The 125,462-nt window shown below is 44.5% G+C and overlaps 2 protein-coding genes and 16 non-coding genes across 18 annotated transcripts; 8 read left to right on the plus strand and 10 right to left on the minus strand.

Moving 5' to 3' along the window:
* The first annotated feature begins 3,074 nt into the window (after positions 1–3,074).
* On the plus strand, positions 3,075–3,145 carry trnag-gcc (transfer RNA glycine (anticodon GCC)). Its single transcript has one exon. It is a non-coding gene; the product is annotated as a tRNA-Gly (tRNA).
* Positions 3,146–18,782: 15,637 nt separating this feature from the next.
* Positions 18,783–18,855, plus strand: trnav-cac (transfer RNA valine (anticodon CAC)). The gene has a single exon. It is a non-coding gene; the product is annotated as a tRNA-Val (tRNA).
* Positions 18,856–24,115: 5,260 nt separating this feature from the next.
* Positions 24,116–24,189, plus strand: trnat-ugu (transfer RNA threonine (anticodon UGU)). Its single transcript has one exon. It is a non-coding gene; the product is annotated as a tRNA-Thr (tRNA).
* A 3,346-nt stretch (positions 24,190–27,535) lies between these two features.
* trnas-gcu (transfer RNA serine (anticodon GCU)) lies at positions 27,536–27,617 on the plus strand. The gene has a single exon. It is a non-coding gene; the product is annotated as a tRNA-Ser (tRNA).
* Positions 27,618–36,943: 9,326 nt separating this feature from the next.
* On the plus strand, positions 36,944–37,017 carry trnaa-agc (transfer RNA alanine (anticodon AGC)). The gene has a single exon. It is a non-coding gene; the product is annotated as a tRNA-Ala (tRNA).
* A 5,517-nt stretch (positions 37,018–42,534) lies between these two features.
* trnas-uga (transfer RNA serine (anticodon UGA)) lies at positions 42,535–42,616 on the minus strand. The gene has a single exon. It is a non-coding gene; the product is annotated as a tRNA-Ser (tRNA).
* A 13,946-nt stretch (positions 42,617–56,562) lies between these two features.
* On the minus strand, positions 56,563–107,640 carry LOC137335563 (zona pellucida sperm-binding protein 4-like). Its single transcript, XM_068000879.1, has 15 exons — positions 107,468–107,640; positions 106,651–106,806; positions 100,653–100,768; positions 95,226–95,338; positions 64,105–64,233; positions 61,565–61,661; positions 59,731–59,817; positions 58,940–59,118; positions 58,773–58,870; positions 58,564–58,697; positions 58,292–58,481; positions 57,947–58,094; positions 57,730–57,802; positions 56,830–56,943; positions 56,563–56,755 (listed from the first exon to the last, which is right to left on the minus strand). The coding sequence occupies exons 1-15, from the start codon at positions 107,638–107,640 to the stop codon at positions 56,607–56,609; spliced, it is 1,956 nt and encodes a 651-aa protein (XP_067856980.1). The 3' UTR covers positions 56,563–56,606.
* trnaf-gaa (transfer RNA phenylalanine (anticodon GAA)) lies at positions 70,246–70,318 on the minus strand. Its single transcript has one exon. It is a non-coding gene; the product is annotated as a tRNA-Phe (tRNA).
* trnak-cuu (transfer RNA lysine (anticodon CUU)) lies at positions 71,337–71,409 on the minus strand. Its single transcript has one exon. It is a non-coding gene; the product is annotated as a tRNA-Lys (tRNA).
* Positions 74,242–74,314, minus strand: trnaf-gaa (transfer RNA phenylalanine (anticodon GAA)). Its single transcript has one exon. It is a non-coding gene; the product is annotated as a tRNA-Phe (tRNA).
* trnak-cuu (transfer RNA lysine (anticodon CUU)) lies at positions 75,333–75,405 on the minus strand. Its single transcript has one exon. It is a non-coding gene; the product is annotated as a tRNA-Lys (tRNA).
* On the minus strand, positions 82,282–82,354 carry trnaf-gaa (transfer RNA phenylalanine (anticodon GAA)). Its single transcript has one exon. It is a non-coding gene; the product is annotated as a tRNA-Phe (tRNA).
* trnak-cuu (transfer RNA lysine (anticodon CUU)) lies at positions 83,373–83,445 on the minus strand. Its single transcript has one exon. It is a non-coding gene; the product is annotated as a tRNA-Lys (tRNA).
* Positions 86,304–86,376, minus strand: trnaf-gaa (transfer RNA phenylalanine (anticodon GAA)). Its single transcript has one exon. It is a non-coding gene; the product is annotated as a tRNA-Phe (tRNA).
* On the plus strand, positions 98,772–98,863 carry trnar-ucu (transfer RNA arginine (anticodon UCU)). Its single transcript is given in 2 exon segments — positions 98,772–98,808; positions 98,828–98,863. It is a non-coding gene; the product is annotated as a tRNA-Arg (tRNA).
* trnag-ccc (transfer RNA glycine (anticodon CCC)) lies at positions 100,457–100,528 on the minus strand. Its single transcript has one exon. It is a non-coding gene; the product is annotated as a tRNA-Gly (tRNA).
* Positions 107,641–108,224: 584 nt separating the features above from the next.
* On the plus strand, positions 108,225–108,310 carry trnak-uuu (transfer RNA lysine (anticodon UUU)). Its single transcript is given in 2 exon segments — positions 108,225–108,261; positions 108,275–108,310. It is a non-coding gene; the product is annotated as a tRNA-Lys (tRNA).
* Positions 108,311–116,785: 8,475 nt separating this feature from the next.
* LOC137335564 (zinc finger protein 271-like) lies at positions 116,786–120,672 on the plus strand. Its single transcript, XM_068000880.1, has 4 exons — positions 116,786–116,829; positions 118,443–119,183; positions 119,941–120,021; positions 120,104–120,672. Exons 1-4 carry the CDS (start codon positions 116,786–116,788, stop codon positions 120,477–120,479), a joined length of 1,242 nt encoding a protein of 413 aa, XP_067856981.1. The 3' UTR covers positions 120,480–120,672.
* Positions 120,673–125,462: the final 4,790 nt, after the last annotated feature.

Consider the following 125,462-nt stretch of genomic DNA (forward strand, 5'->3'; position numbering starts at 1 on the left):
AAAGTTTGCAGCTGATACAAAGATGGGAGGGAAAGTGGAGAGTGAGGAGGACATAAAAAACCGACAGGGGGATATAGACAGGCTGGGTGAGCGGGCGGAGATTTGGCAGATGCAATACAATATTGGAAAATGTGAGGTTATGCACTTTGGCAGGAAAAATCAGAGAGCAAGTTATTATCTTAAAGGCGAGAAACTGGAAAGTACTGCAGTACAAAGGGATCTGGGGGTCCTCGTGCAAGAAAATCAAAAAGTTGGTATGCAGGTGCAGCAGGTGATCAAGAAGGCCAACGGAATGTTGGCTTTTATTGCTCTGGGGATAGAATATAAAAACAGGGAGGTATTGCTGCAGTTATATAAGGTATTGATGAGACCGCACCTGGAATACTGCATACCGTTTTGGTCTCCATACTTAAGAAAATACATACTTGCTCTCGAGGCGGTACAACGAAGGTTCACTCGGTTAATCCCGGGGATGAGGGGGTGGACATATGAGGAGAGGTTGAGTAGATTGGGACTCTACTCATTGGAGTTCAGAAGAATGAGAGGCGATCTTATTGAAACATATCAGATTGTGAAGGGGCTTGATCGGGTGGATGCGGTAAGGATGTTCCCAAGGATGGGTGAAACTAGAACTAGGGGGCATAATCTTTGAATAAGGGGCTGCTTTTTCAAAACTGATATGAGGAGAAACTTCTTCACTCAGAGGGTAGTAGGTCTGTGGAATTTGCTGCCCCAGGAAGCTGTGGAAGCTACATCATTAAATAAATTTAAAACGGAAATCGACAGTTTCCTAGAAGTAAAGGGAATTAGGGTTTACGGGGAGCGGGCAGGAAATTGGACATGAATTTAGATTTGAGGTTAGGATCAGATCAGCCATGATCTTATTGAATGGCGGAGCAGGCTCGAGGGGCCGATTGGCCGACTCCTGCTCCTATTTCTAATTGACCTTCTCTGCTGGTGTTGCAGATTCGATCAGGCATCGCCGTTTCAGGAAGCCTGAGAAGTCCATCAGGGGACAATACAAGAGACAGAGACAGGGAGAGATAAAGAAATGCATGCAATGAAAATAAAGAGAATACATAGAATCATACAGTCATAAAATGGTAACAACACAGAAGGAGGCGATTCGGTCCATTGAGCCCGTGCCGGCTCATTGTAAGAGCGATCCAGTTCGTCCCACTCACCCGCTCCTTCACGTGTGTTGCGCCTCGGAAACTTCCACACCCTGTCCTCTGGAGCTCAAATATTCTCTGGAAAAAAATCAATTCTCCCAACAGCAACACCGAAATGATGTCGGAAGCTAATTGCTGACTTTTCACGAAAAGCACTGAGATAGGAAAGATCGTGCGGAATTTGAAACTGAGATCTCACGTATACCATTTAACGCAAAAGCTCTAAGCGAGAATCATACCCCGAGACCCACGAACCGCTGACATTGAAATCGTACACCAGTTAAAATGTGCGCTGCCTCCCACTGCCGATCGGCCATCCTTTCAGACCTCTTCTGTCCATCCAATCTCGTTTTCTATTCTGGTGCACAGCAATATCAAGTTGTACATTAACGACTTCCAGTGACCAATATTAGTCTCCCTTTACCAAATTGGTTTCGACTGTACGATTAGAATTATGAAGTAAGACGTTTCAGAATTAGTTGCTCTGAAACTACATTGCTTGGGAGGGGACTGAGAGATCCAGATGAACGGCGGAACGTTGGAGTGCATGTCCACAGATCCCAGAAGGTAGTAGAACAGGTAGATAAGGTGGTTGTGAAGTCACAAAGGATACTCTCCTTTATTTGCGAGGCATAGAATAAAAGAGCAGGGAGGTTATGGAAGAAATGTATGAAACAATAGTTAGGCCACAGCCAGAATACTGCGTACAGTTGTGGTCACACATTACAGGATAGGTGTGATTGCACTAGAGAGGGGGCAGAGGACATTTACGACAACGTTGCCAGAACTGGAGAATTTTAACGATGAGGATAGATTGGATAGGCTGGGGTTGTTTGCTTTGGAACTGATGAGGCTTTTGGGAGATTTAATTAAGGTGTATAAAATTATGACGGGCCTAGATAGAGTGGATAGCAAGAACCTATTTCCCTTAGCAGGGAGGTCAATAATCAGGGTACATAGATCTAAGATAATTGGTCGAAGGATTAGACGGGAGCGGAAGATTTAATTCCCAGCCAGAGGGCGGTGGGTGTCGGGAATTCACTGCCTGAAAGGGTGGGAGAGGAGGAAACCCTCATCGCATTGAAAAATAAAAACTTCAACATGCACGTGAACATCCGTAATCTACAAGATTAGTGACCATACGCTGGAAAGTGAGATGAGGCTCGGTACCGATTTTTCGGTAAGCACAGGCAAGATGTGCAGAATGGCTTCCTTCAGTGGCCTAACTTTCTATGATTCGATGATATGATTGCCGTCTGTCTCGGCATCGCGATAATATACACTCTACCATAAGTATACTTTAATCAAATTGGTGCTTTGTTTCACTGTGAGAGCGAAGAGACATAAGTGTGTAGACATTGGCTGCTGCAACTCGGTTGCACCTTTACTTTTCCTACGGTCTCAGTCCTCTTCTCCAGCCTTCTCTGCTGGTGTTGCAGGTTAGATCAGCCTTCGCCGTTCAAGGAAGCCTGAGAAGTCCATCAAGGGACGCACAGAGAGACATGAGACAGAAACAGGGAAAGATAGAGATATGCATGCAAATCAAATGAAGAGTATAAATGTCAGGTTTTGCAAACCAGAAGAATTTAAGTTACAAATTGGGAGAGATTCCTTCTCGGGTCTTGAAATCTTAGAAGAGAAGATTGGACGCCCGATTCAAAGCACCGGCCACGTTGAAGCATCTGGGAGAGAGGTAAATGTGGTCAATTAATTCCATTTAATGTATTTGAGCATTGAAGAGATCTTTGAAGAGTAGCGCTTCGAGCAGAATTCAAACCTCGGCAGGAAAACCACATAGGAGTTTTGAGACCACCGCTTCAACCTCTCGGCCATCCCAGCTGGAAACGGCATGTTCGTTCAAACAGGATTCCATTCAGAAACATGCAATTTCTGCACAAGTTAGCATTGGTGGTTCAGCGGTAGAATTCTCGCCTGCCACGCGGGAGACCCGGGTTCGATTCCCGGCCAATGCACGATTGTTTTGCATTCTGCACCAAGGAGGAACTTCGGAACAGGATTGTGTTTTTTGGTCCTTCCAGCCTGTTCCGCAACTCAATGAGATCATGGCTGAGTTGTGACCAAAGTCACTGTACCCGCCTTCGTCCCATAGTTCTCAATACCTTTGGTTAACAAAAATCTATAAATCACGGTTTTGAAATTAACAATTGAGCTTACATCAACTGCCGTTTGTGGAAGAGACTTCCACACTTCTACCTCCCTTTGCTTGTGGAAATGTGTCCTAACTTCACTCCCGAAAGTCCTGACTCTAATGTTTAGGCTATGCCCCCAAGTCCAAGACACCTCAACGAGCGGAAATAGTTTCTTTGTAACTACCCCATCAGTTCCTCTTAATATCTTGATAATTTCGATCATATCAGCCTTTAATCTACTAAATTGCAAGGAATACAACCATAGTTTGTGTAATCTCTCCTCGTAACTTAACGCTTAGAGTCCAGGTATCATTCTAGTAAATCTACACTAAACTCCCTCCAAGGACGGTATATCCTTCCTAAGGTGCGGTGCCCAGAACTGAACACAGCACTCCAGGTGTGGTCCAACCAGAGCTTTGTGTCGATGTCGCATAATGTCTATTCCCTTGTATTCTCATCCTCTAAATATACATGCCACCATTCCATTCGCCTTTTTGATTATTTCCGGTACCTGCCCATGACATGTTATTGATCTATGTACACGGACACCTAAGTTCCTGTGGAACTTCACAGTTTCGAATTATTCACCTTTTGTAAAGTATTCTGATCTATCATTGTGAAGTCCAAAGTGGATGACCTCACACTTGCCAAAATTGAAATACATTTGCCACGGTTTTGGCCATTCATTTATTCTATTAATGTCTCTGTGGAATGTTGTGCTTTCATCTGCACTGCTCACAACGCTGCTCATTTTGGAGCCATCCACAAACTTCGATATGTCGTTCTCGAACCCGTCATCTAATATTAATGAGAACGCCTGAACTGGGGGAATTCACATTCAGCATCAATCTCTTCATCATCCAGAGACATTTTATTTACTTTACATGTGTTGCGCCTTGGGAAACTCAGCACTCTGTCTTCTGGAGCTCAAACATGCTCTGCATGTAATTCAATCCGACCAACAGCAATACTGAGAAGATGTCAGAAGCCAATTGGTGTCTTTTCACTCAAAGTTGTGGAATCGCAAGGCTCATCTGGGATTTGAACGCGGAACTTTTCGGACTTTAATTAACTAAAGCCCCAAAGCGAGAATCGTGCATTTGGATCAACCAGGCGCTGTTACTTGCTTTGTGCAGCCAGTGACAAGTTTCGTTGTCTTCCAAAGCCGATCGGCCATCCTTTCAGTCCTCTTCTGTGCATCCAATCTCGTTTTCCATTCCGGTGTGCACTAATATCAAGCTGTACACTAACTATTTCCTGTCGCCAATATTAGTTTCCCTTTACTAAATTGGTTTCGTCTGTGCGACTTTTATTATCAAGCAAGACGTTTCAGAATTAGTTGCTCTGAAACTACATTGCTTTGGACGACACTGAGAGGTATCGATGAAAAGAGGGATCTTGGAGTGCATGTCCACAGATTCCTGAAGGTAAGAGGACACGTAGTTAAAGTGGTTAAAAAGGCATACAGGATACTCTCCTTTATTAGCTGACGCATAGAATGTAAGAGCATGGAGGTTATGGTAGAAATTTATAAAACAATGGTTCAGCCTCAGCAAGAAAGCAACATATAGTTGTGGTCACCACATTACAGGAAAGATGTGATTGCACTAAAGATGGTACAGAGGAGATTTACGACACTGTTGCCAGAACATGATAATTTTAGCTATGAGATTAGATTGGATAGGATGAGGTTGTTTGCTTTGGAGATGAGGAGGCTGTTGGCAGATTTTATTGAGGTGTATAAAATTATGACGGGCCGAGATTGAGTGGATAGCAGGGAGGTCAATAATCAGGGTACATCGATCGAAGGTAATTGGTAGAAGGATTAGAGGGGAGTGAAAGATTTTTTTCCCACCCAGTGGACGGTGGGGGTAGGGAAATTGCTGCCCGAAAGGGTGGGAGATGCAGAAACCTTCATCGCATTGAAAAAATAAAAACTTCAATATGCATGTTAAGATCCGTTACTAAAAGTATTAGGTATCAAACGCTGGACAGTGAGATCAGGCTCGGTATCGATTTTTTCGGCCGGCACAAGCACGATGTGCAGAATGTTTTCCTTCTGTGGCCTAACTTTCTAGGATTCGATGATATGTTTGCCGTCTGTCTCGGCATCGTGATAACATACACTCTCCCATAAGTATACTTGAATCAAGTTGGTGCTTTGTTTCACTGTGAGAGCAGAGACATAAGTGTGTAATCATTTGCTACAGCAGCTGGGTTGCACCTTTATTTTCCTACCGTCTCAGTCCATTATTTTACCTTCCTCTGCTGGTGTTGCAGGTTCGGTCAGCCTTCGCCGTTCAAGGAAGCCTGAGAAGTCCATCAGGGGTCACACAGAGAGACAAGAGACAGAGACAGGGAAAGATAGAGAGATGCATGCAAAGAAAATAAAGAGTATAAATGTCAGGTTTTGAAAACTAGCGGAATTTAAGTTACAGATTGGGAAATATTGCTTCTCGGTCTTGAAATCTTGGAAGAGAAGATTGGACGCCCAATTAAAAGTACCGGCCACGTTGAAGTATCTCTCATGCTGGGACAGAGGTAAATGCGGTCAATTAATTCCAATTTATGTATTTGAGCATTGAAGAGATCTTTAAACCGGAGCACTGCGAGCCGAATTCAAACCAAGGCAGGAAAACTCCATTGGGGTTTTGAGACAACAGCTTGAACCACTCGTCCATCGCAGCTGGAAACGGCATGTTCGTTCAGACAGGATTCCATTTAGAAACATGCAAATTCTTCACAACTCAGCATTGGTGGTTCAGGGGTAGAATTCTCGCCTGCCACGCCGGAGACCCGGGTTCGATTCCCGGTAAATGCATGATCGTTTTGCATTCTGCACCAAGGAGGAACTTCGGAACAGGAGTTTGGTCTTTGATCCTTCCAGCCTGTTCCGTAACTCAATGAGTTGTGACCGAACTCCCTGCACCCGCTTTCCTCCCATATCTCTAAATACCTTTGGTTAACAAAAATCTATAAATCACGGGTTTGAAATTAACAATTGAGCTCGCATCAACTGCCGTTTGTGGAAGAGATTTCCACACTTCTACCTCCCTTTGCTTGTAGAAGTGTGTCCTAACTTCACTCCTGAAAGTCCTGACTCTAATGTTTAGGCGATGCCCCCAAGTCCTCGACACCCCAACGAGCGGAAATAGTTTCTTTGTAACTACCCCATCAGTTCCTAATAATATCTTGATAATTTCGATCACATCAGCCTTTAATCTACTAAATTGCAGTGAATACAACCATAGTTTGTGTAATCTCTCCTCGTAATTTAACGCTTCGGGCCCAGGCATCATTCTAGTAAATCTACACTGCACTCCCTCCAAGGACAGAATATCCTTCCTCAGGTGCGGTGCCCAGAACTGAACACAGTACTCCAGGTGTGGTCCAACCAGAGCTTTTTGTAGCTGTAGAATAATGTCTATTCCCTTGTATTCTCGTCCTCTAAATATATAGGCCACCATTCCATTATCCTTTTTGATTATTTCCTGTACCGGTCCATGACATGTTATTGATCTATGTACAGGCAAAACCTAAGTTCCTATGGAACGCCACAGTTTCCAATTTTTCACCTTTTGTAAAGTATTCTGATCAATCTTTGTGATGTCCAAAGTGGATGATCTCACACTTGCCAAAATTGAAATCCATTTGCCACGGTTTTGTCCATTCATTTATTATATTAATGTCTCTCTGGAATGTTATGCTTTCATCTACACTGCTTACATCGCTTCCCATTTTGTGTCCATCGGCAAACTTCGATATGTCGTTCTCTATCCCGTTATCCAATATCAATTAGACCGCCTGACCTTGGGGAAATTCACATTCAGCATCAATCTCTTCATCATCTTGAGACATTTTATTTACTTTACATGTGTTGTCCAGGCATAAAATGTAAGAGCAGTGAGGTTGTTCTTGAAATGAATATAACACTAGTTAGGCCACAGCTGGAGTATTGCCTACAGTTGTGGTCACCAAATTACAGGAAAGATGCGACTGCACGAGAAATGGTACAGATGTGATTTACGACGATGTTTAGAGGACTGGAGAATTTTAGCTATGAGAATAGATTGGATAGGCTGAGGGTGTTTTCTCTGGAACCGAGGAGGCTGAGGGGAGATTTAATTGAGGTGTACAAAATTATGACGGGCCTGGATAGAGTGGAAAGGAAGGACCTGTTTCACTTAGCAGGGAGGTCAATAAAAAGGGGGCAGAGATTTAAGGTAATTGGTCGAGGATTAGAGTGGAGCAGAGGGGATTTTTTTCCACCCAGCGGGTGGTGGGGGTCTGGAACTCACTGCCTGAGAGGTTGGGAGAAGCAGAAACCCTCATCGGATTTAAAAAGCACTTCAATATGCACTTGAAGAGCCATAACCGACAAGACTACGGACCAAACGCTGGTAAGTCGGGCGATGCTGGATACCTCTTTTCCGGCCGGTACAAACACGATCGGCGGAATGGCCTCCACTGGCGTAAATTTTTCAGATTGTCTGATTCTCTGATATGATTGCCGTCTGTCTCGGCATGGTGATAACATACACTCTACCATAAGAATACTTTAATCAAATTGGTGATTTGATTCACTGTGAGAGCGACGATACATAAATGTGTAGACATTGGCTGCAGCAGCTGGGTTGCACCTTTACTTTTCCTACCGTCTCAATCTTTCTTTAATCTTCTCTGCTGGTGTTGCAGGTTCGATCAGCCGTCGCCGTTCCATTTCACGCTCAGGCCTACCCGCACTCGGTACTGTCATGGCCTGAACACGTCTTTCGTGTTCTCACAGAAAATGCCACTTTTGCGAGCAGCTTGTCTGGACTGGACTGCACTGAGCTGGGACACTGGGAGTATTCAATTGATGAAATCAGTACTTCAAACAGAAAAAAATCTTCACTCACTCATCCTGATACATTAGGGTCTCATTAGAAGCCTAAAAAGCCCATCAGGCAACAACACAAGAGACAGAGATAGGGAGAGAAAGAGAAATGCATGCAAAGAAAATATAGGTTTTCAATAGAATCATACAATCATAAAATGGTTACAGAACAGAAGGAGTCTATTCGGCCCATCGAGCCCGTGCCGGGTCATTTCAAGAGCAATCCAGTTAGTCCCATTCCCCCGCTCCTTCCGGTCGCTCTATATTTTTATGCCTTCAAGTATTTATCGAATTCCTATTTAAAAGCCACGATTCAATCTGCTTACACCATCCTTTCAGGCAGCGCATTCCAGATTATAACTACTCGCTGGGTAAAAAAGTGTTTCCTCATGTCGCCTTTGGTTCTTTTGCCAATCACCGTAAATCTGTGTCCTCTGGTTCTCGATCCTTCCGCCAATGAGAACAGGTTCTCTTTATTTACTTTATCTAAACCCTTCATGACTTTGAACACTTCTATCAAATCTCCTCTTAACGTTCTCTGCTCAAAGGAGAACAACCCCAGCACGGGGTAAATGCGATCAATCAGCTTCAATTCATTAATTTGAGCATTAAACAGCTCTTTAAACATTACTGTGACATTATGGTAGCGTGGCCTCGCGGTCAAAAGTGTTTCATCAAATTTCTATGGAGGCGTGGGTTTGAATCCCACTGATGCTAGAATTTCTGGCAATGTTTATTTTGATCTGTTCACAGAAAACCCGATTGTCGTGCGATGGAGCAGAGGATGTGAAAGAAGCTAAAAGTGAAATGCAGATATTATTTGCATCAAGGGGACAGGACACGTTTCCACAGGTAAGCGTCTCTCACCTTAAGATTCTTTCCAGCAGAGTGGGACAGTTGATCAGAGTGACCGGGCTGTAGCGGCGCAGTCAGTGCGTCGTCCTAAAATGACTGTACAGGGTCGGGAAATGGCGAGGTTGTTAGTTGAGTCTCACCTAGATAAACGAATCTTTTTCCTTTTGAACATTTCGAACGGAGCAAAAGGAATAATTGAGGTGTTCCAAAATGCATCAATTATTTGTCTCGCCACGTGGTTCCTCTTGTTGCAATAGCAGATGTGATATTTGGTGTTATCAGTTTACAGGAGGTAGACTGCGGAATTGGAGCCACGCACTATGATTTTGATCCATCTGTAAATTGTGGGATTTAGCTTGAGCTTTAAACCAGCGCGTTCGACCGCTCAGCCACGATAATTTCCATCTTGCGATCTTCAGGAGCTACTTCTACAGCATAGAATTACTGCAAGCAAGAATTCTACCCCTGAAGCACCAATGCTTGCACGGCAGCCGGATGCATTTGTCCAGTTGGAAACCTGTCTGATGGAACATGCAGTCTGATAGAACCGGAAGTCCAGCAGATTGACTTTTGCGGTGAGCAGATGATGAGCCTCCTTCTTGAGAGTGTTTCGCCAATCCAACTCAGAGTGGATTAAGCATTATAAATTCGGGTGGGACTGGAGCCACTTGTATAAGAGGAAGTGTAGGGGGTTGTTTCCCTTCCTTGAAGGGCATTAATGATCCTGTTGAGGTTTTGATGCAAAATTTCACTTCCCAGCGCCGAAATCACCGAACCCTGAGCTAAAATTCAACGATGGTGAGATTTGGACACACAACTTTTGCAGTGATTAGAAGAAGTCCCACGTGCTAACCATGGCGCCACAAATCGGCTATCGATTAGGTTATTTCACGTTACCCATATGCTGCTTTGGAACTTTTGCTGCGGTGCAGTAAGTGGTTCAAAAGCTCAGTGGAGATTCAAAGCAGCTCCTGAGAAAGCGACACAGCGACGGTTTGTGCAATGCATAGTCCTCTCACTCTCTCCCATTTGCTCACTCTCGCTTTCCATCTTAAGCTCTCACTCTCCCCGTTTATCTCATGAGCGTTGGAATACCAAGGGGTGGAAGTTATGTTAAAGCTGCACAGAGCTCTGGCAAGACCCCATCTGGAGGACATCATTCAATTCTGGGCACCCCACCTCAGGAAGGATGTATGAACCTGGATATTCGAGGGGCTGAATGGCCTACTCATGTTCCTATGTTCCAATAAATAAAAGAATAATTCAAGTATGGAGACCCGAATGTATGAGGATGAGTGAGTGAAGAATGTTTTCTGTTTGAAGTGCTGATTTCATTCATTGAATGCTACCAGTGTCCCAGCTCAGTGCAGTCCAGTCCAGACAAGCTGCTCGCAAAAGTGGCATTTTCTGTGAGAACACGAAAGACGTGTTCAGGCCATGACAGTACCGAGTGCGGATAGGCCTGCGCGTGAAATGGAAAATTGAGGTGAAATACTCCCACAAGCAGCGGATGTCTCTGTTTCCATTTCCAAAATACACGCACGCACGGGCCGAATCGATGCAGCTCCTGGGAAATCTGCGAGGCGACGCAGGGCTGTCGTGGATCATTTGAAGCAACTGGAACACACAAGATTCGGCCCGTTTCACGTGGAATCTCCTGTTTCTGAATCTTCTTTCCTTCCTGCTTCCTCTGCACCTCCAGCTGCCAGTTGAATTAGATGCTTGATGCAAACACAGCGAATACATGAAACCCATCTTGACCTGGTCAGCAGGGAGAGGGAAAGGATGGTGCTGGCCATTGAGAAGGGATGGATTTTGCACATACCGGGAAAAATAGACGCAAAGGTCACATCTCCCTGCTTCTTTGCTTTGCGGAATATCTTAGCATTCAGAGATGATCTCACTGCCCCCCAGGCCCATGATCCCCACTCGCACTCTCCTTCCAATCTCAAACACTTTGCTTAGGTTTGAAATTGTATATGTTTTCACACTGGGACTTAATTTGCAGAAAGCGATGCTGTGATAACCCGGGGCTATTGAGGAGATGCAGTGCAAGAAGATACATAAAAGGCTAATGATAATAATGACTGTTCTCACACTGTGAGCTACAGTTAAAGGCTGACAACATTTAAAGTCTCATGCAGCAGGTCTGGGCCCAAATCTTTCACGTGGCATCTCCTTCTGCTTCTGTCACTCCGTTTCCTCCACGGAGAGTTCATTTGGAATTCCTGTGCGGCTGCATTGCGCATTTTCCAGAACTGCTTCGAGCGCAATTCGCTCCAGTCCATCAATTGCAGATATTAGTTTGATTAAGGGGAGAGGACACCTTTTCACAGGCAAAGGCTGTTCATCCTATTGTTTTTCTGCCAGATTAGGGCAGATGATCAAAGTACCCGGATTGGGTGAACTGTCCGTACAGGTGCCTGGTGGGCTCGTGGTTATGATTCGGCGCTTACACTGATATAATTAATTACATGAAACCAAATAAACTCTACGAACAGAGGAATATTTCTGTAAACACCATTAACCAACCTATAACATTTTGTTGCAGACTGAAAGAAACCCTAACATGGTTACCGAATGACACTCACTAGTTTAATAATGATTTGTTTTGTATTTGAAACGCTTTTCCGACTGCATTTTAGGAGACTGTTTGGAAATGTTCAGTGTGTATGAGACCAGGAGTTTGGTGCAGCCGTTGTTAAATTGAACAGGAACAGCCAATTGTCGACCTATCAACACAGGAGAAGAAACTCGCCCCTGGAGGTACATCTGGAGCAAGTTCCAATATAATGAAAAAATTCTGCCCGGGATCGAATCGGGGGCTTTTTGCGTGTGAGGCAAACGTGATAATCGCGATAATACAGACACGGCAACAAGGTAAGTATTTTTAAAAATGCTCAGTGTTTATCACACCAGTAACCTGGTGCAACCGCTGATCAATTTCACAGGACCGGTGCTTTGTATCAAACAGAAGTTAGCAGCAAAAAGTGTTATTAATGGTAATAGTGGGACTGAGAAATGCTTAAACAACCGGCACTCTGTAAAACAGAACTCCAATTATCGGTTTAAATAAAATCCTGAACTGACAGAGCGGAGGGCAATTAAAGATTGAATTATATCGCAATTCACTGAATCTCAACAACGTTTAAAGAAGTGAATCTCTCAGGAGTAGGATTCCTGCGCTTTTGGTGAGGAAGTGTGGTTGGCTGCTGCTTTCGTCCCCTGCACTCCCAGAAGCGCGGTGGTGGTCAGTACCGATCGCCATCCATATGGATTTCGGATCCACAAGTTTCCTGTGGAGCTGGTGGCAGAACTGCAGCATCTGACTTCAGATCCGAAGACTAAGTGTTTGAATTACGTTGGGTCGCAGCATTTTCACTGCGGCTCAGGGCTCTGCGACTGATTTTATGTCGGGACAGTGTTTGAGGGATTGGCTGTTCAGCATTTGCGCAGTAAAGCAAAATTACATTTCATACATCAATGTTTTTTTTCTGTTACTTTCTGTTTAGACCCTTTCCAGTTTTATATAGAAACAGATATCAGTATTTAAGGGATGTGCTGAGCAATGTTTGTGGAATCAGTGTAATTAAATTTGATACCTCAATGTTGTTTTTTCTGTAACTTTCTATTTAGACCCTCTCCAGTTTTATATAGAAACAGGTCTCAATTTTTAAGGGCTGTGGTGTGCAATGTTTATGGAATCAGCGTAATTAAATTTGCTTATTTAGTCTATTCCGTCTCCAGCCCAAACTCTTGTCGTTAGATTTGTAACTTCACCGAGCATAAATTTTCATTGAACTTTACTCTGGCCCAGAGTCACCTGCTGTAATCCAGTCTTTCTCGGGCACATTAACATCATAACCACTGGTTTAAAAGAGAAAACTGCCGTCCGTTTCACTGGAAGTGCAAGATACAACTTTGTAGACACCGGCTCGTTGGACCTTCTCATTTCAAGTCATCTCATTTTCAGCAAACCAGAACGTTACTGAAATAAAGGATGGTGAATAACAGCTCGAAAAATCAATGTTGTCTGTCATTGGGTGACTGAGTCTTCCAACATACAGACATACAGACATTTCGGGGCAAGGGGAGTTTGAAGTTCAGAAATAACACAGCACAGATTTTCACTCGTGCAAGCTGCACACCCTTTATTTTTGAAAAGTAAACTGATGGTAAGACCGCTGTTACATTGATCACTACAAGCTGAAGCTTTCGCTGGGTGAATTAATGGTTCGGTGCGCAAGACGTCGTGTTTCTGTAGCGCAATTGGTTCCTGTTAATTAATAATGGTTGGTGGTTCAATTCCACTCACAGAGGGTGACTGTTACCTTAACATTCATTGTCTCGCATTGCCGGGTTTCTAAAGTGCTGCTATCAGCTGAGCACGGCTGATATTCCAACATTTCGCCTGCGGTCGGAGAGCAGGCACACGAACAATAAATAAAAAACCGAGATTGGCTTCAAGGTAATCAGAATTCTTCGTGACAGACCAGATCCGAAGAGAATGCTCACGGTTTGCCGGAGAGCTGTCTCGCTGTGACGTGGATATTTCTGCAGTGAGCGAGAGGCAAACTGTTTCCCATTTTTCCGTGATGAATGTCACTCCCCTTACTGTGGAAAAGTAAAATGGTATTCACATTCCGACAGGTTTCAGTTGATTTGTGAGGGATCATTAAAGGATCCTGCAGCGCTGCCTCCGTTAACAACAGCAGTTCTGAGCCGCATCTCAGAAGCAGCAACAATCCCATCAGTTTTTTGCTGTTCCCCAGCTCCCGGAGTGAGCGAGACCGTGACAGAAGCACCATTCAGGCCGCCTGTCCGGCCCTGCCCTCTCCAATCACCGGCTGCCGATGGAAAGCAGCGAATGAAGTCTCAGACCGAGCATTATTGCCCTTCCCTGGGAAACTGGATACCACGGCCCGACCAAACGTCCCCATACACCGAGCACAGGCAGAGGAAACTCCGGGGAGTTTATATACTGATCACTCGGCCTTCCAGCAGGATTTAGCGAGAATCAGAGAGAGTGAAACTGCCATTGGGCCTCACTGAGAAAATCGGGGTCAGTAAATTAGAGATTCTGGAGTCAGGATGAGCCAGCGGTTGAGGTCGCTGCATTCAGATCGCAGTTTCCCTGCTGTTGTGGTTTTGAATCCTCAATCTTCACAATCAGTCCTTTGCTTGTACGAAATTCTTTCTTGTGCCTTAGGCTGGAGGTATTTTTTTTTCTGCACAGTTGATTTGCTACTTCCAGAAAACCAACCCGACATTCGTCCCCGGCAGGTTTATTTTTATTGGTTGTAAGAATGTGTAGTGTTTGGGGTCAGTAGAACACGGCCCGTGGAATCAATCCATTGTGGCATTGACCAGTTGTTCCAATTCCTTTGCCACGAGACTCATCTGGCGAAATGGAAATCCAGATGTGGCTCATTGCAATTGCGATTATTAAATAAAAATGAGTCATGGACACGGCCTTTAGGCCTATGGTCTCAATACTCATATTCGCATGTGGACTTTAAACTTTTTGTGTGTTGTTGATAAAATGGTGAAAAGCAGAGTGCGAATGTTTTTGATCGTTGTGAGTCCTTTACTTCCTCGGTTACTGAATGGTGGGAGATGTTTGTTATGAAACAGACACATATGAAGTACATCTCACTGTATATTGTGCGCGTGCAAGATGTTTTCTGCTAAAGTTCGTTCATGTGACTTAAATAATGCCACCATAGCCACACCTGCGGCTAGTCAGCAATTTCTCTTGGACAACACTGACATAGAGCATGGCCGAGTGCACTGAGTCCGGACATTGATGCTTCAGGACTGTCAGGGTGGGATTCGATTTTCGTCTCTAACAAAATTTCCATAGCAACGGAAAGAATGGCGGCTGCTGTTGCATAAAAATCACAGTCAAACAAACACACACTCTTTGTATCTACTCACTTGAGGTTGTACAAGAGTGGGGGGCACTAGTTAATGTACTTTAACTGAGGCGGCACTAGTTGGGGTTGTATGATAGAGTGGAGCAGCCGTTGCCATTCTGTATTACTAAGGTGGGAATCCAGACTATTTGTATCACAAGCACGGAACATTTTTAACCAAGTCCTAAAATACCGCCTGTAAGATGAGAACGGGTGACAATTCAACACAGGGAAAACACAGCAAACTCATTTAAGTTTAGACTGTCATTTGTTAACCAAGGTGGAAAGCCAACAAAGTGGAGCATTGTTCAGGGATGTCCTGTTCATAATAGGCTGGAAAAAGCCAATCCGGCAAATTATTACCCCATCAGTCTGCACTCAATCATCAGCAAAGTGATGGAAGGTGTCGTCGACAGTGCTATCAAGCGGCACTTAACCTGCTCACCGATGCTCAGTTTGGGTTTCGCCAGGACCACTCGGCGACAGACCTCATTGCAGCCTTGGTCCAAACCTGGACAAAAGAGCTAAATTCCGGAGGTGAGGTGAGAGCAACTGCCCTTGACATCAAGGCACCCTTTGACCGATGTGTCTTCAAGGAGCCCTAGGAAATTTGAAGTCAACGGGAATCAGGGGGAAAACTCTCCAGTGGCTGGAATCTTACCTGGCGCCAAGTAAGATGGTAGTGGTTGTTGGAGGCAAATCATCTCCGCCCCAGGACATCACTGCAGGAGTTCCTCAGGGCGGTGTCCGACGCCCAACCATCGTCAGCTGCTTTATCAATAGCCTTTCCTCCATCATAAGGTCAGAAATGGGGATGTTCGCTGATGATTGCACAGTGTTCAGTTCCATTCGCAATCCCTCTACTAATGAAGCAGTACGTGCCCGCGTGCAGCAAAACCTGGACAACATTCAGCCTTGGGCTGATGAGTGGCAAGTAACATTCAAGTGCCAGGCAATGACCAACTCTAACAAGAGAAAACCTAACCAACTCCCCTTGACATTCAACGGCATTACCATCGCAGAATTCCCCGCCATCAACAGCCTGGGGGTCACCATTGACCAGAAACTTAACTGGACCAGCTACATAAATACTGTGGCGACAAGAGCAGGTCAGAGGCCGGGTATTGTGCGGCGAGTGACTCATCTCCTGACTCCCCAAAGTCTTTCTACTATCTACAATGTACAAGTCAGGAGTGTGACGGAATACCCTTCACTTGCCTGGATGTGTGCAGCTCCAGCTTCAATCAAGAAGCTCGACATCATCCAGGACAAAGCAGCCCGCTTGATTGGCACCCCATCCACCACCCTAAACATTCACTCCCTTCACCACCAGCGCACCGTGGTTGCAGTGTGTACCATCTACAGGATGCACTGCAGCAATTCGCCAAGGCTTCATCGACAGCACCACCCAAATCCGCGAACTCTATCACCTAGAAAGTCAAGGGCATATGGCACATAGGAACAACACCACCTGCATGTTCCCCTCCAGGTCACACACCATCCTGCCTAGGAAATATATCGCCGTACCTTCATTGTCGCTGGGTCAAAATCCTGGAACTCCCTTCCTAACAGCACTGTGGGAGAACCTTCACCGCACGGACTTTAGCGGTTCAAGGAGCTGGATCACCACCACCTTCTCAAGCACAATTAGGGATGACGAATAAATGCTGGCCTTGCCAGCGACGCTCAAATCTCATAGAATCGTAGAATGTTTACAGCACGGAAGGAGGCCATTCGGCTCCACGCAATCGTAATCCAGCTAGTCTCACTCTCCCGCCCTTTCCCTGTAGCCCTGCATTTTTTTTCCTTTCAAGCACTTATCCAGTTGCCTTTGAATCTGCCTTCACCACCCCTCGGGCAGTGCATTCCAGATCCTAACCATTCGCTATTTAAAAACGTTTTTCCTCATGTCACCTTTGGCTCTTTTGCCAATCACCTGAAATCTATGTCCTCTGGTTCTCGACCCTTCTACCATTGGGAACAGTTTCTCTCTATCTATTCTGTCTAGACCCATCATGATTTTGAATTCCTCTATCAAATCTCCCCGCAACCTTCTCTGTTCCAACGAGAACAACCCCAGCTTCTCCAGTCTGTCCAAGTAACTAAATTCCCTCATCCCTGCAATCATTCTAGTAAATCTCTCCTGCACCCTCTGTAAGGCCTTCACATCTTTCCTGAACTGCGGTGCATAGAACCGGACACAATACCACAGTTGTGGCCGAAACAGTGTTTTATAAAGGTTCATCATGACATCCATACTTTTTTACTCGATGCCTCTATTTATGAAGTCCAGGATCCCGTATACCTTTTCAACCGCATTCTCAACCTGCTCTGAAGCCTTCAACGATTTGTGCACATAAACCACCTGATCTCTCTGGGCCTGTACCCATTTTGGAGTTGTGCCCTTTAGTTTATATTGCCTCTCCTGGTTCTTCCTACCGAAATGTATCATGTCGCATTTTTTGTGTTAAATTTCATCTGCCACTTGTCCGCCCATGACACAGGCCAATATATAACCTCTTGAAGTCTGTCACCATCCTTCACACTGTTCACTACCCTTCCAAGTTTTGTGTCATCTGCAAATTTTGAAATTGTGCCCTGTACAAGCAAGTCCAAGTCATTAATATAAATCAAGAAAAGCAGTGGTCCCAGCATTAACCCCTGGGGAACACCATTGTGCACCTCCCTCCAGTCCAAAAAACAACCAATCACCACTGCTCTCTGCTTCCTGTCCCTGAGCCAATTCTGCATCCATGTTTCTACTGCCCCCTTTAATCCATGGACCTCAATCGTACTGATAAGCCTACCGTGCGGCACTTTATCAAACACCTTTTGAAAGTCCATATGCACCACATCAACTGCGTTGCCTTCATCTACCCTCTCTGTTAACTCAACAAAAAACTCTATCATGTTAGTTAAACACGATTTGCCTTCAAAAAACCCATGCCGGCTTTCCCTAATCAATCCACAGTCGTCCAAGCGTCTGTTAATTCTGTCCCGGATTATCGTTTCTAAAAGTTCCCCCACCATTGAGGTTAAACTGACTGGCATATAGATGCTGGCTTTATCCTTACATCTTTTTTGAACAAGGATGTAACGTTTGCAATTCTCCAGTCCTCTGGCACCACCCCCGTATCTGTGGATGTTTGTAAGATTATGGTCAGTATCTCCTGCTATTTCCACCCTTCCTTCACTCAGCAGCCTACGATGCATCCCATCCGGACCGGGTGACTTAACTACTTTAAGTACAGCTAGCCTTCCGAGTACCTCTTCTTTATCAATGTTTAGCCCATTCAGGATCTCAACTGCATTTACCTTTACCGAGACTCTGGCAGCATCTTCTTCCTTGGTAAAGACGTATACAATGTATTCATATAATATCTCTGCCATCCTCTCTGCCTCCATGAATAGCTCTCCTTTATGGTCCCTTATCAGAGTACGGCTCCTACTGCCCGTTTAATGTTTACATGCCAGTTTATGTTGGCCGCCAGTTTATTCTCACACTCTCTCTTTGCCCGTCATTTCCTTTTTCACTTCCCCTCTGAACTTTCCATATTCAGCCTGGTGAATGAATGAATGAACAACATGTTGGATTTCCGTCAGTCTGAAACAGAAAGTTATTGGTTGATTAATGGCGATTTGAACAACTATTCGTCTTTTTACTGAGTTTAATGAGTTTTGCGAAATTAATACAACAAACTATTTTGTAAAACTTAATCCCCTGAATGGGACCCGGCCCCGTCTCCCAGCACTGAGAACATTTGAAGACGGCAACTATCTTCCGAGCATTTCGTATAACCGTTTGCACAGCAGAGTTTCCGTAGTGTAGTGGTTATCACGTTCGCCTCACACGCGAAAGGTCCCCGGTTCGAAACCGGGCGGAAACATTTTCAAAACGTCATCCACTCAAAATCAATAAATATGAAAACACGCAAGATTTCACTCTGCAGTGAAATATGAATAAAATACAGAACCGGTATATTTTCCTTTCTCTGTCCAGTTCTGCACACACTCAAACATTACACAGATACCGAAAATATATCTCCCTCACTTCAGTTTCCTGCCCTGCCTGTGCAGAAATCTCCTCTCAAAGCTACTCATTGCGACGGTTTTTTGTTGATTTGTGAGAGATTTTTAAAGGACCCTGAAGAGCTGCCTCGGTTAATAACTATCGTTCTAAACAGCATGGCAACCGCGGCAACAAACACATCCGTTTTTCGAAGTTCGATGTTCCCCAGCTCCCGGATTGAGTGAGGCCACGACAGCAACGACATTCAGGCCGCCTGTCCGGCCCCGCTCCCTCCAATCACAGGTTGCTGGCGGAAGGCCGCAAATACCGCCTCAGACAGCGCAATACTGCCGATCCCTGGGAAACAATATACCACCGAAGCTTTGACAACACATCGCAGGCGTCATTTGTCCCGCAAACATAGATACTTGCCAGTTGTTTCAAAGTTTATTGCCTGAACAAGGATTTGATTTCTGCACACTCAAATCACGAGCCGCTTATAGAAATCTCAGAGTCTACCGACTGAGCGACCCAGGCTCAAGATACGAAAAAGATCCATTGTACAAATTTATGGTAGGACTCTGAATTATCCTTCGTGAACGTCGAACTGAGTTGCAGATCCCTTTTATAAAATTCTCAGTAACGTGTTGAGGAGAATCCTTGTTCCTGTTGAACATGATGTAAGAAACATGGACAGTGAACTCGTGAGTTTACAATTCTTCTTGTTTGTGCCAAATGTCTTCGCATTCGTTAGCACCAATTAAAATAACCCTTTATCCAGTGGCTCAAAAGCTAAACTTGCCCCACACGGGAGTTGGAAAAGGCCTCTCGACCTTTCATGTATTAACATCTGGAAGCTGAATAATTTCATCCGTTACACAGTGACACCAGGCAGCCGATTTCCCTTCCAAATTTTCCCCACACGAAACTTCCAAACCGATGAATATCCGCTGAACGAAAAGAAGAATTGTGTGTTTGGTTCTTCAGATTTAAAGATTTCGTACCGGCGCCTTTGCCATATCAGCTGACGCTAATCGCCCCCTCTCCCCCTGTAAACAAGTAAACTCGCACCTACTGTTGTAAGACGGTAGACCAGAGGAACCCAAGTGCCCACATGGGAACACTAAGAAGCAGATGCGTGACGGAACAGACCAGTTGTACCTTGAACTCCGGTCAAAATGTTCGGAGTAAAATGCTCGACTGTTCTCGGTGAGGCTGAAACTCACAACCTGGGCATTTCTGAAGCTGATAAAAGTGCCGCACGCTGACCGCTTGCGCTACAAGAGCTTCGAGATCTTTCTCCGATTTCTCCAAGAAGCCTCCAATCAAGATGCACTTCGATAAATCTCCGCAGTGGCCTTTAAAAGCCGTGGAATCTGAAACAAAACCCCAGACGATAAGAACTTTTAATTATATTATTATTAACTTAGGGACAATTTTTGATGGTACTTTAAGGAGGATTTGGGGAAAGTGTGAGACGAAACTGGGAAACTCTCCCTGGGATGTCGTTGATTGAAGAGATGGGCGTTATTTCATTTGAAAACCGAGGCTCGGAACTTTCTGATGGAGAAGTGTGACAGAAGATTGTGGTTAGTGATAGTTGCCGGTGAGATCGAGAGGAGAGGGAGAAAAGTCAAAGTCACAGCTGTGACAGCTCAAGTGCTCCGCTTATCTGTAATATTTAAAAAGTAATGTACAGTACGGGGCAAGCCGATTTGGTATCGCTTATCAAAAATATTAAAAGACACGGGGTCAAACGCGGATTTGTGAAGAGGGAATGTTTTTAACCCCCAAAGCGAAATCATTCCACATGAATCTGAAGTGTCTTGGGGAAAACGGCAGTGCGAACCGTTACGTTCGTGTCATGACTTGAAAGACCCTCCAATTACCGACAGTATCTTTGAACGAGTTGTGTCAGCAAAACCGTGATTGAAGCCGCTTTGCGTTTGTCAAACGTGTAGGGGACGATATTGGGATTGATAAAGGTCGATTTCAATTATTTGAAATATCACTATACGTCATGACCCGAAAATCGACTGTAAAATCGAGTTTTTCCTGTCAGTCCTGAATTGAAGGGAAAGGCGCACCAATCAGATCAGGGAAACGAAGAGCAGAATAGGTGAATGAAACTTGCACGATTGAAAATCCCTGTTTGCCGGAAGATTCAGTCCCCAGTGGTGGAGAGGATTGGTATTTCGAGCAGTTATTCACCAGCCTCAATTTCAGTAATTTCCCGTTGCTGACAATGAGATGAGTCGAAATGAGCAGGTCCAACGAGCCGGTCTGTAACACAGGCTAATGACTCCGTGCAGCTCGTCACCCAGTCACTGGGCTCCATTATAGCCGCTCCTGTCAGCAACACTCAAAGAGAAATTGTAAATCTGAAACAGAAAGAGATAATGTATAAAACTTTATATCAACCACCAGGTTTTCCCTCTTTTCGGCTTTTAAAACAATCTGTTTCACAGTTTGTCAAACCCGAAACAGCCTCTGGGATTTGCTGATTGGAATTTCAATGGAAATTGCGAACGTCACTAATTATCGAAACAAATATACCCGCTGAGGTTTCGGGGTTGTTACTGGTTTATTTATATCAGTGAATAACCGATTTTAAACTAGGTGAGGGTCTAAACATAAGGTAAGAGCCTGGGATAGACAAGCGATTCTTCAATGTATCAAGTTAAATTACACTGATTCCACCAACACTGTACATCACATCCCTTAAACATTGTTACCTGTTACTATATAAAACTGGTGAGGCTGGAAATGGAAAATAACTGAAAAAACCTTCATTGTATCAAACTTATTATTATTATACAAACAATGTACAGCCTGTCCCATAAAAAAGACTCAATGTCAAACCAGTCGCCAGTTCCAAAGCTGCTGTGCCGGTTGTGTGATTTGCATCCGATTCTGACTGACTTATTATCAGACGCGCTCCCGTCCACAGTAAACGGATGGGGCCGGATCCATAAGAGAAAAATGAGGACCGAACTCCGCATAACCTGCCCTCATAATTTAACCATTTTAGCCCCGGTATCATTCTGGTCATTCTGCGCTGCACCCCCTCCAAGTCCAATATTTCCTTCCTGAGATTGGTGCCCAGAGCTGAATGCAATACTTTAAATGGGGTCTCAGCAGGGATTTCGATCTGTAACATTCTTCCCCCCTTTGAATACCAGCTTCCTTGAAATTAAGGCCAACATCCCATAAGACATTTAAATTAATTTTTCTTCCATTCCACTGGCTTTGAGCGATTTCTGTACTTGGACCCCTAAATCTCTCTGCTCCTCCACAGTTCCTAGCTTCTCACCATTTAGAAAATACTCTGATCTATCTTGCTTCAGTCCAAAGTAGATGAACTCACACTTCTCCATATTGAAAGTTTGAACAGACTGGGGCTCTTCTGTATAGAAAAGAGAAGGCTGAGGGGTGACCTGATATCGGACTTTAAGATCATGCAAGGGTTTGATAGGTTAGACGTAGATAAGGTGTTTGCATTTGTGGAGGTGGGGACTCCAAATCATTGGGGCCATGAATATAAGGTAGTCACTATTTAATTCAATATGGCATTCAAGAGGAACACATTTACCCAGAGAGTAGTTAGAATGTGCAATTCGCTCCCACAAGGAGTAGTTCAGGCGAATAGCATGGATTCGTTTACAGCGAAGCTAGATAAACACATGTAGGAGAAAGGAATCTAAGGGTTTGCTCATAGGGTGAGATTAAATGGGGATGGCGGAGGCGTGTTTGCAGCATGAACACCGGCATTGTCCAGTTGGGCCGAATTGCCTGTTTCCGTGATGTGCATTCTATATAATTCTATGTCAGCTCCATCTGCCACAGTTTTGCCAACTCACTTAATTTATCAATTTCCCTTGGCAACTTTATGCTTCCATCTACACGCCTCACTGTGACACCTATCTTGGTGTCAGCGACACACGTGGATTTACGGCTCTCTATTCCTTGGTCTACGTCATTTATATGCCGGGTCTCTGTCTCCCACCTTCTAACCAACTCCCTACCCATTTCATTAGGTTGCCTTAAATTCTCCGCACTGTCATTGTCGTTAACAGTCTCTTATATGGTACCTTATCGAATACCTCTGGAAGTCAATATCATATAACAACCATGGACACTCCATTATCTACCACGTTAGTTACATATTCTTCAAGTTCAACTAGTTTTGTTAGACTTGACTTACCCTTTACAAATCCATGCTGGCTCTCTCTGATCAATTCATGTTTATCCAAGTGCTCAATCTTTCTTTCCCTAATAACGGATACTGGCAACTTCCCCACAACGGATGTCAGACTAATGGGTCTATAATTTCGAACATCATCTCTGCTCCCCATCCCAAATAATGGAGTGACATTGAAATTGTTTCCATCAAAGGAACAATTCCTGAATCAAGAGAGTTTGAACGATCATGACTGAAGCATGTACAATTTCCTCACCGAGTCCTCTCAGTCCCCTGGGATGGTAACCATCAGGTCCTGGAGATTTGTCTATCTTTAATCTAATTATTTTCTCCATTGCCATTATTTTACATATACTGAATCCCCTTGATTTATTTACAGTTTTCCTCATATCTCTGATATGTTAGCCTCATTTATTTCTGTGAAGAACGGAGCAAAGTAAATATTTAGCAACTCTACATTTCATGATTTTCAATTACAATATCACCTCCATCTGTCTTTAAGCGGCCCGCATTACTCTCAGCCTCCCTTCTTTCACTTAATATACTGGTAAAAATCTTGTCTGTTGTCCTCATTTTCCCTAACAGGTTTTTCTCCTTTTCCCTCTTTGGACCTCTTCCGGTTTTTTATTTTCAGCACCAAAATAAACAATACTTTGCTGTCAAGTTCGTCTCAATAGTTCTTCACTTTCAGAGCGAGAATTGTCCAAACCGGCAATTTATTTAATGTAACAAACATAAGTACACATGCTCATCCGTATATCAACGCATTGATGGACACACAAAGATAAACAAAACGAAATATGCTGGCAGCATCTCGATGCACAGGTGAACGGACAAGCGAAACAGACAAAGATGAAACGGTCTGAACCCCAAACAGACAGTGACGTATCGCTGATAGATATTAGTGAGAGGAGGTGGGGCGGAGCTGGCATGAATGGGCGCTGTGGCTTAGTTGGTTAAAGCATCTGTCTTGTAAACAGGAGATCCTGGGTTCAACTCCCAGCAGCGCCTTGTGTAACGAATTATTTTTACCTAATTTGTGGAATTAAACGACAAAATGGCACTTTGGAATTGGTGTTTGTTCAGGTTTGAGGAGGAAACGGATATCAGATTGACTCTTCCAAAACGCCCGATCATTGTACAGTCAGACCTCTCATAGAATGTGTCAGCAACGGGTTAACTTAAAGACACGTTCTCGTTTCTGGGCTCGTTGAGATCAGGGTATAATTCACAATTTGAGTTTCAAACCCGGAAGTAGTCCTAATTTGGACCTGGACTTGTGATCTTGACCTGCGGTGAAAATCTTTGCAAAGAGGAAAATGAAGTCCGCAGATCACTCCACCTGAATCTCCAGACCCCGATGAAATATATCCCAGGCTGTTAACAGAAGCAAGGGAGGAATTAACGGAGGCTATGACCATAATTGTCCAATCCTCCCTGGTTACAGGTGATATGCCGAAGGATTGGAGGACTGCTAAAGTTGTACTGTTGTATAAAAAGGGAGAAAAGGATAGATCAAGTAATAACAGGCCAGTCAGCCTAATCTCGGTCAGGCTGAAGGTGTTCTATTAAATCTACTCTGCACTTCCTCCACGGCCAATACAGGACTCTTGACTGACAAGCCTCAGCTCTATCAGGAGAGGGAGACTGACCCACGCTTTCTCTTGCTTCTGGGATGTGCCACTTTTGAAAAACGAGGTGAATTTCTCTATATCTTTAAACGCTCTGTCTCATTGCACATGATTTAAAGTGTATTGTGGGACGCTGAGTGTCTCTGTCCCTGTAAACTCACTGACTCACTGCACGGATGTTTAATGTGTACTGTAGGATAGTATGTAAGTATCTCTGTATCTTTAAACTCTCTGTTTCACTGCAAAGTATTGACAGTGTATTGCAGGATGGTGTGTGTGTCTTTATGCCTTTAAACTCTCTGTTTCACTGCACAACATTGACAGTGTATTGTAGGATGGTGTGAATGGGATGAGGGTCTGTGGGGCGAAGTGCAGCCGATTGGGAGCAGCGCCCGTTTGCGGGGTGAGTATTGAACGCTTGATTTTCTCTCTCCCTTCTATCTTTCTTCCTCTCTTTCTTTCTTTCACCTCCCTCTCTCCCATTCTTTCTTTCACTCTCTTTTCATTCCTCTTATTTCGTTCTTTGTCTTTCTGCCCCAGCACCTTTGTCTGTATCCTGTTTTTGTTCTCTCATGTGTCTCTGTTGGATGATCCAAAATTCAGACCCGCCGCTTCTTCCAGCTTTTCCTTCCTTCCACAATCATGGTCTATTTCATTGAGACTTTCCTGCGGCCTTGCCCACTCTAACATTACTTTCACATTCTTACGCCTTTAAGTTTGCTCTCCATCGACCGCTGTTTCTCGGGGGCACATGTCCCGTTCGCACCAATGTTCATTTGTGCCTTGAAACCAGTCGATACATTTCGATCTGCTCCAGAGACAAGCTCAAAGAAAGCAGGGCTGGCATTCGGTAGGACAGCGCATACTTTTCCGTGAAATTTCCATGGGGTATCTTGTGATACGGGGGATGTTAACTGAAGAACTGGATTTTGTTTCCATGGTCGTTGGCGCTTTTCCCCGAGCAGTTGATGTGCGTGAGAGAAGCGCGGAGCTACATAGCTGCGAATGACGACTGAAAGGTGCATTTTTGGCAATCTGGGCGGTGCAGGAAAGTCGGAAATGTTCCGCTTGATCTTAAAAGGTCTGTGGAAATGTCCGATTGAAAAGAAATAAGGAGAAATGAGAAGAGCGGCAATGGTGAAAAGGTGTCGATTACAGGAGATTGGCCGTGAGCGAAAGGTCCTTTGAATGTTCGGCGCGGAGGGGATTTTGTTCGGAAACGAGAGACTTTAAGCGCGTGAGGAAAGTAAAGTGCGAGCTGCGTCCTTGGGTCAAATTGGGTGTTTTCAGGAAAACAGCCATTGTGAAATCACAAAAATGAAAACAGAAAATGCTGAAAACGCTGAGCAGGTCAGGCAGCGCCTGTGGAGAAAGAACCAGAGGGAACGTTTCAGCTCTATGACCTTTATCATCAGATCGGAAGGGTTTGCCATGTGCGTGAGTAACTTCGCTCTCTGAGATGCTGGCTTCCATCTCTGAATTATGTGGGCTTGAATCTTACTGCTGCCAGAATTTGTAGAGTTTTTCATTTTGGCCGCCTCACCAAAAATCCTTCTTTGACAAGAAGTGCTTTTCCGTATTGATGGTTTGCACCTGTTTGCACAATTCAGCAGAGTCTGGATTGCCACCCAACTGTTTCTTGGACGGAGGAGTTGGGAGTGTAAGTTGTGATCTCGGCGAAGTATCAATCAATGTGCACAATGGCGCCCTGGTGAACCGAGTACCTCTTATAGTCAGTATAATATAAAAGATATGCACCATAATTATGAATTTCTTCTTTGCATCACACTAGGATTTATTATCAGGGAATGTACATGAGCAGGTCGATTTACGTCACGCTCCGGTCGCTTCGCATCGCCTCCTACAAATAGAATAGAATCATAGAAAGGTCACAGCACGAAAAGAGGCCATTCGGCACATCGAGTCCGTGCCGGCTCTCTGCCAGTGCAATCCAGACAGACCCACTCCCCCACCCTATCCCTGCAGCCCTGTATTTTCTTTCGTTTCAAATACTTATCCAGTTCTTTATTGAACACCATGATTGAATCTGCCTCCACCACCCCCAAGGGCGGTGTATTCCAGATCCTAAACACTCGCTGTTTGGAAAAGTTTTTCCTCATGTCACCTTTGGTTCTTTTGCCAAACACCTTAAATCTATGTGCTCTGGTCCTTGAACCTTCCGCCAATAGGAACAGTTTCTCTCTATCTAATCTGTTCAGATCCTTCATGATTTTGAATACCTCTATCAAATCTCCTCGTAACCGTCTCTGTTCCAAGCAGAACAACCCCAGCTTCTCCAATCTATCCATGAAACTTATACCCCTCATCCCTGGAAACTTTACAGTAAATCTCTTCTGTGGGGATTCGGTATTAACATCGCCGAATCCCCCACTATCAACATACTCGGGGTCACCATTAACCAGAAATTTAACTGGACCAGCTACATAAATATTGTGGCTTCAAGTGCAGGTCAGAGGCTGGATATTCTGCGCCAATTGACTCACCTTCGAATTCCCTAAAGCCGTTCAACCATCTACAAGGCGCAAGTTGAGTGAGTTGGAATACTCATGTGATGGTCATCGACCTGAAACGTTAACTCTGTTTCTGTGTCTCAAGATTCTGCCTGACCTACTGAGGATATGCACATTCACAGTTTCTATTTCAGGTTGGCAACAGAGCCAGTATTTTCATTTTGAATAAAGGGGCTTTCACGTTTTTCTCCATGCGACGAGGTGGCCGAGAGGTTAAGGCGATGGACTGCTAATCTATTGTGCTGTGCACGCGTGGGATCGACACCCATCCTCGTCGTTATTGTGTTTCAGTTTTGTTTCTCTCATTCAGTCCACCCAGAATGTCTGGTCAAAGTCCCATCCTTCTCGAAACGGCAGACGGAGGGTTGTGCATTGTTTGCTGAAATCAGCAACAGTTCCTTCCAGGACGGTGTTGAGATTGTATGGTCGCGAAGTATCAGAGTGTACATTGGTGCCATTGTAAAAAGAGTAAATCTTATGGTCAACGTAAGAGAAACTTATGTCCCATAATTATGATTTGTGTCCGGATTATTGCGTGTCTGTGTCTGTTTTAAAGGGGTGTGCTGTAAGTCCCGGATCATTCTGTGTGCGTTTTACCCGATTTTCTTGATACCTTTTTCCTTCTGAACTGAAATGACGATCCTCTCTCGAGAAGAAGGTTCACCGCCTGCTTCGGGCAACTGGTAGGAAAAATAACGAAAACTAATGAGACCAAGTTCATTCTGCTGGGCTTCCATTCCAAGCTCCGCACTCTATCCCCCATTCAGTCCCACCCCCGCCTGGACATTGTAAGCTGCGATATTCATAAGGGAATGGAGAAGCCGAATATCACGGTTATAATTTTCTTGGTTCCTCAACAATGAATAGCTTCAATTGCAATGATTCAGAAGGTAATCATAGAATCATAGAATCTTACAGCACAGAAGAGGCCATTCGGCCGTCGTGCCAGTGTCGGCTTTTTCGAAGACCTGTCCAAATTAGACCCACACCCCAGATTTTTCCCAATAATCCTGCAAATTAATCCTCTTCAATTATGTCCAATTGCCTTTTGAATGATCCCATGGAATCTGCTTCCACCATCCTTTCAGGAAGTGCGTTCCTGATCTTAACAACCCTCTGTGTGAAAATAATTCTCCTCAATTCCCCTCTAGTTCTTTTGCCAATTATTTTAAATCTGTGATCTCCGGTTCCCGACCCACTTGCCAGAGGAAACAGTTTCTCCCTACTTGCTCTTTCAAAAACCCTCATTATTTTGAATACCTCTATTTGGTCTCCCGTTAACCATCTCTGCTGTAAGGAGAATAATCCCAGCTTCTCCAATCTCTCCATATAACTGAAGTCCCTCATCACTGGTATCATCCAGGTCAACCTGCTCTGAATCCTCTTCAATGCCTTTTTATCCTAAAGTATGGTGCCCAGATCTGTACAATATACTTCAGCTGAGGCCTAAGAAATGATTTGTCAGGATTAGTATGATTTCCTTTTTTTTTACATTCAATGCCCCTATTTACAAAGCGAAGTATCCCATACGCTTTCTTAACCACCTTATCAACTTACCCTGTTTTATGAATATGAACCCCCAGGTCCCTCTGCTCTTGGAATCCCCCATAAATTGTTCCATTTAGATTATACTGCCTCTCCATGGAATCTGTCACGTGACTTCCCATTTCACCAGTCTGTCCATGTCCTCCTGAAGTCTGCTTTTATCTTGCTCATTACTGACTACGTTGCCAACTTTTATTTTATCCGCAAACTTCGAAATTGTACTCTCTATTCCCACATCCAAGTCATTTATATATAACAAGAAAAGCAATAATCATAATACCGACCCCTGGGGGATTCCACTGCATATTTCTCCCCAGTCAGAAAAAACATCCGTTCACCACTACTCTCTGCCTCCTATCCCTCAGCCAATTACTTGCCCACGTTTCCACCGGCCCTTTAATCCCACGTGCTTCTAGTTTTCGAATAAGTCTGTTATGTGTTAATTTCTAAAATGTGTCCTGAAAATAACTGTAATTTTATTGTTAAGCAATGAGAACACAGATATTAAGACCGAGTGATAGATCGGGTTCATTCCCATTTCCAGAAGGTGACGGGACCCGAGGAGGGGAAATCCCATCTGGGTTTATATTTTCCGAAAACGGAGACGGAAAATAGCAAAACTCATCCCGTCGAAATCCAACAATTGGACGAAGAACCGACAGCCTTTTCCCATCCCGGGTTTCCAGACCTGGCCGTTGAAGGAAGCCGGATAAGTCCATTGGGGAGCAACACCGAAAGTGAAGAAACGCAGACAGAGATAGAGAGATACATGCAAAGAAAAATAGTAGAAATCTCCAATTCTGTGATTGAGCAGAATTTAAGCTGCAGCTTAAAGGAAATTCGTCGAATGTCGTGAAATCTTAGAGGTGTACATAGGGCTGGATTATAACTTTATTTCTGAGAGAAGTAAACACTGCCTGGTAACGACAGCTCTTATTTATTTGAGCATTTCACAGTGGCGGTGTGAAGTGATTTCGAACCCCCAGTGAATTTCAAGACCATGCTTGACCTACTCTTTTGGTCACCCACAGGTAGCACGCGGCTGTCGAGCAGACTGCGCAGGCTTATCACAGGAACTTTGTCAAACTGCATGTTCTTGACACGTATCCAACGCTACACGTGCAGCCTGCAGCCGTGTGTGCATTGGTGGCTCAGTGTGGAATCCTCGCCTGCCGGCGGGAAACCAGGGGTTGGTTCCAGGCCAATGCAGCTTCCTTTACCTTTTTGTATTCTGTACCCATGAGATCGCCTGAATTGGGATAAATTCATGTTCCGGGTTCAATCTGTACAACTTCTTGAAAGATTATCTTCATTTCGTCTACGTGTCTTTCGTGGACATACCCTCTGCATTCTGCCCTCTGGTGTTCAAACATGCTCGGCTGGAGATAAGTCAAACCTGCCTTCTGCACTTGCTTCAAAGATGTGAGAAGCCAATTGGTGGTTTTTGACGAAAAATGGGGACGCAAGGGGCTCATACTGGGATTTGAACCAGTGAAACTCCCTGAGCGAGAATCAGATCCAAAGTCCAACTGGTAACAGAGCCGTGCAGCCACTGTAAAATTTCGCTGCCACGCAGCCGATCCGCCATCCTTTCAGAACACCATGGCCATCCAAACTCGCTTTCTTGTACGATATACGATGTAGAGCAATATCAGGTTCTAAACTAATTATTTCAGATCAACAATATTAGTCTCTCTTTATCAAATTCGTTCTGAATGTACGACTTGTATAATCAAGTAACACTTTTACAGAATGAATTACTCTGAAACGACATTGTCGTCTGTCTCGGCATCGTCATAGTTTACACTCCACCATAAGTACACTTTGCTCAAATTGCTGCTGTCATTCACCATGAGAACGAAGAGCCACGAATGTGGAAACATTAGCTGCGAAATTATCAGCTGGGTTGCACCTTTCCTTTTCCTGCTGTCTCAGTCTTTTTTTTCTTTACCCTTCTCTGCTATTGTTGCAGGTTCGATCAGCCATCGCCGTTCAAGGAAGCCTGAGAAGTCTATCGGGGACAACACAGAGAGACAAGAGACGGAGACATGGAGAGATGGAGAGATGCAGACAAAGAAAATAAAGAGTATAAATGTCAGGTTTTGCAAACTAGCAGAATTTAAGTTACAGATTGGGAGAGATTCCTTCTTGGGTCTTGAAATCTTGCAAGAGAAGATTGGACACAAGTTAAAAGCACCGGCCTCGCTGGAGAATCTCTCATTCTGGGAGAGAGATAAATGCGGTCAATTAACTCCAATTAATCTATTTCAGCACTGAAGTGATCTTTAAACATGAGCTCTGCGAGCAGAATTCAAACCTGGGCAGGAAATCCTCAATTGAATTTTGAGTCCAACGCTTCAAACACTCGGCCACCGCAGCTGTAAACGGCATGTTCATTCAGATCGGATTCCAAATGGACACATGCTGCTGATACAAACGCGCGCGTTGATGGTGCTTGGGGTCGAATTCTTACTTGTTAGACTGGAGACCTTGGTTCGATTCCCAATCAATGCAGGATCCATCTGTAACAATGAGGAGCTGAAGAGCAAAAGTATACTATTTCGCCCCTCGAGCCTGTTGCGCAATTCAGTGAGATCCTGGTTGATATGTAACCGAACTGCATATTATCGCCTGAGCCCCATGTCCCTTTATGCCTTTGGTTAACAAAAATCTATCAATTTCAGTTTTAAAATTAACAATTGAGCTCGCATCAACTGCCGTTTGTGGAAGAGAGTTCCAAACTTCTACCTCCCTTTGCTTGCAGAGGTGTTTCCCAACTTCACTCCTGAAAGTCCTGACCCTAATATTTAGGCTGCGTCCCCGAGTCCGAGACACGCTAACGGGCGGAAATCTTTTTTTTTCTGTTTACCCCATCAGTTCCCCTTAATATTTTGAAATGTTCGATCAAATCAGCACTTAATCTACTGAATTCAAGGCAAACCCGAGTTTATGTAATCTCTCCGCGTAATTTGAACTGTGGAGTCCAGGTAACATTCTAGTAAATCGACGCTGCACTCCCCTCATAGCCAATATATCCTTCCTAAGGTGCGTTGCCCAGAACTGAAGGCAATACTCCAGGTGTGGTCCAATCAGAGCTTTGTATAACTGTATCATAATGCCTATCCCCTTGAATCTAGTCCTCGGGATATAAAGATCAACATTCCATTAACCTTTTTGATTATTTTTTGTACCTGTGCATGACATTTTAATGATGTATGTTCATGGACCCCTAAGTCTTTTTGGACCTCCAATGTTTCGAGCTTTTCACCATTTAGAAAGTACTCTGATTTATCCTTTTAGGTCCAAAGTGGATGACCTCACACTTGACGAAATTCATATCGATTTGCCACAATTTTGCACATTCATTTATTAAATTAATGCCTCTCTGTAATTTTATGCTTTCATCTGCACTGCTTACAATGCTGCCCATCTTGGTGTCATCGGCAAACTTGGACATGTGGCTTTCTATCCCGTCATCTAATATCCGCCTGAATTGGGAAAAATCCAAATTCAGTTTCAATCGCCTCATCATCTTGAGACATTTTATTTGCTTCATGTGTATTGCGTCGACGAAACTTCGGCATTCAGTCCACGAGAGCTCAAACATCCTCTGGACAGAATTCAGTTCTCCCAACAGCAAAACTGAAAAGATGTGAGAAACCAATTGGTGACTTTTCACTAAAGGGAGAAAGACATGCGGGCTCGTCCTGGAATTGAACCCGGGACCTCTCGCATATCACTCAATGAAATGCCCTAAGCGAGAATCATACCCCTAGACCAACGAGCCACTGTTACTTTAATTGTGCAGCCAGTGTAAAAGTTGGTTGCGTCTCACAGCCGATCGCCCATCCTTTCAGACCACTTCGATCCATCCAATCTCGTTTTCTCTTCGGGTGGACAGCAATATCAAGTTGTGCACCAACTATTTCCATTCACCAATATTAGTCTCCCTTTACCAAATTGCTTTCGAGTGCACGAATTGAGTTATCAAGTAAGACGTTTCAGAATTAGTTGCTCTAAAAATACATTGCTTGTGAGGATACTCAGAGTCGTGTCGATTTGTGGCACGCTCTGTTCCCTTTGCATTGCAACCTACACGTAGTATTGAATCATAGAAAACTTACAGCACGGAAAGAGGCCATTCGCGCCATCGAGTCCGTGCGAGATCTCTGCAAGAGCAATCCAGCTAGAACCACTCCCCTGCCTTTCCCCGAAGCCCTGCATTTTTTTCCCTTTCAAGTACCTATCCAGCTCCCCTTTGAAGGCCATGATTGAATCGGCCTCCATCACACCCTCGGGCAGTGCATTGAGATCCGAACCTCTCGCTGTGTAAAAAAGTTTTTCCTCATGTCACCTTTGGTTATTTTGCCAATCACTTTAAATCTCTGTCCTCTGGTTCTTGACCCTTCCGCCAATGGGAACAGTTTCTCTCCATCTTCCATGCCTCGATCCTTCATGATTTTGAATACCTCTATCAAATCTCGACAAAACCGTCTCTGTTCCAAGGAGAACAACCTCAGATTCTCCGGTCTATCCACGTAAGTAAAGTCCCTTATCCCTGGAATTATGATCGTATTTTTTTTCTGCACCCCCTCGAAGGCCTTCACATCTTTCCTGAAGTGCGGTGTCCCGAACCCCACACAAAATTTCAGTTGTGTTCGAACCAGTGTGTTATAAAGTTTCATCCTGACTTCTATACTTTTGTACTCTACACATCTATTTATAAAGCCCAGGATCCCGTATCCTTTTTAACCGCTTTCTCAACCTGCCCTGCCACATTCAACGATTTGTACACAAAAACCCCTCTTTGTTCCTCTACCGCTTTTACATTTGTGCCCTGGAGTTTATTTTGCCTCTCCTCGTTTTTCCGACCGAAATGTATCACTTCGCATTTTTTTTGCGTTAAATTTCATCTGCCCCGTCTCCGCCCAAGCCACCAGCCTGTCTATATCCTTTGAAGTCCATCACTATCCTTATCATTGTTTACTACTGTTCCAAGTTTTGTTTCATCTGCAAATTTTGAAATTGTGCTCTGCGCACTCAAGTCCAAGTCATTAATATATATCAAGAAAATCAGTGGTCCCAGCACTGAACCCTGGGGAACGCCACTGTACACCTCTCGCCAGTTCGAAAAACAACAGTTCACCAGTAATCTCTGTTTCCTTCTGTTCGTCAATTCTGCATTTATGTTGTTTCTGCCCCGTTTATTCCATGGGCCGCAATCTTGATGATAAGCCCACCATGCGGCACTTTATCAAACACCTTTTGATAGTCCACATACACCACATCAACTAAATTGCCCTCATCTATCCTCTCTGTTACCTCACCAAAAAACTCTAACAGGTCAGTTAACCACGATTTGCCTTTAACAAATCCGTGCTGCCTTTCCCTAATCAATCCACCCTCGTCCAAGTGGCTGTTAATTCTGTCCCGGGTTATCGTTTCGAAACGTTTCCCCACCACTGAGGTTAAACTGACTGGCCTATAATTGCTGGGTTTATCCGTACACCCTTTTTTGGACAAGGGTGTAACCTTTGCAATTCTCCAGTCCTCTGGCACCACCCACATATCGAAGGATGTTGGTAGATTATGGTCAGTACCTCCGCAATTTCCACCCTTACTTCCCTCAGCAACCTAGCATGCATTCCATCCGGATCTGGTGGCTTATCTACTTTAAGTACAGCTAGCCGTTCAAGTGCATCTTCTTTATCAATTTTTAGACCATCCAGTATCTCAACGATAACTTCCTTTGCTGAGACTCTGTCTTCTTGGTAAAGACAGATACAAAGTACTCATTTGGTACCAAGGCCATCCCCTCTGCCTCCATGAGTAGATCTCCTTTATCGTGCCGAATCGGCCTCACCCCTCCTCTTACTACCCGTTTACTGTTTGCATGCCTGTCGAAGTCTTTTGGATTCCCTTTTATGTTGGCCGTCAGTCAATAGTCATATTTCTCTTTGCCTCTCATTTCCTTTTTCACTTCCCCTCTGAACTCCCTAAATTCTGCCTGGTGAATTAACGCATAAAAAAGTTAGCATTTCTTTCAGCCGGAAACAGAAAGTTACTGGTTGATCAATGGCGATTTGAACAAGTATTCGTCTTTTTTACAGAGTTTAATGAGTTTTGCGAAATTAATACAGTGAACTAATACAGTAAAGTTGAATTCCTGATCGGGAACCGCCTCAGACGGCTCATTACTGCCCATCCCTGGGAAACAAGATACCAGCGAAACTTTGACAACACATCTCAGGTCCCCCAACAAAGTCACAGCTTGCCAGCTGTTCCGAAATTTGGAGCCTGGACAGGGAGTTAAACGCTGCACCTTCAGCTCACTGCCCACTTTGAAATTCTGATACTCTACCGACTGAGCTACCCAGGCTCGATTCGACATAAGCTCCCATCGTACATATTCATGGGAGATCTCTGAATTATCCCTGCAGCCGTCGAACGAGGGTGAGGTCCGTTTGATAAAATTCTCAGGAACATGTTGAGGAGAATCCTTTTTCCTGTTGAACAAGATGTAAGAAACATGGACAGTGAACTCGTGAGTTTACAATTCTTCTTGTTTGTGCGAAATGTCTTGTCATTCGTTAGCAGCAATTAAAAATAACACTTTACCCAGAGGCTCAAAGGCTGAACTTGTCCCACACGGGAGTTGGAAAAGGCCTCCCGACCTTTCAGCGTATTAACATCTGTAAGCTGAATAATTTCACCCGTTACACGGTGAAACCAGGCAGAATATTTCTCTTCCAAATTTTCCCAACACGAAACTTGCAACCGATGAATATCGGCTGAAAGAAAAGAAGAATTGTTTTTTGGTTGTTTACATTTAAAGATCTCGTACCGGCCCCTTTGCCATATGAGCTGCCGCTAAAAGCCCCCTCTCCCCCTTTGAACAAGTAAACTGACATTTGCTATTGAAAGACGGTAGGCCAGAGGAACCCAAATGCCCACATGGGAAAACTAAGAAGTCGATTGTTGACCTCCAGACGTTTGTCCCACAAGGGCGTATTGTAAAAACGACTGGTTGTTAACAAGATGCGTTATTGAAGATACCATTTGTACCTTGAACTCCGATCAAAATGTTCGGAATAAAAGGTTTGATTGTTTTAGAAGACGCTCGAACTCACAACCTGGTCATTTCTGCAGCCCATCCTGCTATAAATAAGTAACGCACGCTTAACAATTGTGCAACACGAGAGCAGCGAACAACCGACAGCATCAGCGCTCCTGCCAAACAGCTTTATTTTCGGTCTCTCTATTATCACTTCGAGATCTTTCTCAAAAAGAAGCCTCCAATCAAGATGCGCTTCGTTAAATAACAATTCCTAAATCAAGAGAGTTTTGATCGATCATGACTAAAGTATGTACAATTTCCTCACCTGTTCCTTTTAATCCCTGGGGTGGTAAACATCAGGTCCTGGATATTTGTCTATCTTTCGCCTCCTCATTTTCTCCATTGCCATTATTTTACTTGTACTGAATCCCCTTGATTTATTAACAGTTTTCCTCGTGTCTCTGGTATGTTAGCCTCATCCATTTCTGTGACGACCGATGCAAAGTAAAAATTTAGCAACTCTGCCATTTCCTGATTTTCAATTACAATATCACCTCCATCTGTCTTTAAGCGGCCCACATTACTCTCAGCCTCCCTTCTTTCTCTGAATATACTCGTAAAAACCTTGAGAGTTGTCCTCATTTTCCCTCATAAGTTTTTCTCCTTTTCCCTTTTTGCTCCTCTTACGATTTTTTTAGTTTCAGCACCACAATAAACAACACTTCGCTGAAAAGTTCGGCTCAATAGTTCTCCAATGTCAGAGCGAGAATTGTCCGAAGCCCTGATTTATTTCATGTCACAAATACAATCACACATAATCATCCATGTATCAACTCACTGAAGGATACACAAAGATAAACTCAGCGAGAAATGCAGTCAGTGTCGGGATGCACAGGTGAACGGACAAGCGAAATGGGGAGAGACAAAACGGCCTGAACCCCCAACAGTGAAGTGTCGCTGATAGATATTAGTGAGGAGGTGGGGGCACCATGTTATCAATTGGCGCTGTGGCTTAGTTGGTTAAAGCATCTGTTTAGCAAACAGAAGATCCTCGGTTCAACTCCCAGTAGTGCCTTGTGCAGTTCATTATTTTACCTAATTTATGGAGTAAAGCGACAAAATAACAATGTGGTGTTCGTTTTTGTTCAGGTTTCAGGAGGGAACGGATAACAGAACGACTGTTCAAAAACGCCCTTTCATTCCACAGACAGACCTCTCAGAGAATGTGCCTGTAACACGTTAATTTAAGGACACGTTCTTGTTTCTGGGCTCGTTGGGATCGGGGTATAATTCACGATTTGAGGTTCAAAGCCGGAAGACATCCTAATTCGGACCAAGACTTGTCATCTTGACCTGCGGGACAAACGTTTGCAAAGAGGAAAAAGAAGTCCTCAAATCGCTCGACCTGAATCTCCAAGCCCAGATGAAATAGATCCCAGGTTGTTAACAGAAGCAAGGAAGGAAATAGCGGAGGCTCTGACCATCATTTTCCAATCCACCCTGGCAAAAGGTGTCGTGCAGGAGGATTTGAGGATTGCTAACGTTGTACCATTGCTGAAAAAGGGGTAAAGGGATAGATCGAGTAAATACAGGCCAGTCGGCCGAAACTCGATGGGAAGTATGAATCGTCATTTCGAAAGGCACGGATTAATCAAGGACAGTCAGCGTGGATTTGTTAAGGGATGGTCGTTTGAATTGAATTATTTGAGGAGGTATCAAGGAGGATCGATGAGGGTATCGCGATTGATGTAGTCTACATGGATTTTAGCGAGGCTTTTGACAAAGTCCTGCAGGGCAGATTTGTCAAAAATGTAAAAGCCCATTGGATCCAAGGGACATTGGCAAGTTGAATCCAAAATTGGCTGAGTAGCAGGAAGCAAGCGGTTGTGGTCGACGGGTGCTTTTGTGACTGGAAGGCTGTTTCGAGTGGGGTTCCATGCGGCTTCGTACTAGGTCCCTGCTTTTCGTGGTACAGATCATTGATTTAGACTTAAATGTAGGGGGCATGATGAAGAAATTTGCAGATGATACAAGAGTTGGTCCTGTGCTTGAGAGTGAGGAGGAAAGCTGTCGACTGCAGGAAGATATCCATGGAGCAGACAGGTGGATAGAAAAGTGGCAAATGCAGTTCAATCTGAAGAAGTGTGAGGTAATGCATTTAGTTGAGGGGGGGGGGGCAAAAGGCAAGGGAGTGTACAATAAACATTGTAATTAATTTGCCATTGACACGCCCATTCTGAAAATTTACTAATGTCTTCCTTTATTATTCGCATTTTTCCTTTGTATTGACTACAGCTCGCAATTAGGTGTCGTCCCTAAATTTTGAAATTGTACTTCCGATTCCAGTGTACAAATCATAAATGTAAATTGTGAACAGCAGTGGTCCCAGCACCGATAAATTTTGAAAAACAGTGGTACCAGCACCGATAAATTTTGAAAAACAGTGGTCCCAGCAGCGATAGATTTTGAGCAACAGTGGTCCCAGCACCGATAAATTGTGAACAACCGTGGTCCCAGCACCGATAAATTGTGAACTACAGTGGTCCCACCACTGATAAATTGTGAACAGTGGTCCCAGCACCGATTAATTGTGAACAGCAGTGGTCCCAGCATGTATAAATTATGAACAACTGTGGTTCTAGGAATTTTGAAATTGAACTGCAGTTGAAACTTTTGCATAAAAGGAAATAACGTCCCCAAATCGCTCGACCTGAATCTCCAGGCCCAGATGAAATATATCCCAGGATGTTAACAGAAGCAAGGAAGGAAATAGCGGAGGCTCTGACCATCATTTTCCAATCCACCCTTGCAAAAGGCGTCGTGCAGGAGGATTTGAGGATTGCCAACGTTGTACCATTGTTTGAAAAGGGAGAAAGGGAAAGATCGAGTAAATACAGGCCAGTCAGCATAAACTCGATGGGTAGTATGAATCGTCATTTAGAAAGGCACGGATTAATCAAGGACAGTCAGCGTGGATTTGTTCAGGGATGGTCGTTTGAATTGAATTATTTGAGGAGGTATCAATGAGGATCGATGAGGGTATCGCGATTGATGGAGTCAACATGGATTTTAACGAGGCTTTTGACAAAGTCCTACATGGCAGATTTGTCAAAAATGTAAAAGCCCATTGGATCCAAAGGACATTGGCAAGTTGAATCCAAAATTGGCTGAGCAGCAGGAAGCAAGCGGTTGTGGTCGACGGGTGTTTTTGTGACTGGAAGGCTGTTTCGAGTGGGGTTCCATGCTGCTTCGTAATAGGTCCCTGCTTTTCATGGTACAGATCATTGATTTGGACTTAAATGTAGGTGGCATGATGAAGAAATTTGCAGATGATACAAAAATTGTTCCTGTGGTTGATAGTGAGGAGGAAAGCTGTCGACTGCAGGAAGATATCCACAGAGCAGACAAGTGGAAAGAAAAGTGGCAAATGCAATTCAATCTGAAGAAGTGTGAGGTAATGCATTTAGTGGGGTGGGGGGGGGGGCAAAAAGGCAAGGGAGTATATAATAAATATTGCAATTAATTTGCCATTTACAAGCCCATTCTGCAAATTTACTAATGTCTTCCTTTATTATTCGCATTTTTCTTTGCATTAACGACAGCTCGCAATTAGGCGTCGTCCCTAAATTTTGAAATTGTACTTCCGATTCCCGTGTCCAAATCATGAATGTAAATTTTGAACAAAAGTGGTCCCAGCACCGATAAATTGTGACCAACAGTGGTCCCACCGCTGATGAAGTGTTAACAACAGTGGTCCTATCACTGATATATTGTGAACAACAGTTGTGCCAGCATCAACAAATTGTGAACAACCGTGGTCCCAGCACCGATAAATTGTGGACAGCAGTGGTCCCAGCACCGATAAATTGTGAACAACTGTCGTCCCAGGAATTTTGATCTTGAACTGCAGTTGAAACTTTTGCACAAAAGAAAATAACGTCCCCAAATCGTCCCACGTGAATCTCAAATGCTTTGGGAAGAAGTTCAATAGAAACAATCAGGATTTTAAAGGCACCTCAACGACCTGAACTTTCGTTGAATGAATTGTGTGAGCCATTGCATTCGAAAGTGAAATCGCTCTTGACTTTCATCTCATTGAAGCAGAGTGTGGCCGCTTTGTATCTGTGAGCATGTCGGTGGCGTGTTTAGCTTTGATATTGATCGCTTCCAATTTGTAAAATTTCATCAATCGTCAGGAAAAAGAAACAGAGAATCGAATTGTCCCTCTAAGTGATGAACTGAAGGGATTGGTGATCCAAGCAGATCTGGAAAATGCGTGGTGCAATCGGTCAGGAGTTCCAAATCCACCCTCCAGCCACTCGGCAATTATATTGAATGAACTTTACTCTGGCCCAGTGTCGCCGCACTGAAATCGAGTATTTCTCCGGCAAGTTTTTCTTCATAGTTGCTGGTTTAAGATTGAAGACCGGCTTGTTGGATTTTCACTCCTACAAGCTTTAATCATTCATTTTTCACTGACTGTAGACAGTTGTTAGATTGGCCGCTGCAATCTCAAAGTTTAGCCCAGTGAATAATTGGTTTAGCAGGTGATCTCTTCACCTGTTCTCGGCGGTGTTATCCGTTATCGTGAAAGTTTGATTGTTCGAGCTATTATTTTATTTTTCCTCAGGATTCATCGTCTCAAAGTTCCAGGGTTTCAACGCATGTTTTGGAATCAAGAATCATTGCCAGCTGAGCAAGGCTGATATTCTACCATTTACCCTGCGGTCGGGAATCAGGCACATGAATCATATAAAGGAATGGAACATTGGCTTCACGGTAATTACAATTCTCCTTGACAGACAAGCCCCCGAAAGGCCCGAAGGGAGGCCGCATTCGCAGCAGGAGAGCTGGTTCTCTGTGACATGGAGATTTCTGTAGTGAGTGAGACCAGACTGTTCCTATGTTCAGAGAATACATTTCACACCCTTTATTTTGGAAAAGCAAAACGGTGGGGATTTTTGTCATAGCCCGATGCCTTTCGTGTTGTATCAGATGTTCCTCGTTGCGTTACTTTCATCTTGATCGGAGAACCAGTTCGGGCGCTCCTGTGATAAACAGCGACAATTGCCAGTTAATGTTAAATTTAACAACGACTCCACTGCGTTTTTAATCCCACTCTTAAGATGCAGTCTATAAAATGAAAAAAATTCATCACATTCAAAGCATGAAAATCTTATTAAAGTTTTGACTGTCTCTCGGTAACCACGTCAACATCGCCTTCAGTCTGAAATAGAAAGTTATCGATTGATTCATGGTGATTAAAACAGGGACTCAACTACGAACAGGATTTAATTAGCTTCATGTAATTAATTTAAGAAGTTCATAACTCTTTTTAAAGTTAATTCCCTGACTGGGAATCGAACACTCGTGGCGGTGAGAGTAACGAATTCTCACCACCAGGCCATTGGGGAGCTCCCAAGATTGCGCACGAGCCAAAGTGGAACTGATGACATTATTTTTTCTTTCGCTCTTTCATGATTCATTCAGCTCTGTGTTTATTCTCAGGCCTCTTATCTCTCCTTCTTTTCAGCTTCTGACCGCGGATATTCCTGTGGCGAAATATCAATAATATAGAACATCTCACAGCCCCGGTATATTTGCTGTTTCTCTGTGCAGTTCTGTGCAAAATCAAGCTGCACGCAAATACCGACAGTGCCTCTCTCTCACTCCCCACAGAAGCAGCAGGAGATGCCACTTTAAACTGCCAGTTGCTTCAAATGATTCACGATGGACCTGCGTGGCCTTGCAGTTTTCCCAGGAGCTGCATTCGATGCGTGAATTTTGGAAACGGATACATGTCCATCAGCAGCTTGTGGTCGTATTTTACCTCACTTTCCATTTCATGTACATGCCTACTTGCACTTGGTGATGTCATTGCCTGAACATCACCTCTGTCGCGATATTATTTCGAACAGAAAATGCCATTTTGTGCGAGCAGTTTGTCTGGCAGGAAAATGGCCTGAATTACAAAGGGCCAAGTCGGGAAGGCCGTGTTGCTCTGCTTGTTCGCAGCAAAGAATTTTCAGCGTTTCCTTGGGGTTTAGTGTTTAGGATTCGGCGCTTTCATCACCACGGCAAAGGTTCGATTGTCGGTGTCAACATCCGCATATTATACACTCTACCATAAGTGTACTGTACTCAAATTGCTGATTTTTTCATTGTGAGGGGAAGAAACATAAATGTGTGGATATTAATTACGAATTCATCAGCTAGGTTGCACCTTTTCTTTTCCTACCGTCTCAGTCTTTCCATCTTTACCCTTCTCTGCTGGTGTTGCAGGTTCCATCATTCTTCGCTGTTCACGATGCCTGAGAAGTCCATTAGGAGAAAACAGGCAAAGTCAAGAGACAGAGACAGGGAGAGATGAAAACACAGAAATAAATTGTATAAATGTCAAGTTCTGCGAACGAGCAGAATTTAGAATGGAGCTTGGGAGAGATTCCTTCACGTGTCTTGCAATTTTGCAAGAGATCATTGGGCTCCGAGTTAAAAGCGTCGTTGGCGATGGAGCCCCTCTCTGAGGGAGCGAACAAGGTCCGTTCGTTCAAGTTCATATCAATTTGAACAGTGAACAAACTTTAAAAAGTAGCGCTGCGAACAGGATTCGAACCTGTGCAGGGAAACCCCATTGGATTTCAAGTCCAACGCCTTAACCACTCGGCCATCACAGCTGGAAACATCGCTGATGCACAGATATAAATCAGAATGCGTAGGGTTATCACACGAGATCTGTGACACTTTGTTCTCTCAGACAGGTTTCCAACTGGAAACTTGCAGCTTGTTCATGTGCTGACTTTGCTGTCTCGGTGATAGAATTCTCATTTATCACGTGAGAAACCGGGGTTCGATTTCCGGTTCGTTTAGGATTATTTTCATTCTCCATTCATAAGATCGCGTGAATTGTGCGACATTTGCCCTCAGCTTCAATCTGCGCACCATTTCAGACATTTTCCATTCTCCACGTGTGTTGCGTCGAAGCTGGGTTGGAAAATCACATTGCAAGTCTCACGCCTTAATCATTGGGTCATCGCTGCTGCAAGCGACAAATCCGACACCGCTGCAGAAGAGAATGAAGAAGATTATGACAGGAGAACTCTGAGACTGTATGTTCTTTTAGACAGGTTTCGAACTGAGCGCAGACCGCCGGCTGCTGTGCGGACTTTGATATTTCAGTGATCAAATTTTTGCTTTCTGCGCGGGAGACCCGAGTTCGATCACCGCTCAATCGAGGAGAATTTTTCATTCTCCATTCATGTTGCCATGTGAATTGGGATACGTTCACATTAAGCTTCAATTTGAACACCATCTTGTGACATTTTCCTTTCTCCATGTGTGTTGTCGTCGACAGAACCTCTGCATTCTGTCCTCCATGAACTGGAATGAAGACAATCCTGCCGACTGCACAGCTGACAAGACGTGAGAAGCCAATTCGTGATTTTGGACTAAAAATGGTAACACCGCAGGGCTCGTCCGGGATCTCTCACATAACAATCAGCAAATCCCCAAAGCGAGATATCATACCCGAAGACCAACGAGCCACTGACAACAGAGGGGTGAAACCAATGCAGAATTCTGTGCCACCCACTGCCGATCGGCCACCATTCTGTCCATCCTATCACTTTTTCTATTCCGATGTACGGCAATGTGAAGCCGTACATTAACTATTTCATATCAACAATATTAGCCTCTCTTTGCCACATTCGTTTCGAATGTGCGAGTTGTATTATCAAGTGAGACTTTGCAGAATTAATTGCTCTAAAGCTACATTGTTGTCTGTCTCGGCATCCGCAGATTATCCACTCTCCCACAAGTATAACAGTGACCACACTTCAAAAATACTTCATTGTCTGTAAAGCGCTTTGGGAGGTCTTGAGGTCGTGAAAAGCGCTTTATAAATACAAGACTTTGTTTTTATATTGGGCTAAAAGTACTGATGTTTTCACTATGAGGACGAAGAGACATCAATATGTGGACATTGGCTACGAATTCATCATCTGGGTTGGTCCTTTACTTTTCCGACCGTCTCAGTCTTTCGATCTTTACCGTTCTCTGCTGGTGTCGCAGGTTCGATGAGCTTTGGCCGTTCAACGAAGCCTGAGAAGTCCATCAGGGGAAAACAGAGAGGGAAAGAGACAGGGAGAGATGGAGAGATCTAAGTATAGAAAAAAAGCTTGATTATCAAGTTAGCAGAATTTGAAATGAAGCTTGAGAGAGATGGAATCATACATTCAGAGAATCGTTACTGCACAGAAGGAGGCCATTCGGCCCATTGAGCCTTACCCGGCTCTCTTTAAGAGCAATCCAGTTCGTCCCATTCCCCCGTTCTTTCCCTGTAGACCCGCTAATATTTTTCCTTCAAATACTTATTCAATTCCTTTTAGAAAGTCACGATTAAATCTGCTTCAACCACCCTTTCAGGCGATGCATTCCAGATTATAACTACTCGCTGATTTAAAACGTTTTTCCTTATATCGCCTTTGGTTCTTTTGTCAACCACCGTAAATCTGTGCCCTCTCGTTCTCGACCATTCCGCCAACGGGAGCAGTTTCTCTTTATTTACTTTATCTAAACCCGTCATGATTTTGAACACTTCTATCAAATCTCCTCTCAACCTTCCTGCCCTAAGGAGAATAACCCCAGCTTCTCCAGTCTATCCACGTAACTGAAGTCCTTCATCCCTGAAACCATTCCAGTAAATCTTTTCTGCGCCACCCCTAAGGCCTTCACATCCTTCCTAAAGTGCGGTGCTCAGAATTGGACACAATACTCCAGTTGTGGATTATTGTGAAGTTTCCTTCAAGCACCTTGAAGTTTTGCAAGAGACCACTGGGCTCCCAATTAAAAGGCTCTGCCGCGGTGGAGGATCTGTCTGAGAGAAGGAAATGCGGTCCTTTATCTCCAGTTCATATTTATTTGAGCATTGAACAAAACTGTAAAAAATGGCGCGTGAGCAGGATTCCAATGATTCACCGAAAGACCCTGTCGAGTTTTAGATGTAACGGCTGAACCACTCGGCCATCACAAGCAGTGAGTGCTAGTAATGCACGGCTGTAAATCAGAATGCGCAAGGTACTCAGAGGAGATTTGTGAAATTATATGTTGTTTCAAACAGGTTTCCAACTGGACACAGAGAGCCCGATACCATGCAAACGTTGCTGTTTCACTGGTAGAATTTGCACTTACCACGCGAGGGAACAGGGTTCATATTCCCGACCAATTAAGGCGCATTTTTATTCTGCACCTCTGAGATCGCGTGAATTGGGATAAGTTCACCTTCAGTTTCAATCTGCACACCGCCGTGAGGCATTTTACTCTCTCCGTGTGTGTTGCGTCGACAAACCGGCTGCATTCCGGCCTCTGGACCTCAAACATGCTCGAGAATTAAATCAATGCTGCTTTCTGCAACGCTGAAAAGATGTGAGAAAGAAATGAGTGAATCTTCACTGGAAATAGTGAAACAGGAGAGTTCTGGGATTTGAACTGGGGACCTCTCACATATCAAACATTGAAACGCCCAAAATGAAAACCATAATCCGAGAACAAGGAGCCGTCAGTAACACAACCGGACAACCAGTTAAAATTTCCCTGCTCCCCACAACCGATCGCCCATTCATTCAGACCGCTTCTGTCCATCGAATCATAGAATGGTTACAGCACAGAAGGAGGCTGTTCGGCTCATCGAGCCCGTGGCGGCTTTGTATAGGAGCAATCCAATTAGTCCCATTCCCCGGCCCTTTCCCGGTGCTCTGTATTTTTCCCCTTCAAATTCCTTTTTTAAGTCACGATTGAATCTGATTCCACCACCCTTTCAAGCAGCGAATTCCAGATCAGAACTACTCGCTGCGAAATTAAGTTTTTCCTCAAATCGCCTTTTGTTCTTTTGCAATCACCTCAAATTTGTGACCTCTGGTTTCCGACCATTTCGACAATTAAAACACCTTCTCTTTATTAACTTTAAACCTTTCATGACTTTGAACACTTCTATCAAATCTCCTCTGAACCTTCTCTGCTCTCAGGGGAACAACCCATCACCCGGCAAATACGGTCAATTAGCTTCAATTAATTTATATTATCATTAAACAGACCTTTAAAGACATGCCTTGTTTTGTGGAAGTGTGAGCTGGTGGTTTAAATCGCTGGTTTCAATGTATGGGGAGTTTCTCGATTCGAATTTTACCACTGACATAATTTCTGCCAATGTTTATTTTGACCTGTTCACAGAAAACCCGATTGCAGTGCGATGGAGCAGAGGATGTGAAAGAAGCTGAAAGTGAAAGTGCAGATATTAGTTTCATCACGGGGACAGGACACGTTTCCACAGGTAAGGATCTCTCACCTTAAGATTCTTTCCAGCAGAGTGGGACAGGTGATCAGAGTGACCGGGCTCTAACGGCGCAATCGGTCCTTATATGAGTTCCAGGCTCGATAAATGCCGGGGTTGTTAATTCGAGTCTCACCGAGATCAAGCAATCCTTTTGTTTGTGAACATTTCGACCGGAGTTGAAGGTAGAATTGATGTTTTCGAAAATGCATCTACTTATCTGAATTGCCATGTGGTTCCTCTGGACCACGCTGTTGAAATATCAGAAGAGATGTTGAGTATTACTTGTTTACAGGAGGGAGGCTGCGGTTTTGTAGACACAAACAATGATTTTGATCCATCTCCACACTGTGGGATTCAACTGGAGCTTTAAACCAGCGCCTCCGACCGCTCAGCCAGGATACTTTCCATCCTACACTTCAGGAATTAGTTTTACAGGAATAGAATTACTGCAAACAACAATTCTACCCCTCAAGCACCAATGCTGCCACGGCAGCAGGATGCATGTGTCCAGTTAGAAACCTGTCTGAAGGAACATGCAGACTGACAGAGCCGGAAGTCCAGCAGATTGACTTTCGGTCTGAGCAGGTGTTGAGTCTCCTTCTTGAGAGTGTTTCGCCAATCCAGCTCAGAATGGTTTAAGAATCATGAATTCGGGTGTGACTGGAGCCACTTGTGTAAGATGAAGTGTCGGGGACAGTTTCACATCCTTGACGGACATTAATGATCCTGTTGCGGTTTTGCTGCAAAATTTCACTTCCCAGCTCCCGAACTAAAATCCAACGCCGTTGCAACTCGAATCCACAGCCTTTGAATGGCTTATCAAACAAAACAAGTAGAAGTCCAACACACTCGCCATTGCGTCACAGGGTCAGTTGCCAAAAAAACCCGAATAAAAAGAAAGACGTGTTTCTCCGGTCCAGGGGCAAAGTGACAATGGATGTTATTCAAAAAACTGTCCCCTCGAATCTGTCTTTATATTTTTTTTTGTATAGCTTCGATTTTAAAAGTTATAAAAAGCCGAAATAAATTATAAGAATCGAATCCGTGATTAAGGCGTTACAATACACTCTAATCAACAGTTAACCGGCCGTACTGACTGACCATTAGACATTTTAATTAATTTCTGTACTGTACGCTAGTTGGTAGCGCTTTCTGTACTTGGACCCCGAAATCTCTCTGCTCCTCCACAGTTCCAAGTTTCTCACCATTTAGAAAACATTCTGATTTATCTTTCTTAGATTTAAATTGGATGATCTCGCTCACCCCCCATTGAACTATATTTGCCGCAGTTTTGCCCACTCACTGAATCTATCAATTCCCACTTTTCAACTTCCTGCTTCAATCTTCATGACTTATTGCGTCACCAGAAGGCTGCGTGTTCAAATCACGGGGTAACCGTTACTTTTCGAGCTGATCGGATTCTGGATCGTTCCGGGATGAATATTGTATCTGCTTTTTCTCAATAAACAGAACCTTGCTCCAAAGTCTGCTTCCCTGGTTCTCACATTTCAGGAAGGCGTCTCATTCCGCCCTCGACTTTTGATTTTGACCTGCGGTTGAAACTTTTGCAAAGATGGAAAAGAAGTCCCCAAATCGCTCCACCTGAATCTCAAACGCTTTGGGAAGAAGTTCAGTGCAAACAGTTCGGAATTTAAAGGCACCTCAATGACCTGCACTTTCTTGGAATGAGTTTTGTCCGCCATTGCATTGGACCCTGAAATCGCTCCCGGCTTTCATCTCACTGAAGTGAAGAGTGTGACCGCGTTACACCTGTCAGAGTGCAAGTGACGAGTTTGGGGTCGGTATGGGTCGTTTACAACTTTTGAAATCTCACCAAGCAGCAGAGAAAAAGAATCTTGGAATCAAATTGTCCCTGTCAGTGATGAATTGAAGTGAATATCGCTCCAAGCAGATCTGGACAACTCGCAGTGCAGCCGCACAGGAGTTCCAAATCCACCTTCTCGCCACTCGGCAATCGCATGAACTGAACTTTACTGTGACCCAGTGTCACCGCGCTGAAATCGAGTATGTCTCGGCCACAGTTTTTCTGAACATCATGGTTACTGGTTTAAGAGTGAAAACTGCCGTCCGCTTCACTGTAAGTGCAAGAGACATCTTTGTAAACACCGAGTCGTGTCACAGACTCGGTGTCACAGACCTGCTCGTCGGACCTGCTCATTTCATCTCATCTCATTTTCAGCAAACCTGAATATTACTGGAATAGAGAATGGCGAATCACAGCTCGAGAAATCAATCCTCTCGACCACGAGGGGACGGAGTCTTCCAACATACAGGTGTTTAATGGCAAGGTGACTTTAATGTTCAGGAATAATAGAGCACAGATTTTCGGTCGTGCAAACTTCACACACTTTATTTTGAAAAAGTAAACTGATAGCAGAGAGAATTTATTTTGATCGCTGCAACCTGAATTTTTAGTTCGGTGAATCAGTAGTTCCAACAGCAAATGTGTGCTGTCTCTGTGGCGCAATCCGTTAGCGCGTTCGGCTGTTAACCGAAAGGTTGGTGGTTCGAGCCCACGGTAGGGAAACTTTGATCTTCATGGTCTCGCATTTCCTGGTTCTGATGTTTGTTTTGGCTGCAAAACAAATGCCCACTTTCGATGGCCAGCTGAGCACGGCCGATCTTCCATCATTTCACCTGTGATTGGCTTCGCCGAAATCTGAATTCTTCTTGACAGACAAGGTCTGACATCGATATTTCTGCAGTGACCGACACCAGACTGTTTCCACAATGAATGTCACTCCCTTTTATTTTGGAAACGCAAAATTGTATTCACATTCCGAACGGTTTCAGTTGATTTGTGAGAGATCATGAAAGGATCCTGCAGCGCTGCCTTGGATAATAACCACAGTTCGAAGCCGCATTTCAGTCGCGGCAACAAATCCTCACATCCGAGTATCTGCACCGTTAAATCGGAGCATCTGCACCTTTGCAGCAGAGTATCTGCACCCTCACACTGGAGTATCTGCACCGTTGCACCGGAGTATCTGCGCCCTTACAACCATTAACTCATCAACTGTCCCCAATCATCTTTATCAGAGTCAGGAACCCTAAACAAAACCCAACAGTGAAGAAATTGGCTTCATGTTTCTTCACTAATGTACGGACACATTTTTATTAACGGAACTTGGAAGGAGATTTGGGGAAAGTGGCCGCTGATACTCAGAAACTACTGCTTGTTTTTTTTGCTCAGCGGGCTCGTTGGTCCAGGGGTATGATTCTCGCTTCGGGTTTGTTGTTTGAAATATGTGAGAGATCCCGGGTTCAAATCCCGGACAAACCCTCATTTTGTTACCCCCCGACTTTTGATCTTGACCTGCTGTTCAAACTGGCTGGGTGTTTGTCGGTATCTCAATAATCTCACGTCCTCTGAATGCATTCTGCTTGCAATTGCAATTGACCTTGAAACCGCTCTCGGATTTTATCTCACTGAAGCAGAATGTGGCCCCTTTTTGTTTCAGCGTGGAGGTGACGAGGTTGTGGTTGATAACCGCGGGCACACCTGTCCGGACATTGGTATTCAGAATGTACAAAATGCTGTCTCAAATATTCTGTTGTCATCCAGGGAGATCTAGTTTTGCATGCCCAACCTTTCCCCTAGTAAGAATGTGTCCAGTCTGTACCCGAACTATCTCCTCACTCAAAGCCTCCCATTGCTCATTTACTGTTTTACCTGCCAATCTTTGATTCCAATCCACCTGGACCCGATCACTTTTCAACTCGCTGAAATTCGCTCTTCCCAGTTCAGTATTTTCATGCTTGATATTTCCTTGCATTTTCCATAACTATACTAAACCTGCTGCAAATGCTCCCCCACTGAATCATGCTCCACTTGCCCCACTTCTTTCCCCTAAATAAATCCAGCACTGCTTCCTTCCTCGTTGGGCTGAAAACATGCAGATTAAGAAAGTTCTCTTGGACACATTTCAGGAATTGCTCGCCCTCTTTGACTTTTGCACTGCTCTTTCCCAGTCTATATTCGGATAAATGAAGTTCCCTTTTATCAATGCTCTAAAATTATTGCATCTTTCTGCAATTTGCTGCCAATTTGCTCCTCCATCTCCTTCCCACCAGTTGGTCCCCTATAGTTTGCATCCAGCAGCGTAATAGCTCCTCAATTGTTCCTTAATTCTAAACAAATAGATTCTGCCTTTGAACCCTTAAGCATGGCGACCCTTTCTACCGCTGTAACAGTATTTTGATCAATTGGCCCACCCCCCAACTTTTATTCCCTGCCTTTCCTGAATACGTTGTAGCCAGGAATATGTAAGTGGCCACTCCTCCGCTTATTTGAGACAGGTCTCCATTATTGACACTATAACATAATCCCATGTTACCACTTGTGTCTGCAGCTCACCAACCTTATTTACCAAGTATGTTAAACACAACATCAGGGCATAAGGGTAGGACAAGTTCTAATGCCCAATTAAATGTTCTATACACTAATGTCCGTAGCATAAGAAATAAAACAAGGGAATTAGAAGCGTAAATTGAGCTTATAGTGCATGACTTAGTGCTCATCACTGAGACCTGGCTACAAACTGGGCATGACTGGGAGATAAATATTTCAAGTTATAAGACGTTTAGAAAGGATAGGGACATTGGAAAAGGCGGTGGAGTAGCGATATTGAGGAGGGATACTATTACTGCATGAGAAAGAAGAGATAGCAGTAAAGGTGAGCATGCAGTAGAAAGGCTTTGCGTGGAAATGAGTAACAGAATAGAATGCAAGACTTTGGTGGGAGTTGTTCATAGACTTCCGGACAGCAGTGAAAAAGTAACAGGATACACAGAAGCGGACAGGATGTTAGGGGTCTGGAACTCACTGTCTGAAAGGGTGGTCGAAGCAGAAAACCTCAACTCATTTAGAAAGTACTTAGATGTGCATTTGAAGTGCCGTAACCTACAGGGCTATGACCAAGTGTTGGAAAGTGCGATTAAGTTGGATAGCTCTTTTTCGGCCGTCATAGACACGATAGGCCGAATGGCTTCCTTCTGTTCTGTAACTTTCTATGATTCTATGTGTGTGAAGGGATTCGTTCAGTCATCACACGTGCTGAGACACCAGCGAGTTCACAAGTGACTGCAGGGGTTGGATTCTGCTTTTAATCCCATCCAGGACTGAACCATATTCATTCTGACATTTGGGGTTTGTTTCTGCTGATGTTAATAACCGCTATAACTGGGCTGGAGTTTAAGATTCTGGATATGTTAAATAAATCAGCTATGTTTTAAACACCTTGTTGTAGATTTTGGTCTTTCCCACCTGAGTGTTTAGCATCACCTGACTGGAGCTCAGAAAGCACAATCTGCGGGGAGGATCGTCCGGTGGGAACAGAACTTCAGCCTGGACACAGTCCTTCACGGCCACAGTGAGAGGGGCAAATGACACTTTGGTCTTTCCCGTCGCTCGTCACTGACAGCAAAGTCACCTTGCGGCGTCAAGTCTAAAAATGACTGTGGTAATTATTCTATGTTTGTTTGACAGTCCTGAGTCTACCATTTAAAGCAGGCGTTAACTGATTTAAAGTAAACCCGCTTAAAAGAAATGGGTTATCAGTTGTGATATCCGTGAAGCCAATGTTCCATTCCTTTATATGATTGATGTGCCTGATTTCCGACCGCAGTTTCAGTGGTGGAATATCAGCACTGCTCAGCCGGCTATGATCACGGTACATTTTCTTGCAAACCAAACACAGATTGAAACCCTGGAACTTTGAGGCGATGAATCCTTAGAGAAAAAATAAATAAGGGTTCGAACCATCAAACTTTCTCGCTAAATGAGAGCACCACCGAAACATACAAAGAGGTCACCTGCTAAACCAGCAATTCACTGAGTGAAACTATGAGATTGCAGCCACCAATATAACAGTTGTCCACTGTCAGTTTACTTCTCCAAAATGACTGGATTTTTACTCCTGCAAGCTTCAACCAACGAGCTGGTCTTCACTCCGGAAACAGCAACTGTGAAGTTCAGAGAAACGTGTTCGATTTCAGCGCGGTGACACAAGACCAGTGTAAAGCTCAGTTAATGAGATCGCCGAGTGGCGAGAGGGTGATTTGGAATGCCTGAGCGCCTGCACTGCGCACTTTTCAGATCTGCTTGGAGCACCAATCCCTTCAATTCATCACTTACAGGGACAGTTCGATTCTCTGTTTCTTTTCCTTGAGGCTTGGTGAAATTTTAAAAATTGATAGAGACCAATGTTAAAGCGAATCTCGTCAGTGACATGCTCACAGATACAAAGCGGCCAGACTCTGCTTCAGTGAGATGAAAGCCCAGAGCGGTTTCAAGGTCGAATGCAATTGCAAGCAAAGCTCGTTCAATGAAAGTGGAAGTCATTGAGGTGCCTTTAAGTTCCTGATTGTTTGAAATGAACTTCTTCTGAAAGCGTTTGAGATTGAGGTGGAGTGATTTGGGGATTTCTTTTCCCTCTTTGCAAAAGTCTGAACCGCCACTAGAGATAAAAAGTCAAGGGCTAAATTGGGGATTCTACGGGATATGGACCTCGAATCGAGAATTATACCCCGACCTCAACGAGCCCAGAAACAAGAACGTGTCCTTACATTAACGTGTTACGCTCACATTCTATGAGGGGTCTGTCTGCAAAATAAAAGGGCATTTTGAAGAGATATTCTGAGCAGTTCCGTATTGGACCCCGAACAAAGTACAAACAGCGCACGATGCTTTTGCTGGTCAAATTCACTAAACATCATAAATTCCACAAAAGCACCACAAGGAGTTGAATCTGTGACCGGAGTTCTTTCAGCAATTAAGCCACGGAGCCAATTCACGGGCACGCTTCTCACTTCCTCATTAATATCTGTGCTACACATTCTGTTGGGGGTTCAGACTGTTTTATCTTTGTCAATTTCATAGAAAATAAAAGCAAGAGTCGATCATTCTGCTCTGCCATTCAAAATGATCATGGCTGATCGTCTAATTCAGTACCCTGTTCCCGCTTTTCCCCCATATCCCTTGAGCATTAAGAAATATATCTATCTGCTTATTGAATAAGTCTAATGACTTGGCCTCCACTGCCTTCTGTGGTAGTGAATTCCACAGGTTCACCACCCACTGAGTGAATACATTTCTCCTCATCTCGGTTCTAAATGACATACACCGTATCCTGAGACTGTGACCCCTGGTTCTGGACTCCCCAGCTACCGAGAACATCCTCCCTGCATCTAGTCTGTCTCATCCTATTAGAATTTTATATGTTTCGATGAGATCACCCCTCATTCTTCTAAACTCGAGCGAATATAGTCCTGGTCGACCCAATCTCTCCTCATACGTCAGTCCTGCCATCCTCGGAACAAGTCTGCAAAACCTTCGTTGCACTCCCTCCATGGCAATGACATCTTTCCTCAGATAAGGAGACCAAAACTGCACACAATACTCCAGATGGGGTCTCACCAAGGCCCCGTACAACTGCAGTAAGACATTCCCTGCTCCTGTACTCAAAGCCTCTTGCATTGAACGCCAACATACCATTCGCCATCCTAACTGCTTGCTGCATCTGAATGCTCGCTTTCAGCGACTGGTGTACAAGGACACCCAGGTCTCGTTGCACCTCCCCATTTTCCCAATCTATCACCATTCAGATAATAAACTGCCTTTCTGTTTTGACAAAAAAAGTAGATAACCTCACATTTATCCACGTTATACTGCATCTGCCATGTTCTTGCCCACTCACCCAACTTGTCGAAATCACATTGGACCCTCTTTGCATCCTCCTCACAGCTCGCATTCCACCCCAGCTTTGCGTCGTCTGCAAACTTGGAAATGTTACATTCCGTTCCGTTCCCTCATCCAAATCATTGACATATATTGTGAATAGCTGGGGTCCCAAGCACTGACCCCTGCCGTGCCCCACTAGTCACTGCCTGCCACCCGGGAAAAGACCAGTTTATTCCCCCTCTTTCCAGTCTGTCAACCAATTCTCAATCCAGGCCAGTCTATTCCCCGAATCCCATGTGCTTTACTTTTGCACACGGTCCTCTTCTGTGGCACCATATCAAAGGCCTTCTGAAAATCCATGTATACCACATCCACTGGTTCTCACCTATCTAATCTACTAGTTACATCCTCAAAAAACTCCAGTAGATTTGTTAAGCATGATTTCCCTTTCATAAACCTATGCTGACTTTATCAAATCCCATTAATGCCTTCTAATTGTTCTGTTATCACATCTTTTAAAATAGACTCGAGCATTTTCCCCACTACTGATGTTAGGCGAACTGGTCTTTAATTCCCTGTTTTTTCTCCCCCTCCTTTAAAAAAAAAAGTGCAGTTACATTTGCAACCCTCCAATCTGTAGGAACTGTTCCAGAGTATAGAATTTTGGAAGATGATCACCAATGCATGCACTCTTTCCAGGGCCACTTCGTTTGGTACTCTGGGGTGTAGATTATCAGGCCCTGGGCATTTGTCAGCCTTTAACTCCATTAATTTCCCAAGCATTTTTTCTTTAAAAGTAATACTGGTTTCCTTCAGTAGAAACTTGGTTCAGAACAGAACCAAAGTATGTTTTTAATTGTCTTCACTAATCTTTTTCTCTTGACATTTAGAGAAATTTTTACAGTCAGTTTTTATGTTCCTGCTTGTTTACTCTCATACTCTAATTTTTCCCTCTTAGTCAATCTCTGTCCTCCTTTGCTGAATTTTAAACTGCTTCCAATCCTCAGGCTTGTTGCTTTTTCTAGCAATTTTATATGTCTCCTCTTTGGATAAATACTATCCCTAATTTCTTTTTTATTTTTGTGCTAGACAGGAATCAATAATTGTTGTAATTCCTGCACATGTTCTTTAAATATTAGCCATTGCCTATCCACCGTCATCCCTTTGTGAAGTTCCCCAATCCATCCTAGCCAACTCACACTTTCATAATTTCCTTCATTTAGATTCAGGACCCCAGTTTCGGATTCAACTACTTCAGTCTCCATCTGAAATAAGGAATTCTATCATGTTATGGTCGCTCTTCTCTAAGGGAGCCCGCAAAAGATTGTTAATCAATCCTTTCTCATCGCACAATACCCAATCTAGGATCGCCTGTTCTCTAGTTGGTTCCTCAATGTATTGGTCTAGAAATCAATCATGTGCACTCCAGGAATTCCTTCCCCACAGTATTATTGCTAATTTGGTTTGACCAAACTACATGTTAAATTAAGTCAGCGTGATTACAGTTGTACCCTACTTGCATGCGTCTCCTATTTCCTGTTTAATGCCCTCTCCTACATCACTACTGTTTGGGGGGCAATAGACAACCCCCACCGTTTTCTGCCCCTTGGTATTTTAGCTCCACCCATACAGATTCCACATCGTGATTTTCTGAGCCAATATCCTTCCTCACTATTGCGTTGATTTCCTCCTTTACTAACAACGCTACCTCACATCATTTCCCTTTTTGCCTGTCCTTCCTAAATATTGACTACCCCTGGATGTTCAGTTCCTATCCTTGGTCACCCTGCAGCCATGTCTCCATAATCGTAACTTTTTCATACCCATTAATCTCTGTGCTGTTAATTCATCGACCTTATTGCAAATGCTCCACACATTAAGACAATGCCTTCAGACTGGTCTTGAAGATTGCTAGTTATCCAGTTTTTTTTTTGCACTATGGCCCTATTTGTTTTTTGCTCTTGTTTTCTCCGCCTGCCACTATTGCTTCCTCCCTTTGTCTTGTTTCTATCCTTGTTTTCCCCTCCTGTCTCCCTGCTCAGGTTCCCATCCCCCTGCCATTCCAGTTTAAACCTTCCCCAACAGCACGAGCAAACTCCCCTGCGAGGACATCAGTCCTGGTCCGGCTCCGGTGTAACCCGTCCCACTTGTACAGGTCCCACCTTCTGCAGAACGGTCCCAATGTCCCATGAATTTAAATCCCTCCCTGCGACACCATCCCTGCAGCCACATATTCATCTGGTCTATTCTCCTGTTCCGATAGCCGGAGAGACCAGCAGCCAGTGGTCATGCGAGGAGAGCCCAACACTCGCCAGGCTTGGCAAATTGGTCAATCGATGCAGTCAGGGAAGAGCCAATTCCGGAGACATGTGCCCAGGACCAGTGTTAGAGGCAAGTGAACCAGTCATTCCTGACCGACACTATTTTGCTACAAACCCACCACAGCTTTGCCCTGGATCTCAATGCGAATCGTTGGGGGCTGGAATTGTTTGCTGCAGCCGTGGGATGCTGCAAAAACAATTCTCAAACCAGGTACCAAGTTAACTCACTGCAAACAGTACAATCCAGCGAGCATTTGAAAGATAACGAGACCAGCAATCGTCTATAACAGGAGTTTATTATCCAACAGACACATCTACAGTTCCATGGAGCTGCACTCGGAGCCCACCCTGCGGCCCTGCTCCATTTTCCACAAAGCAACAGTCCCGACCAACAGGGCCACGGAGAGCAGTGCTACCCCAACCGCTAATCCAGGAACAAGGGAGGTAGAATCAACAGCAGCATCTGTGGGGAGAAGCCAGGGTTAGATGGGCACCAGTTACTCCATCACGAGAGACAGGTGGAAGCTCCCTGTTTACCTTTCTCATCCTGGTGGATCCGAGCAGCCAATCTCTCCTCACCTTCCAAGAAAAGGATGGGTCCATCAGCGGTCACCAAGGCCCCAGACCGGTTATCGGCGCTTCTTCGCCTCTCTGGGGGCGAAGGAGAACAAGAGACAAGAGTTGATGTTGAATAATTAAATCTTCAGTTGTCTGCAAATCCTGAATCAGATGGCCTCATGCAAAAAACATCAGGGCCCTGGGTACCGGACAGAGTTTAGAATTCCGGCTATAATTGCATCTGGTTGTCACCAAACCGATTCTCAGAAGGACGCACCAACTGAGCAGAGTTTGCAATTGCTGCTGCTACAATGGCCAGTCTGGTCTCCTGTGAAGGAGACACTGTTTGATGATTTACTTTGACCCGCAGTTTCAGGAGACCTTCAAATTGGCCAGGTGTCCGGCCCCGGGACATCCTTTCAGTTGCACCCTGAATTCCCGGTGTCAGAAAGACGACAATTAGATGCTGGTAAAATGTTATCCAGTGCCAAGGGTGGACTATTCCAAACCGGATGCGGAACACACCCGTGCCAACAATGGGAGGATTCTGCTCTTCAGCGGTCGGCAAGTAGGGCAGCTCAGCATCCGGGCAATTAGCAAGGAACCAGAAATACTTCATTCATCCCATTTCAAGGATCAGAGCGTCCTTCACAATTACTGACCTGGTGCAAGGTGTGCTCAGAACCGCTGCCCTAGATTGCCATTCTAAATGGAAACCTGCACCGAATGCAACTGGGAAAGTTCTCAGAACCGCCAGATTCAGGACACTCCTCCTGTGCCCAGTGTTCGGCCTCTTGCTGAGGGAGCCCCGTGTTCAGATGACCCACACCCACCCCTCCCCATCAGGGTTTAGTTTCTAGTCAGATTACAGGTACTTACTGGGGCTGCAGGGAGCCGTGCAGTTCTCTCGAGTGGAAGGGTAGCAAACCTCAGCACTGCAGTGGAAATAAACCTGCAAAGCGACAGTGCAGTATGGTCAATCCCACAGCTCCCAGCCCGGAGATTAATGCTTCTACAGTCAACTGACCAACAGGGGCCTGCTCACTTAACACCCAGGGAACAAGTGACCGGGAAAGAAGCACTGAAGGAAACTCACCTCCCCGGTCAGAGCCCGGCCCGAAACTCGGTCCCAGAAAGCGAACGTGCTGACTACAAAACGATTATGGTGAGTTGGGAACCGCAAATGAGAATCAGCGTTTACCGGAAGGAGGCGGGTTTTGTAGTTATCACCAGCAAAGGGGCACCTGGAACAGAGACAGTGAGTCACACGATTATAGGTTGACATGAAACCAATTATACCAGCGTCTGGAACAAAAAAATCAACTTCGAAGGAATATTTCCCCAATCACTAACCCGGACTGAAGTAACGATTTCTGTATTAATCCCCGCCCATGTCGCCCCCTCCCCAATCTGCCTCAAGCCCTCTCACTCGCTCCCTTACCTCTCCACCAGGAGGTCCCATCGGATCCCCGAATACGGCTCTGGGGTGGGGGTCGCCCAGCAGTCATTGAGCACCAGCACAAGGGACGGATCGTTCCGATTCAGAACACGAACCTCCACAAACACGGGGTCCCGGAGCACACTCAGGATCGGGTAGTCACTGGCCACGTACCAGCTCCGGTAGCCACCATCTGGAAAGAGAAAGATGAAGGGCGGGCACTATGTGGAGAGAGAGCCTGAAGTTGGACACTACTATCAGCGAGCACTCGTTACCTCTCGCTATTCTCAGCTCCAGAAGCAGGATCCCGGCCTCAGTGGCAGGCAGTGGTGGAGAAAGGGTGTAAACTCTGGGCTTCACCTGCAGATCAGACTCCTGGCTTCCCCTGTAACTGCACTGGACATGGAGCCTGCAAGAGAACGGACGCGGCTGGAGAATTCAGGTCCTCACTGTCTCTACCCGCTGAATGTGCTCCTATTCTCACCTGAAAGGGCTGTCCCGGGTCACCGATCCCAAAGCGCCATCCAAAATCTCAAACTCACCCAACACATCCGTTTCATACAGGATGTTCACGCCGTCCAGCTACAAGAGACAGAAGACCATCAGTCCCGAACTGAGCCATTGATGGGACTCCCAGCCCGCAATACCTACCCGCTGAGTAGCACCACATTCAGTGACTGCGAACTGAAAGAGCACAGTGTCTGCAGAGGCCACGGTCGGACTGCACTCAGCTCCGTCTCCCTCCTTCAGATGGACCGTTGTCAGGTTTACAGGAGGCAGCGTCAAATCCTTGGAGATAGCGATGAGGACCTGCCCATCCTTGGTGCAGACTGCAAGAGAGTCAATGAAAGGCGGTTAGTTGCCCCACGGGGAGGGTCAAGGGAACCGTTACAGGGAAGGGGACAAGCCCCATCCATGTTTCAGTTTCTAACCCGTCCCATTATCTGTCTAACGGAAACCAGTTGACTAATTACAGCTCGTCACCACGCTGCTTGGATTTAAATTGCTCGCATCTCCGATAGAAATTAAATATCAAATTCAAATGGTCAGTGGCAACAGGGGCCGGGGCTCATTCACTCTGCCCCTCCCTCCCCCAACTACCTGGACAATTACACAGGGCAGAATTCAACCAGTGTGAGTCCCAAGTCACCGAGCAACGGTGGAATGATTCTAACTGCAGATATTGTGTCAAAGGCCGATTAACTATTTCCCTTTGTTTGATTACCAGCCCCCAATCCCACAATCAATTATACTCTGCGGGATTAGAGACTCTCAATCACACCACCATTTCCACTCCGGACTGGAAAGGTTTGAAATTCCAACTGACGTAGGACAGGAAGGAGAAAGAGGAAACTGTCCAGGGAAACCCCGAGTACAGCTAGATTGCGGGTGAACCTGGAAAGTCCTGGCCCAGAATATAAACGGACTGAGAATACACCCACCTGGAAGACTGTCCAATGAATAGAAACACGGCGGTGCATCCCGGCTCCCCGCATCAAAGCAGCAGCCTCTCTGCACACACTCACTGGCTTCAATTCACGGAAATCCGCAGTCTTTGCGGTTTTTGGGAGACAGCCAACATTTATCGGCGGGGAAAAGGAGAGAGGGCGGCTGAGCTGAACAGATTACAACAAGTAACAAACCAAGAATCCCCGAACCCTCCATTATAACAAACAAACCCTCCCAGGTAAGTGAGAGGAGAAAACCGACTCCCTCTTTTTATCGCAGCGCTGTTAACTGGCAGTAATTGTCTGTTCCAATCAGCCTGAGGCACAGTCCGAGGCCCACGGGCTCCGGAACATAAACCAGCATTCGCACGGCTCACACGGAGATGGGCCTGTTTTTAATGGAAGAAAAAAGGTGAGACTGGGTCCAACGACAGCTCCACAATTCGCCCCCGGACTTCTTGTTTGGTTGCATTGAAATTGTTGCTTTTTTCCCCCTTGACACCTTTATTTCTTCATCACAAAATTTGAAGAAACTGGAGCCAAATCACATTATTAGTTTCTATTTTGCTTTTTTAGTCACTTTTATTTCTTAGACCCAACGTCACCTTTAATAGTTGATAAAAAATAGGCCCCATCTCAGTGTGACCCGTGGGAATGCGGTTTTCTTTAATACTAATTAATAAACAGAGTCAAATCAATATGTTATAGTCCAGATACAGTACGGTAGCATTCGTGGTTATGTTACTGAACTTGTAATCTAGCAGGCCTGGACGAATAATCTACGTGTCATAAGTTCAAATTCTGCCACGGCAGCTGGGGAATTTAAATTCAATTCATTAATTAAAATCTGGAATTAAAATACGACTATCAGTAATGGTGGCAATGAAACGACCGGATTGTCATAAATAAAACCCATCTGGTTCACTAATGTCCTTCAGAGAAGGAAACCTGCCGTCCTTACCCGGTTGGCCTATGATGTGACTTCAGGCCCACAGCAATGTGGTTGATTCGTAATTGCCCTCTGAAATGGCCTAGCAAGCCATTCAGTTGTAAAAACTCGTTTAAAAAAAGTCATACTCAGAATAAAACTGGACATGAAAAAGGCACCCAAGCCCAGTTGACCCTGCAAAGTCCTCCTCACTAAAATCTGGGGACCAGTGCCAAAATTGGGAGAGCAGTCAAGCAACAGCCTGACATAGCCATACTCACAGAATCATGCCTTTCAGCAGAGGTCCGCGACTCTTCCATCACAATCCCTGAGTATGTGCTGTCCCACTGGCAGGACAGACAAACCAGAGGTGGCGGTGCAGTGATATACAGTCAGGAGGGAATGGCCCTGGCAGTCCTCAACATTGACTCTGGACCAAATGCAAATCTCATGGCATCAGGTCAAACATGAGCAAGGAAACCTCCTGCTGATTACCACCAACCGCCCTCCCTCAGCTGATGAATCAGTCCTCCTCCATGTTGAGCACCACTTGGAGAAAGCGCTGAGGGTAGCAAGGGCCACAGAAGGTACTCTGAGTGGGGGACTTCAATGTCCATCACCAAGAGTGGCTCGGTAGCACGACTACTGGCCGAGTCCTGAAGGACAAAGCTGCCAGACTGGGCCTGCAGCAGATGGTGAGCGAACCAACACGAGGGGAAAAATTTACTTGACCTCGTCCTCACAAATCTACCTGTCGGAAATGCATCTGTACATGACAGTATTGGTGGGAGTGACCACCGCACAGTTCTCGTGGAGACGAACTCCCGTTTTCGCACTGAGGACACCATCCAACCTGTTGTGTGAACAGATCGTGGAAGCTCAAAACTGGGCCTCAGATACCTGTTATCTGGGGCAGATTAAATGGTGGAATATCAGCCGCGCTCAGCTGGCAATGTTTACGGTATATTTTCATGCAAACAGAACACACATTCGAAACCTGGAAATGCGAAACAACGAATGTTAAGGTAAAAACTCCCTGTCATCCCCGGGTGGGCTCAAACCAACATTTTCAGTTAACAGCCGAACGCGCTTACCAATTGGACCACAGAGACACGACGTTTGGTTTCCTGAACCACTAATTCACCGAGCTAACGTTTCAGCTTGAAACGATCAATGTAACAGCTGTCTTACCATCAGTTTACTTTTCCAAAATAAAGGGTGTGCAGCTTGCACGATTGAAAATCGGTGCTGTCTTATTTCTGAACATCAAACTCCCCTTGCCCCGAAATGCCTGTATGTTGGAAGACTCAGTCACCCAGTAGTAGAGAGGATTGATTTTTCGCGCTGTGATTCACCATTCTCTATTCCAGTCATGTTTCGGTTTGCAGAAAATGAGATGAGATGAAATGAGCAAGTCCAACGAGCACGTCTGTGATACTACACGGTATCTACAAAGTTGTCTCTTGCACTTACAGTGAAGCGGACGGCAGTTTTCACTCTTAAACCAGTCACTATGATGTTCAGAAAATATGTGGCCGAGAAAGACTTGATTTCAGCGGGGTGACACTGGAACAGAGTAAAATTGTGATTGTCCAGTGGTGAGAGGGTGGATTTGGAACTCCCGTGCGGCTGCACTGCGCATTGTCCAGATCTGCTTGGAGCGATATTCACTTCAATTCATCACTTACAGGGACAGTTTGATTTCAAGTTTCTTTTTTCTGGTGCTTGGTGAGATTTCAAAATTGAAAGCGACCCATACCGACCCCAAACTCGTCACTTACACGCTGACAGATACAAGGCGGTCACACTCTTCACTTCAGTGAGATGAACGTCGAGACCGATTTCACGGTTGAATGTAATGGCGAACAAAACTCACCCAATGAAAGTGCAGGTCTTTGAGGTGCCTTTAAATTCCTGATTGTTTGCACTGAACTTCTTCCCAAAGCGTTGGCGATTCAGGTCGAGTGATTTGGGGACTTCTCCCTCTTCGCGAAAGTTTCAACCGCAGTTCGAGATCAAAAGTCGAGGGCAGAATGAGACACCTCCCTGAAACCGGGGAACAAAGAAACCAAACTTTAGAGCAAGGTTCTGTTTGTTGAGAAAAATAAAATAAAACATTTATTTTGGAAAGATCCAGAATGCTATCAGCTCAAAAAGCAACTGTTACCCCGGCGGGATTTGAAGACGCAGCCTTCTGGGGGAGCAATAAGTAATGCAGATAGAAGCAGGAAGTTGAAAAGTGTGAATTGATAGATTAAGTGAGTGGCCAAAACTGCGGCAAATGGAGGTCAATGTGTGGGAGAGCGAAGTCATCCATTTAAATCGAAAAAAGATAAATGGTGAGAAGCTGGGAACTGTGGAGGAGCAGAGAGATTTCGGGGTCCGTGCACAGAAACCGCTACCAACCACTATAGGTACAAAAACGATTGAAAATCGTTAATGGGATGTTAGCAACGGTTCGTTCGTTTGCTTAGACGTGTCATAATATCCCAATCGCGGTTTGATTCCTGTATGGGCTGAGAAGGGGCTTTGGTTCGTGTTTATATGACTTTTAAAATCCAAGCTTTACAAACAGATCCACAGACGAAGTCACGGGGACAATTTTTGGAATAACATCCATTGTAGCTTTTACCCCTGGGCCGGAGAAACACGTCTTTCTATTTATTTGTCTTTCTCCGGTTTGCAGAGAAACGTTTAACTCGCGGCCTGTTCCCGTTAATGATCATCAGCAGCAACAGACAAACAGAGCGGGTCTGACCGCCCCGAGATGTGGAAAAGGCATCGGCTTTGGAGAAGTGAATCAAATCAAATAATCACCCGGCACCGAGAGAGAGAAAACCAAGAGAAAAAGATAGAAGCGAATCGAGAAATAAAAAATAAATCAAGTCGATAGAAATATTTCCCATCCTTGATGTCTCTCTATTCAATCCCCAATCCTTCAGTGGCGGGAATCAAATTTCACTGTAAATAAATGCGAGAATCGACCCAAAGAAGAAGAAACCAAATAACCAAAAACTGCCGAAATCCGGGATTGAATGAACAACCTTTAGATCTTCAGTTTAACGCAATTCCAACTCAGCGATTTTGACCCAACAGCAAATTCAACTTTGCCTCATTGTCCTGCAAGAAAATATCACCGCCGCGACGCCTTGCTCTTCCTGTTCATTACCGCACTTCATATATAAACATCGCACTCACATATACCCAACAACAGTTCATATTTAAACATCGCACTCATATATAAAACCCCACAGTTCGTTTAAAAACACCGCACTCATACACGCACCCACAGTTCATATATATTGACATAGCAATCAGATATACACACCTGCAGTTCATATATAAATATCGCACTCATATATAAACACCCAGACTTCACATATAAACATCGTTCTCATATATAAACTCCCACAGTTTGTAAATCAGCAGCGCACTCATACATCCACACCCAGTTTATAGGAGGAAGTTCGATACCGACCGCCGATAGAGCTCTCAGACTGGGAGAGGCGGAAGTAGCAGCGACCGAACAAACTCTGGATCTCATCCTTAAGACAGACCGGTAGATCCACCTGTGAAATTACATCGCATTTGTGTATCAGTGAGGGTAATGGGTTCTTAGTGGCGATCGATCGGGCCAAGGGGATCTCAGAGAGGGGAAGGGACAGTCAGATGGCATCAGAGAGTGTAAGGGGGCTCAGAGAGAGGAAGGGACAGTCAGATGGCATCAGAGCGTGTATTAAGATCTGAGAGAGGGGAAGGACTGCCGAGTATGGGAGAGTGTAAGGGGGCTCAGGACGTATCTGTGTAAGGGGCACTCAGTGGGCATCAGAACAGGTAAATGGCGCTGACAAGTTTCAAAGAGGATCATGGACTCACTGACGGTATCGGAGAAGGTCAGAGACAGAGCGTATCAGAGAAGATAAGGAGCTCAGGGTGAACCAAAGAGGGTAAGGTGGGCTCAGGAGGTATCAGAGAGGCGAATGGATCCAGAGTTGGCATCTTCTTAATATTACATTTTCTAACCTTCAACATTTTTAATAACGGCAAAAAATGAAGCCGACTAAACCGATAACCTGTCCGTGTCCCATGTGGAGGGAACGAGAAGGTAGAATCAGGAGGGAGTGGATAATTGGCAACGCTCACGGTTTCCTTTCACACAGCTCAGGGTTGTGTCTGGTGATATCACTGGAGAAAAGGGGTTGCACTTTGAAACTTTTATCACTCAGTGTGAAAAATAGAACACAAATCGCCCAAAGTGGGGCTCGAACCCACGACCTTAAGATTAAGAGTCTCATGCTCTGCAGAGTGAGCTCGCTGGGCCGACTGTCAAAATTCTTCCCATCCTATTTAGCAGAGAGACAGCTGTTGGCTTTGCTGCAGGAGTTCAGTTCGTTCCACAATCTCAGGTTATCTCCTTCTGAACACCCGTTTTTTTTTCTGGAGTTAGTCTGATGCCGTCACACTCTTCACTTCAGTGAGATGAAAGCGGAGAGCGATTTCACGATCGAATGCAATGACGAACAAAACTCATTCAATGAAAGTGCAGATCATTGAGGGGCCTTTAACGTCCTGATTGTTTGAACTGAACTTCATCCCAAAGCGTTTGAGATTCACGTGGAGTGATTTGGGGACATCTTTTCCCTCTTTGCAAAAGTTTCAACTGCAGGTCAAGATCAAAAGTCGAGGGCAGAATGAGACGCCTTCCTGAAATTTGAGAACTCGGGAAGCAGACTTCAGAGCAAGGTTCTGTTAATTGTGAAAAAGCAGATAAAACATTAATTCTGGAACGATCCAGAATCCTATCAGCTCTAAAATTAACGGTTACCCATGATTGATACAAGCAGCCTTCTGGTGGCACAATAAGTAATGTAGCTTAAAAACCGGAAGTTGAAAAGTGGGAATTGATAGATGAAGTGAGTGGGCAAAACTGCGGCAAATACAGTTCAATGTGGGGGAGAGCGAGGTCATGCACTGTAAATCTGAGAAAGATAAATCAGAGTATTTTCTAAAGTGGTGAGAATCTCGGAACTGTGGACGAGTAGAGAGATTTAGAGGGCCATGTACAGAAACCGCTACCAGCCAGCGTACAGGTAAAACAATAATTAAATAACCGAATGTGCCGTTAGTAGGGCCGGTTAGCTCATTTGCATCGAGTATACCGTAATGTCATGATCAAGGATTCGATTCTTGTAATTTACTTTATTTATTTCGGGTTTTTGTAACTTTTAAAATCGAAGCTTTACAAAAAAAACCACAGACAAATTCACGGGGACAGTTTTTTTGAATAACATCCATTGCAACTTTGCCCTCGGGTCGGAGAAACAAGTCTTTTTTTGTCTTTCTCCGGTTTGCAGATAAACGTTTAACTCGCGGCCTGTTCCCATTAATGATCATCAGCAGCAACAGACAGACAGAGCGGGTCTGACCGCCCCGAGATGTGGAAAAGGGATCAGATTAGAACAAATGCAGAGAAAAAGGCAGAAGGTAACAGAGAAATAAAAACTACATAGAGACGATAGAAATATTTCCCATCCTTGATGCCTTTCTATTCCATCCCCAATCCTTCAGTGTCGGGTATCAAATTTTACTATAAATAAATGCGAGAATCGAAGCAAGGAAGGAGATACTAAACAACCATAAACTGCCGAAACTCGGGATTGAACTAAGGACCTTAACACTCTCCCAACTGAGCTATTTCGGCTCCACATCCATCGTTTATTTCGTGTTATTGTCGTGGAAGTAAATATAGCCCCAGGAGGAATTGCCCCTCCTGTTCATTCCACAATTCATATATAAACATTGCACTCATATATACACACCCACAGAGCATATATAAGCATCGCTGTCATACATAAACTCCCAAAGTTTATCAATCAGCAGCGCACTCATAGATCCACACCCAGTTTATAGGAGGAAGATCAGTACCGACTGCCAATAGAGCTCTCAGAGTGGGAGAGGCGGAAGCAACAGCGACCGAACAAATCTGGATCTCATTCTTAACACAGACCGGTAGATCCACCTGTGAAGTTACACCGCACTTTGAAAGCAGGGACGGTAATGTGTTCTGACAAGGCATCGGGGGGTCTAATCGCTTCTTAGTGGCGATCCATTGGGGCAAGGGCATCTCAGAGAGGGGAGCGGGCATTCAGAGGGTATCAGAGAGTATATTGAGATCTCGCAGAGGGGAAGGACGGCCAGAGGGTATCAGAGAGTGTAAGGACGCTCCGGGCGTGTCAGTGGGCGAGGGGCACTCAGCGGGGACCAGAGAGTGTAAAGGGCGCTGACATGGTTCAAAGAGGATCATGGACTCTCTGAGGATATCACAGAAGATGAGCAGCTCATGGATAATCAAAGAGGGTAAGGTGGGCTCAGGAGGTATCAGAGAGGCGAATGGATCCAGAGTTGGCATCTTCTAAATATTACACTTCCTAAAAATCAACATTTTTAATAACAGCAAAAATGAAAACTATTGAAACGGTATCTGCCGTGTCCCATGTGGAGGGAATGAGAAGATAGTATCGGGAGGGGCTGGATATTTGGCAACGCTCACGGTTTCCTTTCACACAGCTCATTGTTTTGTCTGTTTATATAACTGGATTTCGTGAACTGGAGATAAGAGGTTGCACTTTGAACCTTTCATCACCAACTGTGAAAAATAGAACACAAAACGCCCAAGCTGTGGTTTAAACCCACGACCCTGAGATTAGGAATTTCGTGCTTTACCGACTGAGCGAGCCGGGCCAGCGGCAGGGCTCCTTCTCATCCTATTATTTCAGAGAGGCGGGTGGTGACGTTGATGTTGGGGTTCAGTTTGTCCGACAATGCCAAGGTGGCTGAATCTGAACACCCACTTCTCATTCTCGAGTCAATCTGATGACTTTTACCAGTCGTCCAGCCCCGCGCTGAGCAGTATAGGAACATCGGGACAAGAGAAGGCCATTCAGCCCCTCGAACCTGCTGCCCCATTCAATTAGATCATGAGTTGATCTGCAATTCATCTCTGTTTCTCCGTCTTGGCCTCATATTCCTTGGTACCCGAATCGAAAAACGATCTATCAAAATCAGACTTCAAATTATGAATTGAATCACAATCCACATCCTTTGGGATGAGAGAGTTCCAGCTTTCGGCCGCATTTTGTTTGCTGAAGTGATTCCTGATTTCTTGCATGATGAGTCCAGCAGAGAGAGAGATAAAGGCCGTCTTAACCGGAGATTGATCCTTGAACGATCTCTCACAAATCAACTGAAACCAGTCGGAATGTGAATACCATTTCACTTTTCCAAAATAAAGGGAGTGACATTCATTGTGGAAACAGTCTGATGTCGCTCACTGCAGAAATATCCATGTCAGTGTCATTCAGTCTGAAGGAGCTCGCCTGCAACCTTCGAACCTTCTCTGTCAAGAAGGATTCCGACTTCGTTCAAGCCAACCTCGTTTTTTTGGATATTTTTCATATGCCTGTTATCCAACCGCAGAATAAATGGTGGAAAATCAGACGCACTCAGCTGGCAATGTTTGCGGTACATTTTCTGGCAGACAAGACACACAATCGAACCCAAGAAATGCGAGACAATGAATGTTAAGGTGAAAGGTTGCTTTAGCGTCCTCTCGTGGGTTCGAACGACCAACTTTTCAGTTGGCAGCGAAACGCGCGAACCAATTGCCCCACAGAAACAGAACTTGCAAATGTTCAAGGACCAATTCATCGAGCTGACGCTTCAGGTTGCCGCACTCAATGTAACAGCTTTCTTCCAATCAGTTTACTTTTCCAAAATAAAATGTGTGCAGCTTGCACGAGTGAAAATCTGTGCTGTATTATTTCTGAAAATTAAACTCACCTTACCATTAAACACCTGTATGTTGAAAGACTCAGTCCGCTCGTGGAAGAGAGGATTGATTTTTGAGCTGTGATTCGCCATTCTCTGTTCCAGTAATATTCAGGTTTGCGGAAAATGAGATGAGATGAAATGAGCAGGACAAACCAGCAGGTCTGTGACACTACACGGTGTCTACAAAGTTGTCTCTTGCACTTACAGTGAAGTGGACGACAATTTTCACTCTTAAACCAGTAATTATTATGTTAAGAAAAAATGTGGCCGAGAAAGACTCGATTTCAGCGCGGTGACACTGGGCCAGAGTAACGTTCAGTTAATGCGATTGCCGAGTGGCGAGAGGTTGGATTTGGAACTCCTGTGCGGCTGCGCTGCACATTGTCCAGATCTGTTTGGAGCGATATTCCCTTCAATTCATCACTTACAGGGACAGTTTGATTCTAAGTTTCTTTTTCCCGGTGCTTGGTGAGATTTCAGAAATAAACGCGACCCGTGCTTAACCCAAACTCGTCACTAACACGTTGACCGATACAAGGCGGCCACACTCTGCACTTCAGTGAGATGAAAGCCGACAGCGATTTCTCGTCGATTCCAATGGCGAAAAAAAGTCATTCAATGAAAGTGCAGGTCATTGAGGTGCCTTTAAATTCCTGATTGTTTACACAGAACTTCGTCCCAAAGCGTTTGAGATACACGTGGGGCGATTTGGGGACTTCTTCTCCCTCTTTGCAAAAGTTTCATCCGCAGCACAAGATCAAAAGTCGAGGGCAAAATGAAACGATTTGCTCAAATTTGAGATCCAGTGAACCAGAATATAGAGCAAGGTTCTGTTTATTGAGAAAAAGCAGATGAAACATTCATTCCGGAACTATACAGAACCCTATCAGCTCTAAAGGCAACGGTTAACCCGTGTTTTGAACACGCAGCCTTCTGGTGACGTAGGAAGAAACGCAGATGGTAGCAGGAAATTGAAAAGTGGGAATTGATAGATTAAGTGTGTGGACAAAACTGTGGCAAATAGTGTTAAATGTGGGGGAGACCGAGGTCATACACTTTAAATCTAAGAAAGATAAATCAGAGTATTTTCTAAATGGTGAGAAACTCGGTGCTGTGGAGGAGCAGAGAGATTTAGGGGTAAAAGTACAGAAATCGCTGCAGGTACAAAAATTAATTAAACAGCCTAATGTGCCGTTGGTACGGCCGGTTAACTCGTTTGCAAAGAGTATACTGTAACATAATGATCACGGACTCGATTCTTGTAATTTACTTTATTTATTTCGCGTTTTTGTAACTTTTGAAATCGAAGCTTTAAAAAGAAAATCAACAGAAAAATTCACGGGGACCGTTTTTAAATTACATCCGTTGTAACTTTACCCCTGGGCAGGATAAACACGTCTTTCTTTTGATTTGTCTTTCTCCAATTTGCAGATAAACGTTTAACTCGCGGCTTGTTCCCATTAATGATCATCAGCAGCAACAGAGAGACAGAGCGGGTCTGACCGCCCCGAGATGTGGAAAATGGAACAGTTTCGGACAAATCAAATAGTCACCTGGCACCGAGAGAGACAAAACCAAGAGAAAAAGGCAGAAGGTAACAGTGAAATAACAGCCAAATACAAACGATATAAATAATTCCCATCCTTGATGTCTCTCCATTCAATCCCCAATCCTTCAGTGGCGGGAATTAAATTTCACTGCAAATAAATCCGAGAATCGAAGCAAGGAAGAAGAAAGAAACAAACAAAAACTGCCGAAACTCGGGATTGAACCAAGGACCTTCAGATCTTCAGTCTAACGCTCTCCCAACTGAGCTATTTCGGCTCTGTATCCAACGATTACTTTGTGTTATTGTCGTGGAAGAAAATATAACCCCAGGAGGAATTGCCCCTCCTGTTCATTCCAGAATTCATATATAAACATCGTACTCGTAGAGATACACCCACAGTTCATATATAAACATCGTTGTCATACGTAAACTACCAAAGTTTATAAATCAACAGCGCACTCATACATCCACACCCAGTTTGTGGGAGGAAGATCGGTCCCGACCGCCAATCGAGCTCTCAGAGGCGGAAACAGCAGCGACCGATCAAACTCTTGATCTCATCCTTAACACAGACCGGTAGATCCACCTGTGAAGTTACACCGCACTTTGATAGCAGGGACGGTAATTGCATCTGAGAAGGCCTCAGGGCGTCTAATCGCTTCTTCGTGGCGATCCACTGTGGCAAGGGCATCTCAGAGAGGGGAAGGTACTATCAGAGGGCATCCGAGAGTGTAAGGGGGCTCAAAGAGGAGAGCGGGAAGTCAGATGGCATCAGAGAGTGTATTAAGATCTGAGAGAGGGGAAGGACTGCCGAGTATGGGAGAGTGTAAGGCGGCTCATGGCGCATCTGTGTAAGGGGCAATCAATAGGTATCAGAGCAGGTGAATGGCGCTGACAAGGTTCAAAGTGAATCATGGACTCTCTGAGGGTATCGGAGAAGGTAAGAGACAGAGCGTATCAGCGATGATAAGGAGCACAGGGAGAATCAAATGGGGTAAGGGGGGATCAGGAGGTATCAGAGAGGCGAATTGTTCCAGCGTTGGCATCTCCTAAATATTACATTTTCTGACCTTCAACATTTTTAATAACAACAAAAAGTGAATCCAATTGAACCGATAACCTGTCCGTGTCCCATGTGGAGGGAACGAGAAGGTAGAATCGGGAGGGAGTGGATATTTTGCAACGCTCACGGTTTCATTTCACACAGCTCAGGGTTGTGCCTGTTTCGAATCTGGAGACAAGAGGTTGCACTTTAAAAAATTTATCACCGAGTGTGAAAAGTAGAACACAAATCGCCCAACGTGGGGCTCGAACCCACGACCCTGAGATTAAGAGTCTCATGCTCTCCCGACTGAGCTAGCCGGGCCGACTACTGAAAGCCTTCCCATCTTATTATTGCAGAGAGACAGCTGTTGGCTTTGCTGCAGGAGTTCAGTTCGTTCCACAATCTCAGGGTATCTTCTTCTGAACACCCGTTTTTTCATTCTGGAGTTAGTCTGATGTCTTTTCCCATTCGTCCAGCTCCGTGCTGAGCAGTATAGGATCATCGGGACAAGAGAAGGCCATTCAGCCCCTCGAACCTGCTCCCCCATTCAATTAGATCATGAGTTGATCTGCAATTCATCTCTGTTTCTCCGTCTTGGACTCATATTCCTTGGTGCCCGAATCGAAAAACGATCTATCAATATCAGACTTCAAATTATGAATTGAACCTCAATCCACATTCTTTGGGATGAGAGAGTTCCAGCTTTCGGCCGTATTTTGTTTGCTAAAGTGATTCCTGATTTCTTGCATGATTAGTCCAGCTCCAATTTCATTTTGGATTCGGCCAACAGAAAGAGAGAAAAAGGCCGTCTTCACCGGAGATTGATCCTTTAGCGATCTCTCACAAATCAACTGAAACCAGTCGGAATGTGAATACCATTTCACTTTTCCAAAATAAAGGGAGTGACATTCATTGTGGAAACAGTCTGATGTCGCTCACTGCAGAAATATCCATGTCAGTGTGAAGGAGCTCGCTTGCAACCTTCGAACCTTCTCTGTCAAGAAGTATTCCGACTTCGTTCAAGCCAACCTCGTTTTTTTGGATATTTTTCATATGCCTGTTATCCAACCGCAGAATAAATGGTGGAAAATCAGACGCACTCAGCTGGCAATGCTTGCGGTACATTTTCTGGCAGACAAGACACACATTCGAACCCAAGAATTTGCGAGACAATGAATGTTAAGGTAAAAGGTTGCCTTCGTGTCCTCCAACGACCAACTTTTCATTTCGCAGCGAAATGCGCTAACCATTGCGCCACAGAAACAGAACTTGCAAATGTTCAAGGACGAATTCATCGAGCTGACGCTTCAGGTTGCCGCACTCAATGTAACAGCTTTCTTCCAATCAGTTTACTTTTCCAAAATAAAATGTGTGCAGCTTGCACGAGTCAAAATCTGTGCTGTATTATTTCTGAAAATTAAACTCACCTTGCCATTAAACACCTGTATGTTGAAAGACTCAGTCCGCTCGTGGAAGAGAGGATTGATTTTTGAGCTGTGATTCGCCATTCTCTGTTCCAGTAATATTCAGGTTTGCGGAAAATGAGATGAGATGAAATGAGCAGGACAAACCAGCAGGTCTGTGACACTACACGGTGTCTGCAAAGTTGTCTCTTGCACTTACAGTGAAGTGGACGACAATTTTCACTCTTAAACCAGTAATTATTATGTTAAGAAAAAATGTGGCCGTGAAAGACTCGATTTCAGCGCGGTGACACGGGCCAGAGTAAAGTTCAGTTCATGCGATTGCCGAGTGGCGAGAGGGTGGATTTGGAATTCCTGTGCGGCTGCGCTGCGCATTGTCCAGATCTGTTTGGAGCGATATTCCCTTCAATTCATCACTGACAGGGAGAGTTTGATTCTAAGTTTCTTTTTCCCGGTGCTTGGTGAGATTTCAGAAATAAACGCGACCCGTGCTTAACCCAAACTCGTCACTAACACATTGACCGATACAAGGCGGCCACACTCTGCACTTCAGTGAGATGAAAGCCGACAGCGATTTCTCGTCGATTCCAATGGCGAAAAAAAGTCATTCAATGGAAGTGCAGGTCATTGAGGTGCCTTTCAATTCCTGATTGTTTCCACAGAACTTCTTCCCAACGCGTTTGAGATACACGTGGGGCGATTTGGGGACTTCTCCCTCTTTGCAAAAGTTTCATCCGCAGCACAAGATCAAAAGTCGAGGGCAAAATGAAACGATTTGCTCAAATTTGAGATCCAGAGAACCAGAATATAGAGCAAGGTTCTGTTTATTGAGAAAAAGCAGATGAAACATTCATTCCGGAACGATACAGAACCCTATCAGCTCTAAAGGCAACGGTTACCCCGTGTTTTGAACACGCAGCCTTCTGGTGACGCAGGAAGAAACGCAGATGGTAGCAGGAAATTGAAAAGTGGGAATTGATAGATTAAGTGTGTGGACAAAACTGTGGCAAATAGAGTTGACCGAGGTCATACACTTTAAATCTAAGAAAGATAAATCAGAGTATTTTCTAAATGGTGAGAAACTCGGTGCTGTGGAGGAGCAGAGAGATTTAGGGGTCCAAGTACAGAAATCGCTGCAGGTACAAAAATTAATTAAACAGTCTAATGTGCCGTTGGTACGGCCGGTTAACTCGTTTGCAAAGAGTATACTGTAACATAATGATCACGGACTCGATTCTTGTAATTTACTTTATTTATTTCGCGTTTTTGTAACTTTTGAAATCGAAGCTTTAAAAAGAAAATCAACAGAAAAATTCACGGGGACCGTTTTTGAATTACATCCGTTGTAACTTTGCCCCTGGGCAGGATAAACACGTCTTTCTTTTGATTTGTCTTTCTCCAATTTGCAGATAAACGTTTAACTCGCGGCCTGTTCCCATTAATGATCATCAGCAGCAACAGACAGACAGAGCGATCTGACCGCCCCGAGATGTGGAAAATGGAACAGTTTCGGACAAATCAAATAGTCACCTGGCACCGAGAGAGACAAAACCAAGAGAAAAAGGCAGAAGGTAACAGTGAAATAACAGCCAAATACAAACGATATAAATAATTCCCATCCTTGATGTCTCTCTATTCAATCCCCAATCATTCAGTGGCGGGAATTTAATTTCACTGCAAATCAATCCGAGAATCGAAGCAAGGAAGAAGAAAGTAAACAAACAAAAACTGCCGAAACTCGGGATTGAACCAAGGACCTTCAGATCTTCAGTCTAACGCTCTCCCAACTGAGCTATTTCGGCTCTGTATCCAACGATTACTTTGTGTTATTGTCGTGGAAGAAAATATAACCCCAGGAGGAATTGCCCCTCCTGTTTATTCCACAATTCATATATAAACATCGTACTCGTAGAGATACACCCACAGTTCATATATAAACATCGTTGTCATACGTAAACTACCAAAGTTTATAAATCAACAGCGCACTCACACATCCACACCCAGTTTGTGGGAGGAAGATCGGTACCGACCGCCGACAGAGCTCTCAGAGGCGGAAGCAGCAGCGACCGATCAAACTCTTGATCTCATCCTTAACACAGACCGGTAGATCCACCTGTGAAGTTACACCGCACTTTGATAGCAGGGACGGTAATTGCTTCTGAGAAGGCCTCAGGGCGTCTAATCGCTTCTTCGTGGCGATCCATTGTGGCAAGGGCATCTCAGAGAGGGGAAGGTACTATCAGAGGGCATCAGAGAGTGCAAGGGGGCTCAAAGAGGAGAGCGGGAAGTCAGATGGCATCAGAGAGTGTATTAAGATCTGAGAGAGGGGAAGGACTGCCGAGTGTGGGAGAGTGTAAGGCGGCTCAGGGCGCATCTGTGTAAGGGGCACTCAGTGGGTATCAGAGCAGGTGAATGGCGCTGACAAGGTTCAAAGTGAATCATGGACTCTCTGAGGGTATCGGAGAAGGTAAGAGACAGAGCGTATCAGCGATGATAAGGAGCACAGGGAGAATCAAACGGGGTAAGGGGGGATCAGGAGGTATCAGAGAGGCGAATTGTTCCAGCGTTGGCATCTCCTAAATATTACATTTTCTGACCTTCAACATTTTTAATAACAACAAAAAGTGAATCCAATTGAACCGATAACCTGTCCGTGTCCCATGTGGAGGGAACGAGAAGGTAGAATCGATAGGGAGTGGATATTTGGCAACGCTCACGGTTTCCTTTCACACAGCTCAGGGTTGTGCCTGTTTCGAATCTGGAGACAAGAGGTTGCACTTTAAAAATTTTATCACCGGTTGTGAAAAGTGGAACGCAAATCGCCCAACGTGGGGCTCGAACCCACGACCCTGAGATTAAGAGTCTCATGCTCTACCGACTGAGCTAGCCGGGCCGACTGCTGAAATTCTTCCCATCTTATCATTGCAGAGAGACAAATGTTGGCTTTGCTGCAGGAGTTCAGTTCGTTCCACAATCTCAGGGTATCGACTTCTGAACACCCGTTTTTTCATTCTGGAGTTAGTCTGATGTCTTTTACCATTCGTCCAGCTCCGCGCTGAGCAGTATCGGAACATCGGGACAAGAGAAGGCCATTCAGCCCCTCGAACCTGCTGCCCCATTCAATTCGATCATGAGTTGATCTGCAATTCATCTCTGTTTCTCCGTCTTGGACTCATATTCCTTGGTACCCGAATCGAAAAACGATCTGTCAATATCAGACTTCAAATTATGAATTGAACCACAATCCACATCCTTTGGGATGAGAGAGTACCAGCTTTCGGCCGTATTTTGTTTGCTAAAGTGATTCCTGATTTCTTGCATGATTCGTCCAGCTCCAATTTCATTTTGGATTCGGCCAACAGAGAGAGAGAAAAAGGCCGTCTTAACCGGAGATTGATCCTTTAACGATCTCTCACAAATCAACTGAAACCAGTCGGAATGTGAATACCATTTCACTTTTCCAAAATAAAGGCAGTGACATTCATTGTGGAAACAGTCTGATGTCGCTCACTGCAGAAATATCCATGTCAGTGTGAAGGAGCTCGCTTGCAACCTTCGAATCTTCTCTGTCAAGAAGTATTCCGACTTCGTTCAAGCCAACCTCGTTTTTTTGGATATTTTTCATATGCCTGTTATCCAACCGCAGAATAAATGGTGGAAAATCAGACGGACTCAGCTGGCAATGCTTGCGGTACATTTTCTGGCAGACAAGACACACATTCGAACCCAAGAATTTGCGAGACAATGAATGTTAAGGTAAAAGGTTGACTTCGTGTCCTCTAACGACCAACTTTTCAGTTCGCAGCGAATCGCGCTAACCAATTGCGCCACAGAAACAGAACTTGCAAATGTTCAAGGACGAATTCATCGAGCTGACGCTTCAGGTTGCCGCACTCAATGTAACAGTTTTCTTCCAATCAGTTTACTTTTCCAAAATAAAATGTGTGCAGCTTGCAGGAGTCAAAATCTGTGCTGTATTATTTCTGAAAATTAAACTCACCTTGCCATTAAACACCTGTATGTTGAAAGACTCAGTCCGCTCGTGGAAGAGAGGATTGATTTTTGAGCTGTGATTCGCCATTCTCTGTTCCAGTAATATTCAGGTTTGCGGAAAATGAGATGAGATGAAATGAGCAGGACAAACCAGCAGGTCTGTGACACTACACGGTGTCTACAAAGTTGTCTCTTGCACTTACAGTGAAGTGGACGACAATTTTCACTCTTAAACCAGTAATTATTATGTTAAGAAAAAATGTGGCCGTGAAAGACTCGATTTCAGCGCGGTGACACGGGCCAGAGTAAAGTTCAGTTCATGCGATTGCCGAGTGGCGAGAGGGTGGATTTGGAACTCCTGTGCGGCTGCGCTGCACATTGTCCAGATCTGTTTGGAACGATATTCACTTCAATTCATCACTTACAGGGACAGTTTGATTCTAAGTTTCTTTTCCCCGGTGCTTGGTGAGATTTCAGAAATAAACGCGACCCGTGCTTAACCCAAACTCGTCACTAACACATTGACCGATACAAGGCGGCCACACTCTGCACTTCAGTGAGATGAAAGCCGACAGCGATTTCACGTCGATTCCAATGGCGAAAAAAAGTCATTCAATGAAAGTGCAGGTCATTGAGGTGCCTTTAAATTCCTGATTGTTTACACAGAACTTCTTCTCAAAGCGTTTGAGATACACGTGGGGCGATTTGGGGACTTCTTCTCCCTATTTGCAAAAGTTTCATCCGCAGCACAAGATCAAAAGTCGAGGGCAAAATGAAACGATTTGCTGAAATTTGAGAACCAGAGAACCAGAATTTAGAGCAAGGTTCTGTTTATTGAGAAAAAGCAGATGAAACATTCATTCCGGAACGATACAGAACCCTATCAGCTCTAAAGGCAACGGTTACCCCGTGTTTTGAACACGCAGCCTTCTGGTGACGCAGGAAGTAATGCAGATGGTAGCAGGAAATTGAAAAGTAGGAATTGATAGATTAAGTGTGTGGACAAAACTGTGGCAAATAGAGTTCAATGTGGGGGAGACCGAGGTCATACACTTTAAATCTAAGAAAGATAAATCAGAGTATTTTCTAAATGGTGAGAAACTCGGTGCTGTGGAGGAGCAGAGAGATTTAGGGGTCCAAGTACAGAAATCGCTGCAGGTACAACAATTAATTAAACATCCTAATGTGCCGTTGGTACGGCCGGTTAACTCGTTTGCAAAGTGTATACTGTAACATAATGATCACGGACTCGATTCTTGTCATTTACTTTATTTATTTCGCGTTTTTGTAACTTTTGAAATCGAAGCTTTACAAACAAAATCCACAGAAAAATTCACGGGGACCGTTTTTGAATTACATCCGTTGTAACTTTGCCCCTGGGCAGGATAAACACGTCTTTCTTTTTATTTGTCTTTCTCCAATTTGCAGATAAACGTTTGACTCGCGGCCTGTTCCCATTAATGATCATCAGCAACAACAGACAGACAGAGCGGGTCTGACCGCCCCGAGATATGGAAAATGGATCAGTTTCGGAGAAATCAAATAGTCACCTGGCACCGAGAGAGACAAAACCAAGAGAAAAAGGCAGAAGGTAACAGAGAAATAACAGCCAAATACAAACGATATAAATATTTCCCATCCTTGATGTCTCTCCTTTCAATCCCCAATCCTTCAGTGGCGGGAATTAAATTTCACTGTAAATAAATCCGAGAATCGAAGCAAAGAAACAACCGAAACTCAAGATTGAATCAAGGACCATTCAGATATTCAGTCTAACGCTCTCCCAACTGAACTATTTCGGCTCTACAGCACACCCTAACTTTGTGTTATTGTCATGGAAGAAAATATAACCCCGGGAGGAATTGCCCCTCCTGTTCATTCCACAATTCGTATTTTAACATCATACTCATAGAGATACACCCACAGTTCATATATAAACATCGCAATCATAGAGATACACCCACAATTCATATATAAACATCGCTGTCATACGTAAACTACCAAAGTTTATAAATCAACAGCGCACTCATACATCCACACCCAGTTTATAGGAGGAAAATCGGTACCGACCGCCGATAGAGCTCTCAGAGGCGGAAGCAGCAGCGACCGATCAAACTCTGGATCTCATCCTTAACACAGACCGGTAGATCCACCTGTGAAGTTGCACCGCACTTTGATAGCAGGGACGGTAATGGGTTCTGAGAAGGCCTCAGGGCGTCTAATCGCTTCTTAGTGGCGATCCATTGGGTCAAGGGCATCTCAGAGAGGGGAAGGGACAGTCATTGGGCATCAGAGCGTGCAAGGAGGCTCAGAGACGGGAGCGGGCAGTCAGAGGGTATCAGAGAGCATATTGAGATCTCACAGAGGGCAAGGACTGCCAAAGGGTATCAGAGAGTGTAATGACTCTCAGGGCGTATCAGTGGGTGAGGACTGCGGGTATCAAAGAGTGTAAAGGGCGCTGACAAGGTTGAAAGAGGATAATGGACTCTCTTAGGGTATCAGAGAAGATAAGGAGCTCAGGGAGAATCAAAGAGGGTAAGGTGGGCTCAGGAGGTATGAGAGAGTCGAATGGATCCAGAGTTGGCATCTTCTAAATATTACACATCCGAACCATCAACATTTTTAATAACAGCAAAAATGAAATCTATTGAAACTGTATCTGCCGTATCCCATGTGGAGGGAATGAGAAGATAGCATCGGGAGGGACTGGATATTTGGCAACACTCATGGTTTCCTTTCACACAGCTCAGTGTTGTGTCTGTTTATATAACTGGATTTCTACAACTGGAGATAAGAGGTTACACTTTGAACCTTTCATCACCCATTGTGAAAAATAGAACACAAAATGCACAATGTGTGGTTTAAACCCACAACCCTGAGATTAGGAATTTCGTGCTTTACCGACTGAGCTAGCCGAGCCAGCGGCAGGGCTCCTTCTCATCCTATTATTGCAGAGAGGCAGGTGGTGACGTTGCTGTAGGGGTTCAGTTTGTCCGACAATCCCAAGGTGGCTGAATCTGAACAACCGCTTTTCATTCCAGAGTCAGTCTGATGCCTTTTACCAGTCGCCCAGCCCCGCGTTGAGCAGGAGAGGAAATTCGGGACAGGGGAAGACCATTCAGCCCCTCGAACCTGCTGTCTCATTCAATTAGATCATGAAGTGACCAGTAATTCATCAATGTTGCCCCGCCTTGGACTCATATCCCTTAGTAACCGAACCGGAAAAAGATCTATCAATATCAGATTTGAAAATTTGAAATGAGCCTCAATCCACATCCTTTGGGGTGAGAGAGTTCCAGCTATCGGCCGCATTTTGTTTGCTAAAGTGATTCCTGATTTCTTGCATGATTAGTCCAGCTCCAATTTCATTTTGGATTCGGCCAACAGAGAGAGAGAAAAAGGCCGTCTTATCCGGAGATTGATCCTTTAACGATCTCTCACAAATCAACTGAAACCAGTCGGAATGTGAATACCATTTCACTTTTCCAAAATAAAGGGAGTGACATTCATTGTGGAAACAGTCTGATGTCGCTCACTGCAGAAATATCCATGTCAGTGTGAAGGAGCTCGCTTGCAACCTTCGAACCTTCTCTGCCAAGAAGTATTCCGACTTCGTTCAAGCCAACCTCGTTTTTTTGGATATTTTTCATATGCCTGTTATCCAACCGCAGAATAAATGGTGGAAAATCAGACGCACTCAGCTGGCAATGTTTGCGGTACATTTTCTGGTAGACAAGACACACATTCGAACCCAAGAAATGCGAGGCAATGAATGTTAAGGTGAAAGGTTGCTTTAGCGCCCTCTAGTGGGTTCAAACCACCAACTTTTCAGTGAGCAGCCCAACGCGCTTCCCAATTGCGCCACAGAAACAGAACTTGCAAATGTTCAAGGACTAATTCATCGAGCTAAAGCTTCAGGTTGCCGCGCTCAATGTAACAGCTTTCTTCCAATAAGTTTACTTTTCCAAAATAAAGGGTGTGCAGCTTGCACGAGTGAAAATCTGTGCTGTATTATTTCTGAAAATTAAACTCACCTTGCATGAAACACCTGTATGTTGAAAGAATCAGTCCGCTCGTGGAAGAGAGGATTGATTTTTGAGCAGTGATTCGCCAATCTCTGTTCCAGTGATATTCAGGTTTGCTGAAAATGAGATGAGATGAAATGAGCAGGACAAACCAGCAGGTCTGTGACACTACACGGTGTCGACAAATTTGTCTCTTGCACTTACAGTGAAGTGGACGACAATTTTCACTCTTAAACCAGTAATTATTATGTTAAGAAAAAATGTGGCCAAGAAAGACTCGATTTCAGCGCGGTGACACTGGGCCAGAGTAAAGTTCAGTTAATGCGATTGCCGAGTGGCGAGAGGGTGGATTTGGAACTCCTGTGCGGCTGCGCTGCGCATTGTCCAGATCTGTTTGGAGCGATATTCCCTTCAATTCATCACTTACAGGGACAGTTTGTTTCTAAGTTTCTTTTCCCCGGTGCTTGGTGAGATTTCAGAAATAAACGCGACCCGTGCTTAACTCAAACTCGTCACTAACACGTTGACCGATACAAGGCGGCCACACTCTCCACTTCAGTGAGATGAAAGCCGACAGCGATTTCACGTCGATTCCAATGGCGAAAAAAAGTCATTCAATGAAAGTGCAGGTCATTGAGGTGCCTTTAAATTCCTGATTGTTTGCACAGAACTTCTTCCCAAAGCGTTTGAGATACACGTGCGGCGATTTGGGGACTTCTTCTCCCTCTTTGCAAAAGTTTCATCCGCAGCACAAGATCAAAAGTCGAGGGCAAAATGAAACGATTGGCTGAAATTTGAGAACCAGAGAACCAGAATTTCGAGCAAGGTTCTGTTTATTGAGGAAAAGCAGATGAAACATTCATTCCGGAACGATGCAGAATCCTATCAGCTCTAAAGGCAACGGTTCCCCCGTGTTTTGAACACGCAGCCTTCTGGTGAAGCAGGAAGTCACGCAGATGATAGCAGGAAATTGAAAAGTGGGAATTGATAGATTAAGTGCGTGGACAAAACTGTGGCAAATAGAGTTCAATGTGGGGAAGACCGAGGTCATACACTTTAAATCTAAGAAAGATAAATCAGAGTATTTTCTAAATGGTGAGAAACTCGGTGCTGTGGAGGAGCAGAGAGATTTAGGGGTCAAAGTGCAGAAATCGCTGCAGGTACAAAAATTAATTAAACAGTCTAATGTGCCGTTGGTGCGGCCGGTTAACTCGTTTGGAAAGAGTATACTGTAACATAATGATCACGGACTCGATTCTTGTCATTTACTTTATTTATTTCGCGTTTTTGTAACTTTTGAAATCGAAGCTTTAAAAAGAAAATCCACAGAAAAATTCACGGGGACCGTTTTTGAATTACATCCGTTGTAACTTTGCCCCTGGGCAGGATAAACACGTCTTTCTTTTTATTTGTCTTTCTCCAATTTGCAGATAAACGTTTGACTCGCGGCCTGTTCCCATTAATGATCATCAGCAGCAACAGACAGACAGAGCGGGTCTGACCGCCCCGAGATGTGGAAAATGGATCAGTTTCGGACAAATCAAATCGTCACTTGGCACCGAGAGAGTCAAAACCGAGAGAAAAAGGCAGAAGGTAACAGTGAAATAACAGCCAAATACAAACGATATAAATATTTCCCATCCTTGATGTCTCTCTATTCAATCCCCAATCCTTCAGTGGCGGGAATCAAATTTCACTCGAAATAAATCCGAGAATCGAAGCAAGGAAGAAGAAAGTGAACAACCAAAAACTGCCGAAACTCGGGATTGAATCAAGGACCTTCAGATCTTCAATCTAACGCTCTCCCAACTGAGCTATTTCGGCTCTATACCAATCAATTACTTTGTGTTATTGTCGTGGAAGAAAATATAACCCCAGGAGGAATTGCCCCTCCTGTTCATTCCACAATTCATATATAAACATCGTACTCATAGAGATACACCCACAGTTCATATATAAACATCGTTGTCACACGTAAACTACCAAAGTTTATAAATCAACAGCGCACTCATACATCCACACCCAGTTTATGGGAGGAAGATCGGTACCGACCGCCGATCGAGCTCTCAGAGGCGGAAGCAGCAGCGACCGATCGAACTCTTGATCTCATCCTTCACACAGACCGGTAGATCCACCTGTGAAGTTCCACCGCACTTTGATAGCAGGGACGGTAATTGGTTCTGAGAAGGCCTCAGGGCGTCTCATCGCTTCTTAGTGGCGATCCATTGGGTCAAGGGCATCTCAGAGAGGGGAAGGTACTATCAGAGGGCATCAGAGAGTGTCAGGGGGCTCGGAGAGGAGAGCGGTCAGTCAGATGGCATCAGAGAGTGTGTTAAGATCTTAGAGAGGGGAAGGACTGACGAGTATGGGAGAGTGTGAGGCGGCTCAGGGCGCATCTGTGCAAGGGGCAATCAATAGGGATCAGAGCAGGTGAATGGCGCTGACAAGGTTCAAAGTGGATCATGGACTCTCTGAGAGGATCGGAGAAGGTAAGAGACAGAGCGTATCAGCGATGATAAGGAGCACAGGGAGAATCAAATAGGGTAAGGGGGGATCAGGAGGTATCAGAGAGGCGAATTGTTCCAGCGTTGGCATCTACTAAATATTACATTTTCTGACCTTCAACATTTTTAATAACAACAAAAAGTGAATCCAATTGAACCGATAACCTGTCCGTGTCCCATGTGGAGGGAACGAGAAGGTAGAATCGGGAGGGAGTGGATATTTGGCAACGCTCACGGTTTCCTTTCACACAGCTCAGGGTTGTGCCTGTTTCGAATCTGGAGACAAGAGGTTGCACTTTAAAAATTTTATCATCGAGTGTTGAAAGAAGAACACAAATCGCCCAACGTGGGGCTCGAACCCACGACTCTGAGATTAAGAGTCGCATGCTCTACCGACTGAGCCAGCCGGACCGACCACTGAAATTCTTCCCATCTTATTATTGCAGAGAGACAACTGTTGGCTTTGCTGCAGGAGTTCAGTTCGTTCCACAATCTCAGGGTGTCTGCTTCTGAACACGCGTTTTATCATTCTGCAGTTAGTCTGATGTCTTTTACCATTCGTCCAGCCCCGCGCTGAGCAGTATAGGAACATCGGGGCAAGAGAAGGCCATTCAGCCCCTCGAACCTGCTGCCCCATTCAAATAGATCATGAGTTGATCTGCAATTCATCTCTGTTTCTCCGTCTTGGCCTCATATTCCTTGGTACCCGAATCGAAAAACGATCTGTCAATATCAGACTTCAAATTATGAATTGAGCCACTAATCCACATCCTTTGGGATGAGAGAGTTCCAGCTTTCGGCCGTATTTTATTTGCGAAAGTGATTCCTGATTTCTTGCATGAAAAGTCCAGCTCCAATTTTATTTTGGATTCGGCCAACAGAGAGAGAGAAAAAGGCCGTCTTAACCGGAGATTGATCCTTTAACGATCTCTCACAAATCAACTGAAACCAGTCGGAATGTGAATACCATTTCACTTTTCCAAAATAAAGGGAGTGACATTCATTGTGGAAACAGTCTGATGTCGCTCACTGCAGAAATATCCATGTCAATGTGAAGGAGCTCGCTTGCAACCTTCGAACCTTCTCTCAAGAAGTATTCCGACTTCGTTCAAGCCAACCTCGTTTTTTTGGATATTTTTCATATGCCTGTTATCCAACCGCAGAATAAATGGTGGAAAATCAGACGGACTCAGCTGGCAATGCTTGCGGTACATTTTCTGGCAGACAAGACACACATTCGAACCCAAGAAATGCGAGACAATGAATGTTAAGGTGAAAGGTTGCCTTTGCGTCCTCCAGTGGGTTCGAACGACCAACTTTTCAGTGAGCAGCAAAACGCGCGACCCAATTGCGCCACAGAAACAGAACTTGCAAATGTTCAAGGACTATTTCATCGAGCTGAAGCTTCAGGTTGCCGCACTCAATGCAACAGCTTTCTTCCAATCAGTTCACATTTCCAAAATAAAGGGTGTGCAGCTTGCACGAGTGAAAATCTGTGCTGTATTATTTCTGAAAATTAAACTCACCTTGCCATTAAACACCTGTATGTTGAAAGACTCAGTCCGCTCGTGGAAGAGAGGATTGATTTTTGAGCTGTGATTCGCCATTCTCTGTTCCAGTAATATTCAGGTTTGCGGAAAATGAGATGAGATGAAATGAGCAGGACAAACCAGCAGGTCTGTGACACTACACGGTGTCTACAAAGTTGTCTCTTGCACTTACAGTGAAGTGGACGACAATTTTGACTCTTAAACCAGTAATTATGATGTTAAGAAAAAATGTGGCCGAGAAAGACTCGATTTCAGCGCGGTGACACTGGCCAGAGTAAAGTTCAGTTAATGCGATTGCCGAGTGGCGAGAGGGTGGATTTGGAACTCCTGTGCGGCTGCGCTGCGCATTGTCCAGATCTGTTTGGAGCGATATTCCCTTCGATTCATCACTGACAGGGACAGTTTGATTCTGAGGTTCTTTTCGCCGGTGCTTGGTGAGATTTCAGAAATAAACGCGAGCCATGCTTAACCCAAACTCGTCACTAACACGTTGACCGATACAAGGCGGCCACACTCTGCACTTCAGTGAGATGAAAGCAGACAGCGATTTCTCGTCGATTCCAATGGCGAAAAAAACTCATTCAATGAAAGTGCAGGTCATTGAGGTGCCTTTAAATTCCTGATTGTTTACACAGAACTTCTTCCCAACGCGTTTGAGATACACATGGGGCGATTTTTGGACTTCTTCTCCCTCTTTGCAAAAGTTTCATCCGCAGCACAAGATCAAAAGTCGAGGGCAAAATGAAACGATTTGCTCAAATTTGAGAACCAGAGAACCAGAATTTAGAGCAATGTTCTGTTTATTGAGAAATAGCAGATGAAACATTCATTCCGGAACGATACAGAATCCTATCAGCTCTAAAGGCAACGGTTACCCTGTGTTATGAACACGCAGCCTTCTGGTGACGCAGGAAGTAATGCAGATGGTAGCAGGAAAATGAAAAGTGGGAATTGATAGATTAAGTGTGTGGACAAAACTGTGGCAAATAGAGTTCAATGTGATGGAGACCGAGGTCATACACTTTAAATCTAAGAAAGATAAATCAGAGTATTTTCTAAATGGTGAGAAACTCGGTGCTGTGGAGGAGCAGAGAGATTTCGGGGTCCAAGTACAGAAATCGCTGCAGGTACAAAAATTAATTAAACAGCCTAATGTGCCGTTGGTACGGCCGGTTAACTCGTTTGCAAAGAGTATACTGTAACATAATGATCACGGTCACGATTCTTGTAATTTACTTTAATTATTTCGCGTTTTTGTAACTTTTGAAATCGAAACTTTACAAAGCAAATCCACAGAAAAATTCACGGGGACCGTTTTTTGAATTACATCCGTTGTAACTTTGCCCCTGGGCAGGATAAACACGTCTTTCTTTTTATTTGTCTTTCTCCAATTTGCAGATAAACGTTTGACTCGCGGCCTGTTCCCATTAATGATCATCAGCAGCAACAGACAGACAGAGCGGGTCTGACCGCCCCGAGATGTGGAAAATGGATCAGTTGAGGACAAATCAAATGGTCACCCGGTACCGAGAAAGACAAAACCAAGATAAAAAGGCAGAAGGTAACAGAGAAATAACAGCCAAATACAAACGATATAAATATTTCCCATCCTTGATGTCTCTCCATTCAATCCCCAATCCTTCAGTGGCGGGAATTAAATTTCACTCGAAATAAATCCGAGAATCGAAGCAAGGAAGAAGAAAAGAAACAACCAAAAACTGCCGAAACTCGAAATTGAACCAAGGACCTTCAGATCTTCAGTTTAACGCTCTCCCAACTGAGCTATTTCGGCTCTATACCCAACAATTACTTTGTGTTATTGTCGTGGAAGAAAATATAACCCCAGGAGGAATTGCCCCTCCTGTTCATTCCACAATTCGGATATAAACATCGCACTCATAGAGATACACCCACAGTTCATATATAAACATCACACTCACAGAGATACACCCACAGTTCATAGATAAACATCGCACTCATAGAGATACACCCACAGTTCATATATAAACATCACACTCACAGAGATACACCCACAGTTCATATATAACCATCACACTCATCGAGATACACCCACAGTTCATATAAAAATATCGTACTCATAGAGATACACCCACAGTTCATATATAAACATCGTACTCATAGAGATACACCCACAGTTCATATATAAACATCGTACTCATAGAGATACACCCACAGTTCATATATAAACATCGCTGTCATACGTAAATTGGCAAAGTTTATAAATCATCAGCGCACTCATACATCCACACCCAGTTTATCGGAGCAAGATCGGTCCCGACCGCCGATAGAGCTCTCAGAGGCGGAAGCAGCAGCGACCGATCAAACTCTGGATCTCATCCTTAACACAGACCGGTCGATCCACCTGTGAAGTTACACCGCACTTTGATAGCAGGGACGGTAATGGGTTCTGAGAAGGCGTCAGGGCGTCTAATCGCTTCTTAGTGGCAATCCATTGGGGCAAGGGCATCTCAGAGAGGGGAAGGTCCTATCAGAGGGCATCAGAGAGTGCAACGGGGCTCAGAGAGGGTAGCGGGCAGTCAGAGGGTATCAGAGAGCATATTGAGATCTCACAGAGGGGAAGGACTGCCAGAGGGTATCAGAGAGTGTAAGGACTTCAGGGCGTATCAGTGTGTGAGGACTGCGGGTATCAGAGAGTGTAAAGGGTACTGACAAGGTTGAAAGAGGATAATGGACTCTCTGAGGGTATCAGAGAAGATGAGGAGATCAGGGAGAATCAAGGAGGGTAAGTGGGTATCAGGAGGTATCAGAGAGGCGAATGGATCCAGAGTTGGCATCTTCTTAATATTACACATCCTAACTGTCAACATTTTTTAATAACAGCGGAAATGAAACCGATTGAAACGGTATCTTCCGTTTCCCATGTGGAAGTAATGAGAAGATAGTACCGGGACGGACTTGATATTTGGCAACGCTCACGGTTTTCTTTCACACAGCTCAGTGTTGTGTCTGTTGATATAACTGGATTTCATGAACTGAAGATAAGAGGTTGCACTTTGAACCTTTCATCACCCACTGTGAAAAATATAACTCAAAACCCCCAATATTTGCTTTAAACCGAAGACCCTGAGATTAGGAATTTCGTGCTTTACCGACTGAGCGAGCCGGGCCAGCGGTAGGGCTCCTTCTCATCCTATTATTGCAGAGAGGCAGGTGGTGACTTTGCTGTCGGGGTTCAGTTTGTTCGACAATCCCAAGGTGGCAGAATCTGAACACCCGATTTTCATTCTGGAGTCAAGTCTGATGCCTTTTACCAGTCGTCCAGCCCCGCACTGAGCAGGAGTGTAACATCGGCACAGGAAAAGACCATTCAGCCCCTCGAGCCTGCTGTCCCATTCAATTAGATCATGAGGTGATCAGTAATTCATCTCTGTTTCCCCGCCTTGGATCCATATCCCTTGGTAACCGAACCGGAAAAAGATCTATCAATATCAGGCTTGAAAATTTGAATTGAGCCTCAATCCATATCCTTTGGGATGAGAGAGTTCCAGCTTCCGGCATTATTTTGTTTGCTCAAGTGATTCCTGATTTCTTGCCTGATTGGTCCAGCTCCAATTTCATTTTGTATTCTGCCAACAGAGAGAGAGAGATAAAAAGGCCGCCTTAACCAGAGATTGATCCTTGAAAGATCTCTCACAAATCAACTGAAACCTGTCGGAATGTGAATACCATTTTACTTTTCCAAAATAAAGCGAGTGTCATTCATTGTGGAAACAAGAAATAATCCGAATTCTTTCAAGCCAATCAAGTTTTTTTTGAATATTTTTCAGACAGCAGATTAAATGGTGGAAAATTAGACGCACTCAGCTGGCAATGATCACGGAATAGAATCATAGAAGTTTACAACATGGAAACAGGCCCTTCGGCCCAACATGTCCATGTCGCCCAGTTTATACCAGGAAGCTCGTCCCAATTGCCTGCACTTGGCCCATATCCCTCTATACCCATCTTACCCATGTAACTGTCCAAATGCTTTTTAAAAGACAAAATTGTACCCGCCTCTACTACTGCCTCTGGCAGCTCGTTCCAGACACTCACCACCCTTTGAGTGAAAATATTGCCCCTCTGGATCCTTTTGTATCTCTCCTCTCTCAACTTAAATCTATGCCTCCTCGTTATAGACTCCCCTACCTTTGGGAAAAGATTTTGACTATCTACCTGATCTATGACCCTCATTATTTTATAGACTTCTTTAAGATCACCCCTAAACCTCCTAATCTCCAGGGAAAAAAGTCTCAGTCTATCCAACCTCTCCCTATAAGTCAAACCATCAAGTCCCGGTAGCATCCTAGTAAATCTTTTCTGCACTCTTTCTAGTTTAATAATATCCTTTCTATAATAGGGTGACCAGAACTGTACACAGTATTCCAAGTGTGGCCTTACTTACTAATGTCTTGTACAACTTCAACAAGACATCCCAACTCCTGTATTCAATATTCTGACCAATGAAACCAAGCATGCTGAATGCCTTCTTCACCACCCTATCCACCTGTGACTCAACTTTCAAGGAGCTATGAACCTGTACTCCTAGATCTCTTTGTTATATAACTCTCCCCAACGCCCTACCATTAACGGAGCAGGTCCTGGCCCGATTCGATCTACCAAAAATGCATCACCTCACATTTATCTAAATTAAACTCCATCTGCCATTCATCGGCCCACTGGCCCAATTTATCAAGATCCCGTTGCAATCCAGATAACCTTCTTCACTGTCCACAATGCCACCAATCTTGGTGTCATCTGCAAACTTACTAACCATGCCTCCTAAATTCTCATCCAAATCATTAATATAAATAACAAATAACAGCGGACCCAGCACCGATCCCTGAGGCACACCGCTGGTCACAGGACTCCAGTTAGAAAAACAACCCTCCACAACCACCTGTCGTCAATCCAATTTTGTATCCAATTTGCTACCTCACCTTGGATCCCGTGAGATTTAACCTTATGTAACAACCTACCATGCGGTACCTTGTCAAAGGCTTTGCTAAAGTCCATGTAGACCACGTCTACTGCACAGCCCTCATCTATCTTCTTGGTTACCCCTTCAAAAAACTCAATCAAATTCGTGAGACATGATTTTCCACTCACAAAACCATGCTGACTAATCCCAATCAGTCCCTGCCTCTCCAAATGCCTGCAGATCCTGTCTCTCAGAATACCCTCGAACAACTTACCCACTACAGATGTCAGGCTCACCGGTCTGTAGTTCCCAGGCTTTTCCCTGCCGCCCTTCTTAAACAAAGGCACAACATTTGCTGCCCTCCAATCCTCAGGCACCTCACCTGTATATTTTCGTTCAGACAGGACACACATTCGAATGCTGGAAACGCGAGACATTGAATGTTCAGGTGAAAGTTACTACCCAGCGTCCACCGGGTGGAGCTTGAACCAACAACCTTTCAGTTCACAGCCGAACGCGCTAAACAATTGCGCCACAGAAACACAACTTTGTATTTGCTGAACGACTCATTCACCGAGCTGAAGCTTCAGCTTGCCGCGATTAATATAACAGCTGTCTGACTATCAGTTTACTTTTCCAAAATAAAGGGTGTGCAGCTTGCATGAGTGAAAATCTGTGCTGTGTTATTTCTGGACATGAAGCCAACCTTGCCATTAACCACCGTATGTTGGAAGACTCAGTCCCCTCTTGGTGGAGAGGATTGACCTTTTGAGCTGTGATTCGCCATTCTATATTCCAGTAATATTCAGGTTTGCTGAAAATAAGATGAGATGAAATGAGCAGGTCCAAGGAGCAGCTCTGTGACACGACACTTTGTCTACAAAGTTGTCGCTTGCACTTACAGTGAAGCGGACGGTAGTCTTCACCATTAAACCAGTAACTATGATGTTAAAAAAAATGTGTTCGAGAAATACTTGATTTCAGCGTGGCGATGCTGGGCCGGAGTAAAGTTGTGATTGCCGAATGGCGAGAGGGTGGATTTGGGACTTCTGTGCGGCTGCACTGCTCATTGTCCAGATCTGCTTGGAGCGATATTCACTTCAATTCATCACTGACAGGGACAGTTTGATTCGAAGTTTCTTTTCCCTGTTGCTTGGTGAGATTTCAAAAATAAAGACGACCCGTGCTTAACCCAAACTCGTCACTTACACGCTGACAGATACAAGGCGGTCACACTCTTCACTTCAGTGAGATGAAAGCCGAGAGGCGAACAAAACTCATTCAATGAAAGTGCAGGTCATTGAGGTGCCTTTAAAGTCCTGATTGTTTGCACTGAACTTCTTCCCAAAGCGTTTCAGGTTCACGTGGAGCGATTTGGCGACTTATTTCCCTCTTTGCAAAAGTTTCAACTGCAGGTCAAGATCAAAAGTCAAGGGCAGAATGAGACGCCTTCCTGAAATTTGGGAAGCAGACTTTAGAGCAAGGTTCTGTTGATTGAGAAAAAGCAGATGAAACATTCATTCCGGAACGATCCAGAATCCGATCAGCTCGAGAAGTAACGGTTACCCCGTGATTTGAACACGCAGCCTTCTGGTGGCGCAACAAGTCATGGAGATGGAAGCAGGACGTTGAAAAGTGGGAATTAATCGATTAAGTGAGTGGGGAAAACTGCGGCAAATAGAGTTCAATGTGGGGGAGAGCGAGGTGATCCACTTTAAATCTAATAAAGATAAATCAGGCTATTTTCCAAATGGTGAGAAAAAAGGAACTGTGGAGGAGCAGTGAGATTTCGGGGTCCAATGCAGAAATCGCTACCAACCAGCATACAGGTACAACAATTAATGAAACAGCCGTTCGGACCGCCGGTTCGCTCATTTGCAAAGAGTATGCCGTAATGTCATGATCACGGATTCCATTCTTGTAATTTACTTTATTTATTTCGGGTTTTTGTAACTTTTAAAATGCAAGCCTTACAAACAGGTCCACAGACACATTCACGGGGACAGTGTTCTTGAATAACATCCATTGTAACTTTGCCCCTGGGCCGGAGAAACACGTCTTTCTTTTTATTTGTCTTTCTCCGGTTTGCAGAGAAACGTTTAACTCGCGGCCTGTTCCCATTAATGATCACCAGCAGCACCAGACAGAGCGGGTCTGTCCGCCCCGAGATGTGGAAAAGGTATCGGTTTAGGACAAATGCATCAAATGAAATTGTCCCCCGGCACCGAGAGAGAAAAAACAAGGAAAACAGGCAGAATGTAACAAAGAAATAAAAACTAAATCAAGACGAAAACATATTTCCCATCCTTGATGCCTCTGTATTTCATCCCCAATCCTTCACTGGCGGGTATCAAATTTCACTGTGATTAAATGCGAGAATCGAAGCAAGGAAGAAGAAACTCAACAACCAAAAACTGCCGAAACTCGGGATTGAACCAAGGACTTTTAAATTTTCAGTGCAACGCTCTCCCAACTGAGCTAATTCTGCCGTTTGCCAAAATATCCCTTTACATCATTGTCTTGGAAGAAAACATAACCCCAGAAGGAATTGCAGCTCCTTTTTATTCCGCAATTCATATAAAAACATCGCACTCATATGTACACACCCCCAGTTCATATATAAACATCAGACTCATATATACACACATAGTTCATATATAAATATCACACTCATATATATACACCCACAGTTCATATATAAATATCACACTCATATATACACTCCCACAGTTCATGTATAAATATCGCACTCATATATACACACCCACAGTTCATATGTGAACATCACACTCATATATGGACTCCTACACTTTATAAAACAACAGCGCACTCTCACTACACGTCCTGTTTTGTATTTTCAGCGTTAAATTTGCTGAAGTCTGGCAAAGGGGGCGAGATGTCGGTCCTGCCGGTGAATGATACTTCGACGGATGTGTCGGTGTCCAGGGGATTGGAAAGCTCCTGTGCCACACGAAGTGTCTGAAAGGCCCGGATACACATGAAGATCATCAGCGCGGTGTCTGCACCTCGTGCTGCAATGTTAGCGAGCCTGACATCAACTTAAAAGGCGGCTTGTTGCAAACACCTTCTGGTCTCAGTTTCTTTTTGCACAGAACTGAACCTCAATCGTTCAAAATGCAATGTTTTCTTTGCTGTTTCACAATAAACAATATCTTATAATAAAGTTTCGCTCGTTGGTTCCTCAGTGTCAGAGGGAGAATTGTCCAAAACTCCTCATTTAATGCATTGTTTATTCAGAATCAGCCCACGATTGACACAGAGAGATAAACACAGCGAGGGATACAGAATATCGGTAAACACAGCAAAAGATACAGAGTATCGGTAAACACAGCGAGAGATACAGAGTATCGGTAAACACAGCGAGATACAGAGTATCGGTAAACACAGCGAGAGATACAGAGTATCGGTAAACACAGCGAGAGATTCAGAGTATCGGTAAACACAGCGAGAGATACAGAGTATCGGTAAACACAGCGAGAGATACAGAGTATCGGTAAACACAGCGAGAGATACAGAGTATCGGTAAACACAGCGAGAGATTCAGAGTATCGGTAAACACAGCGAGAGATACAGAGTATCGGTAAACACAGCGAAATGGACAAGGGAAATCGAGAAATACAAACTGCCTCAAACGCTAGCAGACAGTGAGAGGTAGATATCAGGAAGAGGAGGTGGGGTCGTTGTCGCTTAATTTGTCTCCTTAATTTGAAAAGCTGGGCAAATTGCCTTTTTCGGAACAAGAGGTCCTCAGTTTGAATCCCAGCGAAGCCTTTTTATTCTATCTGATATTTACCCCATTTCTGAATTAAACAACAAAGTAACAAAGTATTTGTCGTATTTGTATTAATTCCGGAGCCAACAAGGAAAGGACTGCTGAACTGTAACGCGGAAGTGCTCGTTCTTTGTGCAGACGGACCTCTCACTGAAGTAGCAAGCACTTTGAGCTTGACAAATCAGAGAATCGTTGGAGTTTGGAAGGATGCCATTCGGCCCATCGAGTCTGTGCCGTCTCTTTGTAAGAGCAATCCAGTTAGTCCCATTCCCTCGCCCTTTCCCCGTAGCCCTGCAATGTTTTCCCTTCTACTATTTATCCAATTCCCTTTTGAAAGCCACGATTGAATCTGTTTCCGCCATCCTTTCAGGCAGTGCCTTCCAGATCAGAACTTCTCGCTGCTTTTTTTTTTCCTGATGTCGCCTTTGGTTTTTTGCCAATCACCTTAAATCTGTGCTCTCTGGTTCCCGATCCTTCCGCCAATGGGAACAGTTTCTCTCTATTTACTTTATCTAAACCCGTCATGATTTTGAACACTTCCATCAAATCTCCTCTCAAACTTTTCTGTTCTCAGGAGAACAACCCGAGCTTCTCCAGTCTATTCGCGGAACTGAAGTCCCTCATCCCTGGATCCATTTCTGCACCTTCTTTTCTGCATCTTTTCTGCACCCTCTCGAAGGCCTTCACATCCTTCCGAAACTGCGGTGCCCCGAATTGGACATAATACTCAAGTTGTGGCTGAACCTTTGTGATTTATAAAGGTTTAACATAACTTCATTGCTTTTGTGCTCTATGCCTCTATCTATAAAGCCCCAGATTCCGTATCCTTTTTAACCGCTTTCTCAATCTCTCTTGCCACCTTCAAAGATATGTGCACAGATACCACCAGGTCGCTTTTCCTGCACGCCCTTTAAAATTGTACCATTTAGTTTATTTTGCATCTCCTCGTTCTTCCTTCCAAAATGTATCATTTCGCATTTCTCTGCATTAAATGTTATCTGCTATGTGTCCGTCCATTCCACCAGACTGTCTATGTCATCTAGGAGTCTATTACTGTCCTCCTCACTGTTTACTGCGCTTCTAAGTTTTGTGTTATCTGCAATTTGAAATTGTGCCCTGTACACCCAAGTCCAATTCATTAATATATATCAAAAAAAAGCAGCCATCCTAGTACTGACCCCTGGGGAATACGACTGTATACCTTCCTGCAGTCCAAAAAACAACCGTTTACCACTACACTCTGTTTGCCGTCAGTTAGCCAATTCGCATCCATGCTGCCACTGCCCCTATTTGTTCCACTGGCTTCAATTTTGCTGACAAGCTTATTACTGAACTATCCCAATGGTCTCCTGGCTCGTCTCCCATCTTCGACCCTCCATAAAACTGAGCTCATCCAAACCTCTGCTGCCCGTATCCTAACGCTCAACAAGTTCCGTTCTCCCACCTCCCCTGTGATCACTAACCTACATTGGCTCTCAGTCCGGGAAAGCCTCGATTTTAAAATGCTCATCCATGTTTTCAAATCCCTCCATGGCCTCGCCCCTCCCTATCTCTGCAACCTCCTACAGCCCTACAATTCTCATCCTTGTTTTCAAATGCCTCTATGGCCTCGCCCCTCCCTGTCTCTGTAACCTCCTCCAGCCCTGCAACCCTCCGAGATCTTAGCGCTCCTCCAATTCTTCCTTCTTTTGCATCCCCGATTTTAATTGCTCCACCATTGGCGGCCGTGCCTTCAGTTGCCTCGGCCCGAAGCTCTGGAATTCCCTCCCTAAACCTCTCCACCTCTTTACCTCTCTCTCCTCGTTTAAGATGCTCCTTAAAACCTACCTCTTTAACCAAGCTTTTGTTCATCTGTCCTCATACCTCCTTATGTGGCTCAGTGTGAAATTTTGTTTGATAATCTCACCTGTGAGTCGCCATGGGTCGTTTCACTACGTAAAAGGCCCGAAATAAAGTTGTTGTTGTTGTTGTCGTCGTTGTCGTCGTCGTCATCAAACGCATTGCCCTCATAAACCCTCTCTATTACCTCACCAAAAAACTTAATCAAGTTAGTTAAACACGATTTTCCTTTAACAAGTCCATGCTGGCTTTCCTTTATTAATCCACACTTGCCCAAGTGACTATTCATTTTGGCCCGGATCATCGTTTATAAAAGCTTTCCCACCACCGAGTTTAATGTTACTGGCCTGTAGTTGTTGGCTTTATCCTTACACCCTTTCTGAACAAGGATCTAACATTTGTAAACATCCAGTCCTCTGGCATCACCCCCGCATCTAAGGCGGATTGGAAGGTTATGACCAGGACCTCTGAAATTTCCACCCTTCCACTCCCTCAGCAACCTTGAAAGCATCCCATCCGGACCGGGTGACTTATCAACTTTAAGCATAGCCAGCCTTTCAAGTGCCTCCTCTGTATCAATTTTCACCACATCCAGTGTCTCAACTACCTCCCTTTTTACTGTGACTTTGGCAGCATCTTCTTCCTTGGTAGAGACAGATACAAAGTACTCTTTTAGTGCCTCAGTCACGCTTTCTGCCTCCATGCGAAGATCTCCTTTTTGGTCCCGAATCGGCCACACCCCTCCTCTTATGAACCTTTAATTATTTAAATGTCTGTCGAAAACATTTGGATTACCTCTTATGTTAGCCGCCAAACTATGTTCATACTCTCTCTTTTCCCCTCTTATTTACTTTTTCACGGTGCTTCCTATATTCAGCCTGGTTCTCACTTGTATTGTCAAACTGATATCGATCATAAACCCCCTTTATCTGCTTCATTTTACCCCCTATCTCTTTCGTCATCCAGCGATCTCAGGCCCTACCTTCCCCCCTCTTGGGAATCTATCTAATCTGTACCCGAAACATCTCCTCCACCCATTGTTCGATTATATTTTAGCCTGCAAATCTTTGATTCCAATTTACACGGGCCAGGTACGTTCTCAACCCATTAAAATTGGCCCTTCTCCTGTTAAGTACTTTACTCGAGATAGCTCCTTCTCCTTTTCCATAACTAATCTAAACCTTATGATACTATGATCACCGTTCCCTAAATATGACACTGAGACTTGCTCCAATTGACCCACCTCATTCTCCAGAACCAGATCCACCAATGCCTCCTTCCTCGTATTATTATGTGTTAATATTAACACCTGTTACGTATTTGTATATTTGTTATATTTAATGTAAGATATTTGAGCTGCGAATGTGTCCAAAACACGTTTTCAGGATAATGCACTCGTGGGCTTATTTTACAAACTCCTTTAACTACAACCAGCAACCAATCTCCATGAAAGGTTGCGAAGCAAAGCTGGTTTCAGAGCAGTTTTCGGCGTTCAGCTTTTGTCCGCAATGTGTAATTATTAGAAACTCATTTAAAGCACATCATAGTATCAATGAGAATGTAAGGCACAGGACAGTTGGGATGGAACCGTCTCTTATAATAATTACAAAGTGTAATAGATTATAAAGTGAAAAAGCCAATCCAATCTCTCAGTCTCTCTCTGTCACTTTCTCGGTGAGTGAACGTAAACCAGCAGAAGAAGCTAAAACAAAGAACCGAGCTGTTTTGTTTGTTTCCTTTTCCTTCGGGCGAGTACAGTTGAAGAGAATGATTTCTGTTTCCTGCTGGACAAATAACTGGAATGAGCAGTGTATCTGGTTCCCATGGTACCCAGTGAAACATCCACGTTTATATCTCACATTTACACTGATACATTCCTTCCTCATTAATTATAGGAAACTTTTGGGAAGGTTCAATCACACTTCAGAAGTCCAGAAGCGCAAAGAAAGGTGAACACCTCATGGTGACGTAACCTGCAGGCGAGGGAGGTTTGCAGGTTTACCTGGAGCTGTCAATTTTAAACTCCTTCCAATGTACAAACTCCCCTCACCAACAGTAATTCAATTCTAACTGATCTGAGACTTTGGTGATTTATGGTGATTATACATTGTCGAGTTAAAGCAGCAGTAAAATCTGTTGTGTGTTATATACATAGCCGTTCAGTCAATATAAAACATTGTCATCCGACCTACCATGAGCAATGCCACACGGGGTATGTTAGGTTACGGACAGTTCTGCCTCCAACAGTTGTTCTCTCCGTCACACATCCGGCATCATCTCTCGGTCTCACACTTCAGAGTCGCGCCTGAATATGAACACATTTCTGTTCCAGACTTTGACCTGAAGGTCAACAAATCGCAAGTCAAGAGGAGGGGAACAAACAAATCAAATATTTAAGAACGTTAACGGATCGAAAATTCACTATGAATAACTGAGGAAAAAATGAAGCAAACGGATCAAGAAGAACAATTAGCAAAAGGTAATAATTAAAGAAAGGAGAAGGGGAACCGATCAAATCGCTCCAAATATTTGTTGAAAAATCCTTTTGGTTTTCATCGTAGTTTCTCCGTTAAGTTGGGGACGAACATCGAGAAATACTTTTCGTAACATCATAAAGATAATTAGAATAAACATTTCACAAAGTCGGCCTTAATCTTACTTATCCGATCGCATGTTATGTGTTCGTAAAATCTGCAATTGTTTTACTATTCTTTAAGTTTAGAGAGATTCTCTGAATATATATTCTACATTGAAACGTAAGTGGATTAATAAAATAAAATGAGGAAATTTGTTTAAGAATATGAAGAGCTGATTTTCCATCTTGGATATCGCAATGTATTTATTTACAAAACTGGCATTTATGAAATGATGGAATATATTTATTTCTATATCTGTACGGGGAAGGAAATCCCCATTTGATCATTTCCAGGAACCAGTCAAGTCCTTAAATTGGTTTGTCAATCCCAAAACACCCTTTGGGATTTGCTGATTGAAAATTTGCATGGAAATCGCGACCATCACAAAGCATTGGAACAAATATACCCGCTGAGGTTTCGGGGTTGTTACTGATTTATTTGTATCACTGAGTAACCTATTTTTCAGAGGGTGAAGCTACAAATCTGATGATAAGTGTCTGGGTTGGAGAAGGAACAAATGAAAGTATCAAATTTAATTGCACTGATTCCACAAACACTGTACACCACATCCTTTAAACATTGTGAACTGTTTCGACATAAAACTGGTGAGGGTGTAAACAGAAAGTAACAGAAAAAAAGCTCATTAATGTCTCAAATTGAATTTTGATATTGTTGCACAAACACTGCACAGACCATCCCTAAAACACTGTCCCGATCTAAAATCAGTCGGCAGGACCCTGAGCCACAGTGAAAATGCTGTGATTTCAACTTGGTTCAAAACACCCAACCTTCTGAGTTGGAGTCAGACGCGACTGTTCTTGCACCAGCCCACAACATGCGGCTGGAGCCGGATCCATTGGAGGGCGATCGGTGCAGACCGCCACCGCGGCTCTCGGAATGTGAGAGGCGGAAGCAGGAGCAGCCTGACCGCCTCAAACATAGCACAGGATCCCCGCTCTACCACGCATTGTATAACTGACTCTGTGGCGCAATGGATAGCGTGTTGGACTTCTACTTAAGGGTTAGAGGAGATATTCAAAGGTTGTGGGTTCGAGTCCCACCAGAGTTGGGTTTTAGTTCAGGGATCGGGAGCTGCGAAGTGAAATTTTGCAGCAAAACCGCAACAGGATCATTGATGTCCGTCAAGGACGGGAAACTGCCCCCGACACTTCATCTTGCACAAGTGGCTCCAGTCACACCCGAATTTATGATTCTTAAACCACTCTGAGCTGGATTGGCGAAACGCTCTCAAGAAGGAGATTCATCATCTGCTCAGACCGAAAGTCAATCTGCTGGACTTCCGGCTCTGTCAGACTGCATGTTCCTTCAGACAGGTTTCTAACTGGACACATGCATCCTGCTGCCGTGCGAGCATTGGTGCTTGAGGGGCAGAATTCTTGCTTGCAGCAATTCTATTCCTGTAAAAGTGGCTCCTGAAGATCACAAGATGGAAAGTATCCTGGCTGAGCGGTCTAACGCGCTGGTTTAAAACTCCAGTTAAATCCCTTAAATTTAGATGGATCAAAACCATAGTTTTTGGTTCCAATTCCGCAGCCTCCCTCCGGAAAACAAGTAATACTAAACATTTCATCTGCTATTGCAACAGCGCAGACCGGAGGAACCATATGGCAATTCAAATAAGTGGATGCATTTTGGAACAAACCAATTGTACCTTCAACTCCGGTCGAAATGTTCACGAGCAAAATGATCGTTTGATTTAGCTGAGACTCGAATTAACAACCCGAGCATTCCCCGATCCTGTACTGTCATATAAAGATCGCGCACTGACCGATTGCGCCGCTGGAGCCCGGTCACTCTGATCATCTGTCCTGCTCTGCTGGAAAGAATCTTAAGGTGAGAGGCCCTGACCTGTGGAAACGTGTCCAGTCACTTTGATGAAACTAATATCTGCACTTTCACTTTCAGCTTCTTTCACATTCTCTGCTCCATCGCACGACAATCGGGTTTTCTGCAAACAGGTCAAAATGAACATTGCAAGAAATTCTATCAGTCGTAAGATTTGAACCCAGTGCCCACGTAGCGATTGGATTTATTGTCTGACAGCAGTGAACTCTGTTCGCAGAACGCCTTGCCAGTCTTTCACGTTTTGTTTACTTACCAAATAAATCAATTGGAGCTAATTGACCGCATTTACGCCGTGCTGGGGTTGTTCTCCTGAGAGCAGAGAAGGTTCAGAGGAGATTTGATGGAAGTGTTCAAAGTCATGAAGGGTTTAGATAAAGTTAATAAAGAGAAGCTGTTCCCATTGGCCGAAGCGTCGAGAACCAGAGGACACAGATTTGAGGTGATTGGCAAAAGAACCAAAGGCGACATGAGGAAAATCTTTTTTACGCAGCGAATGGTTATGATCTGGAATGCGCTTCCTGAAAGGCTGGTGGAAGCAGATTCAATCGTGGCTTTCAAAAAGGAATTTGATAAATACTTGAAGGGGAAAATGCAGGGCCACTGGGAAAGGGACGGGGAATGGGACCAATGGGATTGTTCTTACAAAAGGCAGGTAAGGAATTGATGGGTCGAATGACCTTCTTCTGTGGTGTGTTCGTTCTATGATCAATATTATTTTACACACAGTGAACAGACAATCCCTGAAAGACTGCCCCGCGATAAAACAGAGTGACACTGAAAGGTTGCAAAAATGCGATGACCCCGACGTGATTCAAACACGCATCCTTCTGATCGGGAGTCAAACGCGCTACCGTTGCGCCACGAGGTCGACAGTGAGTAGTTGGAGCCGGATCCATTGGAGGAAGATCGGTACCGACCGCCACAGTGACTCGAAGAGGCGGAAGCAGCAGCAGCAACAGCGCAGGAGCCCCGCTCTCCAATCCAGCCGTTACCAGCGGAGAGCTGCCAGTCCCGGCCTGAGCCCTGTCTGGGAGCCGCCTGCCATTCTTTCTTTGCAGAACGGGACCGATCCAGTTTCAGCTCACAAACAAACTCAGGAATCCCACTCCTGACAGATTCACTTATTTAAACCTTGTTTAGATTCAGTGAATTGGGATTTAATTCAATCCTCATCTGCCCTCCGCTCTGTCAGTTCAGGACTTTATTTAAACCGATACTTGGAGCTCTGTTTTACAGGGTGCCGCCTCTTCATGCATTTCTCAGTCCCACTACAAACACTGATTGCTGCTAACTTCTGCTTAATACAAAGTGCTCAGGAACGAGGGAATTTCTCCTGGGTACTGAGTTCGAGTTAAGGAACAATAGAGGTGCGATTACACTACTTGGTGTATTCTGTTGGCCAACAGCTGGTGGGATGGATATCGAGGAACAAATTTGCAGGAAAATTACAGAGAGGTGCAAAAGCCATAGAGTATTAATAACCGGGGATTTCCAATATCCTCATGTAGACTGAGATAACAATAATACAAGGCACAAAGAAGGGGAAGAATTTTTGAAATGTGTTCAGGATAACATTCTCGACCAGTACGTTTCTGGCCCACTGAGGAAGGAGGCATTCCTGGACTTGGTTCAAAGGAATGAGGCGGGCCAAGTGGAGCAAGTGTCAGTGGGGGAGCATTTAGGGAGCAGCGATCAGTTTCATAAGGATTAGAATAGCTATGGAGATGGACTCTGTCAACTCTAAAGTAAAAATACTCAATTGGAGGAGGGCCAATTTCAGTGTGATGAGAACAGATCTGGCCCCGGTAAATTGGAATCCAACATTGTCTGACAAAACTATAATTGGACAGTGGGCGGCTTTTAAAAAGATGATTCGGGTAGAGAGAAGGTACATTCCAACGAGGTAGAAAGGTAGGGGAACTAAAGCCAGAGCTCCATGGATAATAAGAGAGATAGAGAGTAAGATGAAGGGGGAAAAAGTGGCGTATGACAGGTGTCAGGTAGATAACACAAGTGCCAACCAGAGACAATAGAGAAAGATCAGAGGGGAAGTGAAAAAGGAAATAAGAGGGGCAAAGAGAGAGCATAAGAAAGCGGAAAACATAAAAGGGAATCAAAAAGTCTTCTACAGACAAGTTAACAGTAAACGGGTAGTAAGAGGAGGGTTGGGGACGATTCGGGACCATCAAGGAGATCTACTCATGGAGGCAGTGGGCATGGCAGAGGTACTAAATGATTACTTTGCATTGGTCTTTACCAAGGAAGAAGATGCTGCCAGATTCTAGGTAAAGTAAGATATAGTTAAGATACTGGATGGGCTAAAAAATGAGAAAGAAGAGGTACTAGAAAGGCTTGCTGTACTTAAAATAGATAAGTCAATTGGTCCGGATGTGAAGCAACCTCGGATGCTGAGGGAAGTAAAGGGGAAAATTGCAGAGGTACTGGCCATAATCTTCCAGACATCCTTATATATGAGGATGGTGCCAGAGGACTGGAGAATTGCAAAGGTTACAACCTTGTTCAAAAAAAGGGTGTAAAGATAAACCCAGCAACTATAGGTCAGTCAGTTTAACCTCGGTGATGGGGAAAGTTTTGGAAATGATAATCCGGGACAGAATGAACATTCACTTGGACGAGTGTGGATTGATTAGGGAATGCCAGCACGGATTTGTTAAAAGCAAATCGTGTTTTACCAACTTGATAAAGTTGTTTGATGAGGTAACAGAGAGGGTAGATGAGGTCAATGCAGTTGACGTGGTGTATTTGGACTTTCAAAAAGCGTTTGATCAAGTGTCACGTGGTAGGCTATTGATCAAGATTGCAGCCCATGGAACACAGGGGGCAAAAACAATATGGTTACAGAACTGGCTAAATGACAGGAAACAGAGAGTTGTGGTGAACGGTTGTTTTTCGGACTGGAGGGAGGTGGGCAATGGTGTTCCATAGGGGTCGGTGCTGCGATAACGTCTTTTCTTGATATATATTATTTACTTGGGCTTGGGAGTAAATGGTACAATATCAATATTTGCAGATGACACAAAACGTGGACAGTAAAGAACAGTGAGGTGGATAGACATGAATAGGATATGGACACGCTGGTGACATGGACGGACACGTGGCAGATGAAGTTTAACGCGGAAAAATGCGAGATTATGCATTTCGGTGTGAAAAAAGAGGAAAGGCAATATAAACTAGAGAGCAGAATTCTAAAAGGGTGAGAGGAACAGAGGGATCTGGGGGTACATGTGCGCAAATCGTTGAAAGTGGCAGGGCAGGTTGAGAAAGCGGTTTAAAAAGCAGTCGGGGTCCTGGGCTTTATAAAGAGGAAGTCATGATGAACCTTTATAAAATACTATTTCGGCCACAAATGGAGTATTGGGTCCAGTTCTGGGCAGTGCACTTTTGGAAGGATGTGAAGGCCTTGAGAGGGCGCAGAGGAGATTTACGAGAATGATTCCAGCGATGAGGGACTTAAATTACATGGATAGACTGAAGAAGCTGGGATTGTTCACCTTGGAACTGAGAAGGCTGAGAGGAGATTTGACAGAGATATTCAAAATCATGAAGGGCCGAGACAGGGTAGATAGAGTGAAACTGTTCCCATTGGCGGAAGGGACATGAACCAAAGGGCATAGATTTAAGGTGATTGGCAAAAGAACCAAAGGTGACATGAGTAAAAACTTCTTTGCACAGCGAGTGGAAGGAAGCTTTGATTTTTGTGCTTTGCATGTGATGAAATTTCATCATTTTACAGACTGTATCTTAAGAGTGGGATTAAATGTTCAGTGTTTATGACGCCAGGAATCTGGTGCAGCCGTTGTTAATTTTATCAAAGCAGGCAATTGTCGCCGTTTATCACAAAAACGACCTAACTGGTTATGCGATCAAGATGAAAATAACGCAAAGATGGACAATTGATACAACACGAAACGCATCGGGCTATGACAAAATCCCCACCGTTTTGCTTTTCCAACATAAAGGGTGCGACATTTATTCTCTGAATATAGAAACAGTCTGGCATCGCTCACTGCAGAAATCTCCATGTCACAGAGAATTAGCCTTTCGGGACCTTGTCTGTCAAGATGAATTGTGATTTCCGTGAAGCCAATGTTCCATTCCTTTATAGGTTCAATGTGCCTGCTTTGCGATCACAAGTTTTTTTTTACTCCACAGGGTAAATGGTGGAATATTAGCTCTGCTCAACCGGCAATGATCACGGTACATTTTCTTGCAGACAAAACACACATTAAACCCTGGAACTTTGAGGCGATGAATCCTCAGGAAAAATAAAATAAGCGCTCGAATCAATCTAACCAATAGCACCATCGAGACAAGTGAAGAGTCCACCTGCTAAACCAGTAATTCACTGAGCTAAACCTTGAGGCTGCAGTGACCAATATAACAGCTGTCCACCGTCAGTTTACTTTTCCACAATGAATGGTTGAAGCTTGCGGGAGTGAAAATCCAACGAGCCGGTCTTCACTTTTAAACCAGCAACTGTGAAGTTAAGAGAAACGTGCCGTGAAATTCTCGATTTCAGCGCGCTGACACTGGGCCAGAATAAAGCTCAGTCAATATGATCGCCGAGTGGCGAGAGGGTGGATTTGGAATTCCTGATCGACCGCACTGCGCATTTTCCAGATCTGCTTGAAGCACCAATCCCTTCAATTCATCACTTACAGGGACAATTCGATTCTCGGTTTCTTTTCCCTGAACTTGACGAGATCTTCAAAATTATAAGCGACCGATATCAAAGCTAACCTCGTCACCGACATGCTCACAGATACAAAGCGGCCAAACTCTGCTTCAGTGAGATGAAAGCCCAGAGCGGTTTCAAGGCGGAATGCAATTGCAAAGAAAGCTCGTTCAATGAAAGTGCAGGTCATTGAGGTGCCTTTAACGTCCAGATTGTTTGAACTGAACTTCTTCCGAAAGCGCTTGAGATTCAGGTGGAGTAATTTGTGGACTTCTTTTCCCTCTTTACAAAAGTTTGAACCACACGTCAAGATCAAAATTCGAGGGCTAAATTTGGGTTTCTCCGGGGTATGAAGCTCGAATCGAGAATTATACCCTGACCTCATCGAACCCAGAAATAAATCAAGGGGATTCAATCGAAGTAAAATAATGGTATTGGAGAAAATAATTAGATTAAAGATAGACAAATCTCCAGGACCTGATGGTGACCATCCCAGGGGATTAAAAGGAGTAGGTGAGGAAATTGTACATGTTTCAGTCATGATCGTTCAAACTCTCTTGTTTCAGGAATTGTTCCATGGATTGAAAAATTGCCAATGTCATTCCATTATTTAGGAATGGGAGGAGAGATAAAGTAGGAAATTATAGACCTATTAGTCTGACGTCTATTGTCGGGCAGTTACCAGTATCTGCTATTAGGGAAGAGTGACTGAGCACTTGGATAAATATGAATTGATCAGAGAAGCCGGCATGGATTTGTAAAGGGTAAGTCAAGTCTAACGAAACTAGTTGAACTTCTTGAAGATGTAATAATGTGGTAGATAATGCAGTGTCTATGGGTGTTATATGTATATTGACTTCCAGAGGCAATCGATAAGGGAACACATAAGAGACTGTTAACAGAAATGAGATCACATGGAAATTAAAGCAACCTATTGACATGGGTAGGGAGTTGGTTTGGAGGTAGGAGACAGAGAGTGGGGATAATGGATCTGTGCTCAAATTGACAGGATGTGATTAATGGTGTCCCCCAGGGATCTGTACCGGGGCATCAGCTTTTTACTATATGTATAAATGAGGCAAATGAAGAAATAGAGAGCCATATATCCAAGTTTGTCGACGACACCAAGTTAGGTGACACAGTGAGTAATGTAGATGGGAGCATAAAGTTGCAAAGCGAAATTGATAGATGAAGTGAGTTGGTAAATTTGTGGCAGATGGAGCTTACATAGAATTACATAGAATGTACATCACAGAAACAGACAATTCGGCCCAACTAGACTATGCCGGTGTTAATGCTGCAGACGCGCCTCCTTCAACCAATCTTCATCGAACCCAATGAGCAAACTTGAATATTCCTTTCTCCTCCCTGTGTTTATCTCGCTTCCCTGTAAATGCATCCATGCTTTTCGCCTTAATTATTCCTTGTGGTAGTGAGTTGCACATTCTAGCGAGCCTCATTGTAAATATGGTTCTCTTGAATGCCATATTGGATTAAATGTGACGATCTTATATTTATGGCCCCAATTTTGGACTCCACCCCACAAAATTGCAAATACCTCTGACCTCTCAAACCCTTGGATAATCTTAAAGTCCTATTTCATGTCACCCTCAGCCTTCTATTTTCTATGGAAAGTGCCGTAGGCTCTTCAATCTTTCAATATGGGGAAGTGTGAGTTCATCCACTTTGGACCTAAGCAAGATAGATGAGAATATTTTCTAACTGGTGAGAAACTAGGAACTGTAGAGGAGGAAAGATGTTTACGGGTCCAAGTGCAGAAATCATGAAAAGTCAGTGGACAGTTACAAAAAAATAATTAAAAAGGCTAATAGAAATTTGGCCTTTATCTTAAGGGAGCTGGAATTCAAAGGGGTGGAAGTTATGTTACAGTTATATAAACTCTGATGAGACCACAGTTCGAGTCCTGCATTCAGTTCTAGGCACCACACCTCAGGGAGGATATAATGGCCTTGGAGCGGGTGCAGCGCGGATTCACCAGAATTATACCGGAGCTAAAATGGTTAAATTATGCGGACAAGTTGAACAGAAAATGTTTGTATTTCCTTGTGTATTGAAGATTAAGTGATGATGTAATCGAGTTGTTGAAGGTGATTAAATGAGCCAATGGTGTGTGTGTGAGCTGTGAAACAGCTTGAAATACCAATCCTCTCCACCACTGGGGACTGAGTCTTCCAACATGCAGGGATTTTCACTCGTGCAAGTTTCATCCACATTTTCTGCTCTTCATTTCTCCGACCTGCTTGTTGCGCCTTTTCCTTCAATTCAGGACTTACAGGAAAAACTCGATTCTGCGGTCAATGTTCGGGTCACATGATGAGATTTCAAATAATTGAAATCGACCATTATCAACCTCAATATCGTCACCGACACGTTTGACGAATACAAAGCGGCTTCTATCGCGGTTTTGCTGCACAACTCGTTCAAAGATACTGTCGGTAATTGGAGGGTCTTTCAAGTCATGACACGAACATAACAGTTCGCACTGCCGTTTTCCCCAAGACGCTTCAGATTCATGTGGAATGATTTCGGTCTGGCGGTTAAATCCGTTCCCTCTTTACGAATCCGCCTTTGAACCCTGGACTTTAATATTTTTATAACCGATACTAAATCGGTTTGTCCTGTACTGTACATTACTTTTTAAATATTACAGATAAGCGGAGCACTTGAGCTGTCACAGCTGTGACTTTGACTTTTCTTCGTCTCCTCTGGATCTCCCCGACAACTGCCACGAATCACAATCTTCTGTCACACTTCTCCATCAGAAAGTTCCGAGCCTCGGTTTTTAAATGAAATAACACCCATCTCTTCAATCAACGACAGCCCAGAGAGAGTTTCCCAGTTTCAGCTCCCAATTTCCCCAAATCCTCAAAGTAGCATGAAAATAATTGTCCTTAAGTTAATAATAATAACAATATAATTAAAAGTTTTTATGGTCTGGGGTTTTGTTTCAGATTCCACGGCTTTTAACGGTCACTGCGGATGTTAAACGAATCGCCTCTTGGTTGGAGGCTTCTGTGTGGGAAAGATCACGAAGCGATAATTGAGAGACTGAGGATGAAGCTGTTTGATGGGAGCACTGGGGACACAGACCGTGCGCGGCTCCAGTGGCGCAATCGGTCAGCGCGTGTTATTTCTACAATAATTATACACTCGATTAATGCTGGAGTTGTGAGCTCCAGCGCCGTCGAAGGTCGTTGAAACTTCTCAACATTTTGACTGGAGTTCAATGTAAAACCGGTTCCATAACGCATCGACTTCTTCATGTCCCCATGTGGGCACTGAGGCTCCTCTGGCCGACCGTCTTGCAACAGCAGGTGAGAGTTTATTTGTTAAAAGGAGGGAGAGTGGGCAATTGGCGACAACTGAAATGGTAAAGCGGCCGGCACAACATCTTTAAATCGAAAGAACCAAAAACACAATTCTTCTTTCCGTGAAGCAGGTTTTCATCGGTTTGAAGTGTCGTGTCGGGAAAATTCGGGAGGCAAATCTGCTGCCTGGTGTCACGGTGTAACGGGTGAAATTATTCAGCTTTCAATTGTTGATCGGCTGAAAGGTCGAGAGGCCTTTTCCAGCTCCCGTGTGGGACAAGTTTAGCTTTGGAGCCATTGGGTAAAGTGTTGTTTTTAACTGCTGCTAACGAATGACAAGACATTTTGTACAAACAAGAAGAATTGCAAAATCACGCAGTTCGCTGTCCATGTTTCTTTCATCATGTTCAACAGAAACAAGGACTCTCAACACGTTGCTGAAAATTGTTTCAAAGGGACACTCTCCCGAATTCGACATCGACAGGAATAATTCAGAGTCCGACCATGAATCTGTATGATGGAAGCTAATCCAACAACGAGCCTGGATAGCTCAGTCGGTAGAGCATCAGACTTTTAAGAACGGGTAGTGATCTGAGGGTCCAGGGTTCAAGTCCCTGTTCAGGCGAAAACTTTTAAAATAGCTGGCAAGTTCTGCTTTTCCAGCGGAGCAAAATCAGCGAAAGGAGCAAGAGTTGGCCACACAGTCCCTCGAGCCCACTTCGCCAATTTGATTACGTCATCGCTGATTTTCGACCTCAACTCCACTTTCCTGACCTGTCCCCATATCCTTTGAGTTCCTTCGTGTCCAACATTCTATCTATCTCAGTTTTGAATCTATTCAATGGCTCAGCATCCACAGCCCTCTGGGGTCGAGAATTCCAAAAGTTCACAACCTTCTCAGTGAAGAAATTATTCCTCATCTCTGTACTGAATGGCCGGCCCCTTATCTTGAGATTATCATCATTAGCTCTAGACTCTCCAGCAAGGGGAAACAGCATCCCAGCATCTACCCTGTCAAGCCCTCTAAGAATTTTATATGTTTCAATGAGATCACCTGATTATTGAAAACTGCAGAGAATATAGGCCCATTCTACTCAATCTCTCCTCACAAGACAACCCTCTCATCCCAGGAATCAATCGAGTGAACCTTTGTTGCATCCACTCTAAGGCAAGTGTATCGTTCCGCAGGTAAGGAGATCAAAACTGTACACAGTACTCCAGATGTGGTCTTACCAAATCCTATATAATTACAGCAAGGCTTCCTTATCTTTGTACTACAACCACCTCGCAATAAAGGGCAACATACCATTTGCTTTTCTAATTGCTTGCTGCATCTTCATGTTAACTTTCTGTGATCCGTGTGCAAGAGCACACAAATCCCTCTGAATACCAACATTTCGCAGTCTCTCACCTTTGAAAAGATATTCTGCTTTTCAATTCTTCCTACCAAAGTGAATAACCTCACATTTCCCCACGTTATAATTCATCTGCCAACTTCTCGCCCACTCACTTAACCTGTCTGTATCACTTTGCATCCTCTTTGCGTCCTCCTCACAGCTTACTTTCCCACCTAGTTTTGTATCGTCAGCAAACTTGGATACATTACACTCGGTCCCCTCATCTAAGTCATTAATATCGATTGTAAATATCTGAGGCCCAAGCACTGATATTCACGGCACCCCACTAGTTACAACCTGCCAACCCGAAAATGACCTGTTAATTCCGACTTTCTATTTTATGTACATCAACAAATCCTCAATCCATGTTGATATATTACCCACTATCCCATGAGCCCTAATCTTGTCTAACAAACTTTTGTGTGGCACCTTATCGATTACCTTTTGAAAATCCAAATATTCTATATCCACTGGTTCTCCCTTATCTACCCTGCTATCTACACCCTCATAACCTCTAACAGAGTTGTCAAACACGATTTCCCTTTCACAAAACCGTGTTGCATGTGCCTAATCATGTTATGATTATCTAAGTGTCCTGTTATCAAGTCCCTAGTAATAGATTCTAACATTTTCCCTCCTACTATTGTCAGGCTAAATGGCTTGTCGTTCCCTGTTTCCTCTCTCCCTCCTTTCTTGAATAGCGGGGTTACTTTTGGTACCTTCCAATCCATGGGGACCTTTCTAGAATCATGGGCACTCTGGAAGATAAAACCAATGCATCCACTATCTCTGCAGCCACCTCTTTTAAAACCCTGGATGTTGGCCACCAGGGCCAATGAATTTGTCAGCTTTTAGTCCCATTAATTCCTCCAGTACTTTTTCATTACTAATCTTCATTGCTTTAGTTTCCTCACTCTCTTTAGAACTTTGGTTCCCCAATAGTGCTGGTATGATTTTTGTGTCTTCTTCTATGACGACAGATACAAAATACTTGTTTAACGTCTCTGCCATTTCCTTATTCTCCAATATAAATTCTCCTGTCTCTGTCTCCAAGGACCCATGTTTACATACGCTAATCTCTTCCTTTAAACATTCTTAAGAACATAATAACATAGGAAATAGGAGCAGGAGTAGGCCAATCGGCCCCTCGAGCCTGCTCCGCCATTCAATAAGATCATGGCTTATCTGATCCTAACCTCAAATCTAAATTCATGTCCAATTTCCTGCCCGCTCCCCGTACCCCCTAATTCCCTTGTGGAAGCTCTTACAATTCATGTTTACATTTCCTGCTGGTTTAACCTCTTTCTATATTCTCCCATTTTAGCAATTTCTTGGTCATCCTTTGCTGATTTCCAAAACCCTCCTAATCCTCAGGCTTACTACTCTTTTTGGGAAAAATATAAGCCTCTTTTACCCGAATTCTATCATTAATTTCTCCACTTTTCCGGTGGTGTTTTTAATCCTCAAGCGAATGTAATTTTGTTGAGAAATTATGAATTATTTCTTTAAATGTTCGCCATTGATTATCTACCATCGTATTTTTAATCTAATTTCACAAACCGTCTCAGCCAACTCACCCCTCATAACTCCGTTATTGGTTTTGTTTAAATTTAAGACCCTAGTTTCGGACTTAACGACATCATTCTCAAACTCAATCTGAAATTCTATCATATTATGATCATTCTTCCCCAGAGGATCATTTACTATAAGATTACTAATTAATCCTGTTTCATTACACAATATTAGATCTAAAATAGCCTGTTCCCTTGTTGGTTCCTCGACATATTGATCTAGAAAACAGGCTCGAATGCATTCCATCAACATAAAACAGCTTATCTTGAGTTGCTAACATGATGTCAACACGATGGGACGTATTATGACTGGAAGACAAGGCCAGATCTGCCAGGTGAATTAGATGTTTTCTGCAAACACGGAGAATTAATGAAACCAAGACTTCCCTGCAGAGCAAGGAGTTGGAAAGAAAGATGCTGCGCATTGAGAGGCGAAGGATTTTGTAGATAGCAGGATGAATGGACAAACGGATCTCAACTCCCTGCTTCTTTTCTACACTGATAAATCTGGACAAAAATATCAAGTCCGTGCTTCTTACAGATAATGAATGTCTGAATGCTCAAGAGATCGTTGATCCAAGCCAATTATCTCCCCTCGCACTCTGCTTCCAATCTTGCACACGTTGCTTAGCTTTGAAGTTGTTTATTTTTTCACACTGGGATTCAACTTGAAGAAAACGAAGCTGTGATCAGCTGGTGTTGTTCAGGAAATGGAGTAAAAGAAGATACATAAAAGGCAAATGATAACAGTGACTGTTCGGACACTGTGATCTACTTTTAAAGGTTCTTCATCATTTAAAGTGTCAGGCAGCAGATCTTTTCCAAATCATGACAGAAATGGCAAGAAAACTTCATGCAGACTTTGATCAGCGGCCCGACTTTGGAACAGGAGGCATTTTACAGAAGACAAGAAAGTGCATTGTGTATCGCTCTTATGTGTTGTAAAATTGAAGAATGATGGGCTGCTGGCTGTTCAGGCAGGAGCGGTGAAATTGCTCAGGCTGATCAGGAGCGAGCTTTGTGCTCAGTCGGGGGAATTTGGTTGGTGCTATTTTGAACAACACCAGGAAAGTCAAGTTCCCTGATCGGGAATCAAATATGGTGCCGCGGCGGCGAGAGCTCCGAATCCTCAGCACGAGACCACCAGCGAATCTGCTGCAATTTTCATTCAAGCAAGCAGATCAACGCTGCCTTTCCGACTTGTCCCTTTGAAACTCACGTCACTTTCGTCCCAGACAAGTTGCTCGCACAAAATGGAATTTACTGTTAGAACATGAAAGACTTGTTCAGACAACGACAGCACCAAGTGCGGGTCGGCAGGTACATGAAATGGACAGTGAGGGGAATTATTACCACAAGCTGCTGGTGTAACTGTTTCCATTTCCAAAACGCACGCACCGAATCAGTGCAGCTCCTTGGAATGATGCAGGGCAACGCAGGAGTGTCATGTCTCACTTGAAGCAACCGGCACACACAAGATTCTGCCATCACGAGCCATCTCCTTCTGTTTCTGTCACTACTTTATCTCCAGCCTCCTCTGCTCCTCCAGATGCCGCTGAAATAGATGTTCAAAGCAAATACTGCGACTTAACGAAAAAAAAAACTGAACTGGAAAGCAGGAGAGGGGAAGAATGATGCTGGGCATTGAGAGACGATGGATTTTGCAGATACCTGGATAAATAGACACAACGACCTCATCTCCCAGCTTCTTCGGATACTGAATATCTTAATGCTCAAGAGATGTTCTCACTGCCCCAGATCCATTCCCTCCAGTCGCATCTCCCACCAATCTTGCATATGTTGCTTCGCTTTGAAATTGTGCATTTTTCACAATGAGATTCCATTTGAAGGAAACATTGCTGTGATCAGCTCGTGTTGTTATGGAGATGGAGCGCAAGAAGATATATAAAAGGCTAATGACATCAGTGACTGTTCAGACACTGTGAGTTACAGTTAAAGGTCGGCAACATTTAAAGTGTCAGGTAATAGATCACAAATGGCAAGAAAACTTAACGCAGACTTTGATCAATGTCACGACTTTCAAATAGCAGACATTTTATACAAGGCAAGAAAGATTTACAAGGATGTTGCCTGGACTGTAAAAGTTTAGCTAAGGGAAAAGATTGGAAATGCCAGGGTTATTTTCTTTGGAACAGAGGAGGCTGAGGGCAGATTTAATGTAGGTGAACAAAATTATGAGGGGCCTAGTGTGGATTGGAAGGACCCATTTCCCTTAGCAGAGAGGTTAATAACGGGGGGCTTGGATTTAAAGTGATTGGTAGAAGGATTAGTGGGGAGCTGAGGAGAAATTCCTTCACCCAAGGGTTGTGGGGGTCTGGAACTCACTGTCTGAAAGGATGGTAGAGGCGGACACCTTCATCGCATTTAAAGAGTACGTGGGTATGTACTTGAAGTGCCGTAACCTACAAGGCAACAGACCAAGGGCTGGAAAGTGGGATTAAGCAGGATCGTTGTTTGTCGGCCGGCACTGACACAATGGGCCGAATTACCTCTTTCTATGCCGTAAATTTCTCTGATTCCAGGATTCTAATTTACAATAAGCAGCGTAGTTTGTTATATTCATTCATGGGATGTGGGCGTCGCTGACGAGGCCAGCATTTATTGCCCATCCCTAATTGCCCTTGAGGAGGTGTTGGGTGAGCCGCCTTCATGAACCGCTGCAGTGCGTGTGGTGAAGGTTCTCCCACAGTGCTGTTAGGTAGGGAGTTCCAGGATTTGACCCAGCGACGATGACGGAACAGCGATATATTTCCAAGTCGGGATGGTGTGTGACTTTGAGGGGAATGTGCAAGTCCCAGTCTCTCTGTGGTAATCAGCAGGAGGTTTCCTTGCCCATGTTTGACCTGATGCCATGAGATTTCATGGGGTCCGGAGTCAATGTTGAGGACTCCCAGGGCCACTCCCTCCTGACTGGAAATCACTGCACCGCCACCTCTGGTGGGTCTGTCCTGCCGGTGGGACTGGACATACCCAGGGATGGTGGTGGAAGAGACTGGGACTTTGGCTGAAAGGTATGATTCTGTGAATATGGCTATGTCAGGCTGTTGCTTGACTAGTCTTTGGGACAAGTCCCCAGATGTTAGTGAGGAGAACTTTGCAGGGTAGACTGGGCTTGGTTTGCCTTTGTTGTGTCCAGTGACTTGTGGTCCGTACAGGGGCGTCCTTCCGGTTTTATTCTAATAATGACTTTTTGTTAGCGAGATTTTACAATTGCGTGGCATGCTAGGCCATTTCAGAGGGCAATTAAGAATCAACCACATTGCTGTGAGTCTGGAGTCACATATAGTTTAGGGGTCATGAGAACGCTGCTGATGAAAAATAACTGCTGCGAACCAAGCAATGTGTCCTAGTAAACCACAGGCTAGGGATGTTCCAGCCCCAGTGACAGAGTTGGAACGCTACAGTGTGTAAAAGTGAGGGGAACATGATGCAAGGGGTAGTCAGGACTGGAAACACCGGAAATCAAACTCAGGGCGCCTGAGGTTCCATCCAGCGGGATCATCTAATGTACACAGGGGACTTGCATGTTTACTCTGGTACGGTAGAGGAAAGAGAATTTTCTCATATAATTGTTAATAAGGCATTAAAGTTGCTGACTCTCAGACTTGTTAATTAATAAGACAATGCATTAGTTATAACCTTCCACCCCTCAGTCTCTCTGCTCCTCTACTTTTAAACTTAGCCCATTTGGTGCACATTTCATCTCATTTTTCTTCCTCGCAAAATGTATCACGTCACATTTCTCTCCATTAAACTTCACCTGCCTGATTCCGAACCTGTGGACGTCACAATGAAGTCACTGACTCCTCTTCACAGTTCCCCACGCTGACAATTTTGGCGTCATCTGGAGATTTTCACCTTGTGTCCCACATACCCAAGCTTAGATCATTCTCTGTATTGAGAAGAGCAATGGTCCCAACACTGACCCTGGGGGACACCACTGTTTACGTCCCTCCAGTCTGATGAACATCCATTAAACACTACTCTCTGTTTTCTGCCCGTTGAACAACTTCCTATCCACACTACCCTGCTCATTTAAATACAGTGAATATTCATTTTATCAACAAGCCTCCTGTCTGGCATGTTATCAAACATCTTTCACAATCCATCTACACAACATCCATTCCATTCCCTTCATCAGTAGCATTGAATTATCTCAAATAATCAATGTTGGCTGTTTTTTAATTAATGTGTTTTTCTAACAAATGATGAAATGTTTGCTCCACCTTATCTGGTTTCATTTGTTTCAAGACACAACAGAAATGTTGATTTTCTCCTAGAGCTTAAGATAAATTATTTTTTTAAAATGATGCTTCAGACAATGACGGACATCTGGGCTTAGACCCGCCCATTCGGTGCCACAACTCCCGACCCTCAAACACTCCGATTGGCTGGAGGACCAACTGTCCGATCATCTCTCCTGTCAATTTACCATAAGACCAAAAGTCCACACGAGATAGGAGTAGGAGTAAGCCATTCGGCCCCTCGAGCCTGCTCTGCCATTTAATGAGATCATGGCTGATCTGATGTTTACCTCAACTGCACTTTCCCACCCTTTCCCCAAATCCTTTAACTCCCTTGCTGATCAAAAATTTGTGCAACTCAGCCTTGAATGTATTCAATGACTCCGCCTCCACAGCTTTTCGGGGTAAAGAATTCCAAAGATTCACGACCCTCTGGGAGAAGAAATTCCTCCTAATTTCCGTCTCAAATGGGCGACCCCTTATTCTGAGACTATGCCCCCGAGTTTTAGATTCCCCCATGAGGGATAACATTCTCTCAGCATCTATCCTGTCGAGTCCCCTCAGAATCTTGTATGTTTCAATAAGATCTCCTCTCATTCTTCTAAACTCTACAAGCTTTCGGAGGCTTCCTCCATCCATTTACCTGAGGAAGGAGGAAGCCTCCGGAAGCTGGTAGATTTCAAATAAAAATCGTTGGACTATAACTTGGTGTTGTAAAATTGTTTACAATTGTCAACCCCAGTCCATCACCGACATCTCCACATCATCTTCTAAACTCCAATGAGAATAGACCCAGCCTGTTCAATCTTTCCTCATAAGACAACCCTTCCATACCCGGAATCAAGCTGGTGAACCTTATCTCAACAGCCTCCAATGCAAGTATGCCCTTCCTTAAATAAGGGCACCAGAACTGTATGCAGTACTCCAGATGTGGTCTCAGCAGCACCCTGTACAGTTGTAGCATGACTTCCCTGCTTTAACACTCCAACCCCATCGAAATAAACGCCAATATTCTGTTTGCCTTCCGGATTACCCGCTGCACCTATATGTTGACTTGTTGTGTTTCATGCAAGAGGACTGCCAGATCCCTCTGTACCGCAGCATTTTGTAGCATTTCTCCATTCAAATAATATTTTGCTTTTTTTATGTTTTCCTCCCAAAGTGGATGAATTCACATTTTCCCACATGATATTCCATCTGCCAAATTATTTTCCATTCGCTCAACCTGTCAGCATCCCTTCACAGACACTTTTTATCCTCATCGCAACTTGCTTTTCCACCTATCGTTGTATCATCAGCAAATTTGGCCACAAGACACTCTGTTCCTTCATCCAAGTCATTGATATATATTGGAAATAGTTGAGGCCCCAGCACTGATCTCTGCGACACCCCACATGTTTCGGGAATTCCTATAAATTTACGCTCCTCAGATTGGTCCGGAACTCTCCTTAATCACCAGGGCGGGGTTAATGGTGATACTGGCAAACTGAGGTGCAGTTGGAAAATAAACCTTAATTGAACGCGTCAGTTGCAACATTTAATAAAACAAAATTAATAAAAGTTACCAAAAATTTTTTTTCTGGAGTTCACCAAAGTGGGGGGGGGGGGGGGGGGGGGCGCGTCAACGCTCTGTGTTTGTGCCGGTTAAAATGGCACGAAGGGCTGCGGTTTCAGTTCATTTTCTAATCCTTGGTCCAAACGCGCTCTCTCTGCTTCCAATGTCTTTGCTTTTCGGCCAGATATTAAGATCATCAATGGCGGCTGCAGCACGCAGCATGCAGCGCGGTACAGATTGTGCCCTATCTAAATCAGTGGATCTCACTGCGCAGGCGCAGTCTGACTCATTTTCGGTCAGTGTGTCCTGAGCATGCGCGGTCAGTCGAGGCTGCGGGAGGAGCGCGTTCGGTGCAGGTGAGAGGATCGGAGCAAGAGGATCAATAAACCCCGGGGCCCGGGTCCGGGCTCAGGCCCAGGCTCAGGCTTCACAAACCCCGAGTGCGGCCCCAGACCCGAATATAAAACAGTGAACATTATCCCCCCTCACTACCCGCCGGTTTCCGGTTTCTCCCGTTTCGCTCCGGACCAACTCTCAACAAAAGGCCGCGGCCCAGCGCATGCGCGGTGTAAACTGGGAATTCTCAGGCAGCGTCTATAAATGAAGGAGAAATGGTGGTAGGTCAGGGAGTGTCTTTAAATGAAGGAGAAATGGTGATCGGTCAGGGAGGGTCTTTAAATGAAGGAGAAATGGTAATCGGTCGGGGAGCGTCGAAAAATGAAGGAAAAATAGTGATCGGTCAGGGAGGGTCTGTAAATGAAGGAGAACTGGTGATCGGTCAGGGAGAGTCTGTAAATGAAGGAGAAATGGTGATCGGTCAGGGCGAATCTGTAAATGAAGGAGAAATGGTGATTGGTCAGGGAGTGTCTGTAAATGAAGGGGAAATGGTGATCTCTATATCTTTAGTCATCCAGGGAGCTCCAGCTTTGGAGGCCGTTCGATTCCTCCTCGTGGGAATCTGTCTATGCTATACCCAAAGCAACTCCTCCTTGAAGGCCTCCCATTATTCAATTACTGTTGTTGCCAATTTTTGATTCCAATCCACCTGGACAAGATCCCTTTTCAATTCACTGAAATTATCCCTCCTCCATTTAAGTATTTTCACATTTGTTTGTTCCTTGTCCTTTTCCATAACTATTCTAAACCTAATGAGAGTATGATCACTGCTGCCCCACTGAAACATGCTCCACCTGCCCCACTTCATTCTCCACACCGAGCCCACTGCTGTACTCACATTCACTCTCTCACATTCACTCTCTCACATTCACTCTCTCACATTCACTCTCTCACATTCACTCTCTCACATTCACTCTCACTCTCCCACATTCGATCTCTCACATTCACTCTCCCACATTCACCCTCTTTCACATTCACTCTCCCACATTTACCCTCTTTCACATTCGCTCTCTCACGCTCTCTCACTCTTTTGCTGATGGTTTAGGGACACTGAAAGGTGGTGCGATGGGTTTGGATTTCAGCACAGGGAGGAGGGAGTGTGTGCGGGACGGGGATTTACTTCTTTGGAGGAAGAAGAGAGGAAAGAATGTTCCACAGAAACTAGAATTGTCTGTTCTGAATTTCTATCCTCTACTTACAGTGATAACTTTTATAACCTCCTTTTACAGGGTATGAGAACGGGAGGATTTGCAGAGGGAAACTCAAACCAAAGATCACGTCAAGATCTGACAGAGTCACTCGATTCATCAGGACATGACTATCATCGGCCTTTGAATGTGGAAGGAGAATCGTTTCTCTGTTCTGTCAGTGGGAGAAGATTTCAAACATCAGTGTGAGTGGAAAAGCACCGAGACACACACACCCGAGTGAGAGTGTTCCAGTGCACTGAGTGTGGAAAGAGCTTTAACCAGTTACACAGCCTGAAAAATCATCACACCATTCACAGCGGGGAGAAACCGTACACGTGTTCTGTGTGTGGACGAGGCTTCAACTGATCGTCCAACCTGGAGAGACACAAGGAGACCCGCACCACGGAGGAACCATGGAAATGTGGGGACTGTGGGAAGGGATTCAATTCCCCTTCACAGCTGGAAACTCATCGACACAGTCACACTGGGGAGAGCCCGTTCACCTGCTCCGTGTGTGGGAAGGGATTCACTCAGTCATCACACCTGCTGAGACATCAGCGAGTTCACACTGGGGAGAGGCCGTTCTCCTGCTCCTTGTGTAAGAAGAGATTTACTAGGTCATCCCACCTGATGGCACACCAGCGAGTTCACACTGGCGAGAGGCCGTTCTCCTGCTCTGTGTGTGGGAAGAGATTCACTCAGTCATCCAACCTGCTGATACACCAGCGACTTCACTCCGACGAGAGACCTTTTAATTGTTCTGACTGTGAGAAGAGGTTTAAAAGCAAAATTAATCTGCTGACGCACAAACACACTCACACAGGGGAGAGGCCGTTCTCTTGCTCTGTGTGTAAGAAGAGATTTACTCTGTCATCCTACCTGCTGAAACACCAGCGAGTTCACACTGGGGAGAGGCCGTTCTCTTGCTCTGTGTGTGGGAAGAGATTCATTCAGTCATCCAACCTGCTGGTACACCAGCGAGTTCACACTGGGGAGAGGCCGTTCTCTTGCTCTGTGTGTGGGAAGAGATTCACTCAGTCATCCAGCCTGCGGATACACCAGCGAGTTCACACTGGGGAGAGGCCGTTCTCCTGCTCCGTGTGTAAGAAGAGATTTACTCTGTCAACGGAATGTTGGCTTTTATTGCTAGGGGGATAGAATATAAAAACAAGGAGGTATTGCTGCAGTTATATAAGGTATTGGTGAGACCGCACCTGGAATACTGCATACAGTTTTGGTCTCCATACTTAAGAAAAGACATACTTGCTCTCGAGGCAGTACAAAGAAGGTTCACTCGGTTAATCCCGGGGATGAGGGGGCGGACATATGAGGAGAGGTTGAGTAGATTGGGACTCTACTCATTGGAGTTCAGAAGAATGAGAGGCGATCTTATTGAAACATATAAGATTGTGAAGGGTCTTGATCGGGTGGATGCAGTAAGGATGTTCCCAAAGATGGGTGAAACTAGAACTAGGGGGCATAATCTGAGAATAAGGGGCTGCTCTTTCAAAACTGAGATGAGGAGAAACTTCTTCACTCAGAGGGTGGTAGGTCTGTGGAATTTGCTGCCCCAGGAAGCTGTGGAAGCTACATCATTAGATAAATTTAAAACAGAAATAGACAGTTTCCTAGAAGTAAAGGGAATTAGGGGTTATGGGGAGCGGGCAGGAAATTGGACATGAAGCTGAGTTCGGATCGGTCAATGCCCTGTGGGTGGCGGAGAGGGCCCAGGGGCTATGTGGCCGGGTCCTGCTCCGACTTCTTGTGTTCTTTAGATTTGTGGTTGGGATCAGATCAGCCATGATCTTATTGAATGGCGGAGCAGGCTCGAGGGGCCGATTGGCCTACTCCTGCTCCAATTTCTTATGTTCTTATGTTCTTATCCAACCTGCTGATACACCAGCGAGTTCACACTGGGGAGAGGCCGTTCTCCTGCTCCGTGTGTAAGAAGAGATTCACTCAGTCATCCAGCCTGCGGATACACCAGCGAGTTCACTCAGATGAGACACCTTTAAAATGTTCCGTCTGAGAAGAGGTTTTAAAGCAAAATTAATCTGCTGACACACCAACGCACTCACACTGGGGAGAGGGCGTTCTCCTGCTCTGTGTGCAAGAAGAGATTTACTCGGTCATACACCCTGCTGAAACACCAGCGAGTTCACACTGATAAGAGACCTTTTAAATGTTCTGACTGTGAGCTGAGGTTTAAAAGCAAAAAGAATCTGCTGACACACCAACGTACTCACCCTGGGGAGAGACTTTTTAAATGTTCTGACTGTGAGAAGTGTTTTAAAAGCACAAATGATCTCCTGAAACACCAACACACTCACACTGGGGAGAGACTGTTCACCTGCTCCGTGTGTGGGAAGGGATTCACTCAGTCATCACACGTGCTGAGACACCAGCGAGTTCACATATGACTGCAGGGGTTGGATTCTGCTGTTAATCCCATCCAGGACTGAACCATGTTCATTCTGACAGTTGGGGATTGTTTCTGCTGATGTTAATAACCCCTATAACTGGGCTGGAGTTTAATTTTCTGGATACATGTTGAATAAATCAGCTTAGTTTCAAACACCTTGTTGTAGATTTTGGTCTTTCCCACCTGAGTGTTTTGCATCACCTGACTGGAGCTCAGAAAGGACAATCTGGGGGGAGCAGAACTTCAGCCTGGACACAGTCCTTCAGGGCCACACTGACAGGGGCAATCGGCACTTTGGTCTTTCCCGTCTCTCTTCCCTGACAGCAAAGTTGCCGTGCGGGTTAATCTTGAGGCGTGTAAGAAATGTGTCCCAGCCGCTCTATTTTATGGTTCAGGGCTCCGAGGAACGGAACAGAAGGATCCTGTGCAATGGTGTTTAAGAGTCAGGAAGAACAAGAACAATGTGTAAGGATTAACCCATTAACAGATATAATTTAGTATAATTATAATCAATAGTAGAAGTAGAATGAAATGTACTATGAATCTATGTATCTCTAAATGTAAACTGTACTGTGTATTAATATGGTATGAACCATGTTCCGTGTAGTCAATAAGAAAGTACTGGTGGGCCGAGAAGGATGCATGATGGTTATTATAGTCAAGTTTGCAGTTAAAATTAAAAGGATGCTGACAATATTAAAGTGTGAATTAACAGACTTTGGGGAAATCACAGGCACTAAGGGAGGATGTGCTGGAATAGCATAATGTCTAAAAGACATGTCGATAACTGGGACTGAAGGTTAATTAAATCAAGGAGTCACGCCGGCTTAGGCCTCTCTATCTCGAGCCTCCGCAAGCTAGTGCATAGAAGTCTGTTTATACAAACGGTTCTGTGAAGGCTGGCAATGTAAACTCTAAGATAAGGTTCTGTTAAGTCTGTAACAACAAGGCACGGATGGTACCAGGAGTTATGCTTGGAATGTAACTTCTGAAGGTTGAGAGACATGAATAATGGTGAGGCTGAGAGATGTGGATGCGATGGTGAACTGCCAGATAGACTGAAAAAGGGGATAAGAAGAGACCTCAAATGCTGAGGAAGGCACGCGAGATTCTGGCAAGGAAGAAGAGAACTTTTCAGTCAACAACACAGCAAGAGAGAGAGAGAGAGAGACCGTGCTGCAGTCACTTGGAGGGATACTTCCGAGGTTTCAAGGAACACTGACTATTCCTCTTCATTATGTATCACCTTTTTTGTACTAATTGTGATGTGCATAATAAATCTGTTTTGCCTTTAACCATCATACCAGTGCCATGGTGATCATGTTGTTGTCAGGAACTCGTCCTTAGATTGGATTGGATTATAATCCTGAAAATAGTGGTTTAAATCCTACAATTGGCGACCACGAAGGGACTATTTCTGACAACAGCCAAAACCTGGTATTACTGGATATAATGTAACCATTGAACCGTAGAACCATAGAAAAGATACAGCATAAAAGGGGGCCATTCGGCCCATCGTGTCTGCGCCGGCTCGAAGAACAACCAGGTGCCCATTCTAATCCCACCTTCCAGCACCCGGTCCATAGCCCTGCAGCTTACAGCACTTCAGGTGCAGGTCCAGGTACTTTTTAAAAGAGTTGAGGGTCCCTGCCTCTACCACCAATTCGGGCAGCGAATTCCATACAACCACCACCCTCTGGGTAAAAAACCTTTTCCTCCAATCAGCTTAAATCTATGTCCTCTCGTTCTTGAACTCTGCTAGGGGAAACAGGTACTTCCTGTCTACTCTATTGAGGCCCCACATAATTTTGTAAACCTCAATCAAGTCTCCCCTCAGCTTCCTCTGCTCCAAGGAAAACAACCCCAGCCTATCAAATCTGTCCATATAGCTGCAATTTTCAAGCCCTGGCAACATTCTTGTAAATCTTCTCTGCACTCTCCAGAGCAATTACATTCTTTCTGTAATGTGGTGAAAAGAACTGCTCACAATACTCCAGCTCCGGCCTGACCAGCGTTTTATACAGTTCCATCATTCCATCCCTGCTTTTGTACTCGACACCTGTGCTAATAACGCCAAGGTCGCGGGTTCGATCCCCGTACGAGCCATAAGGTTCCGATTACAATATTTTAGTCACTTTTATAGGTTTGACAGACTTTAGAAACAAGCGAATCCACACAAAATGTCATAAGGTTAATTTTTTGGAGTAACATCCATTAATGTGTTTTCTGATCTATCTTTTTGAGGTCCAAAGTGGACGGCCTCAAACTTGCTTACGTTGAAATCCATTTGCCGCAGTTTTGCCCATTCACTTAATCGAGTAATATCTCTCTGTAATCTCATTCTTCCATCCACACTGCTTATAATTCTGTCTATCTTTGTGTCATCGGCAAACTTGGATATGTGGTTCTCGATCCCGTCATCTAATATCAATGAGACCGCCTAAATTGGGGTAAATTCACATTCAGCTTCAATCTCCGCATCATCTTGAGACATTTTATTTACTCCGTGTGTGTTGCGCCTTGGAAACTTCTGCACTTTGTCCTCTGGAGCTCAAATATAATTCAATTCGAACAACTGCAAAGATGTCAGAATCCAATTGGTGACTTTTCACTAAAAAGCAGTGATGTAACAGGGCTCATCTGGGATTTGAACCCTCTCTCTCTGCCCCTCTCTCACTCTCCCCCTCTCTCTGTCTTTCTGTCGCATTTGAACTGATCATTTTCTCTCTCTCTCTGTCCCTCACTCTGTTCACCTTTCTGCAGCATTTTTATTTATTAAAAAGTTTTCTGTATTAAAGCTTCAATTAGAGGCGGAAACCTGTCAGTTAAATCTCGTTTCTCAACCTTTGGATGATTTGAGTGTTTGAAATGGTGCTGTGCCCTGAGTTCGGAACCTGTTTGCCATCCAGACCCGGGGAGGTGAGAATGAGATGGAGTCCCTGCTCCCTCCACAGCTCTTTACAGCAAACAAACAGAGAGAATGAAATGTTCAAACACTGTCTGAGAAACAGCAGCCATTCTCGCTCTGCAGCCCTTGTGTACTCGGAGCAGATTCTGCCCCACTTTAGTTCTTTAAATGTGGACGCCAGGCAGGGTGGGATGTGTCGGAGGTCCCTGGGGTGTTTGGGTCAGGAGGGGAGAGGGGGGAGACAGGCTGAGGGTTGTGGGGGGGAATCGGTTTGGGGTGAGGGAAGAGGGGGAGACAGGCTGTGAGGGTTTCAAATCAGTAAACTAGGTCCTTGAAATGTGGCTCATTCCAACAGACAGGTCTCCTGGTCAAACCAGTCCTGTCCTGGGCTGTCCTGGGGACAGAGAGAGAGAGGGAGAGAGACAGAGAGAGAGGGGAAGAGAGAGAGACAGAGAGATCGAGAGGGGGAAAGAGGCAGAGAGAGAGAGGGAGAAAGAGGCAGAGAGAGAAAAAAATACAGTGAGAGGGATGAGGGAGAGAGAGAGGGGGGGGGATGATAGGAACAGAGAGAGGTAGAAGGAGAGAGAGGGATAGAGACAGAAAAAGGCAGAGATAGGGGGAGATAGGCAGAGAGAAAGAGAGTGACAGAGAGAGAGAGACAGAGAGACAGGGGAGAGAGGCAGCGAGAGAGAGAGCGACAGAGAGAGAGGGGGAAATAGGCAGAGAGTGAGAGGGGGAAAAAGGCAGAGGGAGAGTGAGGCAGAGAGAGAGAAAAATACAGTGAGAGGGTTGAGGGAGAGAGAGAGGGGGGGGGGGGTGAGAGGGACAGAGAGCGGGAGAAGGAGAGAGTGGGATATAGATGGAAAAAGGCAGAGATAGGGGGACAGAGGCCGAGAGAAAGAGAGTGACGGAGAGAGAGAAAAGGACAGAGAGACAGGGGAGAGAGGCAGAGAGAGCGAGGCAGACAGAGAGACAGAGACAGAGAGAGAGAGAGACAGAGAGAGAGACAGAGAGAGAGGGGAAAGAGACAAAGGGAGAGAGAGGGACAGAGAGACAGAGAAAAAGACAGAGAGAGAGAGAAAAAGACAGAGAGGGGAGAGAGGCAGCGATAGAGAGAGAGGGGAGAGAGAGAAAGAGAGAGAGAGAGAGGGACAGTTGGAGACAAAACGAGAGAGATGGGGACAGAGAGAGAGAGGGATGGAGAGAGGGAGAGAGAGACAGAGAGAGAGGGGAACAGAGAGAGAGAGAGGGGGGGGGAAAGAGGCAGAGAGAGAGGGAGAGGGAGAGAGAGGCAGAGAGAGGCAGAGAGAGAGAAAAATACAGTGAGAGGGGTGAGGGAGAGAGAGAGAGAGAAGGGATGAGAGGGACAGAGAGAGAGGCAGAGAGAGAATGTGGGAGAGAGAGAGAGGGGAAGATATGGAGAGAAAGGGGGGAAGAGGGAGAGAGAGAGGGAGAGGGAGAGAGAGGCAGAGAGAGAGAAAAATATAGTGAGAGGGGTGAGGGAGAGAGAGAGAGGGGGTGAGAGGGACAGAGAGAGCAGTAGTGAGAGACAGTGGGAAAGAAAGAGGGGGGGACAGGGAGAGAAAAAATGATGGAGCGAGGGGCAGAGAGAGAGAGAGGGGATGAAAGGGACAGAGAGAGATGTAGAGAGAGAGAATGGGAGAGAGAAAGAGACAGAGAGAGAGAGGGGGGGAGAGAGAGAGAGGGGGAGAGAGAAAGAGAGGGACTCCCTGCAAGAAAGCAGGACTTGTGTTGGTGAGGGTCCTGGAGGGTGTTTGGGTGATGTGCCTTTCATGGTTGAATAGCTGCCAGTGTGTGTGACCCGTGGGTTTTGGGTGTACGGCTTGCAAAAGTGGCAATGTGTGAGGGTGAGAGGAAGCATTTGATTGACGGCTTCTCTCCGTCCCTCTCTCTCTCTGTCCCCATCTCTCTCGCTCTGTCCCTCTCTCTCCATCCCTGTCCCTCTCTCTCTGTCTCTCTCTCTCTTTCCCTCTCTCTCTGTTTCTCTCTCTCTGTCCCTCTCTCTCTCTCGCTCTGTCTCTCTCTGTCTCTGTCTCTCTGTCAGTCTCTCTG

This window comes from Heptranchias perlo, chromosome 20 (genome assembly GCF_035084215.1).
Source record: "Heptranchias perlo isolate sHepPer1 chromosome 20, sHepPer1.hap1, whole genome shotgun sequence".
NCBI lineage: Eukaryota > Metazoa > Chordata > Chondrichthyes > Hexanchiformes > Hexanchidae > Heptranchias > Heptranchias perlo.

Coding starts and splice junctions, on each gene's coding strand:
- LOC137335564 (XM_068000880.1), top strand. CDS start 116,786: ATGCGCGGTCAGTCGAGGCTGCGGGAGGAGCGCGTTCGGTGCAG. Junction 116,830..118,442: donor GAGGAGCGCGTTCGGTGCAG/GTGAGAGGATCG, acceptor CAACCTGGAGAG/ACACAAGGAGACCCGCACCA. Junction 120,022..120,103: donor TGTAAGAAGAGATTCACTCA/GTCATCCAGCCT, acceptor GAGGTTTTAAAG/CAAAATTAATCTGCTGACAC.
- LOC137335563 (XM_068000879.1), bottom strand. CDS start 107,640: ATGAAGAAGTCGATGCGTTATGGAACCGGTTTTACATTGAACTCCAGT. Junction 106,807..107,467: donor CGCCACTGGAGCCGCGCACG/GTCTGTGTCCCC, acceptor AATTACCGACAG/TATCTTTGAACGAGTTGTGC. Junction 95,339..100,652: donor GGACTGGCAGCTCTCCGCTG/GTAACGGCTGGA, acceptor GTGAGGTAATAG/AGAGGGTTTATGAGGGCAAT.